At 53.2% G+C, this 138242-nt stretch overlaps 10 protein-coding genes across 14 annotated transcripts; 2 read left to right on the top strand and 8 right to left on the bottom strand.

Annotated features, from left to right (window-relative positions):
- Positions 1–5792: 5792 nt before the first annotated feature.
- On the bottom strand, positions 5793–21568 carry LOC120380641 (granzyme H-like). Its single transcript, XM_039498559.1, has 6 exons — positions 21306–21568; positions 20804–20951; positions 19937–20072; positions 17916–17972; positions 14134–14140; positions 5793–5872 (listed from the first exon to the last, which is right to left on the bottom strand). Exons 1-6 carry the CDS (start codon positions 21307–21309, stop codon positions 5793–5795), a joined length of 432 nt encoding a protein of 143 aa, XP_039354493.1. The 5' UTR covers positions 21310–21568.
- A 15706-nt stretch (positions 21569–37274) lies between these two features.
- Positions 37275–42236, bottom strand: LOC120379752 (mast cell protease 1A-like). Of its 3 annotated transcripts, XM_039497257.1 has the most exons (5): positions 41602–42236; positions 41151–41298; positions 39627–39762; positions 37975–38235; positions 37275–37831 (listed from the first exon to the last, which is right to left on the bottom strand). In XM_039497257.1, exons 1-5 carry the CDS (start codon positions 41690–41692, stop codon positions 37682–37684), a joined length of 786 nt encoding a protein of 261 aa, XP_039353191.1. In that variant the 5' UTR covers positions 41693–42236; the 3' UTR covers positions 37275–37681. The 3 variants fall into 3 exon arrangements, with proteins under 3 accessions (XP_039353191.1, XP_039353189.1, XP_039353188.1); XM_039497255.1 differs by having other exon boundaries at positions 37275–38235; positions 41967–42236; XM_039497254.1 differs by having other exon boundaries at positions 37275–38235.
- Positions 42237–43062: 826 nt separating this feature from the next.
- EMC4 (ER membrane protein complex subunit 4) lies at positions 43063–45656 on the top strand. Of its 2 annotated transcripts, XM_039498318.1 has the most exons (6): positions 43063–43081; positions 43457–43542; positions 43926–44040; positions 44206–44359; positions 44648–44808; positions 44950–45656. In XM_039498318.1, exons 2-6 carry the CDS (start codon positions 43463–43465, stop codon positions 44983–44985), a joined length of 546 nt encoding a protein of 181 aa, XP_039354252.1. In that variant the 5' UTR covers positions 43063–43081; positions 43457–43462; the 3' UTR covers positions 44986–45656. The 2 variants fall into 2 exon arrangements, with proteins under 2 accessions (XP_039354252.1, XP_039354253.1); XM_039498319.1 differs by lacking the exons at positions 43063–43081; positions 43926–44040.
- Positions 45387–67932, bottom strand: SLC12A6 (solute carrier family 12 member 6). The gene is made up of 26 exons (XM_039498316.1): positions 67770–67932; positions 65435–66574; positions 56723–56767; positions 54651–54739; positions 54108–54239; positions 53701–53847; positions 53270–53324; positions 52912–53042; positions 52519–52760; positions 52157–52371; positions 51561–51719; positions 51255–51353; positions 50996–51053; positions 50341–50515; positions 50028–50146; positions 49731–49829; positions 49362–49481; positions 48782–48886; positions 48535–48703; positions 47798–47993; positions 47552–47721; positions 47308–47439; positions 46919–47026; positions 46651–46835; positions 46331–46464; positions 45387–46248 (listed from the first exon to the last, which is right to left on the bottom strand). The coding sequence occupies exons 2-26, from the start codon at positions 65706–65708 to the stop codon at positions 46157–46159; spliced, it is 3450 nt and encodes a 1149-aa protein (XP_039354250.1). The 5' UTR covers positions 65709–66574; positions 67770–67932; the 3' UTR covers positions 45387–46156.
- A 2540-nt stretch (positions 67933–70472) lies between these two features.
- On the bottom strand, positions 70473–71856 carry NOP10 (NOP10 ribonucleoprotein). The gene is made up of 2 exons (XM_039497225.1): positions 71675–71856; positions 70473–70801 (listed from the first exon to the last, which is right to left on the bottom strand). Exons 1-2 carry the CDS (start codon positions 71726–71728, stop codon positions 70661–70663), a joined length of 195 nt encoding a protein of 64 aa, XP_039353159.1. The 5' UTR covers positions 71729–71856; the 3' UTR covers positions 70473–70660.
- Positions 71857–75201: 3345 nt separating this feature from the next.
- LOC120379731 lies at positions 75202–82517 on the top strand. 2 transcript variants are annotated; one of them, XM_039497224.1, is made up of 6 exons: positions 75202–75334; positions 76511–76639; positions 76730–76866; positions 79372–79652; positions 79986–80102; positions 80215–82517. In XM_039497224.1, the coding sequence occupies exons 2-6, from the start codon at positions 76614–76616 to the stop codon at positions 82093–82095; spliced, it is 2442 nt and encodes an 813-aa protein (XP_039353158.1). In that variant the 5' UTR covers positions 75202–75334; positions 76511–76613; the 3' UTR covers positions 82096–82517. The 2 variants fall into 2 exon arrangements, with proteins under 2 accessions (XP_039353158.1, XP_039353157.1); XM_039497223.1 differs by lacking the exon at positions 75202–75334 and adding an exon at positions 75635–76280.
- A 394-nt stretch (positions 82518–82911) lies between these two features.
- On the bottom strand, positions 82912–97301 carry LPCAT4 (lysophosphatidylcholine acyltransferase 4). Its single transcript, XM_039497386.1, has 14 exons — positions 97245–97301; positions 91134–91276; positions 90720–90940; positions 88004–88116; positions 87860–87920; positions 86781–86839; positions 86664–86698; positions 86416–86470; positions 86222–86304; positions 85386–85511; positions 85057–85180; positions 84480–84578; positions 83912–84068; positions 82912–83259 (listed from the first exon to the last, which is right to left on the bottom strand). Exons 1-14 carry the CDS (start codon positions 97299–97301, stop codon positions 83120–83122), a joined length of 1473 nt encoding a protein of 490 aa, XP_039353320.1. The 3' UTR covers positions 82912–83119.
- Positions 97302–104207: 6906 nt separating this feature from the next.
- On the bottom strand, positions 104208–106970 carry LOC120379870 (immunoglobulin kappa light chain-like). The gene is made up of 3 exons (XM_039497387.1): positions 106857–106970; positions 106045–106407; positions 104208–105143 (listed from the first exon to the last, which is right to left on the bottom strand). Exons 1-3 carry the CDS (start codon positions 106897–106899, stop codon positions 104812–104814), a joined length of 738 nt encoding a protein of 245 aa, XP_039353321.1. The 5' UTR covers positions 106900–106970; the 3' UTR covers positions 104208–104811.
- Positions 106971–122126: 15156 nt separating this feature from the next.
- On the bottom strand, positions 122127–128621 carry LOC120379751 (olfactory receptor 4N2-like; the record flags this gene model as incomplete). The annotated part of the gene is made up of 2 exons (XM_039497253.1): positions 127719–128621; positions 122127–122150 (listed from the first exon to the last, which is right to left on the bottom strand). Coding segments are annotated over exons 1-2 (927 nt in total), but the record flags the coding sequence as incomplete, so codon positions are not given.
- A 5561-nt stretch (positions 128622–134182) lies between these two features.
- Positions 134183–135121, bottom strand: LOC120379750 (olfactory receptor 4M1-like). The gene has a single exon (XM_039497252.1). It carries the CDS (start codon positions 135119–135121, stop codon positions 134183–134185), a length of 939 nt encoding a protein of 312 aa, XP_039353186.1.
- Positions 135122–138242: the final 3121 nt, after the last annotated feature.

Below are 138242 nucleotides of genomic sequence, written 5' to 3' on the forward strand. Positions count from 1 at the left end.
GACGAGATCAGAAAAGCCATCACCATGATGAAGAACAGGAAGGCGGCTGGACCTGACGATATTCCAGCAAAGACCCTGAAAGTAGACCTGGATGCTTCAGTGGAAATGCTGTACCCCCTTTTTGAGAAGATATGGGAAGAAGAAGTGATTCCGGCAGACTGGAAAGAGGGATACCTCATCAAAATCCCCAAGAAAGGAGACCTTAGTAACTGTGCCAACTACAGAGGAATCACACTACTGTCGGTGCCTGGGAAGGTCTTCAATCGAGTCCTCTTAGAGAGAATGAAGGATGTAGTCGATCCACAGCTACGAGATGAGCAGGCAGGCTTCCGGCAGAATAGATCATGCACGGACCAGATAGCAACGCTCCGCATCATAGTCGAGCAGTCTATGGAGTGGAACTCCTCGTTGTACATCAACTTTGTTGACTATGAGAAAGCGTTCGATAGCGTGGATTGAGAGACCCTCTGGAAGCTCCTTCAGCATTATGGCATCCCAGCAAAGGTGGTCAACTTGATTAAGAACTCATATGACGGCATACGCTGTAGAGTGATCCATGGAGGGCAGCTCACAAACAGCTTCCAGGTACGAACCGGAGTCAGACAAGGATGTTTGTTGTCACCATTTCTCTTTCTCCTCGTCATTGATTGGATTATGAAGACATCCACTTGCGAGCGTAGGAACAGAATTCAGTGGACATTGTGGACCCAGCTTGCTGACCTGGACTTTGCCGATGACCTTGCACTTCTTTCACACAGCAAACAGCAGATGCAAGAGAAGATCAACGTAGTGGCAGCCACGTCATCACAGGTCAGCCTCAACATCCACAAGGACAAGACCAAGATCCTCAAGATTAACTCCATCAGCAATGACCCAGTCACACTGAATGGAAGCCCCCTGGAAGAAGTGCAGTCCTTCACCTACCCAGGCAGCATCATCGACCAGCAGGATGGCACAGATGCAGACATCAAAGCAAGGATTGGTAAGGCAAGAGCAGCCTTCCTACAGCTCAAGAACATCTGGAGCTCCAGAGAGCTATCTTTGGCAATAAAGATTCGACTGTTCAATTCCAACGTGAAACCAGTCCTACTGTATGGAGCTGAAACCTGGAGGACAACTAAAACAATCACTAGGAAGATCCAGACCTTCATTAATAGCTGCCTTAGAAGGATTCTTCAGATCCGCTCACCAGATCCCATCAGTAACATCCACCTCTTGGAGAGGACTTGTCAACCTCCAGCAGAGGAAGAAATTAGAAGAAGAAGGTGGGGCTGGATAGGACACACATTACGCAAGCAGCCAACCAGTATCACCAGACAGGCATTGCGGTGGCACCCCCAAGGCAAGCGGAAAGGAGGCTGTCCAAGAAACACCTGGCGACGTGACCTTCAGGCTGATTGCACAAAAATGGGCTATACCTGGAACCAGTTAGAGCAAATGGCCCAGGATAGAGGATTCTGGAGATCTGTGGTTGGCGGCCCATACCCCAACTGGGGTGATGGGCATGAATGCTATGCTTCTGGGTGACATCCCCAGATAATTGCCTTCTATGAGGAGATAACTGGGTCTGTGGATGAGGGGAAAGCAGTGAATGTGTTATTCCTTGACTTTAGCAAAGCTTTTGGTACGGTCTCCCACAGTATTCTTGCCAGTAAGTTAAAGAAGTATGGGCTGGATGAATGGACTATAAGGTGGATAGAAAGCTGGCTATATCATCGGGCTCAATGGATAGTGATCAACAGCTCCATGTCTAGTTGGCAGCTGGTTTCAAGCGGAGTGCCCCAAGGGTCAGTCCTGGGGCCAGTTTTGTTCAATATCTTCATTATCTGGAGGATGGCGTGGACTGCACCCAGGGGCGGCTCTAGACATTTCGCCACCCCAAGCATGGTGGCATGCCACGGGGGGTGCTCTACCAGTCGCCAGTCCTGCAGCTCCGGTGGACCTCCCGCAGGTGCGCCTGCGGAGGGTCCGCTGGTCCCGTGGCTTCGGTGGACCTCCCACAGGCATGCCGGCAGACGGTCCGCTGGTCCCACAGCTTTGGTGGAGCCGCAGGACCAGCGGACCCTCCGCAGGCACGCCGCCGAAGGCTGCCTGCCTGCCGCCCTCCCGGCGACCAGCAGAGTGCCCCCCGCAGCATGCCTCCCCAAACATGTGCTTGGCATGGTGGGGTCTGGAGCCACCCCAACTGCACCCTCCCCAACAGGAGTCCCCAACGCGGTGCCCGCGGGTGCCTTGGCGCCTGCAGGGGAATCTAAATGCACCCACGTCCTGGCCGGCGGTTGAGCATCCACCGAAATGCTGCCGAATTTCAGCGGCATTTTGGTGGCAACGCCTCTCAATGATGCCACTTGCTGCAGACAAGCATCGTCATCGAGAAGTATCGCTGCTGAAATGCCGCAAAAATTCAGCAGCATTTCGGCGGATGCTCGACTGCCGCCACAGTCCTTTGTCTGGCACCCGCCAGACAAAAAGGTTGGGGACCACTGAATTAGAGGATTGGGCCAAAAGAAACCTGATGAGGTTCGACAAGGACAAGTGCAGAGTCCTGCACTTAGGACGGAAGAATCCCATGCACTGCTACAGACTAGGGACCGAGTGGCTAGGCAGCAGTTCTGCAGAAAAGGACCTAGGGGTTACAGTGGACGAGAAGCTGGATATGAGTCAATAGTGTGCCCTTGTTGCCAAGAAGGCTAACGGCATTTTGAGCTGTATAAGTAGGGGCATTGCCAGCAGATTGAGGGACGTGATCATTCTCCTCAGGCATGGCTGAGATTACCCCGACCTCGGAATCCACGGACAGGGGTGGGGTAGTGGTGGCGGCCCCCCCAGAATTGCACGCAGCTCAGCATAGAAGTGGCATGTTTGCGGCCCTGCCCCAGACCTTCCATTTGCTTCTTTGGTTTTCTGGTAGGCTTGTCTGCGCTCCTTAACTTTCACACGGCACTATACTGAGTCCCTATTGTGGCTTCTCTCTATCATGCCCTTGGAGCTTTTTTCAAATATTTTTTCATTTCATCTTTTGGAGCGTAGTTCAGCCAGCATGGAATCCTCTCCCCATACAGCGATCAGGTCCAGAACCTCCCATACAGTCCATGCTGGAGCTCTTTTTCGATTCTCAGACTGCATGGTTACCTGTGCTGATCAGCTCTCCACACTGGGCAAACAGGAAATGAAATTCAAAAGTTAGCGGGGCTTTTCCTGTCTACCTGGCCAGTGCCTCCGAGTTCAGATTACTGTCCAGAGCGGTCACAATGGTGCACTGTGGGATAGCTCCCGGAGGCCAATACCATCGAATTGCGGCCACACTAACCCTAATCTGAAATGGCAATACCGATTTCAGCGCTACTCCCCTTGTTGGGGAGGAGTACAGATATCGGTATTAAGAGCCCTTTATATCGATATAAAGGGCTTCATTGTGTGGACGGGTGTAGGGTTAATTCGGTTTAATGCTGCTAAATTCGATATAAACTCGTAGTGTAGACCAGGCCTCTGAGTACGGTTATCCAGCCAGTTATGCACCCACCTTATAGTAGCTCCTCTAAGTTGTAATTGCCTAGTTTATCGATAAGAATATCATGCGAGACCGTATCAAATGCCTTATTAAAGTCTAGGTATACCACATCCACCGCTTCTCCCTTATCCACAAGGCTCGTTATCCTATCAAAGAAAGTGATCAGATTGGTTTGACATGATTTGTTCTTTACAAATCCATGCTGGCTATTCCCTATCACCTTACCACCTTCCAAGTGTTTGCAGATGATTTCCTTAATTACTTGCTCCATTATCTTCCCTGGCAGACCAGAAGTTAAACTAACTGGTCTGTAGTTTCCTGGGTTGTTTTTATTTCCCTTTTTATAGATGGGCACTATATTTGCCCTTTTCCAGTCTTCTGGAATCTCTCCCATCTCCCATGATTTTCCAAAGATAATAGCTAGAGGCTCAGATACCTCCTCTATTAGCTCAGTGAGTATTCTAGGATGCATTTCATCAGGCCCTGGTGACTTGCAGGCATCTAACTTTTCTATGTGATTTTTAACTTGTTCTTTTTTTATTTTATCTTCTAAACCTACCCCCTTCCCATTAGCATTCACTATGTTAGGCATTCCTAAGGACTTCTCGGTGCAGACCGAAACAAAGAAGTCATTAAGCATCTCTGCCGTATCCAAATTTCCTTTGCATCTCTGTCCCAGCAGGCAGGGACTCTTCCAGCCCTGAGGGGGTTTATTCCCCCCTGGCATACACCAGATCCTCATTCTTACTCCTGTGGGAATTCTGTGTCACTGTGCAATGCACAATTTGCACAGAAATTAATATTGTTTGCACAGAATTTTCTTCCTCCCCCATCCCTCCGAAATGGGCTGCAGAGCTGCTGGCCTCCACAAGGGGCTGGTGAACCTGGCAGAGCGCAGCTTGCACATAGAAGACACTGCTGGGGGGATGGGGAGGGAGCTGAAGGGTTCCTGGCAGCTGCAGTTCTCAGCACGCCCTGGAGGCAGGCAGCAGCAGGCAGGAAACTTCATACAAGCCCCGCACCCAGCATCAGGCTGTCAGTCCCTCTGGATCTCTGGCTCGGGGATGGGGTGTCTGGGTTGGGGGAATACCCCACAGCTGGGCTCTGGGTGTAGGAGGTGCAGAAGTCTGAGCTGGGGGGTGCCACACAGGCAGCTGGGATTTGGCAGGAGGGGGTGTGTTTGTCTGGGCTGGGGAGCTGGGCTCTGGGGCATGCAGAGAAACAGGAACTGGGTTGTCATAGGGGTTTCTTTAACGCTCTACTGCTGGGGGAGAGTTTTTGTGTCTCCGTATTGTTACAGATATAGTTGCTGACACATATTTTGAAATAAATTACCACATAATTGAAACTGGTGTGATTCTATTTTGTTATTTTGACAAAGAAAATATGCAGAATTTTGAAATATTGTGGCAGAATTCCCCCAGGAGTATGACAGTCTGCATGAAATCACTAAACACAGGTGTCCTATGTCCCAGCTTAGTGCATTAACCACAAGCCCAGCCTTCCCCTATGGGGGTTAATTCCCTCCTGGCCCTAGCATATGCAGCAGCTGCTCTGGATTTCACAGCTCATGTTGATCCCTCATTCCCGGAATCACTTTTTTTGGTAACTTCATTTTTATTCATTGCTGGCTACAAAACAGCAAGCGAAATACAGCAGGCCACCTGGCATGGCAGTACAGGAGAAGTGGGAAGGAAGCGATCAGCTCAAGGGATTGATCTGCAATCAGTTCAGTGCAGCCTTCACTGAGTTCCCTTCCCGCTGGCCTTGCCGACACTGGGAACAGGTGTTTGGAATGGGAAAAGTGCCCCCCCCAGCAGGAACTAACACATGGGCTATGAAAGGCCCAGTGAGGACAGGGCAGGCTGCAGTTTTAACATGATTTAGCAGGTCAGGTAATGATGAGGATCTCCCATAAACGGTCACTCAACTGGCTGTAACAGGGAAGAGATACAAATCACTGGGTCTTCCCCAGGATTTGGCTCGTATCTGTAGCCCCAGGGGAAATAACCCTGCTGTTTCCCTAGTGAAGAGGCAGCCTAAGGGTGGGGATTCCCAAGGGAGCTGACAGGAGCTGGCCTTGAACCTGGCTCCTAAATCCCCTAGGCTCCCTGCATTGATGCTCATGGGATGGGTGCTGTCTGAGCAGAGTGATGGCTGGGCAGGACTCAGCCTGGGGGGACGCAGCCCTTCGGCAAAGCAGGCCCTATGTCTGGGCCTCTCCAAAGGACAGAAGTGATGCAGCTCTGGCCTGTGCAGCGATTTCTGGAGCAGCTCAGGGCTACAGCCTCTTCATCATCTCCTGTATCCAGGGGATGAAGGTGGAGACTCTTGTGTACACCCCAGGGGGGGGATCCCATCCTCAGATCCCCAAGAGACAACGCCCTGGGCTGTATGATCACACACCAGGGGGCCCCCAGATTCAGCCTGCAAAATGAAACAAGCAACAGATGGAGAACAGCTCAGTGAGTCATTTCCAGCTGATGGGCAGCTCAGTGACACCCCCTGTGCAGCTGGCTTCAGTGTCCCCCCCGTCTCTGATTGGTCCCCCCACAGCCCTGCTGGTTTCAATGCCACACCCACTCCCCTGTCCAGCTGCTCTCTGCCTCCCCCTGAGAAAAGTCCAGTTATTTCCCCATTCATTTGTACAGCACCTAGCGCAGCAGGGCCTGATCCCCCGATAGCCACTTGTAGACTCGACTGCAACACCAACAGCCTCATTAATAATAACAACTTATCAAGAGAGCTTGAAGCTGGGAACAGATTTACCTTTGCAGCATCTTTGCCCTTCTCTGGGTCCCCCACACATATCACTGTGAAGGTGTTATAGTGACCATACATGCACTTGTCATCCTCCAGCACCTCCACATCCACCCTGTGGAGTGTGGTGGCCTGGGTTAAATTATTCTGTGCTATAGTCCTGCCCCAACCAGCGACGCTGCAGATGGTTTCTGCCTCTACTGTCTCATTGGCGCGGGGCAGGGAGATGGTTTTCACCCATCTGTTCAGCTTCGCTCTCTTCACCAGCCGAGACACAAGAACGATGAAGATCAATGTGCAGGTGGCACTCAAGGACACAGAGATGCACCCCAATCCCCAGCAAAACCCATAACCATGGTCTCAGTGGGAGTGGGGTGATTGGATGGGGGCGGTACCTGATGTCATTGTTATAAGTCTTCTTGTTGTGTTGTGGGTGAGGTATCTGGTGGCACACGGGGAGCTTTTGTCAGTTCCATTCCCACAGTTTTATGTTATGGGCTCCCACCTTGACAATAATCTCGCTGTAAAAGCCAAGAGCAATACATGGGGCATCAAGGGCAGGAGTGTATGTGAGGTGGGGAATGGGCACATGTGAGTCTATCACATGAACAGTGATATGGAGGGGACAGGGCAGCCTGGGACTCTCAGGCCATGGTCCCAGACCCAGCTGCTGGCCTGGAAAAGCGTATCTACCACTGTGCACATTGCCAGCTGCGAGCCGGTCCCAGGGCTGGGGACTGGCCAGTGGTTTCCCCAGGAATTGAAATTAGGGGGGGTGTTTGAATTTACAGGGGGGGTGTTAGGACCAATGAGATATAGAAAAGAGATATGAATAAAGTAAATGTTTTGTTAGGATTATGCAAATTTAACATAAGAATAATGCAAGTTGCACCAAAACACATAACAGGTCGAGATTTCTAAAAAAATATACATTTAAAAAAAGGTATTTAATTTAAATTGACTTTTGAAAAGTAAGCCATCATGGGGTAAGAGGAAAGTCCTCTCATGGATCAGTAACTGGTTAAAAGATGGGAAACAAAGGGTAGGAATAAATTATCAGTTTTCAGAATGGAGAGCGATAAATAGTGGTATCCTTGAGGGGTCAGTATTGGGACCAGTCCTATTCAACATATTCATCTGGAAAAATGGGTAAAACAGTGAAGTGGCAAAATTTGCAGATGATACAAAACTATTCAAGATAGTTAAGTCCCAGGCAGACTGCAAAGAGCTACAAAGGGATCTCACAAAACTGGGTGACTGGTCAACAAAATGGCAAATTAAATTCAATGCTGATAAATGCAAAGTAATGCACATTGGAAAGCAATCTCAACTATACATAGAAAATGATGGCATCTGAATTAGCTGTTAACACTCAAGGAAGAGATCTTGGAGTCATTGTGGATAGATCTCTGAAAACATCCACTCCATGTGCAGCAACAGTCACAAACGCAAACAATGTTGGGAATCATTAAGAAAGGGATAGATAATAAGACAGAAAATATCATATTGCCTCTATATAAATCCATGGTACGTGCACACTTTGAATAGTGTGTGTAGATCTGGTCACCCATCCTAAAAATATATATATTGGAATTGGAAAAGGTACAGAGATGGGCAACTAAAATGATGAGGGGTATGAAACAGGAGGAGAGATTAAAGTGACTGGGAATTTTCAGCTTAGAAAAGAGATGACTAATGGGGATATGATAGAGGGCTACAAAATCTTGACTGGTGCGAAGAAAGTGAATAAGGAAATTTTATTTAATCCTTCACATAACACAAGAACTAGCAGTCATCCAATGAAATTAATAGGCAGCAGATTTTAAAAAAACAAAAGGAAGTATTTCTTCACACAATATAAAGTCAACCAGGGAACTCTTTGCCAGGGGATGCTGTGAAGACCAAAACTATAACAGGATTTTAAGAAGAACTAGATAAATTCCTGGAGAACAGGTCCATCTGTGGCTATTAGCCAGGATGAGAGAGATGCAACGCCATGCTCTGAGTGTCCCTAGCCTGTTTGCCAGAAGCTGGGAATGGGCAACAGGGGATGGATCACTTGATGATGACCTGTGCTGTTCATTCCCTCTGAAGCACCTGGCCTTGACCACTGTTGTAAGACAGGGTACTGGGCTATATGGACCATTGGTCTGACCCAGTATGACCATTCTTATGTAAAAATTAATTATAATAAAAATGTTTACTACAGAAACTCCCCAACATAATGACCTCCCAAGATAGCAACAATGTGAGATAACAACCTTGGCAAATACTGCATTTTAAAAATCTTCATAGAATCATAGAATCTCAGGGTTGGAAGGGACCTCAGGAGGTCATCTAGTCCAGCCCCCTGCTCAAAGCAGGACCAAACCCAACTAAATCATCCCAGCCAGGGCTTTGTCAAGCCTGACCTTAAAAACCTCTAAGGAAGGAGATTCCACCACCTCCCTAGGTAACCCATTCCAGTTCTTCACCACCCTACTAGTGAAAAAGTTTTTCCTCATGTCCAACCTAAACCTCCCTCTCTGCAACTTGAGACCATTACTCCTTGTTCTGTCATCTTCTACCACTGAGAACAGTCTAGATCCATCCTCTTTGGAACCCCCTTTTAGATAGTTGAAATCAGCTATCAAATCCCCCCATATTCTTCTCTTCTGCAGGCTAAACAATCTCAGTTCCCTCAGCCTCTCCTCATAAGTCATGTGCTCCAGCCCCCTAATCATTTTTGTTGCCCTCCGCTGGACTCTCTCCAATTTATCCACATCCTTCTTGTAGTGTGGGGCCCAAAACTGGACACAGTACTCCAAATGAAGCCTCACCAGTGCTGAATAGAGGGGAATGATCACATCCCTCGATCTGCTGGAAATGCCCCTACTTATACAACCCAAAATGCCATTAGCCTTCTTGGCAACAAGGGCACACTGTTGACTCATATTCAGCTTTTCGTCCACCGTAACCCCTAGGTCCCTTTCTGCAGAACTGCTGCCCAGCCATTCGGTCCCTAGTCTGTAGCAGTGAATGGGATTCTTCCGTCCTAAATGCAGGACTCTGCACTTGTCCTTGTTGAACCTCATCAGATTTCTTTTGGCCCAATCCTCTAATTTGTCTAGGTCCCTCTGTATCCTATCCCTACCCTCCAGCGTATCAACCACTTCTCCCAGTTTAGTGTCATCTGCAAACTTGCTAAGGGTGCAGTCCACACTATCCTCCAGATCGTTAATGAAGATATTGAACAAAACCGGCCCCAGCACCGACCCTTGGGGCACTCCACTTGATACCGGCTGCCAACTAGACATGGAACCATTGATCACTACCCGTTGAGCCCGACCATCTAGCCAGTTTTCTATCCACCTTACCGTCCATTCATCCAGCCCATACTTCTTTAACTTGCTGGCAAGAATACTGTGGGAGACTGTATCAAAAGCTTTGCTAAAGTCCAGAAATAGCACATCCACTGCTTTCCCCTCATCCACAGAGCCGGTTATCTCACCATAGAAGGCAATTAGGTTAGTCAGGCATGACTTGCCCTTGGTGAATCTATGCTGACTGTTCCTGATCACTTTCCCCTCCTTTAAGTGGTTCAGAATTGATTCCTTGAGGACCTGTTCCATGATTTTTCCAGGGACTGAGGTGAGACTGACTGGCCTGTAGTTCCCTGGATCTTCCTTCTTCCCTTTTTTAAAGATGGGCACTACATTAGCTTTTTTCCAGTCATCCGGGACCTCCCCCAATCACCATGATTTTTCAAAGATAATGGCCAATGGGAAACATATTTATATAAGTTTCCATTCCCAGTCACAAATCTAGCATTCTGGAGCAAAGTGACTAAAATATAGTCCAACAAACAAATGGTTATTTAACGTGCCCCTCACTTTTCCCTCCACCGCACTCCACTCACCGGTGTTGTCCTTGGTCAGTGGAGACTCAGACTTCACTTTCACGTGAGTACACCTCCCAGGTGGGGGACAAAAAGGCACAGTTCGCTCTGGCCATGGCTGTTCATTGTGCCACCGTTCACTCCACCGCTCTGTTGCCAATGGCCCTGCACAGTCACCTTCTGCTGTCACCTACCACTGTGATCTCTGCGAGTTGGTCTCTTGAGGTTCCACCAGCTCTCAGTGATTTCAGCTGAGCTCTCAGTGCGGGAACCTCGCTGCTAGTGCAGTCTGGGCTGTCTCTTACACAAAAACACTGTACCCACAGGAACACTGTCCCCACAACAGGACTAAGCACTTAGACCTGATTGTCAGTGATTTCAGCTGCAGTGGTCACTTAACAGAACAAAAGACTATCTATTGAGCCTAATCAGCTCTGTCTTTAAACAGTGGAGAGGGACAGGTCCCCACCCTCTCTCTTGATGCCTTCAAATCATCACAGGCTAAGTACAGTTCTACTGCCCTTTACTCATACAATAAGAACAACATTTCATCCCCTCTTCCCCCTACATTCAAGTGGTTTGTAACCCAACCCCAGCCAAAATCTATCACTTGGACAACACAGCTCTGTTTGCTGGATACCTAGTTAGATTAGGTGTGAATGTAAATATAATCTGGCCCTGAAGCTTTAGCCCCCAGCTCATCACTAGCTGTCAGCAGGGGCGGCTCTAGGCACCAGCAAAACAAGCTGGTGCCTAGGGCGGCAAAATGTAGGGGGCGTCCCCTGCGGCCGGGGGGGCGGCAGGCTGGGCCGGCGGACCTGCCGCAGTCATGCCTGCGGGAGGTCTACCGGAGCCCCGGGGACGACTGGACCTGCCGCAGGCATGACTGCGGAGGGGGCGCTCGTCCCGCGGCTCGGCTGGACCTCCCGCAGGCATGACTGCGGCAGCTCAAGCGGAGCCGCCGCGTCCGCAAACCGTCCGCAGCCGCGGGGGGTACAGCCGAGCCACACAGGACCAGCGGACCCTCCGCAGTCATGCCCGCAGGAGGTCCGCTACTCCCGCGGCTCCGGGACGCCTCCCGCGCATGACTGCTTGGGGCGCCCAAAACCGTAGAGCCGCCCCTGGCTGTCAGGGAGAACTCATTTAGACTTTGCTTACAAATCATCATTTGAAATTATTAGATTGGCCAACATCACCGAAATGAATGCACTGACATCATAAAAAACAGCTGTATAAGGAAGCAAGGAAGCTAGTCTATGTTCATACTTTTCAAATCTATTATACTTTTTCAGATACACATATTTTATCATACACTGTATAAGCTTTTAAAGTGTGCATTAATGTTTCAGTTTAAATTCAGATTTCCAAACAGTCACTAAATGGGTATGTAATTAGCTCACAAAACTGGGGGGGGGGTGTTGGGAAAATTCAGGGGGGGTGTACACCCCCCCTGGGGGGGGTGTAGGGAAATCACTGGGACTGGCTGACTTAGGGTCGCAGGGGGAATGGCACAAGGGGCCTCTCCCCCCAGAGGGCGCCATTTGTGGCACAAAGTCCCTGCCCAGTGGAGTTGGGGTCCCAGCCTGTGTCTCCCCAGCCCCTTGTGCTGTTCCCCTGAGCTCCTTCACTCCCCGTTGTCCTCCCAGCCCCTGGATCTCAGCTCCCCTGCAGCCCAGCTAGATCCACACAGGGTCTATGCCCAGCTCCCCCCAGCCCAGAGCCCCACAGAGCCGTCCTGGGGCTGTGAGCCCCTCCCTGCCCCGATCTGGGCAATGGGCCACACCCCAGCTGGGCTGCAGTTCCACTGATTTACCCAGTGCTGGAGCTGGGCCATGGTTTGCACAGGCCCCTACAGACACACCAATGCCCCGTGAGCAGATCAGACCTCTGGGCTCTGCTTTCCCAGCCTGTCCTACTAACGCAGGGGGTCGGCAACCTTTCAGAAGTGCTGTGCCGAGTCTTCATTTATTCAATCTCATTTAAGGTTTCGCGTGCCAGTCATACATTTTAACGTTTTTAGAAGGTCTCTTTCTATCAGTCTATAATATGTACTTCCTGTTTCCACATCTTATAGACAGAGAGGCGATGCAGGGTCTGGAGTGGGGCTTCGCTTTCTTTCCCCCGATGATGTCACCTTGGCGGGAGACCAGGTTCCTATAAACAGCACTGCCGTCTCCCTGAGCTGGGCAGGGATTGAGCTCCCCATCCCGAAGGGGAGTCCCCCCAGCCTCACCCCACCCCTGTGATGCTCTCCCTGGGGGATCCCTGTACCTGGATCTCTGCCCCCCATCAGCTCTGCTCAGACTGGACACCCTATGGGGCCGAAGGGTAAATCTAAAGCTCTGACTTTGCTGGGTGGAGAATCGGTACCAATGGCACCAGGAATGGGTCAGTAATTGCACAGCTGTAAAATAATGGCATTGGGGACCCATGTCACCCCAGACCAGGCCAGGTATCCCCCAGATGGATGGGCACTGACAATCTTATTGGCTGAATTTCCTTCAGGCAGGATCCTTCCCCCAATCCACTGGTGCTCCCTTTGTTCTTTCAGATTTATGACTGTCATGGGGAGAGAGAAAGGGAAAGATCATTTGGGGCTGCTTCTCCCCCTTCTAGTTCCTTCTCTTCCTCGAGAAACGTCTCTAGCCGGGTTTGAGGAAACAGAAACTCTGTAAACAGGAACCCCAAGCTCTTTGTTCATCAAGATGTAAAATTTTTCACCCATATCCTCTTTTCTGACAAAGAATGGCCACTTAACCAGGTGACGGTCCATTTGATTTTGTTGACACATGGCTGAGGCATCGGCTAGCCTTTTGTCTCTGGTGAACTGGTGTGTGACTGCTCTCCAGACCTGGAACATGATTTAGTAACACCATACAGTAAAATCTTATAACTTTCGATGCCACACATATTTTACCAGGACAATAATGATCAGCAAATTATGAGTTTTTAGATGATACCTCTCAAGACGTGCTCTGTATAAAAGCAATCATAGTCCTGTAAAAGGGGTGATCATAGGGGTACAGACTGTCACAGACCCCTAGATACCACCTACTGAATCCAATCCCTGAGACCCCCCATTTAACGCAAAAACAGCTGTACTTACCAGCCCAAGCCCTGGGGGACAGGATAAAGGAAATGGGGAGCAGGATCAACATCTGTAAGTGCATGTTTGCAGTCAGTACTGGGATGGTGCAGCTGCCTCAGGCCTGGGGTCTTTATAAACTCATTTGGGGGGGGGATCAGGGAGGCAGGAAACTTCAGAGTCACCCACACACTCATCTAAATGCAGGACTCATGTGTCTGAGTTTTCAACCACAGCCAACCATATGGGCTGGGAGGAAGGACAGGCTGCACAGCTGACTGGATACTGCATGTCTGGGTCCCTGCACAGCTGGATGGATGATGCACCACTGGATGGAAACGACCTCAGAAGAGACACATTTCGCAGGATGCAGCATTGATCTGAGTGCTAGCTCACAGCTGTGCACATCTGGGGCTCTTACTCCTCTGGGTCCATCATCACTCAGCTCCCTGCCCGTGTCTCTGTGGTGAGGGCTGTGGACGACAGCCACTGATTTCAGTGGAGAGGGTGGGAACATGGCCCTTTAATCTTTCTCAGGGTGGCCCAGTCATGAGCAGGGTGGGGGTGGGCAGAGCAGCCATCAGCCCCGATCACAGCAACTGTGGCGGGAGGGTTTCTGAGAAGCCCCCACCTGAGTCTGTGACCACGCGAAGGGGACGTTGCAGCCTGTGCGATGCCGCACAGCTGGGAGCTATCCCTGTGCAGCACCAGAGGGAAATAACACAGCAGAGGCAGGGATAGAACCAAGGAGTCTTGACTCTCAGACCCCCCCTACTCTAACCACTAGACCCCACTGCCCTCCCAAAGGCAGAGATAGTTAGTACCAACCAGTGATGTGTTCTCTGTCCTTCACAAGCCACTCCAGTCTCAGACCTGACAAACTCACTACACCTAAGGCACTGCTTCCCTGGTATTTACCCCTGAAGGGTGGCATGTGAGGGCTCTACTGAAAGCTGATAACTCGTCAAGCCTCATGCTCACTGTGAGATGTGCCTACAAGGACTAGTATAGGGATAATGCCTCTATCCTGACACCTATGGCTAATGCCACTGGGCTTGTAGAGATATCCAGGGAATCAGTGGCTCGGTGACAGCCCATTCACATGTGCTCATTTCACTTAAAATAGGGATGAGTCTTACAAGAGCCCATTTAGTGTTCAGACTCTACGCAATGCTTGGAAGTTGCTGCCTGCATTAACCTCATGTGTAATGTCTGTGTTCCAGGCTATAGGCACCAACGCTGTGGCTCAGCACCCACTAGGGTGACCAGACAGCAAATGTGAAAAATCGGGACGGAGGTGGGGGGTAATAGACATCTGTATAAGACAAAGCCCCTAATATTGGGACTGTACATATAAAATCAGGAGATCTGGTCACCCTAGCACCCACCAGCAGCCAAGCTCCCGCCTCTCCTCCCTCTCCCTAGCGCCTCTCGCCCACCGCCAGCCCTGCTGATCAACTCCTCTCCGTCCCTCCCAGCACCTCCCGTGTACTGCAAACATCTGTTTCACAGCACGCAGGAGGCTCCGGGAGGGATGGGACAGAAAGAGGCAGCGAAGAGGCAGGGTGGGGGCGGAGCAGGGGTGGAAAGAAGTGGGGCAGGGGCAGGGGCTTAGGGGAAGGGGTGGAGTGGGGGCGGGAGCTGGGGCAGGACGGGGGGTCAAGCATCCCCCCGCTAGAGGGGAAGTCGGTACCTATATTCCAGGCTATGGGAAACATGTAAGTTTTGCTTTATAACATTGAAAAAGTTTGCTCTGAACTTGGGAACCCAGGCCCGATTGCAGGCCTCAGCTCAGATGTTGCAGCATTAACGGAGTTTTTGTATCCCATTCCCTGAGCCAGCCAGTCCCCTGGAGCCCGTACCCAGATGGGAAAAGCCCCATCTCACATTCCCCAATGCCACTGACAGCACAGGCAGATGCAAATAGAGAGGCTGGATCCCAGTCACTGGTTATTCCTATTGCCCTGGTCTGACAGACAACTCAGACTGCCAGGTTTAACCGCTGAGTGGTTGGGGCTCCCCTCTCCTGATTGACAGAGATCCAGCAGGGAAGGAAACACTCACAGGGGTGGGATTTCATAAAACTCTGTGTTGATTCCAGACAGGGCCGGCTCCAGCTTTTTTGCTACCCCAAGCGGCGAAGAGAAAGGGAAGGCGGAGGGGGCCACGATCCACGGCACTTTGGCGGCTGCTCTACCGCGCCACTTCATTCTTCAGTGGCAATTCGGCAGCGGGTCCTTCCGTCCAAGAGGGACGGAAGGACCCGCCACCGAGTTGCCACCAAAGACCCGGACGTGCTGCCCCTTTCCATTGGCTGCCCCAAGCACCTGCTTCCTGCGCTGGTTCCTGGAGCCGGCTCTGATCCAGAGGCCACAGACCACCATGTGAAATGAACAAGTAAAGAGGGCAGATGGAGGGAGGGGAAGGGACTTAACTATCCAGACATCTGATGGAAAAGTGATGGGCAAGATACAACATTTCCTATAAGTGTTCGACCTTTCTCTGCTAGACTGAAGAAGCCATTATTAAATATTTGTTCCCCCTGTAGGTACTTATAGACTGTAATCATGTCACCCCTTCACCTTCTCTTAGTTAAACTAAATAGATGGAGCTTCTTGAGTCTATCACTTGAAGGCAGGTTTTTAATCCTTTAATCATTCTCATGACTGTTCTGAGCCCTCTCCAACTTATCACCATCCTTCTTGAATTCTGGGCCCCTGATCTGGGCACAGGGTTCCAGCGACAGTTGCACCAGGACCAAATCCAGAGATAAAATAATCTCTGTGCTTCTACTCAAGATTCCCCTGTTTATGCATCCCGGGATCACACTGGCTCTTTTGGCCACAGCATCGCACTGGGAACTCATGTTCACCTTGACCCCCAAATCTTTCGCAGAGTCCCTGCTTCCCAGGAGACAGTCTGTAAATATGGCCAATGTTCTTTGTTCCTAGAGGTATACACTGAGCTATATTAAAATGCATATTGTTTGCTTGCTCCCAGCTTACTCAGACAATCCAGATCACTCTGTATTGGTGACCTGCCTCTTCATTATTTATCACTCCCCCAATTTTTGAGTCATCTGCAAACATTATCAGTACTGATTTTAAGTTTTCTTCCAAGGCATTGATAAAAATGGTAAATTGCATAGGACAAGAACAGAACCCTGAGCCCACAAGAAACATCCATTTGGTGATGACTCCACATTTACAATTACATTTTGAGATCTATCATTTAGCCAGTTTTTAACCTATATTATGTGGGCCATGGTAATTTTACATAGTTCTCGTTTTTTAATCAACATGTGTGGTACCAAGTCAAATGACTTCCAGAATTATAAGCATATAACATCAACACTGTTACTGTTATCAGCCAAAGTTGTAATCTGATCAAAAGGAGACAAGGTCTATGAGGGGATATCTTTTATTGGACCAACTGTTGTTGGTGAGAGAGACAAAAACTTACACAAAGTTCCTCTTCAGGTCTGGGAAAGGTTCTCAGGGTGTCACAGCTAAGTACAAAATGGAACAGATTGTTTAGCATAAGTACTTAGCACATATTTCTCTCCATGTTCATCATCAGAAGCAAGCTCTGCACAGACCAGGACCCACCAACTCAAAGTAGCATCAGACCCGCCAGACCAAAAATTGCAGACACATCTCCACTGCTACAATGATCAACACCCCCTCCCACAATGCACCTTTCAAGATCCGTGGGTCCTACACATGCCCATCACAACATGTGGCTTCCCTCATCCAGTGCACTAAATGCCCCAATAACAAGTAGGTGGGTGAAATGAGACCATCACCCTCGAATGAACTCACACAGAAAAATGATGAAAGACAAAAAGACCTTATCACTCGGCTCGGGGCAAACACTTTTCACCAAATGATCACTCCAGGACCTCTTGGTCCTCATCGTCAAAGGAAACCTGCACAACATTTGCAAAAGATGAGCCTGGGAGCTTAAATTCATCTTTGCTAGACACTAAAAAATCATGACGTGAATAGATGCACTGGATTTATGGCTTATTACAACAATCTGTAACCCACCAAACCCCCTTCCCCCACACCTTTTCCACCCTCTTTCTCCCACTATTACTGGAGAGGTGTTAACAGGCCACTTCAGCTTGAATGGTCACTTGAAAATATGTGTTAACTTCTTATGTTAAACAATCTGTTTCCACCTTGCATTGAGCTGTGACACATAGAGAACCTTTCCCGGCTCTGTGTAATCTCAAAGTTTGTCTCTCTCACTAATAGAAATTGATGCAAGAGGATATCACCTTTTCCCTCTATAGGATGCTGGCTCCAATACCAGCCTTTCTATATGTTTTTCTGGCACCATCCGATAGGGTTTAATAGAGAGAATCTGATCCCTGCTCTAGAATCCCATAGGATAGTTCAAAAACTCATAGAGACACAAGGGGTTTTATCCCAACATCTACGAATGCCTTCCCCCGCCCCCAGTCCATTTTGAAACCAATCAGTTCATAGCATTTTTCTAAGACTAATGAAGATAATCTGCATTTCACATGCAAAGCTTGCCCATGGCTGGTCTAGCCAGGCAAAGAGCCAGGAAAATGGGTGTCTCCTTTAATGCTGTTTCTGCAGAATGTTCTGGATCCAGGGGATGAAGGTGGAGAGTCTTGTAAACACGCTTGGCTCCCACAAATGCTCATCAACATATGAAGCGATGCCCTGGGCCACTCCCTCACATACCAAGGGGCCACCAGAATCACCCTGGGATTAAAAATAATCACAATTACATCTTGCACATCTCTAGCACGACTTTTCATTCGTAGATCTGATTGCACCCAGAGTAAGGGAGGTTTAAATATTTGGCAAGAAATATGTTTTGTGTAAAAAAATGGCCTTTTTTCAAATTTGGAAACTTCAGTAAAAATGTTTTCTGTGTTGAAGTGTTTCCTTTTTTGTTCATGTAGCACTAGTAGGGTTAGGCAGAGTTTGGTAGAATTGGGTTTAGATTAGGTAGAATTGGGCGGAGTTTGAATTGGGTGGATGTGGGTAGGGATGAGTTTGAGTAGAGTTTAGTAGGATGGGGTAGAGCTGGATAGGACAGTTGTTAAATTTAGTAGAGATTGGGTAGTGTTGGGTAAAGTTGGAGTTGGGCACAGTTGTGCAGGACAGGGGTTAAATTTGATAGAGTTGGGTAGTATTGTGTTGGGTGGGGTTTGAGTTTGAGGAAGGGTTGGGTACAGTTATGCTGGGTGTTGTTTGAGCTATGGATAGTGTTGGATTGGGCTGTGTTGGGGTAGGGTTGGTAGGGTTGTGTTGGGTGGGGTTTGAGTTTGGGTAGGTTTGGTAGGTGTGTGTTGGGGGTTAAGTTTGAGATATGGTTGTGTAGGGTGGGTTTTGAGTTTGGAGTAGGGTTGGTAGGGTTGTGTTGGAGGCAGCTGAGTTTGGGATGGAGTTGGTAGGTTTGTGTTGGGGGTGGTTGAGTTTGAGTAGGATTGCATAGGGTGGGGTTTGAGTTTGGGGTAGGGTTGGTAGGGTTGTGTTGGGAGAATTGAGTTTGGGGTAGGGTTAATAGGGCTGTGTTGGGGAAAAGGATTGAGTTTGGGGTAGTGTTGTGTTGAGGGGGTCAGTTTCTAATACAGTGAGGAAGGATTTTGTTGGGGAGGGGGGTTGAGTTTGCGGTACAATTGGTAGGGTTGTGTTGGGGAGGGAGGGTTGAGTTTGGGACAGAGTTGAATCAGGTTGTGTTGGCCATGGTTTGAGATGAAAGAACATCAATAGCCATGTGTAATAAAGGATCTTGGCCAAGCTAGTAGGAGCTGTGCCAAGCTAGTCTCACTATCGCTTCACCTGTCCGGGTCAGTCTGATGTCTGAACTAACACCCCATCTCCCGAGCGGGGCTAGGGTGGTAGGGGATCACTGTGCAATTAGATATTTAGCCCTGGAAAGCACCTCCCCATTCCCTCCCAGCAGTGACCTCCTGGAACCAAGGAGCCTCCAGGTCAGCAGGATACTTACTCGATAAGGTAATTTCCCCAGGCCGGGCTTCCCCACACACAGCATTGCTGAGGGGTTGTATCCAGGGTACAGACGACACATGTTATCCCTCATGACCTCAAGGTTCACCTCACGGAGGGTGTCAGTTCTTGAGTTCCGGCCAGTCCGACCCCACCCGGCCACACTGCACATGGATTCCAGCCTCACCCTGGACTTGGCAGTTGGCATGGGGATGAGCCGCACCCAGTTATTCAGCACTGCGTTGCGTGACAGCTGCCATGGACATGAGGGAAAACAGGGAACCAGATCAGCACAGGGATCGGACCTGAAAGGGACCAACATGTTCCAACAGAGGAAAATGGAGATATGCCCAGTGTTTTCATGTGACGTCACTGGGGCAGGGTGATGGAGTGTGGGGCAGTACCTGCAGCACTGTGATGTCACTGGGGGCAGGGTGATGGGATGGGGGCGGTACCTGCAGCAGTGTGAGGTCACAGGGGCTGGGGGGATGGGATGGGGGCGGTGCCTGCAGCAGTGTGAGGTCACTGGGGATGGGGTGATGGGATGGGGGCGGTGCCTGTAGCAGTGTGAGGTCACTGGGGGCAGAGTGATGGGAAGTGGATGATACCTGCAGCAGTGTGAGGTCACTGGGGGCAGGGTGATGGGATGGGGGCGGTACCTGCAGCAGTGTGAGGTCACTCGGGGTGGGGTGATGGGAAGTGGATGATACCTGCAGCAGCATGATGTCATTGTTAAGGGTCTTCTTGTCATATTGCGGGTGGGGGATCCGGCGGCGCACAGGGATTTTCTGTTGGCTCCGTTCCTGTTCACTGATGTTATGGGCTCCCAGCTTGACAATAATCTTGCTATAAAAGCCAAGAACAATCCATGGGGCATAAGGGCAGGAGTGTATGTGAGGTGGGGGATGGGCACATGTGAGTCTGTCACATGAACAGTGATATGGAGGGGACAGGGCAGCCTGGGGCTCTCAGGCCATGATCCCAGACTCAGCTGCTGGCCTGGAAAAGCGTATCTACCACTGTGCACATTGCCAGCTGCGATCCGACCCCAGGGCTGGGGACTGGCTGACTTAGAGGAGATGGGGGAATGGCACAAGGGGCCTCTCCCCTCTAGAGGTGCCATTTGTGGCACAAAGTCCCTGCCCAGTGGTGCTGGGGTCCCAGCCTGTGTCTCCTCAGCCCCTTGTGCCGATCCCCTGAGCTCCTTCACTCCCCATTGTCCTCCCAGCCCCCGGATCTCAGCTCCCCTGCAGCCCAGCTAGATCCACACAGGGGTCTATGCCCAGCTCCCCCCAGCCCAGATCCCCACATAGCCATCCTGGGGCTGTGAGCCCCTCCCTGCCCCGATCTGGGCAATGGGGCCAGACCCCACCTTGATTTACCCAGTATTGGATCTGGACCATGGTTTGTGGAGGCCCTTAGAGACACGCCAATGCCCCCTGAGCAGATCAGACCCCTGGGCTCTGCTCTCCCAGCCTGTCCTGCTAACTGCTCCTTCCCTGCAACCAGAGCTCCTGGCTCCCCCATCACACGCTAACCCCAACCTGCCCTGACATCCCCAGCACAGAGGCGCTTACTCTCCATTGCAGTGAGCAGCCGTCAGCACGAAGTTTGTCTTCACCAGGAACCCTCCACACTTTTTTTTAACCTGCCCAACTTGTATTTCCAGATAGGCCATGTAGCGTCTGGAGTGGGGCTTGGCTTCCCGGCCCCCGATGATCTCACCTGTGGGGAGACCAGGTTCATATATAAAAACCATCATCTCCCTAGGCCGGGCTGGGATTGAGCTCCCCATCCCAAAGGGGAGTCCCCACAACCTCAACCTCCCCCCCACACCCTCCCGTGATGCTCTTGTGACAGATTTTACTTTTTCAATCTGCCTGGACCGTCAGTTCATCAGGCTGACGCCACAGGATCATTTGGGGAGGAGATGTCGAAAAGCATCAAGCGTCTAGATTTTAAAGCTTTATTAATAAAATAATAAAATAACAGCAGAGAGTGCTGGGGCTGTTCCCACGTCACTCAGGGGAAGAAAGAAAGTGTTAATGCTCCCAGGCCCTAATCCACTTTCATACTCACACATGCATGACCCAGACTGGCCAGGTCTAGGTGTAACATCAAAAGAAGAAGAGAGTGGGTGGGGTGGAGGGGAGTGCTGTCCTAGGCCCAGGTTGTCCAAGAATCTGCTGTGTTCTCCGAATTGCTCCAGCTCTCAGGAGGGTTTTTAAGTCCTGGGTTCCTTTGGGGATGTTCCATTCCACGACCTCTGCTCCTGGTGCTTTTTGTGCCAGTCCAAACCGGCTTTCTGTGGTCTCCTCGACTTTCCCCAAAACACACCGTCTAGCCTCTGTTGTTCTCGTTGTTTTCCTCTGTGCTGGCCTCCGCTTGTCTCGCTTGTTATGGGCTGGCTCTGCAGGACTGTGTCTGTTCCATTCCGGGCCCCCCTCATTCTTTGCTGGCAGCCGAGAATCAGATGTGCGCTGTGGCCTTGAACTGGCTGGAGTTAGTGTTTTATCTTCGGGCCTAGCAGGAGCGTGGAGTTAACCCGTTCTTTGCTCTTCTTCTTTCTCTCCCCCCCTCGGCCTCTCATGATCTGCAAAGGAAACTTCCACTCCCCACTTGCACACCTTTGACCTTCCCCAAAATGATTTGCGATGCTTGCAACAGTGTTAGCCACATACAATGCTGATCTGCCTTCCCTGGAGACTCCCTGGGGGTGGGGGGAATTGGGGTGTGACACTCTCCTTGGGGAATCCCTGTGCCTGGAACCCTGCCCCTGCTCTCTTCTCCCCCACTGACACCCCATGGGGCCAGAGGGTAAATCTGAAGCTTATCCCTCACTGGGTGGGGAATCGTACCAAACACACTGGGAGTTGGTCAGTGTCATGAACATACAGCTGAGGGTAGCATAAAATCCCTCCTTTACCTGCAAAGGGTTAAGAAACTCCAATAATCTGGTTGGCACCTGACCAAAAGGACCAAGAGGACCTGCTGGGTCAGGGTCCTGCTCCCCACAGGCCCCAATCTCCCTGCCCCCAACAATCACCAGTCCAGGCCTGGGGGCAGGAGAAAGGCCCAGGATCAAGAGCTGCATCATCAGAGCCATCCAGGCCCAGGCACGGAGCCTCTGCCTCAGCCAGGGTGGTTATACGGACCAGGCAGAGAGCGGGGAGGGCAGGGCCTGGCAACCACAGGGACACATACCCTGTTGCCTGGAACCCCCCACCCTGGATGGGCCAGGAAAACTCTGGTCACAGATGCATCCATGCAGCCTGGCTGGGGAAGTGGCTATCACTGCTCAGCCCTACTACTGGTTTAAGAAATGCCCTGGGGCTTCTCTGCACCTAAATACCCAGCCCCATAGATTTCCAGGCCAGGAGGGATAATTGTGACCATACAACCTGGCCCCCTGGATACTCCAGAGCCAGAACCCACCCAGCAACTCCACCACGGCCCCAAGCCAGTTGTTTCCCTGGCTCCATGTTTAATGTTTGCATATTAGTCTCAGTTAGACCTTTGCTGACTCCAGCTCCCAGCTGTCGGGTCTTGTCCTCCCTTTGCCAGAGAGGCTGAAGAGCCACCTGCTCTCAGAAACCCGCACCCCATGGAGGTTCCTACAGATGGGGGCCGAGTCCCCTCTTCACCTCCAATACCCTCAGGAAATCACTCTCCTTGGAGCTCTTCCCGCCAGGCAGGGTCTCCAGATCTTGGCTTGTTCTTGTACTGCTTTCCAATTTGACGACATCCTGCTGGACGTGTGGACACCAGAACTGGACACAGTTTCCGGTTGTGGTCTCACCAAGCCCATATCCAGAAGTGACCCTACCTCCCCTGGCTTACACACCCAAGGATGGCGTTCACCCACTTATCTAGAGCATTGCACTAGGACCTCATATTGGTTGGTTTTCAAGGTTTAACCCAACCCCCAACAATAGCATTGGCCTATCTTCTCCCTAGGAGCTGGACCCTCTGGTTTCAGATAAATGGTTTCATCTCCCAGGCACCTCTGACAGTCTCAGCCTTAAGACAACCACCCCCCAACCCAGAGTTAGCCAGAGTGCACCCCAGAGGACAGCCTTGGGAGATAAAAGGAAAATAGATCCTCTGGGGTTTAGTTGACAGGCCCCTGCCTCTTTCAGTGATGTGGAAAGTTCATGCTTTGGAAAGCAACACGGTAACAGCTGTGCAACATCTGGAACCCAGCACAACTGGGCTTCCTGTTTCCAATTTTGATACCTGAGTTGCTGGAAGTCATTCACCTCTTGGGGGTGCGGGCTCTGATATGGCCCAAGGGCAGGGGACTGGCTGGCTCAGGAAGTGGAGAATGGGACACGGGGTGTGATGGGTTGGATCACAGAAACCCCCTTGGGAGCTGCCACCTGATGTGCCAACACTATTTCTGCCCCTGCCTTCCTGCCCTGTCAGCTTAGGACTTCAGTGCCCTTCCTGGTTTGAGCCAGACCCGCTAGACTGCTGCAAACCCAGACCAGGTCTGAACCACATCCCCTAACAGCTGTAGGCTTAACTGAAAGCAACTTACAGAAGTGTTCTTATCTTTAACACTCAGATGCCCAGTTCCCAGTGGGGTCTAAACCGAAATAAATCTGTTTTACCCTGTATAAAGCTTATACAGGGTAAACTCATAAATTGTTCACCCTCTATAACACTGATAGAGAGATATACACAGCTGTTTGCTCACCCCCTCCCCCAAGGTATTAATACATACTCTGGGTTAATTAATAAGTAAAAAGTGATTTTATTAAATACAGAAAGTAGGATTTAAGTGGTTCCAAGTAGTAACAGACAGAACAAACTGAATTATCAAGTAAAATAAAATAAAACACGCCAGTCTATGTCTAAGAAACTGAATACAGATAAAAATCTCACCCAGTAAACTTCTTTTTACAGACTAGCCTCCTTCTAGTCTAGGCCCAGCAATCACTCACACCCCCTGTAGTTACTGTCCTTTGTTCCAGTCTCTTTCAGGTATCCCTTGGGGGTGAAGAGTCTCTCTCTTTAGCCAGCTGAAGACAAATGGAGGGGTCTCTCACAGGCTTAAATAGACTTTCTCTTGTGGAGGGAGAACCCCTCCTCTTTCCTATCAAATTCCAGCTCCAAGATGGAGTTTTTGGAGTCACATGGGCAAGTCACATGTCCCTGCATGACTGAGTTTCTTAAAGGGTAGCAATCATGGTTCACATGCTTCCTTGAACATCCTCAAGTAGACTTCTTATGTGGATTGGAGCCTTCCAAGATCCATTGTGCATTAAATGCTTCTTGATTGGGCACTTAACTTGCAAATTCCTTTCTAAAGAAGCTGACCAAATGCCTTAAAAAGCTTACTTAGAAATCAGGCAGGTATACAGCCAATATTCCTAACTTTAAGTACAAAAATGGTACATGCATACAAATAGGAGGAATGTATTAAGTAGATCATAACATTTACAGAGCTCTGTTACATGGCATTTGCAGCATAAAACATATTCCAGTTATGTCATATACACATGCATAAGCATATGTCCCTAAAGCCTTAGGGGGGGCACAGTCATATGGGGTCTTTACCCTTGAGGGCAGCTCGCTGCTGCTGTCACTGTTCCAAAGGATTATTTCTACCCTTCCCCAGCTCTTCCTCACATGGGATGTGGGTGACACTGATCGGTATCAGTGCTGCATGACCCAATCCCCTGTGACAGTCACTACCCCTGTTTTCACCCCTTGACAGGACGGTGATAAATTTCATACAAACTGTGCCCCGTGAGATCTCTCTCAGCACATGTTTCTGCAATCTTGCTGGCTGAATTGCCTGCAATCAGGATCCCTCTCCCAGTCCAATGCTGCTTCCTTTGCACTTCCGGTGTTGTGAATTCCGTGGGTAGAGAGAAAGGGAGACCTCATTTGGGGCGCCTGCTCCCCCTTCTTCTAGTTCTTTCCCTTCTTCGAAAATCATCTCCAGGTGAGGTTCAGGAGACTGAAAGTCTGTGCGGCCAGGAACCCAAGATGTGTCTTTGACAAGATGTAAATTTTTCACCCATGTCCTCTTTCCTTCCCAAGAATGGCCACTTAGCCAGGTGATGGTCCATTTGAATACATTGACACCTGGCTGAGTTGTCAGTGGGCGTTTTGTCTCTGGGGAACTGGTTTGTGGATGCTCCCCAGACTTGGAACATGTTGTAGTAACGCCATGCAGTAGAAACGTATAACTTTACATGCCACACGTATTTTACCAGGAAAATAGTGATTAGCAAATTATGAGCTTTTAGATGATATCTCACAAGACATGCTTTGTATAAAACGTATCATAGTCCTGTAAAAGGGGTGAACATAGGGGTACAGACTGTCACAGGCACCTAGATACCACCCACTGAACCCCATCCTTGAGACCCTGCCATTGAACTTAAAGCCTCAGGGCCCCCGATCCCAGCCATACTCACCAGCCCAAGTCCCTGAGGGCAGGAAAAAGGCCATGGGGAGCAGGAGCAAGATCTGTATCTGCATGTTTGCAGTCAGTACAGGGACGGTGTATTTGCCTCAGCCCTGGGGCCTTTATAGACTCAGCTTGGGGGAGATCAAGGGAGCAGGAAACCTCAGGGTCACTCACACATTCACCTAAATGCAGGGCTCAGGCATCTCAGTTTCCAACCACAGCCAAGCACACAGGCTGGGGGGAAGGACAAGCCGTGCGTCAGCCAGAGATCCTTCACAGCTGGCTGGATGCTACCCAGCTGGGTCCCTGCACAGCTGGATGGATGATGTACCACTGGACAGAGAAGACCCTGGTGGGGACGTGTCTAGCAGGATCCAGGGCTGCTCTGGGTGCTGGCTCACAGCTAGGCACATCTGGGGCTCTTAATCACCTGGCCCCATCCTCACTCAGCTCCCTGCCCATGTCTCTGTGGTGGGGGCCGTGGGTGACGGCCACTGATCTCGGTGGTGGGTGGGATCGTGGCCTTTTGATCTTTCTCATGTGGCCCAGCGTGAGCAGGGTGGGCTGGGCAGAGCAGCTATGGGCCCTGATCATGGCAACCATGGCAGGGGGGTTCTGAGAAGCCCCCCGGTGAGTCTGTGACCATGCGAAAGGGATGGAACAGCCTCTGTGACGCTGTACAACTGGGAGCTGTGACTGTGCAGCACCAGAGGGGAAATGACACAGCAGAGCCAAGGATAGAACCCAGGTGTCCTGGCTCCCATCCTCCTGTGACCCCATTGGTGCCAACCAGCAAAGTGTTCACTGTCCTTCACAAACCACTCCAGTCTCGGACCTGACAAACTCACTACACCTCAGACACCGCTTCCCTGGCATTTAGCCCTGAGAAGTGGCATGTGAGGGCTCTACTGAAAGCTTGTAACTTGTCAAGCCTCATAGTCCCCGGGAGCCACGCGTACAAGTACCTGTTCAGGGCTAGCGTCCCTATCTTAACACCTAGGGATAATGGGGTTGGAGTGACCGCCCTGCGAATCTCATGGTTTGGGGACGGCCCGTTCATACGGGAATGAACTGTCAGTCCTCCCTGGAGTACACCAGGGATCAGCAACCTTTGGCACGCGGCCCGTCAGGGAAAGCCGCTGGTGTGCCAGGACAGTGTCCACAGCTTCGGCCGATCGCGGCTCCCACTGGCCGCGGTTCGCCATTCCAGGCCAATGGGGGCTGTGGGAAGCAGCGGCCAGCACATCCCTTGGCCCGCACCGCTAACTAACTAACTCATAGCTGGAGACCAGACTGTTCACCTGCGTGTTCGTTTTGCTCAAAAGAGGGATGAGTCTGGCAGGAGTGTAGGTAGTGTTCAGACTGTGAAATGCTGCCAAGTTCCTGTCTGCAGCTATCTCACGTGCAATGTCTGTATTCCAGGCTAGAAGGAAAAGGGTAAGTTTTGCTTTATAGCACTGACTCTAAACATGGGAACCCAGGCACTTGAATTTCCCCTCTACCCCCTTCCCCACCCACCCTGAAGGACTATCCAAATTAGATGGGCCATCATAAACTGTCACTTTACAAAGGATTGGTGAATGCCCATCTCCCTCCTGGGAAATGCTACCTGAAAGGAAGCACTGTGGTCTTGCAAGCTGAATGAAGAAAATAAAAGGAAGCCACAGGTTGATTTTTTTACTAACACAGGCTCTTTCCTTGATTGTAGCTTTTTAGGCATCTAGTAAAGTCTTCTGCAACAATTCCTATTCTTAGGGGAATACTGTGCCAAAAAAGTGCTAAAAAATTAAAAATTCTGCTCACTATATTTTAAAATTCTGCAAACTTTTGCATATTGTATTTGTCAAAATAAAACAACATAATCATGCCAGTTTCAATTATTTTGGTAATTTACTTCAAAATATTTATCAGCCAGCATGTCTGTAACAATATTGACCAAAAAAGAAGATTCTGGGAATAATTTTTTTTTACAAATAGATTCCTTACTAGGCATATTAATGCAGAAACTCCCTCCCCCCACCCCCCCACCTCCGCCAAAATGCAACTGCCCCAGAAGTGCTGCAGTTCCACCTTTTGACACCAGAGGCCGCTGTGGTAACAGATCCGCCGTCTGCATTCATGCAGCTGGTTGTTCTGGCACCAAAGCGGCCTCTGGTGGGTGAAAGGTGGAACTGCAGAACTTCTTGGGCAGAAATGTGCGGGACGCATGAATTCTGCCCATCAGCAGCTGTGCAGAATTCCCCCAGGAGTAAATTCCCAATTAGTAGTCACATTTTTCTGGTTAAGTTCTTGCAGCTGATTTGGCTCTGAATTGTTTTCAGCTTTGTCAAACTGGCCCTCTAAAAGCACTGGGCTGGACTTTGCTCTGATTGCACGTTATAAATGTGATCAAGCCGTAATCAGCCACACCTAAGGTATCATTAATTTCTAGTTCTGTGATCAGTTCCTCTTTATCTGTCAAGTCAAGGCCCAGGACAAACTCCCCCATGGTGAATGCAACAATTTTTGAGTTAGGAAATCATCTATAATACTGATTAATTCTGAGGATGTTTTAGAATTAACATCCCGACAGGATGAGCACTCCAGAAAATGTCCTTCTGTTAAAGTCACCTAGGATGACTTTTTTAACTCATGTTATAGACAAATGCAGAAGGAGCCATTCATCCTCTGCCATGGTGTGATGTGGTTCTCTGTAGCAGACACCAACTGATATACCCTCTTGTGCTTTATCTGCTAGAACATCAATCCATAAGCATTAAGGATCGTTTACTTCCATGGTATCTGTCACTTGGAAACAGGTGGTGCCATTTTTAACATAGAGTGCCCCTCCCACCCTCCTTTTGTCCACTTGATCCTTCCTGAATAGGTTATAACCATTGATTTTGACCGTCCAGTCATGGGAATCATCCCACCAGGTTCCAGTCGCACCAACTAGTCCAACCTAATGCTCCCCCCTCCCCTGCCTCTTCTCTGCTTCCTCCCCGAGCGAGCCGTGGTCCCGTTCCTCCCCCACCCTCCCAGCGGTTCCCCAGCCACTTAACAGCTGTTTTCTGGCGCTCCAGAAGGGAGGGGGAGAAGCAAGGTCCCAGTGTGCTCGGGAGAGGAGGTGGAGAAGAGGCAGGGGGCCTTGGATCAGGGGGTGGAACTGGGGCAGAGCAGAGCAAAGGTGGGGCCCCCGCACTCCCCCTACACATACCCCCCCCCACCGTGAGCTGCTCAGGGCAGGGGCCAGGGTGGGTGGCTGGGAGCACCCCATGACCCCAGCCCACACCCCCAGCCCCCTGCCCTGACTCTGCACCCCCACACATCCCCAGCCCCACACCCAATGCCCGGACTCCTGCACCACCCCCACCCTGAGCACCAAATGGGAGCTCCTTCACCCCCCAACACATACATTCCCACCTGCACCCCTTGCACCAAACAGGAGCTGCTCCAGGTAAGCACTCCACATGCCAGCCTCCTGCCCCAACCCTGAGCTCCCTCCTGCACCCTAACTCTTGGCCAGACCCTGCATCCCCAGCCCTGACTCCTGCACCCCCGCCACACATTCCCAGCCCCCTGCCCTCCCTTATCCAAAGCACTTTGCAATAGTTAGCTAACAGTACAAACAATATTTGGAAAGATCATGAAGTGGCCCACTGAGACCCCCAGCGATTTTCAAGTGGTCTGTGGAAAAAAACAATCAAGTTACCTCACTTTGTTTTCATTGACTTGTTATTACTTATAGGAGGAGGATGAAGAAAAAAAGAATGAAAAACGGGGTCGGGGGAGAGAGAAGAGAGAATGGTCTTTTTCTTGGCTGGGTCCCAAGGAGGGGCCCCAAAAATGAAGCTGAGCACAGGGCCCCATTAACTCTAAATCTGTCACTGACCCCTCCCCCACAGCTCCCCATGCCGCAGCCAGGGGCTGGCCCCCACCTCCCCGAGCTCCATATGCTGCTGCCAGGACAGGGGCTGGCTCCTCCCTCGCCCCAGCTCCCCACACCGCTGCCAGGGGCTGGGGCTGGCCCCTAACCCCTCCAAGCTCCATTCTACCTGGGGCTGACCCCCAAGCCCTGCTGCCTGACACCCTGTGTCGCCACCCTCTCCCACACACGTTCCTCCATGCCCTGCTAGGGGGGCGCACCGGACTTTTTTGGTAAATGGGCATTTGCTCGTTTGCTCTTGCCGACTGATCGAGGCTGGGGGGGAGGGACCTCAGGGTCATGCACACACGTGCAGGGCTCAGGCGTCTCAGTTTCCAACCACAGCCAATTACACAGGCTTGGGGGAAGGACAGGCCGTGCGTCAGCCGGGGACCCTGCACAGCTGGATGGATGCTGCCCAGCAGGTCCCTGCACAGCTGGATGGATGATGCACCACTGAATGGAAAAGGTCCCGGTGGACACATGCCTAGCAGGATCCAGGGCTGCTCTGGGTGCTGGCTCACAGCTGGGCACATCTGGGGCTCTTACCTGGCCCCACCCACGCTCTGCTCCCTGCCTGGGGCTCTGCGCTGGGGGTGACGCTGACGGATCTCAGTGGCGGGTGGGAACGGGGCCCTTTGATCTTTCTCAGGGTGGCCCCGCCGTGAACAGGATGGGGGTGGGCAGAGCAGCCGTGAGCTCTGATCACAGCGACCGCGGCGGGAGGGTTTCTGAGAAGCCCCCCAGTGAGTCTGTGACCAAGCAAACGGGATGTGGCAGCACGTGTGATGCTGCACAGCTGGGAGCTACAACTCTGCAGCACCAGAGGGGAAATGACACAGCACAGAGAGGGGTAGGACCCAGGAGTCCTGCCTCCCATCCCCCCGCCCCCTCTAAACCACTAGACCCCACTCCCCTCCAAGAACTGGGATAGAACCTAGGAGTCCTGGCTCCCAGACCCCATCCCCTCTCCTTTAACCACTAGACACAACTCCCCTCCCAGAGCCAGGGATAGAGCCCAGGAGTCCTGACTCCCAAACCCCCCTGCTCTAACCACTAGACTCCACTCCACGAGCTAAGATAGAATACAGGAGTCCTGGCTCCCAGACACACACCCCTTAACCACTAGACCCCACTCCCCTCCCAGAACTGGGACAGAACCCAGGAGTCCTGGCTCCCAGACCCCCCCTGCTCTAACCACTAGACCCCACTCCCATCCCAGAGCCAGGGATAGAACCCAGCAGTCCTGGCTCCCAGCGCGCCGTGACCCAGAGGCCCATTGGTGCCAATCAGTGAAGTGTTCACTGTCCTTCACAAGCCAGTCCTGTCTCAGACCTGACAAACTCACTACACCTCTGATACTGCTTCCCTGGTGTTTAGCCCTGAAGGGCAGTGTGTGAGGCCTCTACTGAAAGCTGGTAACTTGTCAGTCTCCATGCTCCCTGCAAGCCATGCGTACAGGTACTAGTTCAGGGATAATGTCTCTATGCTGGCACCTATGGCTAATGGGCTTGGAGTGACCATCCAGGGCAGGGCTGAGGCAATTTGCCCCAGGCCCTGGGCTCCACAGGGGCCCCCACGAGAATGGCTGAGGCTCCCTCCTTGGCCCCAGCCCAACCTGACCCCATCTCCACCCCTCTCCCGGAGCCTCAGCGCATCCAGGAGCGTCCCTGGACAGCTGCAGCATGGCTCTGGTGGGGCCTGAGCCCCTCCCCGCTCAGAGCTGCGTGGTAAGGGGGTGGGGCAATTTGCACCAGACCCTGCAGGGGCCCCCATGGGAATATAGTATTGTATAGTATTGCCATTTTTTTTATGGAAGAGCCCCCCGAAATTGCTTTGCCCCAGGCCCCCTGAATCCTCTGGGCAGCCCTGATCCAGAGGATCTCATGGCCTGGGGACGGCCTTTCACATTGGAGGGAGCTGTCAGCCCTCCCTGGCTAGCTAACGGCAGCGGGAGGGATAGCTCAGTAGTTTGAGCATTGGCCTGCTAAATCTAGGGTTGTGAGTTCAATCCTTGAGGGGGCCACTTAGAGGTCTAGGGCAAAAATTGGTCCTAGTAGTGAAGGCAGGGGGCTGGACTCAATGACCTTTCAAGTTCTAGGAGATAGGTATATCTCTAATTATTATTATAATTTTATTATGGACTACATGGTGAGACACTGGCAGGTCCAGGCAGCTGACATTAGCTAAGAATTAACAAACTCCTGGCTGGAGAACAGACTGTTCACCTGTGTGTTAGTTTCACTCAAAAGAGGGATGAGTCTTACAAGAACATATTTAGCATTTAGTCTATGAAATGCTTGTACGTTGCTGCCTGCATCAATCTCACATGCAGTGTCTGTGTTCCAGGCTATAGGGAAACATGAACGTTTTGCTTAATAACATTGAAAGTGTTTGCTCTGAACTTGGGAGCCCAGGCATGGGAATTGTCCGCCACCCCTTCTGGCATCCATCCAGACGGACTATCAAAATCAGATGGGCCATCCCAGACCATTACAATACAAAACATTGGTTAATAGGCCTCTGGCCGCTGGGAAATGTGACGTGCAAGGACGTGCAGTGGGCTTGGACGCTGAATGATGTCAATAAAAGGAAGCCACAAGATAATTTTATGTCTTTTGGGCTGTTTGATGTCTGAGTGGGCAAGAGCTACCAAACTAGCACCAGAGCTCCCCATGGGCTGCCCTGAGAGACACTTTGAACTGACAGACCAGTACAGCTCTGGCGCTCTTCGGAGTTAGATGGTATCTCATCAGGGTGTGTATATCTGCCTGCTTTAACCTGGAAATAACTCTCGTATTCCTTTTTCCTAGTTCATAAACCTTTAGATAATTTATTAAGAACATAGGAATGGCCAGACTGAGTCAGACCAAAGGTCCATCTAGCCCAGTCTCCTGTCTTCCAACAGTGACCAATGCCAGGTGCTTCAGAGGGAATAAACAGAACAGGGAATCATCAAGTGATCCATCCCCTGTCGCCCATTCCCAGCTTCTGGCAAACAGAGGCTAGGGACACCGTCCCTGCCCATCCTGGCTAATAGCCATTGATGGACCCACCCTCCATTAATTTATCGAGTTCTTTTTTTGAACCTTGTTATAGTCTTGGCCTTCACAACGTCCTCTGGCAAAGGGTGCCACAGGTTGACTGTGTGTTGTGTGAAGAAATAGTTCCTTTTGTTTGTTTTAAATCTGCTGCCTATTATTTTCATTTGGTGACGCCTAGTTCTTGTGTTATGAGAAGGAGTAAACAGCACTTTCTTATTTACTTTCTCCACACCAGTCATGATTTTATAGACATCAATCATATCCCTCTTAGTCGTCTCTTTTCCAAGCTGAAAAGTCCCAGTCTTATTAATCTCTCCTCATACAGAAGCTGTTCCATACCCCTCATCATTTTTGTTGCCTTTTTCTGAACCTTTTCCAGTTCCAATATATATTTTTTGGGATGGGGCAACCACATCGTGTAGCAGGGTGGTCCCGTGCTCCTGCCCTGAAGGGCTTGAAACAGCCCAGGAGAGGGCTGTGGCTGGGGCAAGAAGCCTGGGCTGATTGGGGAAGCAGGCTCAGCTGTGGCCATGCCCCAACCAAGCCCAGCTGCCCCCTATAAGAGGCTGGGAGCCAGGAGCCCAAACAGTCTCTCTCTAGCTATAGAGGAAGAAGGGCCTGGCTGCAGGGAGCTAGACACAAGATACCTGAGTGGAACAGGGCTGGGGAAAGACAGAGGAGCAGGGGAGCTCCAGCCTGGAAAGCCCCAGGCTGCGGCCTAGCATTGGGCTAAGAGGTACTAGGAGTTGCAGAGGGCAGCCCAGGGGTAGGCCTAGGCAGCAGGTCCAAACCCAACCTTGCCAATGATGAATAGGCTGATACTGCAGTCTGCCCCAGGGCGTGGGGGCTAGACAATGACTGGCAGTAGCCATATACTGAGGTGAGGTGGGAATAGTGGGTGGGGGTTCCCCAGGAGGGGAGACCCTAAGACTGAGGGGTTACTGCCAAGGGGCAACACCACAGGTAAGAGGGCACCGGGTCCAGGGAGGGACACGGGGGCCAGAGGACAGGCAGATCACTGGGCTGCAGAGGGCGCTCCAGCGCTGGAATCGAGCTAATTCCCAGGAGTCACCAGCAGGAGGCACTGCAGGGGTGAGTCCGCTCGTCTACACATCTGCACACAGTATTCAGGGTGTGGGCGTACCATGGATACAGAATTGGCTGCAGGCATTATCTTTGGTGTAAGATCTAGGTACCAATTGATCCGGAGTAAGGCTATGTCTCCACTACCACTTTTGTCAGTATAACTTATGTCGCTCAGGGGTGTGAAAAAAACACATCCTGACGTGACACAAGTTACACCGACAGAAGCAGCGGTGTGCACAGCGCTATGTCGACAGGAGAGCTTCTTCTGCCACCATAGACACCACTGCTCGTTGGGTGTGGTTGAATTATGTCAATGGAAGATCTGTCTCCCGTCGGCATAGAGCGGCTACATGAGCGATCTTACAGCGGTGCAGCTGCATTGGTACAGCTGTGTCATTGTAAGCTCATTGGTGAGACAAGGCCTAAGTCACTAGTCTCTAGGGACAGGGAGGACCGTGAATGTGGAGAGTTCTGGTGCCATGACCGCTTATCACTAAGTCTGGTTTCTCTTGGTGGACAGACCGGAGTGTAGGGGACTGTCCGTGGCTCCAGGGTATGGGCATGGTGAAATCTAATCACAGAACACATCACCAGTCTGGGCATCTGCCCTGTTTCAGCCAGCCTGCCCTGAGGCTGGCAACCCCAGTCATGTGCCACTCCTGGCAGTGAGCCTCATGGCGCAGTTCTCTACCCTCACCCCATCCCAGAACCGTCCACGGGAACCCGTCAAAGCCAGACACAAACAACCAAACCCACATGGAGGCAGAGATGGCCATAGTAACCGGCCGGTGCTCGCGCTGACTGCCATGGGAAACAGCCAGAAGAATCAGCATAACGCAGGGCAGAAGAAGACCGTCTGCAGCCTCTCCCACAGGAGACGTCTTGGGGTGCGGAGGAATTTCAGGAAGGCCTGGATCCTAGTCTGCCAGCCAGCTCTGCAACGGGATGAATTCTGGGAGGGGAAACCTGTTGCTTGGCCAGACATGGGAACTATCAGTGAGTGTCGGCCCTATCTGGCAGCGTCTGAGTTGGGTTGCTCCTGTCCCCTTCGGTATCGGGGGCTCTCTCTTGTTTCCACGAGAAGCACAATAAACCCTCTCTTGGTTTTGTTCACTGTGCACACGAGGGCTGGTGCGACACCATCACAGTGGGTTAACGGAAAACAGGGGTACGCTGCTCCCTTGAGGGCTGAGGAGGTGGGATTTCTGTGAGTAGCCAGCAGCAGGGACTAGGTGTCACAGGGGAGCAATTCCAGGAGACTCGGGGGCAGCTGCTGTTAACCTGGAGGCCAGGGGTAACAAGGTCACTCACAGTCCTGATTACCCCAAGAACCATCCCACACAACTCCCCTCCCACAGCCAGGGATAGAACCCAGGAGTCCTGGCTCCCAGCTCCCCTTCATGTAACCACTAGACCCCACTGCTCCCCTTAAGCCCTAAGACAGAGGCAGTAATCACTGCAGATTAGAAACCATGTCACAGGTTTTAAACGGCCCCATGACCAATTCCCCACCCCTCACTGAGCCAGTCAGTCCCCTGCTGTGGGGCTGGATCAGAGCCGGCACCCCTGAAAGGGGAATATGCCCCACATCCAATTTCCCATCCCATGATCCAGCCCGTCCCCCTCCATAGGGCCTTTCTGCATTACAGTCAGGGTCCATTGAGTCATTGTCTGCTCTGCCAGGGCAGGGCAGGGCAGTTCGGTGGGAAGAGAGCAGAAGAGTTTCCATAGCAGACCCACGAGGAAATCCCACACCAGCGCCTCATCCAACGTCTGCTGACATGAATGGACTCCCCGCTCCTGGGGCCAATGGACCCCCTCCCCATGCCCCCAAAGGAGAGAAACTAACCCTAGGAGCAGGCGGGATTAGAAAGCCTTTCCCAGGGCCGCCCAGAGGATTCAGGGGGCCTGGGGCAGGGCCGGGTCTCCGAAGAATGAAGCTGCGGCAGTAGAGCAGCCTAGATGGGTCCTTCACTCCTCCAGGGTCTGGGGTCACTGAAGGACCCGCCGCCAAAGAAAGAGAGAGTGAAGGGCCTGCCGCCAAGTGCTAGAAACCTGGAGCAGCTCACACCCCAGGCTGCCCTGGCCTTTCCTGAGCTGCAGGCCACTAGCAGAACATGAGGGGTTTGTCTCCCTCTACTGGCCAGTCCACGTAACAGGATAAGAGTCTACTATAGCTAGTGGAGCTCTTCCTTTAGACTTTCCTTTGAGCTACAGAGATTGTCATAATGTCTAACCTCAGTCTCCCTTGCTGCCGATTAACCCATCACTTCTCGTCCTGCCTTCACTGGACATGGAGAACCATTGATCCGCATCCCCGTTAGAACAGCCCTTCACATACTGGACGACTGTTCTCAGGTCCCCCCTCCATCTTCATTTCTCAAGACCCAACATGCTCAGGTTTTTCACCTCTCCTCCTAGGGCGGGTTTTTGAAACCATTTCCACACTCATCGTTTTAACACCAGATTCAAACTCCCCCAAACCAAGAGGTGGGAGGTATCACTGGGAACTGGACAATTATTTTGGTAGTTTGCCATGTTGTTGTAGCCGTGTTGGTCCTAAGATATTAGAGAGACAAGGTAGGGGAGGGGATAGCTTTTATTCACGTCTGTTCAGGAAAGGGACCGGCTTTGACTTGTGTTTAGCTTGGACATGCTGGAGAACTTTTCCGAGACCAGAAGAAGAGATGTGTGTTGAAAGCTCATCTCTCTCTCACCAGCAGATGTTGGCCCAATAAAAGCTATTCCCTCACCCACCTTGTCTCTAATTATTTTTGGACAAATGTTTGGTTACATTTTAATATTTTTCCTTATTTTATCCATCTCACAACTGTTTTGGGCTGGAATTTCATTGACCACATGGGAACAACATTCAACCACATTTCCTCCTTCCTTTCCTACCAGTCCTGAAGCCGATCGGACTGTTTCAAAAATCCAGCCTGATTCTCCCCACCCGGTGCATGTGTGAGCCACTCCCCCCCACCCCCACACACAAATATTTTAAGTAATGTTTTCCAGCAGAAAATGCTACGAGCTTTGAAAAACCTGGAAATTTTCTTGTTATTTTGAGGGGGGAATAAAAAAGAGTTAGGATTGAATTTTCCAGAAAACAATGTCATATATGTTTTGACCAGTTATAAAACGGGATCAATTTTTTTCAAATTTTGCGATTCTGATGCAAATATTTGAATATATATTGCTTTAAAAACACAAAGAGGAGGTGTTTGGGGATGATGCCTTCATGATATTGTCTCCTCATCTTTCAACCAGCTCTAAACTGGTTGAAAATTGGCAGTGTGTAGGGGGGGAAATGTCATCGAAGGAGATTCAGTGGGAGTTTTTCAGATCTGGATGAAATTCTTCATTGGAGTTTAAATTTTTACTCTCCCCATGCCCCAAAAAAGGAACAAAACTTCCATGACATTTTCCCCCTTGATTTTTAGTCAAATCAAGCAGTTTGTAGAACAGATCAGAAATTTCCCATCCAGCTTTTTGACCAAAACATACATTTTCAAGGGGGGGGGAAAAGGGTTTTGAAAACGTTTGAGGCAATCACCCAAAAAAAACTAAATGAAAAAATCTTTAACCACCAGAACAAACCTCCAGGTCTTGATACCTTCAAATTCAGACTGTCAGACTTTCTAGAAGATGCTTTACAGAATCACAGAGAGACAAGGTGGGTGAGGTGGTATCTTTTATTGAATAAGCCTGTCTTGTCCACCTTGTCTTTCTAATATCCCGGGACCCGTCGATTCGTCTCTAAAGCTAAAACCTCCAGTGTTTGATAGGGCCTGTTTAAGGTTTTAAAATAATATGCAACAGGAAACACCAAGACGACTCTATTTATTGATTGGCTTTACCATGAGCCCATCACCATAGTGGCTGGGCTCCAGACACAGCTGTACGGATTTATCCCTTGGGAGCTAAGTGAGGATTGTAACACTCCTTTTACAGCTGGGAAACTGAGGCAGAGAGCAAAGAAGGTGCTTGCCTAAGGTTAATCCTGCAGCTTTCTCATTGTTTTCTTGATCCAGGGGATGTACGCCGAGATCCTGGTGAACACCCTGGGGGGGGACCCATCTTTTCTGCCGAAAGAGACGATGCCCTGAGCCGTCCCGTCACAGACCAGGGGGCCCCCGGAGTCGCCCTGTGAAATAAACACCAGGTGTTGAAGCTGGTTTCAGCTGTCCTTCCCATGGGTGCGTGTCCCTTGGTACAGCTCAGAGTCTCAGCGTCGCCCCCTGCTGGGCCGAGCTGGGAGTATGTGTGCAGGGCAAGAGGGATATTTACCTGAAAGGATGATTTCTCGACTTCCCTGGGGTCGCCCACGCAGAGCATGGAGGTGGGGACGAACTGTGGGTAACGTGTGCACCTGTCCGCCTCCAGCACCTTCAAGTTGACCTCCTGCAGCGTGCTTGGCAGGGAAAAACCCCTGGCCCGGGTATTCCCCCAGCCCGCTACATTGCAGATGTCTCTTGGCATCACCTCTTCGCCGGCCTCAGGCAGGGGGATGAGCTGCACGGCCTTTGTCAGCTTCACTTTGCCCTTCAGCTGCAAGGAGAGTGGGCAAGGGAAAGGGTGGCAGCAGGTCTAGTGGATAAAGCACTGGGCTGGGAGCCAGGAGACCTGGGGTCTGCTCCTGGCTCTTCCAATGCTCTTGGGTGAACCATGGCCCCACTCTGTGCCTCAGTTTCCCCACCAACTGTCTGTCTATTTATAGTGTGAGCTCTTTGGGGCAAAGCTGTGCCTCACTGTGTCAGTGGAGTGTCTGACACAATGGGGCCCTGATCTCAGTCAGGGTCTGGGCAGTGCCTGGCACAATGGGGCCCTGGTCTTGGTCAGGATCTGTGCAGCATCTGGCACAATGGGGTTCTGATCTCGTTTGGGGTCTGGGCAGCACCCGGCACAATGGGGCCCTGATTTTGATCTAAGTGCCACCATAATACAAACAACTTCTGAAACCACATTTTTTGAAGGATTTTATTTTAGGGGGGGATCAAGACTGTGTGTATGTGAGACAGACACCGCTCCCTTCTGCAGGAGGGGATGAGATCCCTGCCCGGTATATGTCTGGAGAGGGGAATAACTGATCAATTTACACGGGGAAAAACAATATTTCATCCCATTCTGAATTTTTCATATTTTTAAAAAAATCGGATGCAAAATGAAAAATTTCAGTTAAAAAAAATCAATTTTGAAGTTTCAGAGATTCTTTCTGTCGCTTTGAACTTTTTTCTTGCAATGAAAAGCAAAACAAGAAACCAAAAAGGACTCGAGTGTGGGAATGTGGGGGGGGACCCCACTTTTCCCACATTTTTATAGTATAGAGGGAAAAGAAAACACGCCTATTGTTTTTTACTTCGCCACAATTTTTTGCCAGTGGGGAAAAATAAATGAGAGAGAGAATTTTTTTTCTCTGTTACTCCCTCTGACTTTTGTATCTTTTATCTCTAACTGAGTATTGGAGGCAGGGGAGTGAAAAGTGGAAAATTTCTCCAGTGTTTGAAAACATAATAAAAAAACCAGAAAAAAAATTCTTTTGTAATTTTATCATTTTGATTTTTTTTTTACAGGAGCGGTTAGGCAAAACCCCTATTTTTGACCAAAAAACAAACAAACCAAAAAGGTCTTGAGTAAAAATGTGAATACCCTGAATGTGGGGTCATTATTATTATGCTTTATTAGGTGTATTACGGTAGCACCTAGAGCCCCAGTTATGACCCACAATCCCATTGTGCCAGGTGCGGTCCATTATTTATTAGCTGCTTTATGGTAGCGCCTGGGGCCCCAGTCACGACCCCTGAGCACACTGCTGCACAAACATAGAGCAAAGCGACAGTCCATGCCTCAAGGAGCTGACGCTCTGAGACATGAGCCACCAGAAAGAGAGACAGACAAACAGACAAACAGGGACGTAATAGGAGAAAATCAGTCACTGGTACCTTGAGTAACATGAGGTCGTTCTCCCATGTCTTGTTGTTGTATTTCGGGTGGGGGATTTTCCGTCGGACGGCCAGGCGTTGCTGGCTCCACTCCCGCTTGGTCACATTGTGAGCTCCCAGATACACCACGATTTTTCTGGGAAGGCAGAGAGTCGTGGCTGGGAATGGGGTAGGGTTGGGTGCTCCTAGATCCCACCTGCCTCCCCTACCCAAAAGCCATCCATGCTGCCCCAACCTTCTGGGGTGTTTAAAAGAGGAACCAGAGCCTGAGATTTTCAACGCCACTAAAAGCAGCGGCAGTGAAACAGTTATGTACAGAGAGAGGAATTGGTGTCAGTAGGGTTCAGAATTAACATCTCCATGGAGCTGAATGAGGGTGGAGCTATTATTGTCAAGTCATGCACGAGGACTTACCCTATGGCAGTGTGCTCTGGTGGGTAGAGTGCTGGAGGGGGACTCAGGAAACCGGGGTTCTATTCACAGGCCTGGTGGATGACCTTGGACAAGTCACTGCCCCATTTCATGCCTCAGTTTCCCCATCTGTAGAATGGGGATTTGTGCATTCCAAGGCCACAAGGCACAATTGTAGTCATCTAGTCTGACCTCCTTCTCTTGGTTAAGCTAAACAGATTGAGCTCCTTGAGTCACTCACTCTAAGGCAGATTTTCCAATCCTTTAATCATTCTTGTGGTTCTTCCCTTTCCCATGTGTCAACATCTTTCCTGAATTGTGGGGTGCCAGAACTGGACACAGGATCCCAGCAGTGGTTGCACCAGGGTCAAATCCAGGGGTAAAATAACCCCTCTACTCCTACTCGAAATTCCCCTTTTTCTACATCCCCAGGATAATGATCCCAACCCCTTTTATCAAGTGCTTTGAGATCTCCAGATGGCAAGAGCTAGATATTATAATTAATCTCACATGGGCTGAGATTTGCAAATCTGTCAAGGGATTTTAGGCCCCCCATCCCTTAGGCACCTTTGAAAATCTCATCTCATCTCTTTGAAAAGCAAAATTCATGCAATTGGTGTCCTGCAAATCAAGAAACAGCAGGATCAAGCAAACTGCCATTTATTAAAAAAACTTAACCATCTAGCCCCAGCAGCTGCAAAGATATCCTTAAGTCCCCCACTTTATTAACACTTCCTGGTCCTCCCTAGGATTGGGGGGGGGGCAAAGAACTCTGTGGCTGAGATTTGGGAATTTGGACCCTTCCGGTTTGGCATAATGGGAATGAGTTGTCCAGCTCCCCTAGGTGGCTTAAAAACACCTGCCCATGAGCTTACGTCCACAGAGACAGCCTGGAACGAGAGCCCTGCCTCTGTTCATCTCAGCCAGGCTGTTAACTCTGAACCCTGCCGGTGACAAATTAAATATCAGCACTTAATTCCACTTTAGTGGACACCCAGGCAGTGTAAACATTCCCACCTACCCCCACGGGCAGTAAGCCACAGCTGACCCCTTTTGGGGAATTCTCCAGGAGGCAATAACTTGAAAATTGAGGGTCAAGAAGCAGGCACTTACCCTAGGTCACAGTGGGCAGCCGTCAGCACAAAGTCCTTTTGGATCAGGAATCCTCCACACCTTTTGTGCCCATGCTTCATGCTGATGTTGAGGAAAGCCATGTAGGGTTTGGAGTGAGCCCGGGCTTCCTTTCCCCCAGTGATCCACCCTGGCGGAGATATTCCCACATCAGGATAGGTTTAATGTCAGCCTCTGGGCAGGTTAGCTTGACTCAAGAACAATGCACACCTCTGTGTCCATGTGGACATGGGCCCTGCATCTCCGCTTGTGGCCAAGCAACTTTAGCAATGGCACCAACTTGGCCCCAGCATTTTCCAACCCATGGCATCCCAGCTGGGTCCTAGGGTGAGCACAATGCCCAAGGCAAAAGTGTCTGACTCTGGGGAGGAGCCCCAGGATGTGGTAACAGCCACAACAGCACCGAACAGGTCCTGATTCCCCCCGTACTCACCGGCCAGAGCCCCAGGGGGCAGGAAAAAAGCCGTGGGGAGCAGGAGCAGAAGCTGCATTATCAGAGCCATCCAGGGAAGGGGACTGTGCATCTGCCTCAGCCCTAGGTGATTTATAGACCCAGCAGGAAACCTGCAGGTCACATATACACGCTCATCTGAGCGGCAGGTTCAGACTCTGTTCAACCACAGCTGACCACACAGGCTGCGGGGAAAGACAGGCTGTGCGTCAGCCCAGCAACTGGGTCCCTGCACAGCTGGATGGATGATGGACAGAGAAGTCCCCAGTGCAGGGATGTGTCCTGCAGGATCCAGGGTTGCTCCGGGTGCTGGCTCACAGCTGGGCACATCTGGGGCTCTTACTCACCTGGCCCCATCCTCGCTCAGTTCCCTGCCCATGTCTCTGTGCTGGGGGCTGTGTATGACAGCGACTGATCTGGGTGGTGGGTGGGAATGTGGTCCTTTGATCTTTCTCAGGGTGGCCCAGCTGTGAGCAGGGTGGGGCTGTGCAAACCTGCCACGGGCCCCGATCATAGCGACCCTGGCAGGAGGGTTTCTGAGAAGCCCCCTGGTGAGTCTGTGACCACACGAAGGCAGCCTCTGTGTATAGCTGGGAGCTATGACTGTGCAGCACCAGAGGGGAAATGACACAGCAGAGCCATAGAACCCAGGAGTCCTGGCTCCCAGACCCCCCCCCCCCCGCTCTAACCACTAGATACTACTCCCCTCCCAGAGCCAGGAGAGAACCCAGGAGTCCTGGCCCCCAGATGTCCCTGCTCCAACCACTAGACCCCCACCCCACTCCCAGTGCTCCCTGCTGTCGGGAGGGGACGCCTGGTGTTATGTGGAGCTGGACCAGGGGGCAGAGGTGCACCCATCCCCCAATCCCTTCCCTTTGCCTCCCCTTGTGCAGGGGATCGTGGTGGTGTCTCTGCTCTGAAGGGTCCATATTGTCATGGGTGGGGGTGGGTGGCAGGGCTATAAACACCCCATGGACCGCCTCATGCCCCCCTCCCCCACGCACACAGCCCAGCAACCTGCCCAGACCCCCAGATGTGTTCTCACAACCTGTGTTAGTGGCCATCACGGCCTCAGAGCCCCTTAATGCCCTCCCCATCCCCCCGCCTCTGTGACTCTGCGCACAGCCCTTGAACTCCCGCCAGCCTCCCCTTCAACTCCGCAGTGCCCTGAAAATCCCCCAACCTCCCCTTTAATTCGCTGAGCACTCCCCTTTAATTCCCCCAACCTCCCCTTTAACTCCAACCTCCCCTTTAATTCTCTGAGCAGTCCGCTTTAATTCCCCCCACCTCCCCTTTAATTCCCCCAACCTCCCCTTTAAGGCCCGCGGGCTGGGACGGGCCGGTTCCAGGTTCCCAGCTTCACTCTGGCCAGGCAGCCCCGCCCCGTTGGGGGAGGAGGAGGAGCGGCCTCTGCCCCAGCGACAGGAAGTGACGTACAGTAGAGAGGCGGAAGTCGCTCCTTGTAATCGGAAATTAGCTGTTTCTAAGAGGGCGCCGGGCCGGGTGAGAGTGTCGGGGGGCAGGACGCCTGGGTTCCCGGGGGAGGCGGGAGGAGGGTGTCTGGGCTCCGGGGGGGCAGGACGCCTGGGTTCCCGGGGGAGGCGGGAGGAGGGTGGCTGGGCTCCTGGGGGGCAGGACGCCTGGGTTCCCGGGGGAGGAGGGTGTCTGGGCTCCGGGGGGGCAGGACGCCTGGGTTCCCGGGGGAGGAGGGTGTCTGGGCTCCGGGGGGGGCAGGACGCCTGGGTTCCCGGGGGAGGCGGGTGTCTGGGCTCCCGGGGAGGGGGGCAGGACGCCTGGGTTCCCTGCGGCTCGGTCTCTGACTGTCCCCTGGCTGCAGGCGGAGATGGGGACCCCCTTGGTGGCCAGTCGGGGCCGGCGCTTCAAGTGGGCCATCGAGCTGGGCGGCCCGGGCAGCGGGGGCAGGTGAGGGGCTGGGGCCGGTCGGGGGCTTGTTACGGGGGGTGTGGGGCCAGGCGGCTGGCAGCGGGTTCCTGCCCTGGCGGGGGGCAGGTCGAGGGGCTGTGCCCGGGGATCCCCGGATCAGGCTCCAGGAGCTTGAAACACCCTATGCGATGATCCAGGGGCTGGGATCTCCTCCCAGCCTGCAAGGGGCTGGACGGGGGTGGGTCTCGCTAGGAAATGGGACCCTGCTCCCCCAACCCGTTTATTAGTGGGTACGTCTCAGTGCCGAGCAAGCTGTCCCCCTGCGGTGTTACATGTGGCTGTTCCCCAGCTGCTCCACCCCAGAGCTGGCTGCAGTCCCCTAGGCGCACAAAGCTCCCGCTGCCTCCTCTCTCCCTCCCCAGGGGCCGCAACGACCGGGGCAGCGGCCAAGGTGAATCCCTCTATCCCGTGGGCTATTCAGACAAGCAGGTCCCTGACACCAGCGTCCAGGAGACCGACCGTATCCTGGTGGAGAAGGTACGGTGGGGGCCGAGAACCCCCAGGACACCTGGGTCCTCTCCGCACGTGTGGGGTGCAAGGGGGTGGGACACCTGGGTTCTCTCCAAGAGGGTGGGGGCCTCAGAGTAGGATGCTGGTTGGGGTGGGCAAGGCCCCTCTGACACATGTTCTCTCCCCCCTCAGCGGTGCTGGGACGTGGCACTGGGGCCGCTGAAGCAGATCCCCATGAACCTCTTCATCATGTACATGGCTGGGAACACCATCTCCATCTTCCCCACCATGATGGTGTGTATGATGGCCTGGCGCCCCCTGCAGGCCCTCATGGCCATCTCTGCCAGTGAGTATCCCCTATCTCCTCCCCCTCCTTGCCCCCTGTAGTTCCCATTGCTCCCAGCAACCCCCCCACATCTCTGCTAGTGAGTATCTCTCTCCCCCCACCCCCCCAATGGCTATTTCAACCAGTATCAACCCCCTGCCACTTCCCCCATCCCGGGGGACTCCCTGCAGTCTCAGCTCTTCTCCCCCAACCCTGCCCTGCTCCAGGTTCCCCACCAGGCTGGTGTCTGGAGCCTCCCCACAACCTTGGCTCCTGCCCCCCAAGTCCGACTCGGTTCTCTTCCCCCAGCCTTCAAGCTGCTGGAGAGCTCCAGCCAGAAGTTCCTGCAGGGGCTGGTGTATCTGATCGGGAACCTGCTGGGGCTGGCACTGGCTGTCTACAAGTGCCAGTCCATGGGGCTGCTGCCCACCCACGCCTCTGACTGGCTGGCCTTCATCGAGCCCCCTGAGGTGAGGGGGGAAGGCTGGGGTGGGTGGAGGGCTCAGCTCCTGGGGACAGGGTAGAGGTTTTTGAGCAGCGGGGGGCTATGCAGGAAGATGGGGTGGGGGCTGGCAGGGCTGCACTTGACCTCCTCTCCTCTTTCATTGCAGCGGATGGAGTACACAGGCGGGGGGCTGCTGCTGTGACCCATAACAGCCCTTGCCTCTGGAGTGATCGCAGGCCTTCCAGGAGGACCTGGAATTTCCACCCCTCCTGCTGGGCTTTGAGCCCCACCATCCTCTCCAAGCCTCCCCCTCCCCCAGGGGGAGGGGCAGATAAAGCTGCTATGCAGAGGTGGCTCCACTGCCTCCTGTGGTGGGGTGGGAGGCAGAGTGCATCCAACAAGCACACGCTGGATTTTCCCTTCCATGTGCAAGCACCAGCCCTTGTGCTCTCTCCCCCGTCCCCACAGTTACACTTAATGTACAAAATTTTATTCTTTACACAGTTCTAGTACAGAGCAAAAAAAATCCCTCCTCACCCCCCAACACTGTAAAGTGGGGCTTGACCCCCAATAAATTAAAAGCCCCCCTCCCCACAAAGATCAAGTAGTGGCTGCCAGGCCCTGCCTTCCAACTGAAACTGTAGGGGGAGAGGATTTGCCTGTTTCAAAGCTGCCCTGGGGGCCAGGGACTCCAGCAACTGCCTGTCCAGCCTGCCATGATTAATGCTGAGAGACAACAGCAGCCCAGGGAGGGGGAGAAGGGGACAGTGGGGACCTCATGTCCCTGCCCTCTCTTGATCCAGCAACCCCACCCCCAGTTCAGCCCTATGGCTATGGGGCAGGAGTGAATGTGAAATAAAAAGTTAAGCCACATGTGTGATAAGTTGGTGGTTTCTCGGGGTTCTCAGCCCCACTCTGGCCCCTGCAACGGGCACCCCGGCCATTAGGCCTAGGCAGTTAGATCAGTGACTGGCACTGGCCTGCCCCCAGCGGGCCCCATTACAGCAACCACCCTGCTTGCACACAAAAGGTTGGGAGAAGGGAGGAGGCCCACAAACCTCCCCCCGCACTCCCCACCCTTCCACAGCAGCTTGAAAAGAAGCAAAGCAGCTTTGGCACTGCGTGGTGACGGGCACCTGGGAAATCTCTCCCAGTCCTGCTTTGTGAGGGTTGCCCCCTCGTGACCCTGCCCTGTTGGGTCTAATACCACAGTCCCTTTGGTGCCACCCCCTTTCTTGCCCTGTAGGGGTAGAGCAGTGGGGTAACTGCTCCATGGAGGTGTGCCCCCACTGGATTTTGGCGTGCCCCTTGTCCCCAGCCCGTCTGGAGGGCAGCAGTGGAACGAAGTGGCAGGGGCTAGTGGACGGGGTGCTCTAGGAGTAGATGGTGATGACCTCGCTGCCACCCCCCCGCACCAGCAGCACCCGCTCCAGCCCCTCAGTCAACACCTCCAGGAACTCCATGTCTGGGGCGTGGGTTAAGGAGCCAACACGGGCAAGACAGATAGACAGCGCTCCCCCCACCCCAACTCCCCACGACAAGGATACAGTTCTCATCGCCTGCGGGGTTGCGGGGCGGCCCCGGCATGTTGAGCAGGACCAGCTTGGCCTCGTGGGACTTGTTGACGATCACTTCATTGAGTTTGACAGCTGTGTGCATGCGCCGCACATTGGACTGGTCCCTGCAGGGGGCGGGAGGGTTAGGGGCAGACAATGCAGGGTGGCTCCATAGGAGATCGGGATGCTTCCCATGGGGTAGAGGAAGCCATTTTAGCCTCATGTTGGGGCATCTCCATCACCACCTCCAGGATGATGGGAGGTGGAGGGAGGCAGTCCCCAGGGGCTGATGGGAAGCAAGAGGGGCTTACGGCTTCATGTTGAGCAGGTCCTGCATGCCCTCGAGAGTCCGGGCCTTCTGCCCCCGGGCTGCCATGTACTTATCCTTGGTCCAGGTCATCTGCACCTTCTCTTGGTAGGTCTCCGTCTCCTCGTCCTCGTCGGAGCCGATGCTGGTCAGGCGCAGCATAGAGTTGCGGTCCTTCACCAGCTGGGCCTGCGGGAAGTCCAGGAGGTGAGGGGGGGAGTGCCCCATGGGGAAGGGGAGCAGCCCACCCCCACCCCCCAGTCCCCACTTACCTCTCTGTCCCGCTCAGTCTTGGAGAGCCGCATATGCCGTAGCATCTGGGAGCGCTGCTCCATCATCAGAGTCCGCTCGTAGGTGTAGGCCGAGATGTCACTGTCGTGCTACATGGGGCACATGTGGGGTGAGCTGAGACCAGAGGTGCAACCTGCCCCACACCACTCCCAGAGCTGGCATAGAACCCAGGAGTCCTGGCTCCCTCCCGCTCCAAGCCCTGGACAAAGCTGTCCCATGTGAAGAGATGGGGCCTCTACCTGCCCCAAGAGAGGCTCCACTCTTCAGCTGCTGCAGTGCTGCCCCCTAGGGGCCGTTCTGCTCATATTCAGCCTCCTCCACTCCCGTAGAGGGGCCCTCTCCCCACCAACCGTTCCCTCAAGTCTCTCACCATCTCCACCACCTCCACCTCCGCCTCAATGCGCAGGTGGTACAGGAAGGTGGCCAGGTCCTTCTTCATCTGGATGCTGTTGTCCTCCAGCTGGGCCACCGTGAAGATGCGGATGTTGCATTTACGCCACACCTGGGGGAGTGGGGGAGAGAGAAACCAAGCACTGGATGGGTCAGCACCTGCAGATCAGCTCCCCAGTCCTGCTGCCCCAATCCCCCCGCTACAGGCCAAGCCCCCACGGCACCTTGTGCTGTTTGAGCAGGAAGGGCAGCAGCATGAGCATGCCCCCATCGTGGACGATCCACCACACGTCGATGTTGCCCTCAAGGAAGGGCTCCGCGTTGCCTGGGTAGAAGGCCACATTCTTGGCCACCAGCAGGGCCAGACGAGCGGCTGTGGTGACCCGGACGGTGCCTACAGTGACAAGAAGTGGTCAGAGAGCACCAGTGGGGGAGAGGGGAAGATCCCCCAAGCCCACACCCCCACATACCGATGAAGGTCTTCCAGGCGCGAGCATCCTCGCTCTGGCGCCAGGCGTTGGGCCAGCCCATCACCACCGTGTTGTGCTTCATGCCGCCCAGGCCACAGGACTGGATGAGATGGGAGATGCCCTCCCGCACCTTGGCTGCCACCACCAGCTGGCAGAAGCCCTTCACGCGCTCTGCCTCCATCAGGTGCTTGATGGTCTGCAAGACACACACACACAGGGGAGCGGCTAGGGGGCGCTGTGCTGCTGGGGGTGAGGGCCTCTTCAAGGGAAGCCACAGCACTGTGTGTGGGGGGGGGTGTCACTGGGCCGCAGAGAGCAGGGTCCGGGGTGCTCAGCACGGGGCGGGTGTGAGCACGTGGCAGGGGATCCTGTGCCCCACACAGCAGGAGCCGGGGGGGTTCTATGGGGGCACTGTCCTGGGGCTCAGCAAGGGACACCGTACTGCTGGCATGGGGAGGCACTCAGCAGGGGACACTGTGCCACACAGAGCAGGGGGTGGGGTGCTTGCCAAGGGGTATCGTGCAGTGGGGTGTGACATGGCAGGAGGCACTGTGCCACACAGAGCAAGGGCCCGGGGGCAGGGGCTCAGGAGGGGTCACCGGGCGGCCGGTGGGGAATGGAGGAACCATGTGGCATGGAGCAGGCACCATGCTGCTGGGGGGGAGGGGGATGCACCGGCAGGGGGCACCGTGCAGCAGGGTGGATCTCGGCAGGGGCTGCTCTCTCCCTTCCCTGACCTGCTCAGCCGCCAGCCCCTCGGCGTAGTTCTCCAGGAAGTTCCCCACCATGACGGAGCCCACGATGGTCAGGCCCTTGCCCGCCTTGAGCTGCGAGGCGAAGGTCAGCAGGCGCGGGTGCTTCACGTGCAGGTCCTCGTCCAGCTTCAGCAGCACCAGCAGCTGGGGCCTGCGGGGAGCGAGGGGTCACGGGGGGGCCAGAGGGGCTCACCCCATGGAACAGCGGGGTGTGGGGGGGCTCTCCTACCTCCAGTTCTTGGTGTGGGGGGGCCCCTCCTCCAGGCGCAGCAGGGCGAAGCGGGCAGCGCTCAGTGACAGGCCCCGGATGCCGTCGCCCCACTCCTTCTCGGCTCTGAGGGGGAGAGAGACGGTGCTCAGCCGAAAGCCATCCACCCCGCACTGAGGAGGTGGGGTCACGTGAGAAAGCTGGGGAAACTGAGGCAGGGAAAGGGACCTGGCCAAGTTCAGACTCGACAGAACCCAGGTGTCCTGGCTCCCAGCTCCCTTAGCTGTAACCCATGAGACAGGTCTTCCTGTACAGAGCCACAGCACTCCATCCCGGCAGGGTGGCCACTGGGGGAAGGGTGTCTCCCCCATTGCTACAGCTGCCCACAGGCCCCTGGCTGGCGGCCCCCAGAGAAGGCGAAGGCTGCCTGCCCCATGGAGCCCAAGCCCCACTCTGCTCCCTAGCGGGCAGGGGATGGGGAAGCTGAGGCAGAGGGGGTGGGGAACTCCCCAAGGTCAGGGAGGAAAATGGGTGAACCCAGGAGTTCCAGGGGTGGCCCGTCCAGCCCAAGGGGTGCCAGGCCCTGCAGGAGACAACGCACCCCTGGTACTCGATGTACTTGTAGATCATGCCGGCGATCACCATGGCGACGATGGCGTAATACCAGGACGACACAAACATGAGCGCCAGGCAAATGCTCATGCCCACAAATGAGAGCGCCCTGCAGGGAGGGAGGGAGAGAGCGAGAGAGCACACACACCCAGGAGTCCAGACCCCCATTTCAACCCACCAGGCTCCTCCCAGAGCTGGGGAGAGAACCCAGGAGTCCTGTCACCCCGTCCTCCCAAACCCACTAGACCCCATACCCCTCCCAGAGCTGGGATAGAACCCAGGTGTCCTGGCTCCCAGCCCTTCCTACTCTAGCCACTAGACCCCACTCTCCTCCCGGTGCTGGGGCAGAACCCCTTACCAGTGGTAGTAGCGAAAGCGGGGTCTCCAGTTGGGGGTGCGCAGCAGGGTCTGCAAGGCGCAGGCCAGATTGACGAAGAGGTAACACATCAAGAAGAACCTACAGACCCGGAAAGACAAGAGACTGTCGGGAGGTGGTGCCTCGGGGGCTCCCCCTTGGGTGCAGGCCGACATGCCATCATGAGACTCCCCGCTCTGGGATGCGAACGCCAAATCCCAGCTGGGAGCGGGATCTGCCCCCTCCACAGAGTCCTGCCCACCCCCTTTTCCCCACCACGTGGCTCGGCAGGAACCTTACATAGACAGGATGGGGGCCACCAGGTCCAGTGAGGCAATGAGGATGCCCAGCTCGGCGATACCCGCTGTCAGGAGCAGAGCCCACGTTGGCTCCCCATTGGCTTTGCTATGGCCGAATACCTAGGGCGACAGCACACAGGAAACCCACTTCAGGAAGGCAGGAATGCAGCCAGCTCGGGGGCAGAGGGGCACAGCTGGGGGACAGCTACACAAAGCCACACAAGGATGGCTCGCCCAGCGTGGAGATGCAGCCAGCTCTGGGGCGGGGCAGCTGGGTACTGTGGGAGGGAGAGTGAAGCGGAGCGCGCTCTTACCCGCAGGAAGGGGATGATGTTGTCCTTGGCGATGGCTTGCAGCAGGCGGGGGGCGCCAGTGAGGCTCTGTAGCCCAGCCCCGCACGTGGAGAAGAAGGAGCCGATGACGATGACCCAGGGTGAGGGCCAGGAGAGCGTCCCAACCACCAGGTTCCTGTGCACAGCGTCGCCAAACCTGCCGGCGGGAGAGGGACCGTCAGCCGGGGGGACCAGGCACGGAGGAGCCTCGGACATGGGAGAGGGCCTATAGACAGGAGGACTGCACGGAGGGGGGCCCCAACGAGAAGGGGGGCAATGGGGACTCAGTGGAGGGGCATAATGGGCTAGGGGGCCCCAGTGGAGGGAAGCTATGGGGACCCAGTGAACAGGAGAACCCAGCGGAAGGGTACTACAGGCTGGGGGAGACCCAATGGAAAGGCACTATGGGGATGCAGGGACCCAGTGGAGGGGTGTCACGGGCTGGGGATGACCCAGTGTACTGGGGGACCCAAGTGGGGGACAACCCAGTGGAGAGGTGCTCTGGGGGGACTCCACGGAAAGAGGACTATGGGCAGGGGGACCCAGGCCCCCTGAGGAGGCGGCATTATGGTGAGGACAGGCAGCCCCAGCGGCAGGTGCTGGCGAGCACCACAGGGCGGGTCCCCCCAATACTCACTTGTCCCGCAGCACCACCCCTTCGATGCAGGCCCCGAACAGAACCACGTTGCTGAGATCTATGGCAGTGCGGAGTCAAGGCAGCCATGGCTCTAAGGTCACAGCGGGGTTGTCAGTGATCCCCCACCCTCACGCAGCCTCGCCCCACGGGGGGGCCCTTCTCCACCCAGGCTCTGGCATGCTCTGACCCTGAGCGAGGCATGTCCCTCCCTGCCCCGTCCATGCCCCCCACACACACCACACTAGCCCCGGCAGGATACAGACGAAGGAGGTGGTGAGGATGGCCAGGATCGTGCCGATGGGGATGGATTTCTGAGCATCCTTCAGGTCTCCTGAACGGTTCGAGCCAGCCATGATCCCTGCAAAGATCAGCACAGGAGAAACGGCTGCCAGGTGAGCGCCCTGCACCATTGTCCCAGACCCCAGGGTCCTATTCCCTAGCAGTGAGAGCCTGCAGGGCCCCCTAGGGGTGATCCCTGCAGGGCCCCCAAGGGGTGATCGCCCTGTGCTACCCTCTTGGACGCCAGGGTCCCCCAGCTCCCATCCCCCATGGCAGCAGTGCTCACCGGTGACGGAGGGGAAAAAGATGCCCACGAGCAGGGTAAAGGAGGTGGTGATGTCGGCTAACACATACTCCTGGCTCATGGCCCCCAGCACGTCGACAGAGTGGGCCGAGGGCTTCTCGATGATCTCCCCCTTCTGCAGGTAGCTGCTCCACAGGTTCTCTGCAGGAAGGGAGAAGTGGCTAGTCAGCAGGGCCGGGGCCATGGGGTGAAGCCACAGGGGGTTGGACTGTCCCATCCCAGAGCCACCAGGGTCTCTTGAGTCGGCACCAGGGCGTCGGTCTGTACAACCCAGGAATTCTAGCCGGTACCATGAAAACTGCCGGCTCCCGGTTTGGCCGAGGTTCTGGGAGTGCCCCGTGCTGCCATTGTGGATGCCTGGGTCCCATTCTCCCTCCCAATCTCCCGAGCTGCAGTGTCTGCATTTAAGCTACTGGAGTGTCCTGGGGGCCAGTGCTGGTCTGAGGGCCTCAGAAAGAGGGCTGAGAGGCTCCGTAGCTGACCGAGCTCATGCCCAGATGGCACAGGGTTGCAGCCATGGCAGGCTCCCCTCACCACCGGCTGGTGGGCGGATCCGCCCAGCCGCACTAGGCCCTCACCGGTGATGATGCCGCTGGCCAGGCCCGGGATGCCCTGGATGGAGGTGACGTTGTTGTGAGCGAAGTATTCGTCGCAGGTGGCGTTCAGTTGCTTGCTGGAGTTGCAGAAGAGGCCCCAGAGCTGGGTGGGCACCGTGAAGTTGCCCAGTTCCTGGGTCTTGGCGCAGACGTCGATGTGCCGACCAGAGAGGGTGCGGTTCCCCAGCATACAGACCCTGCGCCGGGCGGGAAGGCAGATAGACACAGAGCCCCAGAGCACAGAGCCCCACATGGCGCCCCTAACCGAGGTGAGCCCCACCCCCGAGGAGTGCCAATCCCCCCACGCCCTCTGCCAGGCCCCCGCAGAGCCCGCCGGCACCTACGGGAAGCGGGGTGGGGCGAAGGAGGATTTGATGGCCCCGGCGTAGATGGCCAGGATGGAGACGATGACGCAGGCGAGGAAGAGCGAGGCGAACTTGTTAACGTAGCGCACGCCGACAAAGACCACCAGCACCATAAGAACGAGGAAGGCCGAGCCGTAGACCCGCATGTTGTTTAGCATGGCCGCCGACTCCTTCAGCACGTCGGTGCTACGGAAAATGGCTGCCTCGGGGGCGATGTAATTCTGTGCGGGGCACAGAGAGAGATGTCACCTCCAGGAGGCGCCGGCTCCAAGCCACCCCAGGGCGGGGGGCCGGCTGGCTCACGAGGGTGGGGAATGGGACATGTCACACACACCACACAGATCCCAGGCCCCCAGGGGGCAGCGTTCTCACCAGGAAGATCTCGATGGCTCCCAGAATGTACATGGCGGCGGCGAAGGTGGTGCCCAGATAGAAGCAGAGCCCCACAGCACCCCCGAACTCAGGGCCCAGCGCCCGGGAGATCATGAAGTAGGAGCCCCCAGCTAGAGAGAGAGGACAGAGACAGTCAGGGAGCAGCTAGGGAGATTGGGGTGTGTCCCAAGGGCTCCCCATCCATAGGCGCCAGGGCAGGAGATGCCCCGAGATGGAGGTCAGGAAGGAACCAATCACCACAGGGAAAAACTGAGGCCTGGCTGATGGGCCCAATCCAGAGCTGAGGGAATAGGGATGCTGGGCAATCCAGGAGAGAAGAATGGCCTGACCCACTCACCCGGCACGACTCCATTGGTGGCGATGGCACTCATAGAGATGGCAGTTAACAGCGTCTGCGGAAAAGGTGAAAGAGGACAGCAGGGGGTGTTGTTAGAGGAACAGCACTGAATTGGTAGCAGACATCAGGTTCACACGGCCTGCACTGAATGCAGCTGCCTCTGGGGTGGGATGAGGCAGCTGGAGAGGCCCAGTGAACAAGGGCTTGGAACCAGAAGTGGTGGAGAATGACATCGCCAATGGCAGATGCAGGGCAGGCCTGGGGAAGCAGAACTGTATCGACTGAGGCCAGATTTGGGTAGGACACCAGGGTTCACGATCCAGGGCTCACTACACTCTTCTAGCTGGGACACTCCCTGCAGCACAGCGCCCGATAGTGCCACGCTAGGGTCAGCACTGCCCCTTAGTGCCCCCCCGAGGGCAGACACTCACGCAGCAGCAGCAGATGAGGACAATGGCGAAGGCCTGCAGCACTCCGGCCGTGCCCACCACCCAGGTGAGGCGCAGGAAGAGGATGACCCCAAAGATATTCTGCAGGCAGGGCAGATAGACGCCCATGAAGGTGCCCATCTGGGGCGTCTGCAAAGAGAGAGACTGTGGTTAGGGCAAGGAGTGCTGGGAGGCAGGACTCTGCTCTGGGAGGGGACAGACTAAGAGGGCTGGTGCCCTTCAATCCCACCCCACAGCCCCCTGCTATCCCATCTCTGGGCTCCCTGCACTGCCCCCCAACCCTGCCCCTCCATCCCACCCTTCAGCCCCAGGCCATCCCAACCCTGAGATCGATCCAGCCTGGTCCCAGCTCGGCCAGTGCCCCTCAATCCCGCCCCACAGCCCCTCACCTTTGTGGGCTTCTTCTTGCCCTCTGCAATGTTCTCAGCCTCCTCATGCTCCCGCGCCCCCTGCGTCAGGTTGGTGTAGTTCGCCATGCGGTTAAGCAGGGAGGACACCTTGGGCCGGGTATCCATTTCCTCCTGCAGGACGAGAGGGGGTGAAATGGGGAGCTGTCCCTGCTGCCTGAGTCTGCAGAGAGCCTGAGCCCGTTACTGAGATGCAGCCTGAGCCCACTGCTCCAAGAGGTGTCAACTGCCTACGTGCGTCTCAAAGGAGTGTGAACTTGAAGCCTCGCCACCCCTATCCCAGCAGGGGAGAACCAGCCGGAGGAAGAGCACAGCGGACCCTGGCTGCTGGATTAGTTCTGGGGGAAGGGACAAACTCCCAGGCCCCGTTACCCCATCGGAGGGCAGGGCTGCATCATAGCTCCTGGATGGACATGAACCACGCTTCAGCCTCCCAGCACTGGCCACCAGGGGGCAGCAAATGTCCACCTCCCCACTCTGCCCTCTCCTCCCTGGCTGCGGGGGGGCAGATTCCCCCGGGGGTACCTCGAAGAGCGCCAGGTTCTTGTCGAAGTACTCATCCCCGTCCTCGTAGCTGGTGTTGTTGAGATAGACGTCTTTCTTGCGCCCGGGGTCTGAGGAGAGACAAGTGGGACAGGGAGATCCCAGTGTGAGGTGCAGTGAGCTGAGGGGTCTCAGCCCTGTACCAGCTTACCAGGGTTCTCCAAGAGCCCAGCCATTCACCGCTCCCTCCTGGCAGGGGGACTGCAGCACCAATGCACAGACACTCTCACCTCTACAACTCCTCTGGAATGGAAGGAGACTGAGGCACAGCAGCAAGAGTAGAACCCAGGAGTCCTGGCTCCTAATCCCACCCTGCTCTAACCCACTAGACCCTCCTCCCCTCCCAGAGCTGGGGACAGAACCCAGGAGTCCTGGCTCCTAATCCCACCCTGCTCTAACCCACTAGACCCTACTCCCCTCCCAGGGCTGGGGATAGAACCCAGGAGTCCTGGCACCCAGCCCCCCAGGCTCTAACCTGTGGTCTCACCCTCTCTGTGCCCCTTGGCGAGAGGTGAGTCAACAGTCAGGCTGCTGCCTGCTCAGAGGAAGATTCCTTGCTGGGCTGGGCACAATAACCACTTGTTCCTTATTGCCCAGCCCAGGCCCCCAGCAGTTTGAACCTGCAGCCGCCTCTGCATGTTCAGCCGAGAGGCAGCGGCACAAGAACAATAACTCTCTGGCACCCGGCCCCCCAGGTAGTAGGGAGCTCCCCAGGCCCCTTCTGTTGCTCACAGCTCGGGATGGGCCTCTGGGGCAGTTGGCAGAACACTGCCCAGAGTCAGCTCACCTAGCACAGCTCTCACTGTGAGAGAGCTCCCACCCCACTCCCTACAGCCCAGCGCCCCCCAGTGCCGCACTGGGGCCAGCGCTGACTGCCAGGGGAGAGCCCCCACCCCACTCCCTACAGCACAGCGCCCCCCAGTGCCGCACTGGGGCCAGTGCTGACTGCCAGGGGAGAGCCCCCACCCCACTCCCTACAGCACAGCGCCCCCCAGTGCCGCACTGGGGAACTGGGGCCACAGCGCCCCCTAGTGCCACACTGGGGAACTGGGGCCAGTGCTGACTGCCAGGGGAGAGCCCCCACACCACTCCCTACAGCACAGCGCCCCCCAGTGCCGCACTGGGGAACTGGGGCCAGCGCTGACTGCCAGGGGAGAGCCCCCACCCCACTCCCTACAGCACAGCGCCCCCCAGTGCCGCACTGGGGAACTGGGGCCAGCGCTGACTGCCAGGGGAGAGAGCCCCCACCCCACTCCCTAGAGCACAGCACCCCTAGCACCGCTCCTGGGCAGCGTAATGTCACCCCCCATGGGCACTGCTATTTGTGCAGCTGCCAGTGGCAGGGCCTGAGCAGCTCAGCTGGCCTCGGTGTTTGCTTTGTACACAGCACAGGGAAAGCCACGCTACCAGCCAACCGCCGAGGTGGGACAAGGTCAGTGGAGAACAAGGTACTAACGAGTGATCCCCATGGCACCCGATCCACGGGCTGGGGGCTCCCCGGCAGGATAAGCCAAAGTAGACTACTTCAGCATGGCATTAAGCTGCAGAGAGCGGGGGCTCAGTAGGGGGCGCTCTCCCCTCCCAGTCAGTGCTGGCCCCTGGGGGCACTGTGCTGCAGGGAGCGGGGTTCGTAGGGGCATTCTCCCCAACACCCAAGTGGCTTAAATAGAACCCAGGAGTCCTGTCACCCAGTTCCAACAGACCAGACCCTCTCTGACTGTGAAATCGGGCTGAGAAGGACGACGGACAAAGCCCCACCTCAGTTTTGGGCCTGGAGCTCAAGCTGCAGGTGCCTGCGACGATCCAAGGACCAGCAGATGGGGAAAGAGGGGAATTCGTAGCGAGGGGAATGTAAATTACCCTCTCCCTAGGGTAGTCTGATCGAGGGGTGAAACACACATGCACACACAGAGCAGGGCTTCGGCAGGGGGGCAGCAGGGACAGACACACACAGAGCAGGGCTCATCCCCTCCAGCAAGAGGCACAAACGGACACACACACAGGCTCGTTCTGGCCAGGAGAGAGAGACACGCGACTCCTTAGCAATACCGTACCTAAGAGCTGACACTGTTCCCCTGTGATGGAGGTTTGACTCACGTCTGAAAATCAAACAGAAGATGGGAAAAAATGAATCACAAAAGAAAAAAAAAAGGAATGAAAAACAAAAAAGACTCTGATAAAATATATTTCCTCCCACTGATACATGTTGGCAAAGAAAGGGAAATGAGCAAAGATTCTGGGGGTTTTAGAGCATGATTTCAAAACCAAAAAGTAGCTGCAATAATATAAAAAGAAACCAGTGCAATTATATAGCAGAGTTCAGGGAGAGGGGGATGGGGCCTTTCTCCTCTAACAGGCACCAGCTCCAACCTGACCCCAGAGCGGGGGACTGGCTGGCTCCCGGGGGTCAGGAATGGGAGATGGGGCCTTTTCCCTCTCGCGGGCACCGATTCCAGGCTGCTCTACGCGGGAGGGTAGGAAACTTGTCAGTCTCCCGCCCAGACACACACGACAGGCTGGACCCCCGAGGGGCAGAAAGTGCCAGTCTCCTCAGATCTTTCCCGGTCACCTAACCCCTCAAGCAGCAGAGAGCAACGTGACTGAGCGAGGCGGGTGGCTGGGTGACGGTTGCCCTGGGTCAGGCTATGAATCAAGCCTTTGTTGAGCCCCCCCTGCCAGCCGGGGGCTCTGGAAGAAGGATTCACCACAGCCCACGTACTGCCAGGAGGGGAAAAGAGAGATAAAGAAGGGAAAGAGAGAAAGAGTCCAGCCCCACAGCTCCCACGGCTGTGTCTGTCCCCTGCCGCTCAGCTGATGAGCCAGCGTCTGGCGCCAGATTGGGGATTTTAACCCTGCTCGGTGGGTTGGGAAACGGCCCAGGATAATTGGGGATTACATGGAAGCAGCTGGGATCCTGCCCTTTCCAGGCACCCAGAGAACAGATCTGTCCCAACGCTGGCCCCGCTCCCGTTCCCACGCTGCCCCAGAGGTGGTCCTGTTTCAGGAGCAGGGAGAGAGAAAAGCAAGACGTTGGACCACCTGTGGGTATGGAAAAGGGTCCCTCAATACCAGGGGTCACTGCCTTAGGACACCATACAGGACTCCTGGGTTCTACTCTACTTACAGACACTTGATCCTGTGGCCAGTGCTTGAGCTGCATTACATTCCCACTCCACGGAGCTAGGTAGATTTTCTGTCACTGACCCTCTATCCCACATTTATATTTTCTGCTGAGAAAAGAACCCGGGTGTTGTGACTCCCAGCCCCTCCGGCTCTAACCACTAGACCCTCTGCCCTCTGGGAGCAGGAACAGAACCCAGGAGTCCTGGCTCTCTGCACGCCATCTGAGTGGCTGTAACTGTGCTGCCCAGAGCTGGGAGCACCTTCATAGACCATCTCCTCTCCCTCTAGCAGACAGGCAGCATGAGCCCTGACAAGCAGACGGCGGCCTGGCAGGAAGCCAGGGGCTAGGCTTGGGATATAATCCCTGACGCTGCCCTCCCCGCTGGAGCTAAATCGAATTAGCTGGGCTGCTGTGTGACATGAGGCCTGCTCCTGCTCAGCCACTGGGCCGGGGGGTGGGGGGGGTGGTTCCGTACTTAGGAACACGGGGCCTTTCCCCTTCAGGGGGCACTTGCCCCGATCCAGCCCCAGGGTGAGGGAATGGCTGGACATTCCCCCTCTCCCTAATCCCAGAGGTTGGGATAGAACCCAGGAGTCCTGGCACCCAGCCCTCTCCAGCCACTCCTGCTCCAACCACTAGACACCACTCCTCTCCCAGAGCCACAGTGAGAGCTCAGGAGTCCTGACTAGGGAGCTGGATTAACACGCGGGCCTTGTATAAAGTGGGTGGTATATTAACACACCCCCCTCTTCCAGCTGCAGCTCAGAAAAGTCACTTCCGCCATGTGCAATGCCCAACTGAGATCCGGGCACAGTGGGTGGAAGATGCTGCAGGGAGTATTTCCCAGGCTACACAGAGCCTGCTTTGGCCAGGAGGGGGCAGGGAAAAAGGAAGAAAGAATGAAAAAGTCAGACAGGAGGGAAGAATGAAAATGTCAGAGAGATGGAAGGAAATTCCCTGCCAGGCGAAGGACCCAAGCCAGCAGTGACTCCTCTGTGCAAGCCCAGAGCAGGGGCAGATGCAGCGAGAGCTTCCCCCAATGTGCACCCTCTCCCAGGAGCGCCCCCTCTAGGTCGACAGGGGAGGCCAGTCTCTGTGCCAAAAGTGAGTGCAAACCCAGTGCTCCAGCTACTGAGCGTAACTGATTATTGATTAGGAACCACAGGGAACAAGGCAGAAAGGAAAGGGTTAAGCACATGGGTGGGGGGTGTTTGCCATCTAATGAGGTTCTCAGTCAATCCAACTTCACGCGCATGGAGGGATATAAAAACACTGCTGGGATCACTGAGATGCAGCCACCTCTGGGGCGGGGCAGCTGGGTAACAGCTACACAGCAACGCTGCACCGGGATCGCTCGCCCAATGCTAAGATTCTACAGATTCTGGGGTGTGAATTGACAGCTACATAACAATTGCACAGCGAGACTGCACACAAATGGCTCGCCTGGGCCTGAGATGCGGCCACCTCTGGGGTGGGAGCGGTTGGGTAACAGCCACACAGAGCTGCCTGTAGGTTTGGGGCAGACAGTGAAGGAGGGTGCCATGTGGCTTGGACCAGGACAGAATCAGCAGAGCTTGAATTTGCCAGGACACTTGGGTTCGCTCCCTCTCTCTGGGTGGCAGGGGCTGTTTAGAGTCTGAGCAAACACAGCACCCCCCCTTTAACTACCCCTATCACCCCCAATATGACAGGAGCCCCTAGTGCCCATCGTCAGCTGCATCAGTCCCCAAGGGGACAGTCACCCCGCAGATCCCTTCCCAAAAACTGCCTGTCCAGATCCACGCTGGACCCAAATGCACACCAGCCCTGTACAGCGTAACAGCACTTCCCACAGCCCGTTCTCTGTCAGGGTCTCCGGGCCTGATCCAAATCCATGGAAAGGTTCCACTCAGATTGGAGGGCTCAGGATCAGGCCCTGCAGCACATTCCACAGTTCCCACCCCAGCCTCACACAGCAGAGAAAGTGAGGCCCAGGGCAGGGGAAGAAGCAGCACAGAAAGCACACAGCTCCGAAGAGGAAGAACCCAGGAGTCCTGGCTCCCCTGCTTTCTAATCCACCAGACCCCACTCCCCTTCCAGTGGTGGGAACAGAGCCCAGGAGTCCTGGCTCCCAGTGCCCCTGCTCTAACCACTGGAGCGCACTTCCTTCACTAATCAGGAGCGGAGCTGTGGTTGGTGTTTAACGGAAGATCATGCAACAGGTTGGGAAGAGCCCAGGGGAGGCTGCTATGATGGTTGAGGAAGGCAGGCTGGGGGGCTGCTTGGATCTGGGGGGGCAATCAGGAGGCAGGGGACAATAAAGAGATACTGCCCCCCCCATGCACCCTCCCCCCGAGACAGAGGGGGGCAGCCCAGGTAGGGGAGGAGCAGCCAAGAGACGGACGTAGGTAAAGCAGATTAATGTGGCGTGTTTACATGACGGCTCACCTGATACCATGATCTCTCTGGGCATCCAGATGCCAGCCCCGTTGGCTCCTTCCTGGGACCCTTCTTCCACCCCACCCTCCTCCTCCTCCACCTTAGTAACAGTGAAGTGAGGCATTTTCTGGACTAACTTTTCCCCCAGCACCAGCAACGAAAGGGACTGGAAGCGCCGGGATCAGGTGACCGGCAGGCTCCAGGGGAAGAGGCGGGATGGGGGGGGGGAGAAACACGCCCTCCCCTGCTGTGTGTGTATTACTGGCACTAAGAGGATTAACTGCTCCACCTACAACGGCTTCCACTCTCCTGCTGAACTGTAGCAGGAAACATGGGAGAGGCAGGGACGGGCACAGCGCTGTGATGCAGCCAGCTCTGGGTAACAGCCCCACAGCTACTGTCTGGATGGAGAAGTCTGTAGCCACCTGAGCTGTAGCATGGCTTTCTGAGAGGCAGGATGGAATCAGATCAGGACTCCTGGGTTCTATCCTTGCTCTGGGAGAGGAGTGGGGCTAGTGGGTTAGAGCAGGGGGGCTGGGAGCCAGGACTCCTGGGTTCTATCCTTGCTCTGGGAGAGGAGTGAGGCTAATGGGTTAGAGCAGGGGGGCTAGAAGGCAGGACTCCTGGGTTCTATCCTTGCTCTGGGAGAGGAGTGGGGCTAGTGGGTTAGAGCAGGGGTGCTGGAAGGCAGGACTCCTGGGTTCTATCCTTGCTCTGGGAGAGGAGTGGGGCTAGTGGGTTAGAGCAGTGGCGCTGGAAGGCAGGACTCCTGGGTTCTATCCTTGCTCTGGGAGAGGAGTGGGGCTAGTGGGTTAGAGCAGGCGAGGTGGAGCTGGGCAAACTCCAGCGCATGGTGGCCTTTTCCCTACATACCCCACCCTCTCTATTAGGTGGAGATTAGGGAAAAGGTCTTAATCAGTTTAGGAAATGCCTAAAACGGGGAACTCCAGGCCAGGGTGAATGACACAAACGCTGGGTTGGCCCCACACCACTTCCCGCTCCAGAATGGGGTTAGCCACACCCCCCTGCCCTGAAATGACCCCTTGAGCAAACAGAGGAGAGCCCTGGCACAGGGGCCCCTTCAGTTCTCTGGTGAGGCTTCCCACCCCCTGCACTGGCTCAGGTGACTTAGTTACCTTTGCAAACTGCTTTGAGATGATCAGGGAAAAGGGATTAGGGACAGAGCGACCTAGGGCTTGTCTACACTACAAAATGAAGTCGACTTACATTAAGTGGACATACAGCCACCGCAGTATTTAAAGCGATGGTTCCCATCCTCACCAGGGGGGCTTCCACTGATTGAAATGGGACATTGATGGATACTCACAGCTGGAGCCCAGCAACCCTGGGGCCGACAGCCTCAACTGTAGGCACGGGGCTCACAGTTGCCCCTCCCCTAGCTGTTAGGCGGATGCCGGGCTCCCAGCTGGGCCATCCCCCACCCTGGCACTGACAGCCCCAACTGTGAGCCCACAGGGGGCTCAGTTGCACAGCAGGGAGCCCACCAGCAGTGAAATTGACCTTATTGTCAGTTTCATGGCTGCTATTATTTCAACTTTTGGCTTGGGCTCTGGATGTCGGCCTGTGGGGAGCTCACAGCTGGAGTCCCCTCCCGCCTGAGCTGACAGAGGGAGACGGAAAGGAAATGGGAAATAAAAGCAGCGTCAATTTCACTGCTGGTAGGCTCCCTGCTGTGAAACAGAGACAGGTGCAAGTTCACAGCTCTGGCTGTCAGCCTTGGGGGAGCCTCCCACTGTGACCCCTACTGCTGGGGCTGATAGCTGGAGCCCCCCTGCTGCCACCCAGTGACAGACTGGGGGAGGGGGCGAGGATCATGCTGTCCTTCCCCACCCCTCCAATCCCTCACGGGGAGGCAGCAGGGCTGGAGGTTGCTAACAGCTGTCAGCCCAGCTTGGGGCTGACAGACAACGTAAATAACGCAGCGTCTACACAGACACTGCGTCACCCTTACTACATCGACATAAGTCCTGTGCCTCTCGTGGAGGTACAGTTATTACATCGGTGTAGTGGGCTCACTATTTCGGCAGAAGCACCACTGTAGTGTAGACACAGACATGATTAGGTCGACGTTAGCTGCCTTACGTCCACCTAACTATGTAGCATAGACCTGGCCTCGGTTCCCTTATTAGGGACAATTCACATTCCCGTTAGGCATCTTTTAACTTTATTTCTGCTGCCATCAACAGGCCAAACCACACATTACACCACGGTATATGTTCAAGTGGAACAGTCAGGGGGGCTGCAGGTTAGGATTGAGGGGCACCAGCAAAACTACTGGGGTGGGGGAAGACAAGGGCTGGGGCAGCAGGTGTTGTGGGTGGGTATTGAGGGGCACCAGCAGAGGTGGGGGAGCCCAGGGATGGAATAGCAAGGGGCTGTGGGTCAGTACTGAGGGGCACCAGCATAGCTGTGCGGGAGGGAGAGGCCAGCAGGCAGGGCTGGGATAGTTGGGGGCTGGGAGTAATTTTGCTTACAACCTCTAGTCCTGACCCAGAGCCCCACCTCTTGTTCCAGTTATGCCCTTTCAGTTCCTCTTCTGCTGCTCTCTGCTCCAGCCGTGCATGCCCACACGGCTGTGTGATGCCCTAGAACAGAGGGGGGCTGAGGTCAGAGCACACACTATGGGGCAGAACTGGAGTCACCCCCCGGGGTTTCTCTTCGGCTGCCACAGAATCAGGACTGGTTCCAGGCTCTGCTCCCCCTGCAGTCAATCCAGAGTCACCCCTGACTGCACTGGAGACCTGACTCCATTTTGTTCGCAGCACAGAAAGGACACACATCCATCTAGCTTGGACAGAGGAATCAATGGATGGGGAGGGCCAGAGAGCCAGCTGTGAGCACCTGGGATGGGGGTGGGGAGATCAGGACCTAGCCCCTAGCCCAGAGGGAGCCCAGGACAGCACTCCACCCCCACCCTCACAGGCTGCGAGCTCTCCCAGCCCTATGACTGTTTGAGGAACAGAGAACAAGCGTAGGCGGGCGCCGCAAACGGCCATTTGTCATGGGATGATGGGAAGGAGGGGGCTGCATGAGACAGGGACTGCGGGTGAAATAAACAAGTGGGGAGACAGCTCAGCAGGGAGGGCAGCAGGCACTCCTGTCGGTGGATCAAGCAGCCCCCACGCACAAGTGTGCGTTGAACAGCAGCAGAGCACTACACGCATGCGTGGGTGTGTAAGATCACATAAGATCTATGCACCTGTCTCTGTGCATGCATGAGCCACTGTTGAAAACAAGTCAACCCCGTGCACATGTGTGAGCTTATACATCTGTGTCTTTGTGCATGTACTGAAAAATCAAGGAAGTTGTGTGTGTGTGTCTGTCTGTGTTTTCACTCATCCCAGCCTTGGGGCCACATCAAGTCACGCAGCAATCTTCTCCCCAGTTCCCATCCGCTCTCTCCCTGCCCAAGGACAAAGGATGTTTAGAAAAGCACAGCCAGCCTCTCCCGGGAGATAAACAGCTGAGGTGCTGGGGACATTAAGTCCCCGAGGGGCTAGCTGTCTGCTCGATCTGTCCTCCTGCTGCAGGCCTGCCACACACACACACACTCGTGCTCTCCAATTCCTGCAGTGCCTGTTTTGCTGCTTCACTGGGCTTCAGGCCTCTGATGGCAACAAAAGGACCCCCTTCGAGGAACACAGCGGCCTTGATGGCTTGTGAAATGTCTGTGACATCACCAGGGTACTGTCCCACAAGTGATCCCACAGACAGAACGGGGAGCACAGGACCATCCTGGGTGCGCCAGTGGAGAAGGCTCATAGGCATGTGAGTATGAGCTGGACAATATCCATAAACCAGCTCTCCCTTCCTGACCCCAGACTGATCAGCTTTGCCCCAGAGCATGGCCATCCATGAGCCCCTTATGACAAGGGGGAGATGAACACACCTGGTGCCAGGGCGGACTCACAATTGCACACTCATATTCGCTGCAAGAGCTGGGAATGAACCCAGCATCCCAGAAAATCCCAGCTCTAAAGAGTCACCTCTGCTTCCTTTAAAACTCTCCTTGCAATATCAATCCAATCCAAAGTCCTCCTTCACTTCCTGTCCTAAACTCTTGGAGCTGTTAAAGCAGCAGCCATGCTCCACAGCAGAGGCAGCTGCATCTCAGCACTGTGCATCATTAGGCACTGTTACATAGCTGCTTCACCCCAGAAGTCGACGCATTTCAGTGCTGAGCGAGCAATCCCTGCGCACAGATCCTATGAGACAAACACGGCATTTATGTGCACGTACTGCAGACCACAGCATTATCAGGCCTGTAACATAACCCATGCTGGGAGGCCCCGAGAGGAGCCGTGACTCTGAATCAGTGGTGACCGAAGCCCCACCACCAAGTTCTAGGACTCATCTCTCATCTGAGTCTGCACGAGCAAGGGAATCAACAGGATTAAAGGGAAGTTCAATTCTCCCGAGTCATTTCCGCTGAGCCTTGCTCAGCATTTCCCATGCAGGAAAGAGGCTGAAGAAATAAGGATAGTGGCTGAGTCAGTGATAGCAGTAGAGTCAATGCACTATAACCCTCTGTAAAAACACCACCCCATCCAGCCACACCTATCTTAAAGCTGGCAACCAAGACACTTCACCCCCAAAATGGAAGCTGGACGTGTGTTCCCGTTTGTTGTGAGCAAGTGGAAAGACCAAAGCATTTAGGAGGCACCTAATGGGCAGCGACAGAGAACTGGCAAGACAACTGCACCTGGTGATGCACTAGCCACCATGAACCAGCCCACCCCACTGCAGCCATGAATTATTGTGGAGTCGCTCATAACTGATCCCCCTCCATCTCCATCTCCAATGCATCCCTCTCTAATGCAGCTGAAAGAGGTCTCCTTCCATCTCCAGCACACCCAGCAGTTGCGCAACTGCAAGTTGGCCAACAGATAAGTGCATTGCAAGTTGAGTGCGTCATCTCCAATGCACCCATAAAGTTTCTTTCTCCACTTCCAATGCAGCCGTAAGTTGCAGTGGATGCATCCAACATGGAGCTGTCCTGCTCTAGCGCCAATGCAAAAAAAACTGTCCACCTCCATTGCATCCATGTCTCTCACCACTCTCCCACGAGATGTCCACCTCCAATGCACCCAGGTCTCCATCCACCCTCCCACACCAGCCAAACCACCACAGTGGTAGCCATATCAACATTGGTGATTTCCCAGCTTCTCGTGCTCATGCACATAACTGGCCACGTACCACCTACCTTCTGCCATGTCATGGGGGTTGGACGTCCTGTCGCTAGCCGGTTCACCCGCAGCAGTGGCCACTGAGGTGGTGGCCCCTGAGAAATCACTCATGCCCTCGCTGCGGCTTGTCTCAGGGACACTCTCCCGGGAGCTGAAGCGGACCCGGGAGCTGGAGCGGGAGCTGAGGTCTGGACTGGTGTCAGATAGGCCTGGGATGTCGTCAATTTTTGTAGGGGTCACCATGAACCGGACGGAAGCCATTTTGGCAGGAGACCGTTGGTGTTGGTGCATGTGTGCGTGGAGAAATCTAATAACTTCCTGGAAGCTTTAAATTCTAATAATCCAGAAACAACAACAAATAGAAGGGAAACGATAATTTAGGAGGGTAACGAAATGAGTGGGGTAACAGCAGGCTCCACCACCAAGTCGATTCATATCTAGGGTGGATTCTCAGTGGTCTGGTGCAATATGGTGCCCAGACATCCAGTGGTTATCAAGTGAGTTTTCCACAGGTATGGCTAAAGGTGGAGCACGGGAGCTGACCCATGGTTTACCGTGCAAATATTTCACAGCTGTCTGGTTTAGTCAATGATTTGTTTGTCGGAGGCCCTAGCCCGAGGCTTTGGCATGCAAACAATCCTTGGAGAAGTGCACTGCAGGGCCAGTATGTGCAAGGAGAATGTCTCACAAGTCCTGGGGCAAGCACTTGTTTGCAAATATCCTGCAGGGAAGGTGGTTCGAGGAAGGGGTCTGTTGTTTATGGAAATGAGACAGTGCAAGGAGGCAAAAGAATTTTACAAGGTCTTAGTGCAACGATGGAGGCAGAAGAGAACAAGAGATCCAGGTGCGAGGAGAAGAATCACCCACCGGTTTCTGGTGTAATGTGCAAGGAAAGCAAGTATCCTAAAGAGTTCTACTGCAAATATCCCACGTGATCCTGGTGCAACAAGAAGGTGAAATAGCTCAAGGGTCCTGGTGCAGGATGGCAGCTATTCTACACGGTTCTGGTACAAGGAGGTGGAGTATCCTAGTCCAAGGAGATGATTATTGCACAGAGTCCTGGTGCAAGGACATATGACACTATTCCTTGAGGTCCTGGTAGGGTTATGGTGCAAGAGTATTCCTGCTGCAAAAACGTACAACTTTTCAACAGGGTCCTGGGGTGAGAAGACAACTATTAAATGTCAGCCTAGTGCAAGGACACACAACAGCACAAGGCAATATGGCTATTCCAGAGGATCCTAGGGCAAGGGCCCACAAACTCCCTACAGGATCCTGATGAAACTCACATGAAGGCATGCAGTCGTGCAAGGGTGAGAAAATCCCACATGTGAACATGTGAAGCCCCCATATAGTCCACATACAGGGGATATAATTATGCAAGGGCATACATATCACCAACGTGTCAATGAGGCAAGGGCGTGCAAACCCACTGCAGGACACGGATGATAGCGCAAGCCCCCCAGTGTGTTGGAGCAGCAATAGAGCGGGGGATATACAAAATCCTAGTGAGTGGGATGATTGTGCTCAATCCCCAAAGAGGAGGAATGATGGTGCAAGGAATGTTTAAAACCCTTACGAATAAATCATTGGTGTAAGGGCATTCATAAACTCCATGAAGAAAATAATGGTGCAAGGGATGTGGGTCTCTCAAGTCAGTGTTGGAAAGGTTGTGTGAGCCCCATAAGTGAAACCAATGGTGCAGAAGGCAGGCAAGCCTCCTGTGAATAGGTGCCAGGGCATGCAAAAGTCTCACGGGGAGACCAGTGGTGCAAGCGGTCCATAGAGTGGGGGTGTGCAAAACCCCTGTGAGGGAGCAATGGGGCAAGGGATGCACAAGCCACATGTGGGGGAACCGGTGGTGCAAGGGGTATGTAAGAACCCCCTGTACAAATCTGCAAATCACTGATGCAAAAGCTGCACAAGAGCCCTGTGAGGGGGGGATATGGTGCAAGTGGCACACAAGCCACATATGGGGAAGTGATCGTGGAAGAGCTCCACACTCAGGTCATTGGGGCAAGGAGCATGCAAGAGCTTTGTGAGGGAGCAATGGTGCAATGGGTGCACAATCACATATGGGGAACTGATGGTGCAAGTGATGTGTGAGAGCCCCATGTTGGTGCAATGGGGGGGCATGCAAGAGTCTGTGACCAGGTCAGTCGTGCAAGGGGTGTACAAGACCTCCCCCGAGGGCGGGGCAATGGTGTGAAGAGGGGAAGAGACCCACACTGCCCGCTTGTTTATGGGAGACTCACACTGCGCGTGCGCAGCAGCCCCCCACCCCGCGGCGCCCCCTCGTCCGAAAGCGCGGGAAAAAACCCGGGCAGCCGTTGGGGACGGGGAGTTGTTTACCTGTGGCGCGCGCCGGCTTCTGCTCCCCAGCGTTCCACAGGGTCCCCGCGCACCGGGGCTGCAGCTCCTGCTGCCGCTCGCGCTGTCAGCTGCCGGCTTTAGTGGAGGAGGGGGTGGTTCGGTGGAAGCGCGCCTCCCCCGCCCCTTTCTCAGCACATGCGCAGACCCGAAGAGCTAGGGCTATTAGCGGGCTTCAGTCTAGTTCTTTATGGGCGGGGGAGGAGCGGGGTCAGAGGTCACGAGTGGAGGGGGAAATACTACAGCGCGGGGACTGCTGGGAATCGTAGTTTTCTGAAGGGAGGGGGCGAACTAGGGGAAATGACAAATGTTGAAGGGGGAAATGTGGGGAGGGGGATTAGGAGTCAGGATGAATGGGGGCAAATGTTGGGGGCATTTGGAGGCACAGCAGAGGGGCAAATATAGGGGAGGGGCAAATTCAGGGGTGGGCATTACAAGGGCAAATGTGGGGGGAAAGGGGATTTGAGGCATTGAGGCTGGGGCAAATTAGAGGGGGCATTTGAGGGATAAGGAAAGGCAGATCCAGGAGGAGGGGGGGTGTTTTGGGGTGAGGGGCAGCGGGAGAGATGGGGTAACTGTGTGGAAGGAGCTATTTGGGGGACAGAGGGGAAGGGCAAACGTGGGGGCTTTGGGGAGCTGGCAGTCTCTGGAGGTGTGGGGGGAGGGGAAAGTAGTTGGGGGTCACCCCAACTTCCTGCCTCCAGCCTGACAGGGCTTTGATACCCCCCCACACCTCCAGAGGAGGGTGGGAGTGGTACCCCCAGCTCCCTTCCCCATGGCAAAGCCCTCATCCCCCCCAGCTCCCATGGTCTCTCCAGAGATCAGGCTGCTGTTGATGTGAGCTGTCCCATGAGGGCCCCCAGACTGAGCCCCTTCCCACTCATGCCAGGGATGGATGCTGCCCTCACTCCTCTCCTGGCAGGAGCCAGACTGGCACAGCCCGCAGGGCCACTGACACGCCACCTCCACTGCTGGTGCTCACCGAGGGGCCTGAGGCATTGAACCCGCCAACAGCTCCAGCTGGCCATCAGAGCTGTCCTGGGGCCCTGTGCCCTGTGAAAGGCACTGCAGGGAGCATGGCCCCTGCCAGCCCCAATCTCCCCCCCCCACACACACACAGCTCTGCCTTGCCCCACAGATCCCTGTAATTTCCCCACCTCAGGTCTGCTGATGCCACTCACTCCCAACCTGCAGCCCCTCACTATGCCAGCCCTGGGCTTTCCCCCACAGCTCTGCAGCCTTCTGGTGCAGGGACCAAGGTGCTGCCCCTTTATCCTCTGCCAAGCCCTGGTCCCCTCGGCGCTGCCTGTGAAGCGGGCAGAGCTCGCCCAGGGCCAGAGGGAGCAGACGGAGCATGTGGGACGTGTCCAGTTGTGTTCCCTGCACTGGGAAGAGGAGCGGGGTCTCCTGCCCAGCTCAGGGGGCTGGGAGCCAGGACTCCTAGGTTCTCTCCCCATTCTGGCAGCAGATCAAGCAGCGCTTTCCATGCTCACTCCTACTCCATCTTGTGCCCTGCCATACATTAATCTGCCCTGTGTCACCAGCAACCCAGGACTTGTTTTCAAACGCTGCTACTGCCCGACTGGTGCTCTGCCCAAAATGCCCATCTCCATTTATGCCAGGCAGATGCTGCCCCCTGCAGGATGCTGGGGGCCATCATTCCCCAAGAGGTGTTGGGCATGGAGATGAAGTTACTCGGCTCTCCACAATTTAAATAAGCCAAGCCAGAAAGCCTATCCAAATCGCCCCTCAGCCTCCCCTCCCAGCAGGCCTGTAGCGTTCCCCATAGATCCCCCAGTAGTGGTCCCACACTGCAGCCACCTCACCCCAAACCAGCCCCTCCCCCCAGCCCCCTTACCCTGCCAGTACCTCTCCCATTTCAAATTTGCTTGCACACGCTGCCCGTCTCTCTAAGCGTTAAGGCCAAGATCAGCGATTCCTACAGAGGGTGATCGTCTAGTACAATGGTTCTCAACCAGGGGTACATGTACAGCTGGGGGTACACAGAGGTCTTCCAGGGGGTACATCAACTCATCTAGATATTTGCCTCATTTTACAACAGGCTACATAAAAAGCAGTAGCGAAGTCAGTACAAACTAAAATGTCATACTGACAATGACTTGTTCATACTGCTCTACATACTATACACTGAAATGTAAGTACAATATTTATATTCCAAATGATTTTATAATATGGTAAAAATGAAGAAGTCAGCAATTAGTCAGTAATAGTGTGCTAGGACACTCTTGTATTTTTATGTATGATTTTATAACTAAGTAGTTTTGAAGTGAGGTGTAACTTGCGAGGTATACAAGACAAATCAGACTACTTTCCAAAGTAGTCTGAGAACCACTGGTCTAGTGCTACCAGTGACGCAGGCAGAATTAATTCCTGCTTCACCTGGAGCAGATCTGCTGTGAAAAACAACCCTGTCTCCCTATAAAGCTCGCCAGAGACAGAAAGTCAGCCCCTCTGCCCCACACCTTCCCCTGCAGGCCCACCCATTGCTAGACACAGCAGAGATCCCCTAGCATGAAACTGACCGGCCCGGCATCACCACTAGGCAGGTTTATTAGGAATTATTTTGGGAGTGTTCCCAAGCCTGTGTTACCTGGGAGGCCAGACTAGACCATCTCTTCTGGCTTTGAAATCTAGGGGTCTATGATCAAAACCTGACAGATGATGTGGGATCAAGACAATTTATTTGCACCCCAGAGGAACAGTGTATCCAGTTGGAGCTCGATATGGGCAATCTAACCCGGGTTCTTGCAGAGGGGCAGAGTACAGGGTCTGTGGGAGCCAGGGGCTGGATTCAGGGAGCAGCTAGACCCCATCTCAGCTCAGCCGCAGCTCCAGTAGGCTGGGCGCTCGGCTCACAGGATGGCCTGCGGCTGTTGGGTCATCAGGACGCCGAAGCGTTTCTTGATGGTGATGCGGTGGCGGGAGTACTTGTCATCTGGGGAGAAGCGGGCAGGGTGTGCAGAGCAAGTCAGCTGGCCAGAGGGGTCCACTTTCTGCCAGGGATAAGACACAGGAAGGACAAGACATGTTAGAACAACCCGGGTCTGACTCACAGCCCCCTGCTATCCCAGTCCTGTGCTCCCCCTTACCCATGTCTGCTGGTGCCCACCCCTCCTGACCTGCAGCCCCCTGTTAGCCCAGCCCTGCGGGAACCCCTCACTCCCAACTCGCAGCCCCTGCTAGCCCAGCCCCGTGCCCCTCAACTCTGCCGGAACCTCTCACTCCTGACTGGCAGCCCCCTGCTAGCCCTGTCCTGCCCCCCCAGCCCTGCGGGTGCCCCTCACAACCCATGCTAGCCCAACCCTGAGCTAGACTTCCCCCAGCTCTGCCAGAAACCCCCACTCCTGACCCACAGCCCCCTGCTAGCCCCGCCCTGTGTGTGCCCCTCACTCCTGACCGGCAGCCCCCTGCTAGCCCCACCAGCCCTGCAGGTGCCCCTCACTCCTGACTCGCAACACGTGCTAGCCCAGACCTGGGCTTCCCCCAGCTCTGCCGGAACCCCCCTACTCCTGACCTACAGCCCCCTGCTAGCCGAGACCTGGGCTCCCCCACAGCTCTGCCAGTGCCCCCCCACACACCGACCCACAGCCCCTACGGGGGCCCCTCACTCCCAACCCGCAGCCACTGCTAGCCCAGCCCAGCTCTGACCCCCCCCCCTTTCCCAGCTCTGCTGGTGCCCTCACTGCTGACCCGCAGCCCCTCCTAGCCCAGCCCTGGGCTTCCCCAGCTAGTGCCTGCCGAGCCCCGGAGCCAGGACCAGGTAGGATGGGGAAGGGACAGTGGGAAAGGTTCGGAAGAATCCGGATTGGGACGGGAGTCGCCAGCTCTGCAATCCGGATCGCACCCCGGGGGGAAGGGGGGCTCACCTTGAGGGTGTAGACCCTGTCACCCTGCGCGTTGAGATAATACTGCAGGAACATGCTGCACAGCCGGGCCGCCTTGCGACGCACGTGCTGGCGATCCCGGGGCCCCGCACCGCAGGGAGGCCAGCGCAGCGCACGCTGGGAACGGTAGGGCGCTAGCCCCAATGCACTCTAGGAGAGGGACCGCCCACTGCCCGCAATGCACTCTGGGAGTTGTAGTGCGGTCTAGCCCCAATGCCCTAGGGGAGGGACCGCCCACTGCCCGCACTGCACTCTGGGAGTTGTAGTGCGGTCTAGCCCCAATGCCCTAGGGGAGGGACCGCCCGCTGCCCGCAATGCACTCTGGGAGTTGTAGTGCGGTCTAGCCCCAATGCCCTAGGGGAGCTGCAGGGTCACTGAGGAGGGACCTCCAGCCCCAGTGACTAGGAGGGATGGAGGGTGTGTACCTTAATGCCCTAGGGGAGCTGCAGGGTCCCTACCAGAGTTGTAGTGTGTTCCAGCCCCAATGAACTCTGGGAGCCATTCCCTGTCTGCCCCCAAAACCTTCAGAGAGTTGTAGTTGTTTGGCTAGCCGGGTGCATTATGGGAGTTGTAGTTTCTTAGCCAGTATTCCAATGCTCTGCACCCCAGTGCATTTTGTGATATGTCCTTTCTGAGCTTCTAACTTCCCTGCTCCCAATACAGCTCATCCAGCCCCATGACCTAAACCGGGGTGGGCAAACTTTTTGGCCAAGTGCCACATGGGGGAATAGAAATTGAATGCTCTCAAAATTGGGGCTGGGGTGTGGGCTCTGGGGATGTGGAATTTGGAGTGTAGGAGGGAGCCCCGGGCTGGGACTGAGGGGTTTGGAGGGTGGGAGGGGGATCTGGGCTGGGGAAGGGGTTCAGGAAGGGATGCAGGTTCCGGGTGGGGGTGCAGGCTGAAGTGAGGTTGGGGATGTGGAATTTGGGGTGTAGGAGGGAGCTCCGGGCTGGGACTGAGGGGTTTGGAGGCTGGGAGGGGGATCAGGGCTGGGGAAGGGGTGCAGGAAGGGATGCAGGTTCCGGCTGGGGTGCGGGCTCTGGGGTGGGGCTGGGGATGAGGAATTTGGGGTGTAGGAGGGTGCTCTGGGCTGGGATTGAGGGGTTTGGAGGGTGGGAAGGGGTTCAGGAAGGGATGCAGGTTCTGGCTGGGGGTGCGGGCTCTGGGGTGAGGTTGGGGATGAGGAATTTGGGGTGTAGGAGGGTGCTCTGGGCTGGGATTGAGGGGTTTGGAGGGTGGGAGGGGGATCAGGGCTGGGGAAGGGGTGCAGGAAGGGATGCAGGTTCCGGCTGGGGGTGCGGGCTCTGGGGTGGGGCTGGGGATGAGTGGTTTGAGTGCTCTGGGCTGGGATCAAGGGGTTTGGAGAGTGGGAGGGGGATCAGGGCTGGGGCAGGGGGTTGGGGCATGAGGAGAGGCTCAGGGGTGCAAGCTCAGAGGGGCACTTACCTCAAGCAGCTCCCGGAAGCAGTGGCGTGTCCCTTCCCCAGCTCCTACATGGAGACGTGGCCAGGCAGCTATGCCCCCGCAGGCACTGCCCCTGCAGCTTCCATTGGAACACGTAGGAGCCAGAGCGGGACCATGTCACAGCTTCTGGGAGCCGTGTGGTGCAAACCCCAACCCAGCTGGAGCACCAAGGGGACCCAGCGCCCCGGCCAGAGAGGGGCCGAGTCACATGGTGCAGCTTGCTGGGCTAGCTTAAAATGGCTTGTGGGCCGTAGTTTGCCTACCTCTGACCAAAACCGTTCGCCATAGGTGCCAACTCCGTGGGTGCTCCGGGGCTGGAGCACCCACAGGGGAAAATTGGTGTGTGTTCTGCACCCACTGGCAGCTCGCTGCCCCGCCCCCTGCCCCAGCTCACCTCTGCCTCCTCCCCTGAGCACGCTGCATTTCCACTTTTCCCCCCCAGTGGCCAGCGCTTGCGCCGCAAAACAGCTGTTTTGCATGGCAAGCGCTGGGAAGAAGGGGGGAGGAGGGGGCACACGGTGTGCTCAGGGGAGGAGGCGAGGCTGGGGTGGGGATTTGGGGAAGGGGTCTAATAGGGGCAGGGACTTCGGGGAAGGGGTTGGAATGGGGCCGGGGAAAGGGTGAAGTCGGGGCGGGGCCAGGGGCACGAGCACCCACCCAGGCCAGGGAAAATTGGCACCTGGGCATTCGCCCCCTCTTAGCTCCCCACACAAACTCTGCAGATGCTCAGCTGCCCCACTGCACCGTGTGTATTGGAGTCTCTTGGCTCCCCAGTGCACCCTGGGATGTGTAGTCTATTAGCTCCCACTGCTCCTTGGGGGTTGTAGTCTCTAACATCCAGTGCATTCTGGGAATTGTAGTATCTCCCCCATCCCAATACCCTGTGACCATTGTCATCCCCTAATCCTGTCTTAATTAGCCTTATACTGTAAATAGGGAATAGTCACTGAGCAGGTGTGTGAATGATTGAAGGATTAGAAACACACCTTAGAATGAGAGACTCAGTGAGCTCAAGGTATTTAGCTCAACAAAGAGAAGGTAAAGAGGTGACTCAATGACATTATATAGGTACTATTAGGGGAACAAATATGATGATGAGCTCAAAGGTCTAACAGGATCCAATGGCTGGAAGTTGGAGCTAGACAAATTCAGACTGGAAAGAAGGCGTAAATTAACAGTGAGAGTAATTAACTACTGGAATGACTACCACTGGTCATGGTGGAATCTCCAGCGCTGGCGACTTTTAACTCAAGATGGGATGTTTTTCTAAAAGGTCTGCTCTAGGAATTATTTGGGGGACGTTCTCTGGCCCATGCTATACAAGGGGCGTTCAGAAAGTTTCTAGCCTTACAAAGAAAAAACAACCCAATTTGCGTTCTGTTGTTTATTTATTTTTATTATAATTCCCCTTGACACCAATGCACGGGCCCATCTTGGAGAAGTGCTTGCTGTGCGTGGCCAGAAATGCCTCCACTGCTGCGACCGCCTCATTATTGCATTTGAAACGCTACCCACGAAGGTCCTCCTTCAATCTGGGGAACAGGTGGACATCTAAGGGAGCCAGATCTGCTGGAGAGGCTGGACGGGAAGCAGTTGAAAGCCGCATTAGCTAGCTGTGGCCACTGGGACGTGAAAGATGACACGTCCTGTAGAAGCAAAAAGCTCCAGAGTATTCCTGGAAACGCCACATTGTGCTCTCACGTTCGGGGCACCTGCCTTGCTGACCCGTTTCTTGTCCCTGAGTCTTCAGGCAACTATGCACCTGACTGTTGATCTTTCCCTCTGGTGTAATGGCTTCTCTGGGATGTCCTGACTTTGGCTCATCCTCTGTGCTGATCCGCCCTTGCTTAAATTCGGCAGCCCCATTGTTTACAGTGGCACCGTCTCCCAGCATCCACCCCCCCCCCCCCCGCCCCCGACATGGATGTTCTGTGCATTCAAGCCATTCTTATGCAGGTACTAGCTCCCTACCAAACTTTCAGTCTTCTCCGTTTTTAGATCTTTGGTGACTGACTCCCTGCATGTTCTGCACAGGTGAAAAACTGTCTTCTAGCAAAGAGGTGCATCAAAGTGACAGCATGTTGGTCCGCGAAATCTGTTGGGCCCGTGTGTCCTTAAATAGGTTCGGCTGGACCTTTTCTGAGTTACCCTAATACAGATGATTCCTTATGGCCTGGGTATGAGCAAAAGTCATGTCCATGCGGCTCCTTTCCTTAGTATTGGGGGCCACACTGAAAGCCTGGCAGCTGGGTAGAGTTTTTTGCAGGGTGTCCTGGTTGCTCTAATGTTAACCCCAAAGCCACAGGAGCAAACCAGGGGATGATGAGCTGGGATTGAGGGGCACCAGAACAGCTGGGGGATGGGGAGCCCAGGTCTGGAAGGAGGGGGCTGCGGTCAGGATTGAGGGGCGCTGGCAGAGCTGGGGAAGGAGAATCTTAGGATCAGGCTCTGAATCCCCCTCCCCCGTCGGAACCCCCCATGTCTCCGGGTTCCGGATTTGTTTTGATTCGACCTGGCAGCTGGGGGGGGGGGAGTGTGGCCCCAGGGCCAGATTGGGGCGTGACTTTCCCAGCAGCCCTTGCTCTCTGGCGGGTGCTGCCAACACCCTCTGCAGAGAACGGCCTCCCCTTTCCCTCCCCGCTCATGCTCCCCAACCCTCTCACCCCTCCTTGCCATGACGTCCCAGCCCCACCAGGGCCCCCCGCTGCCCCCTCTCCTGCTGCCTGCCTTCCCTGGTGCTGCCCTGCTCCTGACTTCACCCGATGTCCCCGGGGGCAAGCTCATTGTCAAACTGAAGCCAGAGGGGGCCCAGGAGCCGTCCCGGGCACAGACCATCATCCTGACGGGGGCGCCGGCGGGCTGGCCCCCCCCACGGCGGGACGGGGCCCCCATCCGGCTCCAGCTGGCTGCCGGGATAAGAACCGTCCTGCTGAGCAAAGCCGGGGAGGACCCAGGACCTAGGGAAACCCCTCCAGTCCGGGCACCCCCCACCAGCGACCCCTCCGCCTCCTGCACCTCCAAGGGTGTCTACGAGAACTATCGGCGCTGGCAGCGCTACAAAGCCCTGGCCAGGCGGCACTTCCCGGGCACGCCCGACGCCGAGGCGCTGGCCTGCTTCTTCATGTGAGAGCCTGGAGAGACTCTGGCTGGGACAGCAGGGGCTGTGGGCTGGGAGTGAGGGGCACTGGCACAGCTGGAGGGTGGGGGTTCCCAGGTCTGGGCTAGTGGGGGGCTGCAGATCGGGAGGGAGGGGCATCGGAAGAGCTCCTGGGGGAGCCCAGGGCTGGGCTAGCAGGGGGCTGTGGGTTGGGAGTGTGGAGCTCCCTCCGGCGCTGACCCAGGCTCCCCCACAGCCCCGTCTTGCGGTCGCTGACCCGCCTGCGCCCCGAGCTGGCTCTGGAGGAGGGGGTGCCACGTGCCGTGCAGGAATGGGAGCGCAGCAGCAACTTCGAGCGCATGATCTTCTACGAGATGGCCGAGAAGTGAGTCTTGTCCTGGCCGCCCGAGGACTGCACTGGAGATCCCAGGGCTGTCGCCCCAACTCTGAGCCCAACCCTCCTCCTCTTCCTCAGGTTCATGGAGTTCGAGGCCGAAGAGGAGCTGCAGATCCAGAAAATGAAGCTCCTGAGTAGCTCCCAATTCCAGCCCCCACCCGCCGACCCTCCCAAGCTTCCCAGCCCACCAGCCACCGATGCTGGACAGCAGCAAGGTACCTTCCTCCTAAACCCCCACAATACCCTGGGGGAAGGAAACCCCCCTTCACAGGTGATAGGAGATAGTCACTGACTGACTGCAGGTTCCCCACACCCACCCTGATTTTTTTTGGATTTTTTTTTTTTGCACAAGCCTTTCACTTTGGCATGGTTTTTGCAGACACCCAGCACCTTTGGCTTTTGCACATACCTAGAATGTTTGCACCTGCTGTGCAGTTTTTTCCTTGTACCTATCAACAAGGGGGAGGGATAGCTCAGTGGTTTGAGCATTGGCCTGCTAAACCCAGGGTTCTGAGTTTAATCCTTAAGGGGGCCACCCAGGGATCTGGGGCAAAAAAAATAAAATAAAAATTGGTCCTGCTAGTGAAGGCAGGGGACTGGACTTAATGACCTTTCAAGATCCCTTCCAGTTCTAGGAGTTTGGTATGTCTCCAATTATTACCTAACTTGACCTGGGTTTTTTTGTGCACACCCAGCACTTTTTCATGATTCTTGCACATGCCTAGAACCTCCTCTCTTTTTTACACATACCCAGCATTTTGCAGTTCTTGTATGTAACTAGACTTTTGCACACTCCCAGCAGTTTTGTACTTTTGTAATACGTAGAACCTTTGCACATACCACACCCAGCACTTTTGCATGTTTATTTGCATGCACCTAGAATCTTTGCATGTTTTTGCACATACCCTTTTGCCCAGTTTTTGCACGTACCTAAAACCTTTGCACCTTTTACAGTACCTAGAATGTTTGCACTTTTCACATCTACCTAGAACAGGGGTGGGCAAACTTTTTGGCCCGAGGGCCACATCGGGGTTCTGAAACTGTATGGAGGGCCGGGTAGGGAAGGCCGTGCCTCCCCAAACAGCCTGGCCCCTGCCCCCTATCTGCCCCCTCCCACTTCCTGCCACCTGATGCCCCCCTCAGACCCTCCACCCCATCCAGTCCCCCTACTCCTTGTCCCTTGACCATCCCCTCCCAGGACCCCCTGCCCCTAACCACCCCTCCGGGACCCCACTCCCTAGCCAACCCTGCCTGCTCCCTGTCCTCGACCGCTCCCCCCAAACCTCCGCCCCATCCAACCGCCCCCTGCTACCTGTCCCCTGACTGCCCCCCGGTACCCCCTCCTCCTTATCCAACCACCTCATTCCCCGCCCCCTTACCATACCACTCAGAGCACCAGGACTGGCAGCCGCGCCACCCGGCTGGAGCCAGCCATGCCGCCAGGCTGCCCGACAGGAGCTCGTAGCCCCACCACCAGAATGCTGGCGGCACAGGAAGCTGAGGCTGCGGGGATGTGGCGACAGCAGGGGAGGGGCTAGGGACTAGCCTCCCCGACTGGGAGCTCAAGGGCCGGGCAAGATGGTCCTGCAGGCCGGGTGTGGCCCGCGGGCCATAGTTTGCCCATCTCTGACTTAGAAGCTTTGCAGTTTTTGCACATACCCAGCGCGTTTGCCCAGTTTTTGCACATACCTAGAACCTTTGCACATTTTTGCATGTATCTTTACACATTTCTTGCACATACCCAGCACTTTTGCATGGTTTTTTTTGCATGGACTAGAACAGGGGTGGGCAAACTTTTTGGCCTGAGGGCCACATCGGGGTTCGGAAACTGTATGGAGGGCTGTTAGGGAAGGCTATGCCTCCCCAAACAGCCTGGCCCCTGACGCCTACCACATCCCACCTCTCCAACCCCCCCCCCTCCTTGTCCCCCCTCTCCTGGGACCCCCCCCCCCCCCCCCCCCCCCCCATCTAACTGCCCCCCGCCCCCTCCCTGTTCTCTGCCCCCAACCCCTATCCACACCCCCACCTGCCCCCCCCTCCCCCCCCCCCCTGTCCCCCCCACTCTGCCCCCCCCCCCCCCCTCTCTCTGACCCCTTACACATACCCACCTGAGATGAGGAGGACAGCCACCACACTGCCCCCCAGCCAGCCCCCACCACGCACACTGCCCCAGCAGCAGCCAGCCCCGCGCCCCAGGCTGCGCATGGTGTGGCCTGAGGCTGCGAGGGAGGAGGGGACAGCAGGGAGGGGGGGGGCAAGCCTCCCCAGCCATGGTCGTGGGCCGGATGTGGCCCGCGGGCCGTAGTTTGCCCATCTCTGGACTAGAACCTTTGCATGTTTTTTTTTTGTTCATACCCAGCACTTTTGCACAGTTTTTGCACGTACTTAGAACATTTGCATACATCCAGCACTTTCACACAGGATATTTTTGCACAGACCCAGAACCTTTGTACATTTTTTCCCTACTAGCCTGGTGCCACTCCACGTTCCTTTTGGCTGGGTGGAGGTCACTGATGACGTTACATCCCTCCACCAGGAGGCATTGGGTGCTGAGTGGAGGATCCCAAGGACTCTGGGTGCTGGGTGGGTGGTCCACGGTGGTGCTGGGTGGGGGCATCCCTGGGGATACAGGGTGCTTCCTGGGTGGGGTTCCTGAGTGCACAATGCACTGGGTGGACATCCCCACAGTCCCTGCATGGCGCTCTCCCTTTCCCTGGCAGTGTACATCCCCAAAAAGGCGGCATCCAAGGGGCGGCAGCCCCGGCGCCGTCAGCGCCGCCTGCCTGGCCCGCTGGCCCCAGGGGAGCCACGGGAGATCCCGCCTGAGGCCGTGAGGCAGTACGCCGAGATCATGGAGGGGCTGCGGCCCAGCTGGGAGGAGGAGGCTGGGGAGGCCGGCGGGCGTGGCGAGCCCCAGAGCCAGGCACAGGGGGCACTCCCAGACCCCACACTACTGCAGTATGTCGAGCAGCTCTGTGAGGACGAGAGCTTCGTCTGCAAGGTGAGTGTCTCCCGCGGGGGGCGTCACATCCCACCCATGGGGCCCTCAGCTCCCAGCATCCAGGGGGCACAGACTTGGACGGGGATGGGACCCAGGTGTCCGGGATGGCAGGGCAGGGCCGTATAGCTCCCAGCCCCTGTGGGTAGAGAGCAGGATAGGGATGGGACCAGGTGTCCAGGTCAGCAGTGTAAGGTGCTCATCCCAAGGGGGACCCATAGCTCCCAACCCGCAGGGGGGAGACCAGGACAGGAGATGGGACCCAGGCATCCAGGTTGGCAGCACCGCACCAGGGCCTCGCTCTCACCCCGCTTCCCCTGCCCCTTGCCCCCGCAGGTGGAAGCCGTGATCCACCCCCAGTTCCTGGCCCAGCTGCTCTCTCCAGAGAAGAGATGCGACCCCCTGGATCTCAGCGAGGAGCTGGAGCAAGAGCTGGGACTCACCCCAAGCCAGGTACCACCCCACACGGCCACTGAGGAGCCAGACCAAGGAGAGTAGTTATCTCTCTGCCCCCTTTACACAGAACCCACCCCCCACAGTGACCGCCTTTCCTCTCTCCCCACAGCTGGTTGAGAAACGTCTCCTAGCCCTCTCAGAGGAAGAGCTCAGCCCCCCGGCATGCCCCGCCCCTCATTTGGACTCCACCCCCTCCCAGTCTGAAGAGGAGGATGAAGGCAGCAGCCAAAAGGGACCGGCCAGCTATCGGCAGGCCATGAGCGGACCCTCACCCCCCAGGGGCAGCGGGGCTAAGGGCGTGGCTCTGGGGGCAGAGACACCAGAGGCCCCCACCCCGACACCTGTGCAGCCATCCCAGCCACGCCAATGGCAGACAGGAGATGCGGCAGCTCCAAGATGTCTGTCCCCTCACAAATGTGGCGACGAAGGGAGACTATTAGCCTCGCTGAGGAGTCGAGTTGAGAGGGTGTCCCAGCAGCCTCAGGGGCAGGGCCAGGATGGAGGCCGAAGGGAAGGGTCAGCAGTCACTCTGGGCACAACACAACCTGGCAGCCAGGCCTGGAGCATAAGATCACAAGGTGACAATTTGGTAGGACCAGCAAACCTTGCGTCAACTCCCAGCGGATACAGAAAACAAGATGGTGGCCAAGAAGGGAAGGTCAAAAGTCAATCTGAAGCCAATGCTGATGCAGAAGGACTAAGAGATGCCCCAATGGAAACAAAGTGTTGTTGCCAAGGAGACAACCTGGTGGAAGCAGGAGCTCTGGAGTCAGGTCTCAATGGACATGGACAACAAGATGGCTGCCAAGGAGACACGGTCAAAGGCCAACCCCAGGCTGGATGGGAACCATTGGGAGACATCCCAAGTGCCACAGGCCAAGCCAATATCGTGAGGTCACACAGGGACAACCTGGTGGAACAAAGAGCTCTAGAGTCAACTCTCAATGGACATGGAAAACAAGACGGTGGCCTAGAAGGGAAGGTCAGAGGTCAAAACAAGGAGGCTGATTGGAGTGAAGCCACCCTGAGAGAGCGTGATCTACAGCCTGGGAGCATGAAGTTGAGTGGGAACAACCTGAAAGGAGAAGGAAGCCCAGCATCAACTCCCACTAGGCCTGGAGAACAAGATGGCAGTCAAGCAGGTCAACCAACCAAACTGGAGTCTAGGGTGGGTGGTGGCCACCCTACAGTGTTACTACTCAGCAGGGCCAATGGGCAACCCTTAGGCCTCTTTGCTCGCCCTCTGGGTGCTGATGGGCGAGGGGAGGGTGAATTGCCACCAGTGTCCAACATTTACAGCCAACGTCCTGACCCACCTCCCCTTGGCCTGAGTGGCCCGACTGGACCTGCTGAGGCCCGGACGGCTTCAGAGGCCAAGTCCAGTTGCCGAGCAGAGCCAGAATGGAGATTTGCAATAGAGATGGAGTCAAGACAGCCTCACCTCCAAGATGGTGGCAATAGTGAAGGCATTGGAGTCAAAACCACGGCTGGACCTGGAGATCCAGAACAATGTGAGGCAGGAGCTACCAGGGGCTGCAGCAATGGGACCAGTTCCAGGGATGATAGAAAAGAGGTGGGAGAGGCAAGTTCAGCCATGGGCGATGGCCCCTCCAAGATGGCCACAATTGCCAGCTCAGAATTTCCCCCGGGGGGCATGGAGGATGCTGGGAAACATGATGATGATGAGGAAGATGATGAAGAGCTGTCTATTTTTTCCTCTCTGCTGGCATCAAAACTCCATCTCTCCAGTCCCGAGGGACCTGTTGGCTCTGTCCCTGCCCTGAGGGACCGAGTGGGGACCGACAGCAGAGCCCTCTCCCCAACTTGGGAGCCAGTGAGATGGGATCCCATGAGGAGACGCTCCACACGGCTGTGCCCAGGTGGGGTGCTCGATGGGTCACATGCCATGGACGCCGGCGTTCGGCTCAGCCATAAGAGGAGGAACGACAGTATGGCTGCCAGGAGGAGCAAGCGCCTGCGCAGCCAATGAGAGAGGGCAGCCATGATGAGGGTTGACTGCAACTGGCTGAAAAGTTCCAGCTAGGGATATTTGTGGGTGCCTTAAATTCCTTCTTCAGCCAATTGCTGGGTCCTCTCTCCTCCAAGCCCCACCCCTTTGAGATGAAACAAAGAGCACTCTGGCAGATCCCCCTGCCCCTTGGAACATTGAGGATGAAATGGAGAGTCCTCATTGACTGGAAGACCACCCCGTCCCCATGCATGCTGATGGAAGTGAGGGCTCTCATTGGCCGACTCCTCCCAATTCTCAAAGTCCTGCCTCCTGGAACGTAGAAGGTGAAGTGGAGGACACTGATTGGCTTCCTGTTGAATGGGCAGCACCATTAGGAAACATGGTGCCGGGGGCAGAGCAACCTTGTCATTTACTGAGTCAATTAAAGGGATTTGGATCAATGTTTTGGCCCCAATCATGATGGCATGGATCCGGCTTCATCTAAGGCAGAGCTGAGAGTGGGGTCTTGCTGAGGGGGCTCCCTAGGGCTGTGTCCCTTTCCCGCCTCCCTGAGCCAGCCAGCCCCCTGCCCTGGGACTGGATCGGGATAATTACCTTAGACTGGGAAACCCCCTTGAAACTGCCACTGAAGTTTCATGATGTGGCATGAAGGTGACCTTGAAACCACTGTATTAAATGTGAAGGCCCAGCCCCAGGGCCCTCTGACACCCTCTTTTCCAATGAAGGCCGCTCAAAACCACCTTTGCTTTAAAAGTTAGTGTGGAGATATATATATATATATATATAATATTTTCATAGAGATATAGATATTTGATATATAAAATAGCATTTGTTTACATTTTACAAAACAGAAGAAACCCAGCCCACCCGCCTCACTCCAAAAAATAAAATAAATTCCAAAATAATTAAAATAAAATAAACCCCCCTCCCCCGAAATCGGCTGTTTCCTCCCCATTTCCTGTAGCCCTGAGTTGCTGGGTGTGTCCCGGGTAGCGAGTGTGCTGGGGAAGGGGTGTCACTGTATGGTGGGGAGGGGCATGGTTCAGTCTGCCTTGCTCTTGGTGTGGGGGAGGCCGTTGGCGTGGGGGGTGGAGGCCCGGTGGGTGGGCACTGGGAGGCACAGGTAGGTGCTGAAGAGTGGAGCATAGTCAGGGTGGCGCAGGGCGAAATCCTGGAACTGACCTGGCAGGGAGACAACGAAGGAGAGGGTGAAATAGTCGCTGGGCTGGCTCGGCCACCCCTTGGTCCGTCTGTCTGCCCCCTCCCTCGTCCGTCTGTCTGCCCATCCGCCCTTCTGTCTGTCCGTCTGTCTGCCCTTTCTTCCATCCATCTGTCTGACTGTCCATCTGTCTGCCCTCTCATCTGTCTCTCCGTACTTCTATCTGCCCTCTCGTCTGTCTGTCTGTCTGCCCATCCGCCCTTCTGTCTGTCTGTCTGCCCTCTCTTCCATCCATCTGTCTGACTGTCCATCTGTCTGCCCTCTTGTCTGTCTGTCCATCTGTCTGCCCTATCCTCTTGTCTGTCTGTCTGTCTGCCTTGCATGTGTAGCCTCCCTCTCTTTCTCTCTCTTCTTCCCCACGTGTCAGTTTCTCTGTCTACCCATCTGTCTGTCTGTCTGCTGGGCCTCCCCCTGTCTGTCATTCTGTCTGCTGGGCCTTCCCCCATCCAAATGCATGTCTGTCTGTCTGCCTGTCTTCTGGCTCCCCACACCTGTCTGTCTGCCAGAACTCCTCCTTTCTGTCTATCTGCTGGGTTCCCCCACTCCCCGCCCCGGTCTGTCTGTTGGGTCCCCCCGTCTGTCTGCCAGGCCCTCTGCCTGTCCGGGGGTGCTCACCGATGCTCAGACCGTGGTGGGGCTCAGCCCCCCCCAGCGCAGCGAAGAGCTCGGCTCCGTCGGCCCAGGGCGTTCCCAGCAGCAGGCGCAGGATGGCACAGAAACCCTCCCGGGGCAGGCATGGGGCCCCCTGCCCGGCCCCCACTTCGCAGAACAGCTGTGGGGAGGGGGAGAGACAGTGTGAGCATGAGAGAGACCCCACACAATCCCCATGCCCCCAGTTCCCCATACACCCCCCACAGCTCTCATATCCCCCCGCCTGTGGCCCCCAGATATACCCCACCCAGAGCCCCTATATCCCCCCACAGCCCCATTATCCCCCAGATACCTTCACCCACAGCCCCTGTATCTCCCTGCAGCCCCTAGATTCCCCCCCGACTCCCAGATACCCTCCATATTCCCCACATATACTCCCCCATTCCACATCCTCCAACCCAGCCTCCTCCCCCCACCCTCTATATCTCCACACATACCCTCCCAGACCCCTCCCCACATACTCCCAACCCAGCCCCCCATATCCCCATCCCAGCCCCAACCCCAGCACCACACACTCCCTGCCCCCCCCCACCCCGAAGGCCAGGCGTGTGAGCTCCTCGGGGCTGTGCCCCCCCTCCAGCGCCTGCAGGGCCAGCCGCACCGCCCGGGCGTCCACGGCGCCCCCCATGTCCTGGTGGACAGACACACGGATGGGGGTTACCTCTGGACACAGAGCCCCACACAACCCCCTCCCCTGCCCAGGGGTGCACTTCTATGCACCCCGGGCAATCCCCTTCCCCTCCCCCACACCGGGGCAATTTCCCACCTCCTGGGGCAATTCCCCTCCCCGACCCCTGGGGCAATTCCCCACCCTCTGGGGCAATTCTCCACCCCTGTGGCAATCCCCCTCCCCTCTCCCACCCTGGGGCAATTCCCCACGCCCTGGGGCAATCCTCCTCTCCTCTACCACCCCTAGAGCAATTCCCCACCCCCGGGGCAATTCCCCTCCCTGACCCCTGGGACAATTCCCCTCCCCTCTCCACCCAGGGGCAATTCCCCCCAGCCCCGATGCAATTCCCCCCGAGCCCCAGGGCAATCCCCTTCCACTCCCCGCTCCAGGGGCGCTCTCCTCCCCAGCCCTCTCCCACTCCCTCCCTGCCCCCTGGTACCTGCTGGAAGTAGGCACAGAGCTCCTCAGGTGCCTCAGGGTGGGGCAGCCCCAGCCAGTGGGCAAGTTCCTGGCACCCCAGAGTCTCTGCTCCACCATCAGGCAGGGGCCCCCCCGCGACCCACCTGCAGGGGGATCCCCATGTGGGGGAGAGAGAGGTCAGAGACACGGGCAGTACAGCCCTGCCCCCAACGCAGCACTGTCCCATCTGTCCCTCCCCTACTGCCCATCCATCCTCCCCTGCCCCTATTGCCAACCTTCCCCTCCCCTCCCCCACCTCCCAACCTCCCCCCACTTCCTCCTCCCTCCCTCTGTCTCCCAGCCCCTCACCTGGCCCTCCGCAGCGCCCTTTCCAGCTCCCAGAGCCGGGGCTCCAGCGCCACCCGCAGGCGCCCGACCGCCCGCACCGGCAGGGTGCCCACCAACTCGCACTCGGTGGCTGGGACGCCCAGCGCCCTGCGGGGAGACAAGGGCAGGGAGTGGTCAGATTGAGGGGTCCCCCCGACGCCGAGCCCCCTATTGTGTCCCCCCGAGTGCCCCAGACCCCACTGTACCCGCTACAGTACCCCGACCCCCCGTATCCCCAACAACCCGTGTACTTCCCTCCAACCCCCCATATGTACCCCGCCACATACCCCTCAGAGCACTGACCCCAAAAACTCTCCATGTGGCCATGCTGGCCCCATAACCCCCCTGCCAACCCCTCCCAGGACCCCCGCACCACCTCCTCTGACTACCCCAACATGGCCCCAACCCCCCATATTCCCAGCTTCAACCCCATCTGAGTACCCTGGTAACCCACCATCTCTCACACTGTGTCCATGTCAATCCCCTGAGGCCCCAAATACCAACACACACACCCCCCCACATGCCCTCCCACGCCAGCCCCCTCTGTGCTCCCTTCACCTGCCTCCAGGGATCCTGTGACAACTGCTGCCCATGGCCCCCCCACACCAACTCCCTGGTACCATGTGCTCCTCCCATGTACCCCTCACCCCATGTGCCTCAGACACCTTAGGCCCACCCCGTGGTGCCTCACGCCAACCTCCCCACCACCACCTTACTTCAATATCCCTTGCCAAACCCCAAATGGGTGCCCCCCATCCTACCCCCCTGCAGTGACCCCCAAGGGGAGCCCAGTCGGCCCCCCCACCAGGACCACTCACCGGGCCATGGCTCTCTGCACGTTGCTGGCGTAAAGTGTGGGGTTGACGCTCTCTTCGGCACTGGGCTGATAGACGGGGAGGAACTGGAAGAGATAAGGGGGTTAGGGGGCAGCAGGGAGTATGTGAGGAGCTCAGCCGGGGGGTGTTGGCCCTACTGCCCTGGCACGGCACTAGGGGGCGCTGTGCAATCTCACCTCCACTTCCACAGTGGTGCAGAGTTGTGATGCCGTCAACCAGATGACTTTGAGCCTGCGGGGGGGAGAGAGACATGACACTCCAAGTTAGCCGTTCAAGCGTACAGCAGGGGGCGGCAGACAGACAGCAGTGCTCATCCTCTCCAGCAGGGGGCAGCAGACAGACAGATACACAGCAGGGCTCATCTCCTCCAGCAAGGGGCAGCAGACAGACAGACAGACAGACCCCTCCCCCATGCATAACTCACACTCCGGGGCCTTGCCACGCCCAGGTTGTCGAGTCCTGCCAAGAGAAGAACAGAGGCGTTGGTTGTGCGGCCCGACCGCGCCATCCACCCGGCCCGTTATCCCTGCCAGACACTCACCAGGCTGTTGGGGTACCGGACGAGGATGGGCTGGATAGGAACCCCGGCAATGAAGGCACCTGGGAGAGAGAGACAACCCGTTTACACCAAGGCTTTCACTTTGGATTTACACGGGAGTGCAGAGAGGGGTGTAGGCTGTTACAGTGTCACCTGCATACACGCAAGGAGTTACGCCTGGCACACAGAGAGGTTAACAGCCTTTCCGCTGAGGATCACCCTGTGGGTTATTGTCGTTTGCTCTGGGTTTACACTTGGGTAACTCTAAGTTTACACAGTGTTTACTCGGATAGTTACTCCAGAATTACACCGACTCTAGCTTTACAGTGGATTTTTGCAGCGTTTCCTTGGAGGGTTACTCTAGATTGACACTGAGGTTACTCTCTGCTTCTTCTAGGTTCACCCATTGGTTGGTTAGCCAGTGTTTACACTAAGGCTGCTCTACATTTACATTGAGGTTCACATTTCAGTTTACATAGATTGGTTCTCTAGGATTGCCCTGAGACTGGCCACATTTACACTGATGATTGCTCTGGGTTTACTCTGCGCTTCAAACAGAGCAGCTACTCTCAATCCACACAGCGAGTTATTCCAGGTTTACACCAGATTTACTCTGTGCTTCAAACAGAGCTGCTGCTCTTGATCCACACAGCATGTTACTCAAAGTTGACTCCAGGTTTACTCTCTGCTTCAAACAGAGCAGATGCTCTCAATACTCACAGTGTGTTACTCCAGGTTTACTCCAGGTTTACTCTGTGCTTCAAATTGTGTCACTACTCTCAATCCACGCTGCAGATTACTCCAGGTTTACCCTTATCATATACAGGGGATTACATCATGTTCCACAACAACGTTTCCTCCTGCTTCACACCCAGCGCGTCTGTGCTGCTCACACTGGAGTTTCCTGCAGCTCCGCCTGACGATCTCACCCCCCTAGTCCCAACCCTGCAGGGAGGAGTCTCTGGGCTCGAGAGTCATTACACCCAGGCCCTGCTTGACCAACGGGAAGGGGGTTCTAGGGTGGGGGTCGCCCTAGTCCCCCCACCCCTATGTGAGCCAGGCTGTGCTGCCGGGCCTCATACCTGGCTTAAACTTCAGTAAGGCTTTCTTGTTAGAGCAGGTCCCCTCGGGGAAGAAGAGCACCTGGGGGAGAGCAAAGGGGAGAGTGTCAGATACCTGGGGTGATCAAGGGAGGGGTGGGAATTGGGGAGGGGAACCAGTCTCACCTGTGGCCATTTTCCCTGGGATGTGGCCCGGCTCTTCACCTCCTCTACCACCTTCTTGCGGGAGGCTGGGTCGTGGCGGGACACCAAGATGGCTTGGTTGAACCGGAGCAAGGCTGAGGGGGGCAGAGAAATGGGTGAGGGGAGCAGGCCATGAGGCAGGGGACAGACCCACCACCACCTGCTGCCACTCAACTCCAATGGACCCACCACAGGTCCTCACCCTGGGGCCAGCTCCTCCACCTCCCCTCTCTCCCCATCCCCTCTCCTCTGCCTCGCTGCTATCCACGAGCCCCTCTTTTCCCCACCCCCCATCTCCTCCTTTCACAGCCCCTCCTCCTCCTGCCCCAAACCCATGGTGCTTTCTCCATCAGGGGAGAGACCCACCAAAATGGGGAGGATGGGACATCGTCGGACCCGGCTCTATACCCCACTGTTACCTATCAGCTCTGTGTTCTCGGGGAACCAGGGCGCAGTAGCCAGCCTATCTGAGACAAACACCCCCAGCCTCTGCTTAAACCAAAATCGATCAGAAGAGAGACTTACAAAAAGCAATGAAAAGGCCGTGGGAGACATCCCTAAACCCCTGGTGTAAGGGTGACAGGATTAAGGAAACTCCCCTGGCCTCATCTGCATCAAAGATGGGACAGGGAGGCATCTCCATTAGCTACAGAATGGAGAACAGATTCCAAGGCAAGAACCGCACAGAACTCTGGGACCAGAAAATCAGGGAAGCAGTGCATCATGGGGGATCTCTGCTCCAGATGTCAATGAACCCACGCCTGCACACACCCAGCCCAGTAGTTATCAGACCAATTCCAGTAATGAATCCTTGATTAGTGTCCAAAATGGTGAAGCTCCCTAGTTGCATTGTGAGCTCCCTCCAAGGAACACCGTCCATAGCCAGGGAATCATCAACTCCCATTGTCTAGCCCAGGGGTAGGCAACCTATGGCACGGTGCCGAAGGCGGCACGTGAGCTGATTTTCAGTGGCACTCACACTACCCAGGTTCTGGCCACCAGTCCGGGGGGCTCTGCAATTTAATTTAATTTTAAATGGAGCTTCTTAAACATTTTAAAAACCTTATTTACTTTACATACAACAATAGTTTAGTTATATAGTATAGACTTATAGAAAGAGACCTTCCAAAAACACTGAAATGTATCACTGGCACGCGAAACCTTAAATCAGAGTGAATAAATGAAGACTCGGCACCCCACTTCTGAAAGGTTGCCGACCCCTGGTCTAGCCTGAACAAAACAACTGTGGTATTCTCCCTTGAGCCATCAGTTTACACATAAACAAATCTAGTGTTCTCCCTTGAACCATTGTTGTTTCCCTACAAAACCCCCTACCCATGCTCAAGTAAGTGCTCTCATGCCTGGATCCAAAATCTGCATCAGTTCCATTGGGACGTCATCTTCTCCTGAGTGATCGTGCTGGGGGCTCTGCCTGTCTCCAGCCCTCCGGACCCTCAGCTACCACCACCGCCTGGGACCCCTGATCGATTCAAGCTTCGCTCTCTCGGTGGAGCCTTCTGACCCTGACCTGTGTGATCAGGTATTGTTTTCTAAACCTGACTTTTATAATCAAAATTAACTTAGATTTAATATTATAACTGTTTTGTTTGTTTGACTCCCCTATGGTTATTATCTGGCCATAAATAACTCTCATGGTTAAGCTGGTTGCTTCTCTCTCTCTCTCCCCCCGTCATGGGTGTTTTTGGTTTCCTCATTTGCTCTGCAGCAACACTCCTCGTACCTAAGCTAAAAGATCCCTGCAGCGCCCAAAAAGCCTGTGGGGTTTGCTCACCAAGTGGGTTACTACCAGAACAATTGTAATGTGAAAGTGGGGATAGGGACATGCTGAACCTGGGACATATGAGGGTGACAGATTGAAGATGCTACTCGACCCAGCCTGCTCAAGTATGCTCTGTTCTGGTGCGGTGCCTATGACATACGAAGGTGACAGCTTGGAGGTGCTGCTCGACCCAGCCTAATGAGTCCAGGGACATATAAGAGGTCAGCTTGGGAGTGCTGATTAATCCAGTACTCTCAGAAATGGTGTATGTGTGTGTGTGTGTGTGTGTGTGTGTGTGTGTGTGTGTGTGTGTGTGTGTGTGTGTGTGTGTGTGTAAAACCTAGTCCTGCAGGATAGCTCCATTGGGGGGGAACTTGCAGCAGGGAAAACTAGAGCTCCACATGAGAACACAAGTGACACAAGCAGCACATTGACAGAAGTACAGACATCTCCCCATCCCCCCTGCAGAAGAGTAACCCTAATAAATGAGCGTACCCCAAAGTAACGGGCAATGCTGGTAACATTCACTTCCTGCCCCATCCCCTGTAGCTGGAGCCCCATGGACCCTGCTCCCCATTCACCCCCCATGACTGGGATGCCCCTTCTGGAAGGGTCCTGGGGGGGAACCATCAAATGGGGAGACGATCCAATCGAAGGGCCCATATCCCCACCCCACTCTACCATGGGCCCTTCCAGCCGATGACCTCAAGGTCCCTCAATGGCATCATCCAACTGGCAGACCATGCAGTGGAAGGGCCCATCTCCCCTCTCCTCCCCACCCCAGGGGTCTCTTACATCCTATGACCCCAACAGGCATCATCCAATGGGCCCTTCCATCTGATGACCCTAACGTCCCCCACTGGCCTCATCCAAAGGGCAGACCATGCAACGGAATGGCCCATCCTCCCAGCCCCTTACCTCCAATGACAGGCACGTGGAGGTTCTCTGTGCGGGAGACCACCATGGGAAGGTCACACGGCAGCAAGATGATGGGGTCGAAGAAGGTGGAGTGGGGGGCGGCCACCAGGATCGGGGCCTCCAAGCGCGATGCCCGCTGCCCCCGCACCCGGATCCGCATGAAGCCGAGGAGGAAGAACATCAGGCGGCTCAGGAGGTAAACGGAGCTGTGGGAGAAGGAGCTGAAACGGAAGAGATGGAGACGGTGGCTGTGGGGGGAGCACAGGGCTGGGACAGCAGGGGGCTGCGGGTTGGGACTGAGGGGCATTGGCAGAGCTGGGGAGCGGGAACCAAGGGCTGGGCTAGCAGGGGACTGTGGGTCAGGATTGAGGGGCACCAGCAGAGCTGTAGGGGGTGTGTGGGGGGGTCTCTTACCTCCTCCAGTCCGTGAGCGGCTCTTTCAGCTCTTCCCCGGACCGGTGCAGCACCTGGAGCAGCGCGAAGGGCCACATGAGAAAGAGGACAACGAAGGCCAGGGCCACACGGAGCGGGGCCAGCACCGTCCCCAGTAGGTAGAACTGCGAAGCAACGGGAGAGACGTCAACACCCCAACGCTGACTGCCCGGGCCCCTCCGGGCAGCGTGGGTGACCGGATCCCCTCAGGTCAGCATTGTAGGGCTTATCTCCACCAGCAGGGTCCTGCACTCACACACGCACACGCAGAGTTCACCCAGCCTGGCAGGTTTTCCTGGGCCTGGCCTCACTGAAAGGATCGCAGGCCAAGGACTCCCCATAACACAACACACAGAGCATCCTCTCCTTAGTGTGTATTGTCCTGGGGCTGACGCTCACAGGGCAGAGAAGGGGAGCCCCAGGGAGGTGTTACAGGCCCAGGATGGCAGCCAAGGGCAGCTGTCAGCGGTGGCTTGGCCAGGGGTTGTGATCATGTAGCAGGGAGTTCCAAAGGCCTGCGTACGTCTAACACAGCCACAGTGATTTTGAGCCATGCTATGTTAGCTTTGGCTACACATGCCTGTTGCTCTGTGTGTGTGCACGCGCACCGTCTAGGTCTTGTGTGTGTATTGCGTTATTTTCTGCTTGTGTGTGTAGGTATTTTGTGCACTGCAAATGTTTTGTGTGTGGATTGAGGATGTTTTGTGTTATTTTCTGTTTGTTTAGTTGTTGTGTGTGCACACTGTGTGTTTTGTGTATGTTCTGTGTGTCATGTTATTTTCTAGTATCAGAGGGGGAGCCGTGTTAGTCTGGATCTGTAAAAGCATCAAAGAGTCTATAAGGTGCCACAGGACTCTTTGCTGATGTTATTTTCTATTTGTTTCATTTTTTATGTACAGTGAATATTTTTGATTTATTGGGTTATTTTCGGTTTCTGTGTTTAGTTGTTTTGTGTACTGTGGGTGTTTGTGTGTACTGTGTTATTTTCTGTTTACATTTTTAGTTGGTTTTTTTTTGGTGTACTATGGATGTTGTGGGTACACTGTGGATGTTTTCTGTTATTTTCTGTTTTCTTGTTTAGTTGTTATTCTTGTGTGTTTGTGTATGTTTTGTGTGTACTGTGCTATTTCCTGTTTATGTATTTAGCTGTTTTGTGTACTGTGGATTTTTGTGTGTTTGAATATTTTGTGTCATTTTCTGTTTGTTAATACACAAACAGCTTAGGTGTCTGTTGTGTATTGCGTGATTTACTATTTGCGTGTTTGTTTATTTTCTGTACTTGTTTGCATGTGTATTGTCCTCTACTGGGTGGGTAGGGACACTGTTGATTCCGTTTGATCTGTGGCTATTTCGCATTTCTTGTGGCTTTTTTGTGCGGTTTGTGTTTTGTGGTCCGTTTTCTGAAAACGATTTGACATCCGGGGCCAGATTCACCAATTTCTTTCTGTCCATTCACTTCATTATTAATACATATGCTAATTATACCAATCACAGCTCCACACAGTCCCCTGCGCAGCCAGACGCAACCCCAGTTAACGATTAATAAATAATAATACAAGAAGCTTACATCAGTACTTTGCTAATTCAGGGCCTGTACTAATCATCATCATAAATATTATAAATGTAGAAATTCTTGGCTATCACTGGGTCAACCTCCAATTCACACAAAACTTTATTAGCCTTAATAATAAAACAATATATGTTGTCAATACAACCTACTCTGGGGTACTTGCTGTGTATTTTATGTTGCTACAACTTTTCATTTTTTTTTAGTCAGAACTGCCTTAAACTACCTTAAATGATGGCACAGAGGGAAACTGAGGCACCAAAGGATACATTTTTAAGGGCTCCGAAATCTCATCTTGTTCTTAACTTTATATACTTTGACTACATCTTTGCAGCACTGAGATTTCATAATTAATAATAATAGTCCATTTTTATAGAGAAATGTCATGATTTGATCTAGACAACCCTAGCGGTTGCTGAATTAAATGATTAATAATAATAATTACAACTGGAAGAATTAGGGATTTGGGCATCTCTTTGGAAAAAGTAATGTTTCGGTTGGATCGAAAATGACCATTTTTTTTGTTGAGGGTTGAACAACCCATTTAGTTTATATTTTGACCATGGTTAAACACTTTTGGCTCTTTTCTAAAATAAAAATAAAATAAAAACAAGAAACTAAAATGAAAGGACATTCTGAAGCGAGACCCAGAAAATCAAAACATTGTGTTTCAAAAATGTCAGCATGAACCAACTTGATTTTTATTTGTTTGGTTTGTTTGTTGCTGTAATAAACAATTTGGTCAAATTGACATGAATCCACTAAATATTCCAGTGTTATTTTTCACTGGAAAAAAGAGTCAGCTGAAAACCCAACTCTAATAATAATTAATAAACTCAGCATCATTGTGGCCAGTCCTATCTGACACAACATGAAGTAATAATGTTAGTAATAAAGATAAATATTATGAGTTCAATTTCATCTGAACAGGAAATAGGTAATGTACTTTGATTCCAAAAGGAAATATTTTTTAAAGGATAATTGTCCTTAATACACAAACTCCAGGATGTGACCCATTTGATCCCTGAAGATGCATAACTAATTAGCACTGAGAATAATTAGTAGGATTAACTTTAAGGTTGAGTCTCTGCCCTTGATCTAAGCCAATACAAAATGAAATAAGATTCATAATCAGGATATTGATTAGTAACACTCCAAGGTGTGGGCTATTCAGTTTGTCTACAAAACTAACAAATTAATATGCTAATACCTAAACATGTATGGAGATATGCTGATCTCATAGAACTGGAAGGGACTCTGAAAGGTCATTGAGTCCAGTCCCCTGCCTTCACTAGTAGGACCAAGTACTGATTTTACCCAAGTTGCCCCCTTAAGGATTGAACTCACAGCCCTGGATTTAGCAGACTAATGCTCAAACCACTGAGCTATCCCTTGCCCATAATAATAATAATAATAATAATAATATTCAAAGTTAAACAGTTATTAATATTGGCGGATTCTCAGAATAGGAGACAGTCTATGCCAGCTAATGGCAAATGGAAATTATATTAATATTAAGGCCAATAATTATGACTAGAGACACTCCAGGATTTGCCGTATTCAAACTCAGCAGACGCGAAAGTAAATGCTTAATTCTGCCCACACCTACGCACGAGCTGAACGTTACTAGCAGCCCTAAAGGTGAGCCCGTGGCCAAGCATTTGCAGCCTGGCAGTGGAATTGAACACTGGTAATAGTAACGATAAATCATTGTATTCCAGAAAGTGGGTGGCCCACGCCCGTCAACAGGACGAGGCATCCTAGCACGCAGCTGGGAGATGGGTTAGGGAGAGGTTAATAACTCTGGGGCGATTTCACCCAGTCAACTCCCTCAACTCCCGCAGATGCTACACAAATGAATAATACTCAGTAACGCCCCAACCCTCCCTCTCTGTCATTAATAGCAGCCCGGTGAGCCATGCCAGGCCAGCTGAAGCCCAATGGCAATAATAAGAATATTAAGGTTAATAATGACTAATGCAGAGACCTGAGTCATTGGATAAGAACCATTGACTCTGAGCTCACTGGAGCAGAGATCGTCCACAGCCGGGGCTATTAGGTGCTACCGTAATGCACCTAATAAATAACGTACCGTGCCTGGCGTCCTGGGCCACGACTGGGGTTCCTAGATGCTACCGTGATACACCTAATAAATAATGTACAGCGCCTGGTGTCCTGGGCCGCGACTTGGGTTTCTAGGTGCTACCGTAATGCACCTAATAAATAACATACGGTGCCTGGCATCCTGGGCCACAACTGGGATGTCTAGCTACTACCGTAAAACACCTAATAAATAACATACAAAGTCTAATACAATGACGTACTGGGCCATGAATGGGGTGCCTAGTCGCTACCATAATACACCTAATAAAAAATGTACAGCACCTAGTGTAATGAGGTCTTGATCCATGACTGGGGTTTCTAGGCGCTACCGTAATGAACCTAATAAACAATGTACAGAGTCTGACACAATAGAGTCCTGGGCCATGACTGGGTCTGATAGTGCGACCGTAACACACCTAATAAATAATAATTGATGTCACCCCAAGAGATGCAAACCAAATGAATAATTATCAATATTACCAGGGCAGAATATTTAGCATCAATGTCAGATGATGTCAAATGAAACAGCAATATGAATAAGAGAAATAATGACTATTAATAGGGATTTTACAGTGGGATCCTAGATGACCCCAAATGGAAATAATTGGCGTATGAAGGCTAATTCATATTAAAAGGGGATCTCTAGGATTTGACTTAGCCCCTGTGGGTACTAAATCAAGGATTAGCCCTCAGTATTATCTGAGCAGAGTTTTGCTATCCATGTCTGCAAAAAATGTATGAATATTAACCCTATTTATTAATAATAGGAATTTCCCAGCTAATGGCAAATGGAAATAATCTGTTTATTAGGGCTAAGAATAGGGAAGCTCTATAATTTCTTAATATGGAAACTCTAGGATTTGACTTGCTCCCAATGGCTACAAATTAAAGGAGTGATACAATTAATGACTGTATTAATCTCTTCAATTAATAGAGATTTTTGGCTGTCAGTCGCAGCTAGTACCCTGGGAATCCTGGAAAGATTGAAACCGTTTGCTTCAAAGCTGTCAAAATGAATAAATTTGATTTTTAAATTTATTTCTGAAATATGTTTTCTGGAATAATATTAATATGTTGCTCACAATAATCTATGGTTATTGCTAATAGGGATTCTCTGGAATGGGAACCGGCTACTCCCAGCAGATATAATCCAGGCTCCCATAGCACCTAAACCCCTTAAACCCCATAGTAACACTCCCAGACCTGTATATTAAGGCTACTAATTAGGAATGCAGCATCCCTGGTATGTGCTCCTCCACATCCCCCCTGAAGGACCCGCCCTCAAGTTTTGACCTATAGTAACCCTGGAGCAGAGGACCTGTTAGGGCAGAGCAAGCCCTCTCCTGCAGGGGAAGGCCGGGGGTACTACAAGGGGGGCTGTGAAGGGGGACAGAGGGAGGATATGGGGAGTTGGAAGGTGGAAATGGAGAGTCTGAGCATGGAGCTAGATTGATAAATACAGGGGGTGTATGGAGATAGATAGATAGATAGATAGATAGATAGATAGATGGGAGCAGACAGAGGGGGATGGCTGGATTAATATGAAATAATACAATAATAGTGACAGAAAAATAATCAGGTAAACCAGACAGCTGCTCAGCTGGTCCAGACCAGTCCCTGGACCCCCGTGTATGGGAACCTGCTCCCAGCGCTGGGACCCAGGGGGCTGTGGGTCAGGAGTGAGGGGCACGGGCAGGGCTGGGGGGGAGGGGGGGGGCTGCCCTGGGTAGAGTCTCTAGAGAAACAGGATGTCAGTAAACGAGGGGAAAACGAAAGAGAAAGGGAAATGGAAGCCGATGCCCGGCTCCTCCCGCCCTGCGCTGGGCCCGGCTCCCCCCAGCGCAGCCTGGGCTACAAACCAGCCAGGGAGGCTGCCGCATCCGCACCCCCGAGCCGCAGTGGGGTGGGGAGACCCCAGCGCATTGCAGGGGAGGGGGCTCCCAGCGCCCGGTGCCCGCCAGACACCGCAACCCCCCGCCCCGACACTGGGCTGCCCCCAACACACCTCCATCCCCCCACAGACACTGGGATCCCCCCAATACACCCCCATCCCCCCACGGAGACTGGGAGCCCCCAATAAATCCCAGCCCCTCCCATCCCTTCACAGATACTGGGATCCCCCCAATACACCCCCATCCCCTCCCATCCCCCCACGGAGACTGGGATCCCCCAATACACCCCCATCCCCACACAGATAGTGGGATCCCCCAATACACCCCCATCCTCCCCATCCCCACGGAGACTGGGAGCCCCAACACACCCCATCCTCCCATCCCCACGGAGACTGGGAGCCCCAATACACCCCCATCCCCCAGACACTGGGAGCCCCAATACCCCCATCCCCAAACCCCGCCCCAAAACAACCCCCAGCCCCACCCCCAGCCCCACACCCTGGCTCTCAGCGCCCCCCGCCGCCGCCGCGCCTGGACGAAGGGGCTGGGGGCGCCCCCCTCGTCCCGGCCCCGGCTGCCCCCCTCCATCGCCGCCCCCCCGCGCCCCCTCCGGGCTGGGAGCTGTGGCTGCCGCCGGAGCCAGGGCCTAAGTGATGGGGGGGGGGGGGGCCCAGACGGACATGGGGAGGCGGGACCAGGGCGCGGTGTCCCCGGCACAAGGGGTTGGGCTACGGGCTGGGTTGGGCAGCGTCTCACTCCTGCACCGCTCCATCCAGCCCCCTGTGTGTGTCCTCGTGTCTGTCCGTCCAGCCCCCCGTCTGTCCATCCATCCCTCCCTCTGCCCTCCAGCCCCCTGTCTGTCCATCCAGCCCCCTGTGTGTGTCCCCGTGTCTGTCCATCCAGCCCCCTGTGTGTGTCCCCGTGTCTGTCCGTCCAGCCCCCTGTCTGCCCTCCAGCCCCTTGTCTGTCCGTCCAGCTCCCTGTGTGTGTCCCTGTGTCTGTCCATCCAGCCCCCTGTGTGTGTCCCCGTGTCTGTCCGTCCAGCCCCCTGTCTGTCCATCCAGCCCCCTGTGTGTGTCCCTGTGTCTGTCCGTCCAGCACCCTGTCTGTCCATCCCTCCCTCCCTCCCTCTGCCCTCCAGCCCCCGTCTGTCCATCCAGCCCCCTGTGTGTGTCCCCGTGTCTGTCCGTCCAGCCCCCTGTGTGTGTCCCCGTGTCTGTCCGTCCAGCCCCCTGTCTGTCCATCCATCCCTCCCTCTGCCCTCCAGCCCCCTGTCTGTCCATCCAGCCCCCTGTGTGTGTCCCCGTGTCTGTCCATCCAGCCCCCTGTGTGTGTCCCCGTGTCTGTCCATCCAGCCCCGTGTGTGTCCCCGTGTCTGTCCATCCAGCCCCCTGTCTGTCCATCCCTCCCTCCCTCTGCCCTCCAGCCCCTTGTCTGTCCGTCCAGCCCCCTGTGTGTGTCCCCGTGTCTGTCCGTCCAGCCCCCTGTGTGTGTCCCCGTGTCTGTCCGTCCAGCCCCCTGTCTGCCCTCCAGCCCCTTGTCTGTCCGTCCAGCTCCCTGTGTGTGTCCCTGTGTCTGTCCGTCCAGCCCCCTGTCTGTCCATCCATCCCTCCCTCTGCCCTCGAGCCCCGTCTGTCCATCCAGCCCCCTGTGTGTGTCCCCGTGTCTGTCCATCCAGCCCCCTGTGTGTGCCCCTGTGTCTGTCCGTCCCGCCCCCTGTCTGTCCATCCCTCCCTCCCTCTGCCCTCCAGCCCCGTCTGTCCATCCAGCCCCCTGTGTGTGTCCCCGTGTCTGTCCATCCAGCCCCCTGTGTGTGTCCCCGTGTCTGTCCGTCCAGCCCCCTGTCTGTCCATCCCTCCCTCCCTCTGCCCTCCAGCCCCTTGTCTGTCATCCAGCCCCCTGTGTGTGTCCCTGTGTCTGTCCGTCCAGCCCCCTGTCTGCCCTCCAGCCCCCCCGTCTGTCCATCCAGCCCCCTGTGTGTGTCCCTGTGTCTGTCCGTCCAGCCCCCTGTCTGTCCATCCCTCCTCCTCTGCCCTCCAGCCCCTGTCTGCCCTCCAGCCCCCTGTCTGTCCACCCAGCCCCCTGTGTGTGTCCCTGTGTCTGTCCGTCCAGCCCCCTGTCTGTCCATCCCTCCCTCCCTCTGCCCTCCAGCCCCCTGTCTGCCCTCCAGCCCCCTGTCTGTCCATCCAGCCCCCTGTGTGTGTCCCCGTGTCTGTCCGTCCAGCCCCCCCGTCTGTCCATCCATCCCTCCTTCCGCCCTCCAGCCTCCCCGTCTGTCCATCCAGCCCCCCTGTCCGCCCATCCGTCCCTCTGCCCTCCAGCCCCCTGTCTGTCCGTCCAGCCCCCCTGTCAGCCCGTCCGTCCCTGTGTGTGTCTGTCCATCCAGCCCCCTGTCTGTCCATCCATCCCTCCTTCCACCCTCCAGCTCCCCTGTCTGTCCATCCAGCCCCCTGTGTGGGTCCCCGTGTCTGTCCATCCAGCCCCCGTGTGTGTCCCCGTGTCTGTCCGTCCAGCCCCCTGTCGGTCCAGCCCGCCCTCCCTCTGCCCTCCAGCCCCTTGTCTGTCCATCCAGCCCCCTGTGTGTGTCCCTGTGTCTGTCCGTCCAGCCCCCTGTCTGTCCATCCCTCCCTCCCTCTGCCCTCCAGCCCCCTGTCTGCCCTCCAGCCCCCTGTGTCTGTGTCTGTGTCTGTCCGTCCAGCCCCCCCCCCCCGTCCGCCCATCCGTCCCTCTGCCCTCCAGCCCCCTGTCTGTCCGTCCAGCCCCCCTGTCAGCCCGTCCGTCCCTGTGTGTGTCCCTGTGTCTGTCCATCCAGCCCCCTGTCTGTCCAGCCATCCCTCCTTCCACCCTCCAGCTCCCCTGTCTGTCCATCCAGCCCCCAGTGTGTGTCCCTGTGTCTGTCCATCCAGCCCCCTGTCTGTCCATCCATCCCTCCTTCCACCCTCCAGCTCCCCTGTCTGTCCATCCAGCCCCCAGTGTGTGTCCCTGTGTCTGTCCATCCAGCCCCCTGTCTGTCCATCCATCCCTCCTTCCACCCTCCAGCTCCCCTGTCTGTCCATCCAGCCCCCTGTGTGTGTCCCTGTGTCTGTCCATCCAGCCCCCTGTCTGTCCATCCATCCCTCCCTCTGCCCTCCAGCCCCCCCGTCTGTCCGTTCAGCTCCCTGTCTGTCCGTCCATCCATCCGTCCCTGTGTGTGTCCCCGTGTCTGCCCATCCATCTGTGTGTCTGTCCATCCATCCCTGCCTCTAACCCTCCAGCCCCGCCCCGTCTGCCTGTCTGTCTGTCCATCCATCCCTGTGTGTGTACCCAGGGGCGGCTCCAGGCCCCAGCACGCCAAGCGCATGCTTGGGGCGGCATGCTGCAGGGGACACTCTGCCGGTCGCCGGGAGGGCGGCAGGCGGCTCCGGTGGCCCTCCCGCAGGCTGCAGACCAAAGCTGCGGGACCAGCAGACCGTGGGACCAGCAGACCCTCCGCTGGTCCTGCAGCTTTGGTCTGCAGCCTGCGGGAGGTCCACCGGAGCCGCCTGCCGCCCTCCCGGCGACCGGCAGAGCGCCCCCCGCGGCATACAGGGCCGGCTCCAGACCCAAGCGCGCTTGGGGCGGCATTTTGCTGGGAGGGCGGCAGGCGGCTCTGGTGGACCTCCCGCAGGCATGACTGTGGAGGGTCCGCTGGTCCCGCGGCTCCGGTGGACCTCCCGCAGACGTGCCTGCGGATGCTCCACCGGAGCCGCGGGACCAGCGGACCCTCCGCAGCAGGGGCGGCTCTAGAAAATAGGCTGCCCCAGGCAGCGCGGTGTGCTGCGCTGCCCTTCTTCGGTCCCGCGGCGGGTCCCCTCTTCCCGCGGCTCCGGTTGAGCTCCCGCGGCAGGTCCACCGGAGCCCCGGGATGAGCGGACCTGCCGCAGGCATGACTGCGGGAGCTCCACCGGAGCCGCGGGAACAGCGGACCTCCCGCGGGCACGGCTGCGGACGGTTCACGGATCCGGCGGCTCCGCTTGAGCTGCCGCAGTCATACCTGCGGGAGGTCCAGCCGAGCCGCGGGATGAGCGCCCCCTCCGCAGTCATGCCTGCGGCAGGTCCGGTCGTCCGCGGCTCCGGTGGACCTCCCGCAGGCATGACTGCGGCAGGTCCACCGGCCCAGCCTGCCGCCCCCTAGATTTGGCCGCCCTAGGCAACAGCTTGGTTTGCTGGTGCCTAGAGCCGCCCCTGCTCCGCAGGCACGTCTGCAAGAGGTCCCCCGGAGCCGCGGGACCGGCGACCGGCAGAGCGCCCCCCGCGGCATGCCGCCGTGCTTGGGGCAGCAGAATGTCTAGAGCCGCCCCTGTGTGTACCTGTGTCTGTCTGCCTGTCTGTCCGTCCATCAGTCCTTGTGTGTGTCCCTGTGTCCTTCCATCCAGCCCTGCCTCTGCCCCTCCAGCCCCCGCGTCCATCCATCCCCTCCCCCTTTCTGTCTGTCCATCCATCCCCATTTGTCTGTCCATCCATCCCTGTGTGTGTCCCTGTGTCCGTCCATCCAGCCCTGCCTCTGCCCCTCCAGTCCCCCCCCTGCCAGCCCTGCAGGTGCCCCTCATTCCTCACCCACAGCCCCCTGCTAGCCCAGCCCTGCGACCGCTCCCAAAAGTTCTGCCTGTGCCCCTCAATCCCGACCAATAGCCCCCTGCTATCCCAGCCCTGCCCCCACCTTCCGCAGCTCTGTGGATGCCCTTCCCAGAGCTGGGGATAGAACCCAGGAGACCCTGCCCCCCTCGCCCCTGCTCTAACCACTAGCCCCCCACTTTCCTTCCAGAGCCAGGGATGGGACCCAGGAGTCCTGAGTGGGGTTTAGTGAAGGGGGCTGAGGGTCAGGACTCTGGGGTTCTCCCTTGGGCCCTGGGAGTGGAGTGTGGTCTAGTGGTCAGATCACAGTGCCTCCCCCCCTCCCCAGGGACAGCCAGTGCTGCTTGGAGAGCAGCTGTTGCCCCAGGGGCCTGTGCTGTCACAAACTCTGTCTTGAGCCCAAACTGGCTTATCCAGTTGATCTGGTCTGCCCAGAATAAACACCCCTCCCACCCCCCCAGGGGTCTCTCCATGCAGCCCCAACCTTCCAGCCAGCCCTAAAGAGAGAGAGCCCCTCTGTGAGTGGGTAGATTTTTGCCTCTATAGCATGTGGGGAAACTGGGTCACAGAGTGGGCTGGACCAGGGTCATCCAGTGAGTCAGGGTCAGAGTAGAACCCAGGAGTCCTGGCTCCCAGCCCACCCTGCACTAACCTCTAGACCCCACCCCCTCCAGGAAGCAGGTTTGGGTGGTTACAATTCCAACAGGCACCCACCAGCTGATTGACCCCACCTGGGTATCTGCTGGTGTCCCAGGCTGTGCTCTTCACACCCCCAGGTGCCCCCCCACACATGTGCCTGGGCAAGAGGCGGGTGGTATCTGAGCAGAGGCCGCATGCTGGGACGTCTTTGGTTCCTGGCTGGGCGGGATTCTGGGGCCAGGCACACTCTGCTCTGTCTTTATCTTGATCTGATTATATTTAGCTGTGCTGGGAACAGGTGCATGGCACTGAGGCTAGGGAAGGTTTACACAGCGGGCAGGGAGGGGGAATTATTACACAGCCATTGCCAGGCTGGGGTGAAAACCAGATCTTGGAAAGTCCTGGGAACGTGCACCCTGCACAGGGCCCAGGCTGGAGTCATTCAGTATCCTCTGTAGGTCCCGGGACCTGGCTCCCCAGCCCCCCCTGCTCTAACCCTCCAGGCCTCATTGCCCTCCCAGAGCTGGAATAGAACCCAGGAGTCCTGGCTCAGCTCCCAGCACCCTCTAATCACTAGACTCCCCTCCCCTCCCAGAGCTGGGATAGAACCCAAGAGTCCTGGATCCCAGCCCCATCTCCCTGCTCTAACCACTAGACCCTATGCCTCTCCCAGAGCTCAGAACAGAATCCAGGAGTCCTGGCTCCCAGTCCCCTCTAACCACTAGACTCCCCTCCCCTCCCAGAGCTGGGAACAGAACCCAGGAATCCTGGTTATAATAATAAATGGAGATATACCTACCTCCTCAAACTGGAAGGGACCCTGAAAGGTCATCGAGGCCAGCTGCCTACCTTCACTAGCAGGACCAAGTACTGATTTTGCTCTAGAACTCTATGTGGCCCCCTCAGGGATTGAACTCACAGCCCTGGGTTTAGCAGGCTAATTTCCTAGCTAGGGGGACCAGCTGGCTCCAGGGAATCCAATCCATCCCCAGGCTGGGCTGGAGAATGGGATATGGGGTAGGATGGCTGGACAGGTGGCACAGAGCCAGGCACAGCTTGGATGGACAGAGGGATGGAGCTCAGCCAGATGGACACGCGGTGTCTAGACAGACAGAGCTGGGAGATATGGTGCTGGAATGAGGGACAGATCGATAGATAGAGGTTGGATGCAGCGGTTAGCCGGACTGATGGACGCTGTGTGGACCGAGGGATCAGGCAGGCCCAGCTAGGAGAATGAAGGGCAGTTGCATTAGTGGCAGCTGTTACGCTGTGCAGAGGCACCTGGCCCGACCTGTTCCCAGGGAGCTGGGCAAACCCTCCCTGCTATGCTGTCAGACCGGCCTCTCGCCGGTACCAGCACCCAGCCCGGGAGGGGCCAGCCAGGGCCCCCAGCCAGTACCACGCCCCGATGGGGCCCAAGCCAGGGAGCTAATTGTGGTGGGTCATTAACAGCCAGGGTGGCAAAGTGATTGGCAGGGGGAGGGGAGCGTGGGAGTCTGAGGGGTGGGAACTCCCGTGGGGAGATTGTGGTGGGACGGGAATGAGGTTGGGGCTGGCAGAAGGGGAGCAGGGACTGGTCCCAACAGGGGCAAGGGGTCTGAGGGCATCTCCCTAGGGAAGTATGGACTTTCCCGTTGAGGCTGGTCCTCCCCTGGGGGATGGGACTACACAGCGCAGGGGTGTTGTGGGTGTCTTATGGCACTGCCTGGGGGAAGGGCCCACCTAGGCAAGGGAGGTTTGAGGGTGGATGGGAGGATACAGGGTTATTTTAAAGCAGGGGTTCTCAAACTGGGGGTCAGGACCCCTCAGGGGGTCGTGAGGTTATTACATGGGGGGGTCGCAGGCTGTCAGCCTCCGTCCCGAACCCCGCTTTGCCTCCAGAGTTTATAATGGTGTTAAATATAGAAAAAGGTGTTTTTAATTTATAAGGGAGGGGTCGCACAGAGGGGCTTGCTGTGTGAAAGGCGTCACCAGGACAAAAGTTTGAGAACCCCTGTTTTAAAGGGTCTGAACAATGGGTGGCAGCTAGTTAGGCGAATATTGTCCTGTTCACTGCTGCCCTCTAGTGCCCATTATACAGTACAGCCTCCCCTTCCCCACCCTCACCCTCTGCTGCCCCTAGTGGCCAACCCACAGATATGCTTTAAATTAATATTTTGTTATAATCCATTTGGAGATATGTTTGTCTCGCTTTAAAAAACGTACAAAGCAATGCATTTGGTATCAAGTTTTCTTTTATTGTCTTTGCTTTTTCTACCACTTTATAAATGCTGGATGACTAAACTGCTGCTGAGAAGGGAGCATGCGTGGAGATTAGATAGATGGACGGATTGGTACATTGGGTCGATAGTGGGGCGAGATGAATAGGTGGAGAGGAAACAAGCAGCATTGATATGTAGATCCGTAAAGCCCTGGGGAGAGGGGTGTACATGGATGGATGGAGTGAGAGGTGGGCTGTATATGGAGGGATGAGTACATGTGAAAAGAAACACAGGGGCCAGACAGACAGACGGCAGAGTAGGAGAAGGGACAGTAGGATAGACTGAGTTGCAGAAGGAACCAGGTATGGTCTGGAGAGCCAGGACTGAAGCTTTGCATCTTAGGTTCGGCTCTGCCCCCAGCCCAGGCCAGATACTTGCCCCCACCCCCCGCCTCCAAAAAAAGCAAGACAGAAGTTGAGCTGCTGCAGAAGGGGGGTGCTGCTGGGTGGGATCTCAGGGAGTGTCAGGTTGTGGGGGGAGGTTGCTCCAGACAAGGGACCATATTCCTCCAAGCCGAGGGGGGTTTCCCAGCCTGGCAGCTGGGCATGGGGGAGGTTGAACCTGGCAGGGCCCCTGGGATCTGGGAGCAGAGGCTCCCTGCTGGGCTACTGTCTTTTGCAGTCCTTGGCACTGATGCTCTTCTCCAGTGCAGACGCCAGTGATTCGTGCTTGACCACACAGCTGTAGCTGGCACCCGAGCCCCACTCGCTGGCCGGCACCGTCAGGTAGCTGCTCACCGAGTAGGTCTTGTCCTCTCCCAGTGCCACCAGCCCCATTCTCACACCCTGGGCCTGGGCCTGGGAGTCTCGCCTCCACTGCACATCGATGTAGCCAGGGAAGAAGCCGCTCACCAGGCAGGTCAGGGTGGCGAAGCCGGTGGTGATTTCCTCCTGGGCTGGAGGGAACAGCTGGATTCGGGGCTGGGGTAGATTGCTCCCTGCAGATACACAGAGAGGACATTGGAGACGGGTGGTTAGCACCCCTGGTTTACACTCGTCAACCTCCCTGCCTCCCAGAGCAGGATAGAGTCCTGGCTCCCAGCGCCCCCACTCTAACCACTAGACCCCACTCTCCTCCCAGAGCCGGGGATAGAACCCAGGAGTCCTAGCTCCCCATCCTTTTCTGTTCTAACACACTAGACCCCTCCTCCGTCCCAGAGTCACATATCTTGCCTCTCTCTGCTTTGTCTTCATGACACGACCAATATCTCCTCCCTTAGTTATGGGTTCATTATTATTGCTCCGATTAATTAACGTGTGTAGTTTATTTAGATTTGGCTACTGTCATCTTTTGAAAATATCTCTATGGAATAAACAAACCCAGCAGTTCCCTGAAGAGCATGTGACATAGGCTGGAGATAAAATACATGTAGGAAGAACCAATGGTGCGCCACATACCACCTCTCTCACTGTGACCCAGTCTGGCCCCCTCGCCCAGCTCCTCGTGGGGGGGGGGGAGGAGGCGAGGGAGAAAGAGAAACACCGTCCGTTACAGAAACTCCTGGTCTGGTTTCTTGGGTGCTATGGGGAATGTCTCTGTTACCCCGCTGGGACTCCTCCAGCAACCTCAGTGAGCTCATCTAAGGGCCGGGTCCCTGTCTGGACACCATCACCCTAATATCAGAGCTTCTTCAATTCACTGAGCCACGCGACCTCTGGGAGGTAGGGAAGGGCTGGTTCCCTGTTGCTGAGAGGGGGAAATGAGGTGCAGAGATGCTGGCCCAAGGTTAGACATGGAGGCCGTGGAAGAAGCAGCATCAAATTCAGATCTCCCAAAGCCAGATCCTGACCCCTGGATCATCCTTCTATTCTAATGGCAGCAACCAGCTCCATACTCACTCAGCACATGCACACGGGTCCCCTCTCCCCATGTCTGGACTCCATCTGTATAATAGGTAAAGCAGAAATAGATGGAGTCGTCTCCTTCCTGGACGTCGCGGATGGTGAGCAGGAACTTCTTGTTGGAGGCGTCTCTGGAGGGGACGTATCGCTCTGGGATCCCTGGAGCTCGGTAAATGGACAGATCCATTTTGAAGAACAGCACCCCTTCAGGTTTCTGTCCAGGGCTCTGCCGGATCCAGTTCATATGTACCTTGTCCGCTGTGACGTTTGCCACAGCACATTCCAGAGCCACCGTCTGTCCAGGAGACACTGAGATCTCAGAGGGGCTTTGGCTGAAGGAGGCATATTGGCACCATCCACCTGCATGAGAGAAACCGGAATGTCATCTCGATTCCTTTTTGCTCATGCACAGAGCAGTAGGTTGGTAGACTGACAGAGAGACCACAGGTGGGTGGAAGAATCGATGGAAATGGAGAGCTATCACCAATGAGAGTTGGAACGGATAGCTAGAGATTCTGGAGATGGAGAGATAGAAAATAAATCCTGCAAATCGATAGATAGATAGATAGATAGATAGATAGATAGATAGATAGATAGATAGATAGATAGATAGATAGATAGATAGATGTGCATCAGGATGGATGGATGGATGGATGGATGGATGGATGCGGGAGAGATATGCATGGGGTTAGATAGATAGATAAAATGATTAGGTTGTTAGATAGATTTCCTTGGGTGCTCTGGACCATATGATCCAGAGTCTCCTCGAGGCAGGGGAAGGATCAGGAGCATCCATGGGGGTTACTCACAGGCCAGTGAGAGCAGCAGGATGAGTCCCTGGAGTGGATCCATGGCTGACCTTCACGCTGTCCCCAGGGCAGAGCTGAGACGGTCCAGGGAGAAGCCGCATCTTATGAGGCCGCGTATTCAAATCCAGCTGCCGATGGGAAACGAGGAAGCTCCTCATTGGCTCAGCCGCAACTCCGGTGCAGCAGCCAAACCAATGGGCATGGGTGGGAGATTTGCCTATGGGTTCCCCCAGGCTGGACTGGATGGTCTGTGTCTGTCATGTCCACAAATGACCTGCTGCTGCTGTTGGGTGTATTTGAGCTTAGATTGTAACCCTCCAGTTGAGGAGCGATAGTCACCTGGGTTATCAGCTGAGGACTTGGGACGTAGGAGATCCTGAAGGTACTGCCCCAGGAGCTGGGGAGCAGAGAATGGGCTTCGTGATACCAGACGATGAGCTGGATGGAGCAGGGAGGCTGGAACTCGGGGCGCCTGGGTCCCATACCCACCCCCAGGAAAGGAGTGGGGGACTGTGCGTTAGAGACGGGGATATTGAGAGACAGGCCCTCTGGGCTCTATTCCGATGCAGCTTTGATCAGATCACATAACTTCTTTGGTGTCTGTTGGGAACACGCTGGTGTTCATTGGGCGAAAAGTGCTGTATAAAATATAGGGTCAGCTCCTCAAGCAGTGTCACTCAGCCGAGCTTTGATTGACACCAGCTGGGGATCCGGTCCACTGACTCCAACGCAGCTGCGGCCAATTCACGCCAGCTGGGCATCCAACCCAATAAATGTTTTTGTTATTATACTAAAGAGCAGCTAGCCCCGTTGTGTGGCGGCCCATAGGGCTGGTGCTGTAGCTGGGATTTTAATGAGCCCTGCACATTGGTACCAGAGAGCGTGAAGACATGAAGAAATTCTTCTCACTGACTGTAACCCCTAGGTGTGTTTCAATGTCAAACCAGGGATTGTCTCCCCGCTCTTCAACCCCAGAAGGCATTTGAGATGCAGCTTAATGCCAAAATCACTCTCCGGGCAAGGGTGGAATTCCCTCCCTCAAACTAGCTGAAACAGTTACCAGTTGAACTGGTGTCAAACTGGGGACGTATGTAGGGTCCCAAGAATGTAAGATCCTTGTATCTGTTCATAACCTGCTTGCACTTGGGGTGAGACCCACAATGGCTAATACCATTAATAGCTAATAAAGGAATAATCATAATAGGTCATATTACCTCCTCATTAATAGCTAATACATAATATACATATCATATCAATGTGAAATAAAATAATAATAATGTTTTTACGTATATGTCACTGAGACCTGGAAATAATAATAAATGACCAACATGTTTTAATTAAAGTACAACAAAATTCTGAAAGCTTCATTACTTGTTAGTTATTAATAATAATTTTAAGATTATTAATTAATCCCCTTCAGTCCCTTATATGAGGGACACATCAAGAATAGGAGATAGAATTATTGGGCCAGATATAGGCTACAATCTTACTACGAAGTATGAATATAAATACCAAATATATTTAAATGAATTGGTAAATTGGATTACTGAATAATCATTGCATATGAGTTTTAAATTCGTGATGGGAAATGCCTTATCTTTCTTTAATAAACTAGTAATTAGTGGTTAGAGATCATGATTAACAATTAATATTAACTGATCCCAGATAAAATAATTTTAACAGAGATCGGTGACGCTGTGTGTTAGTTTGACTCCATCACGTGTAAGAGAAATATAAAGGATTGAAGAGCATTTCAATCTGAAATGCTGCTGTGTGAAAATGATCACACTGCATCTCTCTTCGTCCCAATCTCTGAGGAAGGAATGTGATTTTGAAAATAAATAGTGTCGGCTAGATGCTGAGACAATAACGGTCAGATCTGTTTTCTAATATAATCGTTATTGTTCTGAAGCGATTCAGAAAGAGATAGGTTGGAAAAAAGCATGGTCTACTTCTTGCTATTATGTGATTTCTTCATTATTTCATAATAATAACAATAATCCTAATATTTTTATTTTCTCTTTTTCTTTTTTCTCCTGATTTTACAATGTTATAGACATTAAAAATTAACGAGAAAGGTATCCACATAAAGAAATCTAAGTGGTAAGACTAAAAAGAGATCTACGCTTTATTAGGTTAACTTGACATTTTAGTTTTCTAATTTGAATGTATTTTCTATTTCACTGACTGTGATTAGGATCTCTTTATACATATTAATTGTAAGAGAATTCATGTTACCATATAGAGAACTAAGGAAAATGAGATTTCTGTAGAAGCATACGTACCACATATACAACATTATAATTATTAATAAATACTTATAGAGAGATCCATATTTACTTCAGAAGAGATATAGGAAAAACAGAGTAATCTTAGTGGCTACGTAGAAGGAGGTGAAAGTCAGATCAGATTACTCTGTAAATATATTCCTATTATCAGTGTGTGTTTATGAAAGATCAAATGTTGTTATTTATTATTAGTGTAGAAAGAGATTGAAAGAATAGTAGATTGTTTCAATGATTATGCTATTTTTAATAAAGGCCTATAAACTGGTTGATAGAGTATTAGGTTTATAAACAATACATTTGCTACTGAAACTTATTTATAAAGAAAATGAATAATATCTGACTGGTTTATAATATATGTGATGTTACTGGTTTATAATATATGTTATAATATCATGTTATCTTGTATGATTACAAGAGATCGATATGTAGACCTATAGCTTCCTTCATAACTGTTATAACTATGAAGACATGATTTCAAAGCTATTGATATGAGCAGGTTTGCTTTGTAAACATAGTCATCATTAATAACTATTTATTTACAAGAACTGAGTAACATTTACCATCCTTTACCTCATTTTAAAAATACCAAAGTGAAATATTTGGACTGAAATCTCTCTACAAACACTTGTGAAGTGTTACACGCATCTCTGCATAGAAAGAAAGCTCTAAATCCAACACAAAGCAATTGGATTAAAGGAACAATACGCGAGATGGGGTTTTCAATTACCGTAACTGGACTAGCACCAGGAACTTTTGAAGGCAAATGTTCACTCAGATACTAAAAATACAAGTATAGGAACATGGACAGATAGATAATTCTCCATAGCACAGATAGATGGATTGATATTTCTGCATAGCATGGTCAGATGGACAGAGATAATTCCACATTAGATAGATAGATAGATAGATAGATAGATAGATAGATAGATGTAATTACTCATAGTGTGGACAGATAGATAAATAGATGTGCATTTATGGGGACCGTTAGATAATTCCATATAGGACGGACTGATGGATAAATTCCCAGATACACAGCCAGAGAGCTAGAGAGACAGATCATTCCAGAGAGAACGGATGGACTGACAGATGATATTAGCTGTCCCGTATCTGGCTGCCAGGTGCTGTGCTGGCTAACTGCCCAGTCCTGGTGCTATGGGGAGGGGCACCATTCGGGGTGAGCGCTCAGTGCTGTTATTGCTAATCACCCCGGAGTGCATCGAGCCGCGTCTCCTCCTTCCTCTGGGCTGTTGTTGTTTCAGACCCATCTGTGGCCCAGGGAACATTCTCCCCCCAGCCCATTGGACAGGGGCGTCTGCAGAGCCACTGGGATCAGATACAGGGGGGCCAGTCCTGGCCCCACTGCAGGCAATGGCCAAACTCCAATGGATGCCAATGGGGCAGGAGGTCACCCATGTATTCCCATGGGGGAAGGGGCCCCTAGCTCACAGACCCGTCAATGCTCGGGGGTATTCTGATGGGATGTTCTCCCTGGACTATCTCTCTGCCCCTCCATGGATCAGGGCCCCTCTGAAACTTGGGGACCTTCTCATCTTCCCACTGCTCAGTGTCAGGGCAGATCGGGCTCCTTCAGCCATGTCAGTCCCTGAACCAAGACTGTGACACACGGCTCCAACTCTACCCCATGGGGCGACCAGATCTGGGGGATGGAGCCATCGGGCAGAAGGAAAGAGGGCTGGGGAAGGGGAATGAGGAGAGACCTGCTCCTTGGTGTCATGGCTGGAGCATGTGTGTGTGTGTGTGTGTCCCCTCATGCAGGTCTGCTCCTGTGCCCAGCTGGGTCCCTCTGGCTGGCCTGGGGCTGGTGTCCCTGTGGCTGGGGGTGGAGCTGTGGGACATAGAGGGTGGGGAGCAAAGCTGCAGCTCAGTGCAGGGGAGTGTGAGGGGGTCAGCACAGAGCTGTGAGTGGGACCCCCAGGAGGGGGGAGACAGGACCTGAGCCCCAAGGGGTGCTGTGGGACCCCCTCTGTGTGGGGCAGGGAAACAAATATGGTGAAGGCGAGGCACAGACAGGACAGGGAAGGGGCAGCAGGTCACACAGAGAAATGGCAGTGCCCAGCGACTGCCCTCTGGTCTAACCACAACTCACTTCTCAAGGCTGGGGATGAACCGAGGAGTCCTGGCTCCCAGGCCCCCTTGCTCTAACCACTAGCCCCTGATCCCCTCCCAAAGTTGGGAACAGAACCCAGGAATCCTGGACCCCAGGTCCTCCCCACTCCAATGGAACCCAGGAGTCCTGAATCCAAACCACGTCCAGAAATAACAACCCAGTTCCCTCCTCCCTTATTGCCCCCATCCTATTTAAAACCCAAATAATTAAAACAAGGAGAAAATCCTGCATTAAACACACTAGCATAGCTGGGTCAGTTCCCCGCCCTCCCCCCCCACAGTGATGGGTTCAGGCTCTTTGCACACTCAGGGATGTGTCAGATAAATCAGGCCGCATCTTCAATCTCTCCTCCCCAGCCACAAGGGCTGGAAACTGCTTTGTGTATGAAAATGAGCTGAAATTCTGCAGCAGTGACGTGTCCCTATGGTCTGTAGTCCCCAGCCCATGATCTAGGCCTGGTTGGATAGCAGGCCACCTCCCATAGGTTTTCACTGACACTATCAGAGCTGATGGCAGATGTCATGGGGGAAGCAGGAATTCCCCATTCACTGCCTTACACGCGCCGGGGAATGATCTCACAGTATCTCAATTCCAAATGCTGCTCTGGTGCCTTGTGAAAAACCCGCCGGGTGGCTCTGCCCCTTCCACTCAGACCTCGCAGTCCAGTTCGCATGCTGGGCTTAGCAGATCCCATGCTCTGCTCGCTCCAGTGGGGTGGCCCCGAGCCGTGGGTGAAGGTCAGAGTCAGTGGCTGGGAGTTCCAAGGAAGTCTCTGGGAGTCAGGACCCCAAAACCCAGCCCCATGGAGAACCCACAGAAAAAGGGGCAAAGTGCTCCCAAGCCCTGGGAAAGATGAGAAGACACATGGCCGCTTGGGCTAAGATTTTCCAGGGTATCTGGAAACAAGAACCCCATGGGAATGTGATGCTAGCCCTGGTGAGCTGACAGCAAAGGACCGTGGCCCTGACAAGCAAAGGAGATGAGCCCCATCATGAGAGAGCAGTTGGCCACTGAGTATCGCCTGCGGTCACTGTGGTATCTCGGCTGGTCTCATCTTTGCCTTCCGGCCCCCTCCCGACTTCAGTTCTCGGAAGAAAACAGGGTCTATTTGTAGTGCCGGGGCGTCCCCTCGGCCCTGCTCCGGAGAAGCAGGTGTCCATCGGGAAGTCCCCGCGCATCAGAACAACACCGAGAGGGGCAGAAAATAAACTGAGGGCTGAATGAGGAGAGGAGAAAAACACCCAGAGAGACAAACACCAGGTGGGCCTTGGAGCGCTTGGTCGTTCAGCCGAGATAACAGATCTCAGGGCTGACAAGTGCGCTGCAGGGTGGGACTGGCTGGGCCAGGTGGGTCGACTCCATGTCCCTGCCCTTGCGCATGGGCTGTCGGGGACTGTCCTGCCCTGGGACTCGCGGGCCTGGGGTGGAAACCTACGGCCTGGTTTGCTTGGGTCTGGAACTGGTTTGAAAATATGTAGCTGTAATTAGTCCTGGCCCTGCTGCCCCCTAGTGCCCATTATACAGTACAGCCGCCCCTCCCCCACCTGCACCCCCACCCTCTGCTGCCCCCTAGTGCCCATTATACAGTACAGCCGCCCCTTCCCCACCCCCATCCTCTGCTGCGCCCTTGTGCCCATTATACAGTACTGCCGCCCCTTCCCCAACCCCACCCTCTGCTGCCCCCTAGTGCCCATTATACAGTACAGCCGCCTCTTCCCCACCCCCACCCTCTGCTGCCCCTAGTGCCCATTATACAGTATAGCCGCCTCTTCCCCACCCCACCCTCTGCTGCCCCCTAGTGCCCATTATACAGTATAGCCGCCTTCCCCACCCCACCCTCTGCTGCCCCTAGTGCCCATTATACAGTATAGCCGCCCATTCCCACCCCTCACCCTCTGCTGCCCCTAGTGCCCATTATACAGTATAGATGCCTCCTCCCCACCCCTCACCCTCTGCTGCCCCTAATGCCCATTATACAGTATAGCCACCCCTCCCCCACTCCCACCCTCTGCTGCCCCCTAGTGCCCATTATACAGTATAGCCACCCCTCCCCCACCCCCACCCTCTGCTGCCCCCTAGTGCCCATTATACAGTATAGCCACCCTCCCCACCCCCACCCCGCTCTGCTGCCCTCTAGTGCCCATTATACAGCACAGCCGCCCCTTCCCCACCCCAACCCTCTGCTGCCCCCTAGTGCCCATCATACAGTACAGCTGCCTCTTCCCTGCCCCCACCCACTGCTGCCCCCTAGTGCCCATTATACAGCACCGCCGCGGCTTCCCCCCCCCACCCTCTGCTGCCCCCTAGTGCCCATTATACAGTACAGCCGCCCCTTCCCCACCCTCACTCTCTGCTGCCCCCTAGTGCCCTTTGTTCATTATAGCTGTCCCTGAATGTTTTGGGAGATGTTTTGGCACCAGAATGTTGGCAGTACTCCTTTTGCCTAGAACTGAGCAGTATATTGGTGGATTGACAGCGAGAGAAAGGGAGGTATCACAGATGGATTGATAGAGAGATTTATATGTGGAGATATCACAGATTGTAGGATCACTAGATAACTAGAGATTTTGAAAATAGCTAGATAGATAGACGGGCTGTATGGGGATAGATAGATAGAGGGGCTGTATGGGGATAGATAGATAGATTTCATCATCCATTCAGTCTGTTTATCCTGGCTGTCCTTGGCCACAGAATCCACAGCCTCTTCTGGGCATGGGGAGGACAAGAAGCATCTGAGGATGAGTCCCTGGAGTGGATGCATGGCCGACCATCCCACTGTTTCTAGGGCAGAACTGAGATGATCCAAGGAGAAGCTACGTCTTATGAGGCTGCCTATTCATGTCTGGCCACTGGTGGGAAAGGTGGAGGCTTCTCATTGGCTTGGCCACATCCCTGGTGCAACGGCCAAACCAATGGGCACTGGGACATGGGCGGGACGTTTGCCATCGGGTGAATCTGGGGTAAGATCGCAACCAAGAGGGTGGGGAGCAATAATCACCTGGGGTATCCACCTCAACTGAGGACTTGGGACTTAGGAGATCCTGAAGGTTCTGCGCTGGGAGAGTGGCATAGAAGGAGGAATGGGCATCATAGATGACTTGCTGTGAAATTAGGTACTGGTTAGAGAAGGGGTGGCTTCAGGAGGGGAGTGGGGTCTAGTGATTAAAGAACGGAGGGGGCTAGAAGCAGAATTCCTGGGTTCTATTCCAATGCAGCCTTGAGCAAGTCTCATAACTTCTTTTGTGTCTCTTTCCCCAGTGGTAAAGTGTTTGTGTTGTTTGTTTGACAAATTGTATAAAACTCCTCTGCCAAATTCTTGAGCTATTGACTCCAATGGAGCTACGGCCAATTGACACCAGCCAGGGAACTGGCTTGTTGACTCCAATGGAGCTACAACCAGTTGACACCAGCTAGGGAACTGGCACTTTATGTATTACTATAAATGATTGTTACCACAACTATTGTGAAGTCCTTTGAGACAATACAGCATCTTGGGATTTGAATTTCCCTGGTCACATCGATTCATCAGTCTAAGGGGAGACGGGATCATTAGATCATCCAGTTGGACCCACTCTATAGCACAGGATGGCAAATTTCACCCATTTCCCCATACACTGAGCCCAATAACTTGTGTTTGACTCACGCATGCTCCAGAAAGGCAGCCAGCCTGAATTTGGAGCCATTTGTGCCAGATACATTTAGTGAATGAAACAATCGCCTACAATTTGAGCTCTCCACATTTTTCAGTCTCAAACAGGAGATGGTTTCCTAGGCATTGTCCCCTGGGATGAGCCAGATTAATGTGAACGTCAGTTCTACTAAGCGAGGGTAACGTTCTCTCCCCTTGGTAGCAGTAGCTGAATTTGGATCCCAGGTGCAACCTCTGTGAGGTTGTGAGCTTATGAGATTTTTGCCTCAGGGACTTTTCCAGCTCTGTGACAGTGATGCCCTTAGCCACCCCTATTAATACCAATAAATGAAAGTGAATCCTCGTTAATGAGTCTTATTATACTAATATATACTTGTAAGACTATAATAAACAATGCTTAGCAACACACCACCCTTGAAAGCAGAAAACTAATCATTAATGACCAGTACGTTTCAAAATTATTACTCACTAATAATTAACAACTGGCTGCTAATTACTAATTGCACATTATAAATTATTAGAGTGGATAAGTTACTATGAGGGATGTATCCTGAATCTGGAATTAACTCTGAATCCTACATGAAAGATATCATAGAATCATAGTATATCAGGGTTGGAAGGGACCTCAGGAGGTATCTAGTCCAACCCCCTGCTCAGAGCAGGACCAATCCCCAACTTAATCATCCCAGCCAGGGCTTTGTCAAGCCTGACCTTAAAAACCTCTAATGATGGAGATTCCACCACCTCCCTAGGGAACCCATGCCAGTGCTTCACCACCCTCCTAGTGAAATAATTTTTCCTAATATCCGGCTTAGACCTCCCCCACTGCAACTTGAGACCATTACTCCATTTTCTGTCATCAGGCACCACTGAGAACAGCCGAGCTCCATCCTCTTTAGAACCCCCTTTTGGTTTGTTGAAAGCAGCTGTCAAATCCTCCCTCACTCTTCTCTTCTGCAGACTAAACAATCCCACTTCCCTCAGCCCAGAGGTGCCAACTTTCCATTGTGCCGGGGGGTGCTCGACCAGCACCAGCTGTGCCCCAGGCCCTGCCCCGACTCCACCCCTTCCCTCAAGGCCACACCCCTGCTCTGACTCCACCCCACCTCTTCCTACCCCCGCTACACATCTTCCCGCCCCGTTCTGGCCCCTCCTGAAAATGTGCCACATTCTCGCTCCTCCCCATTCCCCCCCTGCCTCCTGCATGCCACAAACAGCTGATTGTGGTGGGAGGGAGGTGTGGGGAGGGAGGGGGAAGCGCTGATAGGGGACCTGCCGGTGGGTGTTCAGCACCCACCATTTTTTCCCCTGGGTGCTCCAGTCCCGGAGCACCCACGGAATCAGCATCTATGCCTCAGCCTCTCCTCATAAGTCATGTGTTCCAGCCCCCTAATCATTTTTGTTGCCCTCTGCTGGACTCTTTCCAGTTTTTCCATGTCCTTCTTGTAGTGTGGGGCCCAAAACTGGACACAGGACTCCAGATGAGGCCTCACCAATGCTGAATAGACGGGAACGATCACATCAAAATGTTGCAACCATATTATTCAGCATGAATACCAATTGTTCTGGATTAATGATTAATGATTAGTTAATGACCATCCATCCATTATCAAATAATGAACACATATCAGTTATCAATTGATTTGTTGCTATTTGTTATAATTCATTCATCAGGAGCTAGTAGTTAATGATTAACATTCATAACTAGCCATTATTAATAAAAGATAATTAATAAAACAACATTAACAGAGATCTGTGACTCTGCGGGGAACAGTTATCCCACACGGTGGATAGGAAATATAAATGTTAAAAGTTCATTTGTCTCTGAGCTTTTGCGCTATGTAAATGATCATAGTTGGTGACTGCTTTTTATTGAACTTGGTAACAATCTTTCATCTGGAAAAAGCATTTGATTTTGCAAATAAATAGTACAATTTGGATGCTGTAAAAATAAAATCTCTTTTCTAATATAATCCCAACCTGCTTGAATGAAAATTAGACAGAGCTAGCTTTGAAATAATAACAATTGACTCCTTTTTTGCTATCACAAAATACATTATTTATTATTATTAATTGCAGAAGTACTAATGTCTATATTCTTTGTCATCTGATGTTATAGTTTGTAAAGATAAAATAAGGAGGAATATGCATTTATGTAGAAATCTAAGCAGTAATAATGAGATCTAAATTGTACTCGTTTAAATTTGTTTATTTATTTAATAAAATGCTGTTATTAAGATATCTCTGCACCTATTAATTCATATAATTCATGTTTATTGACATAGAGATCTAAATTCAATGAGATTGCTATGCCAACCTAATTCTTGATTTTTATTTATGAAGTGATCCAGGGTTATTTCTAATGAGCTATAAAAGTAAGAATACTGTTAATGAATGTGTACAAACAGATGAAGGCCACATTCAATTGGTTTGTAAATATACTAGCATTACCAATATGTGTCTATAACAGCACACACAGGTTATTAGAGCATAAGAACGGCCAGACTGGGTCAGACCAAAGAGCTGTCTAGCCCAGTATTCTGTCTTTCGACAGTGGCCAATGCCAGGTGCCCCAGAGGGAATGAACAGAACAGATAATCATCAAGTGATTATCCTCTGTCACCCATTCCCAGCTTCTGGCAAACAGAGGCTAGGGACACCTCCCTGCCCATCCTGGCTAATAGCCACTGATGGACCTGTCCTCTGTGAATTTATCTAGTTCTTTTTTGAACCCTGTTATAGTCTTGGTCTTCCCAACATCCTCTGGTAAGGAGTTCCACAGGTTAACTGTGCGTTGTTGAAGAAATACTTCTTTTTGTTTGTTTTAAACCTGCTGCCTATTCATTTCATTTGGTGACCCTTAGTTCTTCTTGTGGAAGTTGGGAAAAGCGCAGACATCTTAGTCTTCCAGGAAGAGCGAGAGTCAGGCTAACCCTTCTATTTAATAATGTGAGACTTTAATGCAGGGCCTGGGCAAGTGAAAAAGAACTGTAAGAAAGGTTGTTTTGACCTTGTGTTAGATAAGAATGGAATGCAGACTACAGCAAGAACTGCTGAGAAAAGTAAAATATCAGGAAGGAATATGTATAAACAAAATGCAGTTGTTGCTCATTACTGTATGTAACAAAAGGTATAAATACTTATTTATCTAATGGTGACCTGCCTCGGGAGGGGAACCCCTGCCCATGAGGACTCTCCCCTTGCAAGTGTTAAAGAAAATAAAGCTGCTTCGGGCATGTTGCAACCAACCTCAGAGTGAGAACTCGCTTTTCTCACATATTCTATACAGAGAAGGAGTAAATAACACTTCCTTATTCACTTTCTCCAGACCAGTCATGATTGTCTAGATCTCTTAGTCATCTCTTTTCCAAGCTGAAAAGAGCCAACCACATATAGTTGGGGTTGGGGGGAGGAAGAGGAGGAGAAGAAGAAGAAGAAGGTTAGTAAAGATTTGCATTTAATTATTCCTCTTCTTATCAATAAAAATGCTTATAAAGATCTGCATCCTTAGATTTCTTTTCAGCATTATGTTTGCTCTTAATTAATGTCTACAAGTAGGAAAAAATGAGACTAGATTGCCGTAAATACCCTGATTGCTCTTAACGGGTGTGTGTGAACTGAATGAAATGCTCTTTGACTGATAATATGATTGCTTCTAATAAACACTTGGAAACTGATTGAAGTGTTGTCAGATTGCTTTATAAACACACTGATTGCTTTAAATAAATGTATATAAACAGTTTGAAATAACAGTAGATTGAGCTGTAAACAATGTATTTGCTATTAATACATATTTATAAGGAATTGGAACAGTATTTGAATGATTTATAAATATTATTGTAATCAAAACATGTTTGCAAAAGATTAACAATATTATTTAGATTTTTATAGTCATGATTATTAATAAATATTATCAAATATATTGGCATTCAATTAGGTTACTTTATACATATTGTTATTATTAATGCATATTTATTTAAAAGAGCTGTATATTTTTATTGCTGAGATCACTTAAAATATATGTAACCATTTTTTCATGATTTGGAGCTAAGTAGAAACATTTTAAAATTATTATACAGCTCTCTGCTTCAAAAGAAAGCTCTAAGCGAAACCAACAGGAATAGGATCAAAACTAATAAACAGTGATATGGGATTTCAATTAATTGTATTAGCACCAGGAACTTTCCAAGGGAAGCATTTCTTCTGATACTACAATATAAGAGTAAGTTGATAGACAGGGAGATAAAGTACATATGAGAAAGGGAGAGATATGTGTGAACTGGATAGATAAATATGCACAGATCGGTGAGAGTGACACATAACACCGCATGGAGCAATAGATGGCTGGATACATAGAATATCAGGGTTGGAAGGGACCTCAGGAAGTCATCTAGTCCAACCCCCTGCTCAAAACAAGGGTGAGCCCCAAACAGATCTTTCCCCTCAATGGCTTCCTCAAGGATTGAGCTCATAACCCTTAGCTTACTAGGCCAATGTTCAAACCACTGAGCTATCCCTCCCCCCACCTAGGAAGGATGAATGGATGGACAGCTAGATCTATAAAGTACATATGCGCGCGAGAGAGCGTGAGGGAAGGAAGGAAGGAAGGATACATGCAATATCGATAGATAAATAAGTAGCTATGGGACAGATAGTGAGATAGAGGGGTATGTGTTGCGTCTCGGTGCCTCTCAAGCGGGCATGAACAAAGCTCTTCAGTCAGTATGATTGGCAGCTAAGTCCTTTATTTCTCTCCAGCATATTTCATTTATACAATTAATACAGGCAATCAAGCAATTGCTAATTGGTTAATAAGGTACAGACAAGCACAGCTATAACTTCATTGGCTATTTAACATCCTGGCCAACCCTTTAATTTATTATCCTGTTATTGCCTCCCAGCAGATAAGAACGAGCCTCATCCTTGAGACTTGCATGTCAGTTTCCCACACTCTTATGCAAAACAATCCGACACTTCCCCCCTTTTCTCATAATAAAAAAAAGGAAGGCACAGCAAAACATTTTCAACTTATAGCATCACATTACTACAATCTATTACACAGCAAAACTAAAAGCAAATCTAAACACCAGCTGCCTAACTAAACCGTAACAATATCTTCCGCAATGCCCTATTTTTCCTATACATCCCTCCTCCAGGTAACGCAAGTGGCCCAAGGGGCCAGGAGGGTTCTGCCAATGTGCAACACCCACAAAGCAGGTTTCCAATAAGGGCTTTCACTGCAGCAACATGGGGCAGCAGGCAGAAGGCCATTGTATTTATGGCACTCTGCGCCAAAATCAGCCAAGGCCGGACCCACTTCGCCGGAATCCACCTTGCTTACTGTCTTCCCATTTCCCATGCGCCGTATCTGATCCAATTAGGCCACCTGGCCTTTGCCTCGCTCTGGCAGTTCCCTACTTTCTCATAACGCATTATCTCATCCCTCTATTCTCGTAACCACGCAGCTGTGATTTTCCACCAAGCCAGCATAGGGAAATTCTCCCCTCTATTCCAAAAACACATAAAAAAATTAACAATAACCCATTAAGCAAAACAAAACTAAAAACCAAATAATACTTCCTCAATCTATAAGGCTTATCCATAACCATGCAATTCATAACATACAACACCAACAACATCAAACAAAACAAACATAAATACACAACAAATAAATGGTATAAATTCTACAGGATTCCCCCCTTCTCTATAGCACACCAACTTGTGGCAAACTTCTATTACCAAATCATCCCTCAGATGTCAGGCGATCAAACTGACACTGAGGGAGTGGGGGGGTCCTAAAAACACAACATAAACCACATAAAACGCAAAAGACAATTCTGGCCAGAAAAACAAACAAATAAACACCACAAAACAAAACATAAGACACATAACATAAATTTAACTCCATAAATAAATGCATGGTACATAAAAATGCTATACAGCTAACACCAATTTTCTTAATATCTAAAAAACAAAACAAAACTACCCCTACTGGGCAAGCAATCATCACATACAATATACAAATACCCTTAATACCATCAGGCAAAAAAAGAAAAATTACATCATCAATTAAATCATTTACAGTAATACAATTGCATCCTAACTTACTTCTGAATTCAAAGCTATTCACAGCTTAAGGGTTCTTACTATTAACTTCTACTTTTAAACACAAAAAAAAATCACCACTTATATGCCCGTAGCCTAATACAATTACAATTACATAGCACAATATACAAGCTTCAACTAATGCAACAAAATTATTTATAACCAAACAATTGCAAACTAATTTCTTTGCCTAAATTTATTTACAAACATTTCAAAAACACCAAAAACTTTTCTCTTTAGCATCTTTACAAAATTCAACTGCTATTCCCTCCAGCAGCCACAGAGTTAACTTTGTACTCTGCCTAACATTACTCGCTAGTAGTTAATTACCTTTTCTATCAACTACACCCTCAAGGTTATCAACCAGTATTCCAAGCTTGTTGTCTGTTGCCCGCCGCCTGGCCCCGATCCTTTTTTCCTCTTCAAGTTCTCTATCTATTGCATGCCTGCCTGGGCCTGATCCAAAGCACTTTACATAAAGGTATTTTGGGTCACATAAATTCAAAGCCATTCTCCCAAATTACCTAAATTTATGCCTAAATAACACACAACTCCCCCCTTGAGAATACTCAACAAACCCTTTGGCTGAGTTTTCTCAAACTTGAAAAACAAAAAACAATTAAACTCTAAAAAGCTGGGGCAATTAATTCCACCATCATCCTCCCCATGAACCCGGCAGGGTTCAGTATGTAAAAGCCCTCACCCCCCAACTCAAGTGGTTTACATGCTGGGGAGGGGCACTGCAAATACTCACACTTCCAACCAAACAGTATCCAAATATATCTCTACAACCCCAAATCAAATGGTACTCCTAATATATCTGTAAGGGCAGTGGGCTATCCTGGTGCTCAAAATCACTCCGAATGGCCATCAGCTGGCCATTCAAAACTTCAAACATACTAGCTCCCACGGCAATGCTTTCTCAGCCTCAATAAAAGAAGGACATATCATTTACAATCCAATTAGGAAGGGCTACCATAATGGGGGGGGCAATACATGCTAAAAAAATATATATATCCAAAACACAGGGCGCAGCCTGTAAAATAAATCCCAAAATCCAATTAACATCACATTTCTCAGCAGAAGTCCCAAATTTCTTCCTGCCAGTGTATAATTCTTTGCTTCTTCACCAGGGTCAGTTCTCAATGTCTTTTTAGTCAGAAATTTCTGGACTTTGGCAATATCAACAACGTGAATGTTTTTTCTTCTTTTCCACCACCGTCGTGGATCAGCTTCTACGGGGGAAATAATCAGGACGTGGGGGCTGCAGCGGACAAGGGAGAAATTAGCCAGCACGTTACCTTGTCCTTTTTTCCTGCTGTTTAAAAGCACAATGGAACTAAAAAATAATTAGGCCAATCATCAGTAGAAAAATTCTCCTGATGTGAAGGGGTCTTTTGCAATAAAATCATGGGTCCCAGCAGTCAGTCTCCTGGTTGCAAAAATGGCAGGGCTGCTAGGATCTTTGGGCAGCTCTTCCATACCTGTGAAAGGAGACAGCTAACACAGTCCGTTAGTGCCTGGCAGGATTTTGCAGCTTTCATTAGCTTTTTTGGGCGGTTTTTCAGCTCTCATTAGTGTGAGCTGTGAGCAATATGTCCTTGACCGGGGCCAAAAGAAAAAAAAATGAGCTGTCTTCGATTAACTCATGCTGTTCTTTTACTTTCCCTGCTTGGCTTCTTTTAAACTGTAAATCCTGTGTCAGAACACCCAGTTGTTGCTGCTCATACCGGAGAAGCACAACGGTTTTCCCGGCACTGTCCCAGGCTCAGACCAGCCAGCGTGGGACGCCTTCTCCGGGCTCCTGCCAAAACAACTTACTTGCTTGTAGGTCCAAACGACCTCCGGGGCCACGGCACGAGCCTCTACCTGCGCCGTGCACTCCAACGTCTTCCCGTCCAGGGCTCGCTTCCAGCGGAGCACCTCCTCGTCCTGTGCCCGAAGGCCGGTCAGGAGGAGCCTCCCCAACTCCCCCTCTCTTCTTAATAAGTAAATCAGTGCAGCAGGGGAAATCTTTTCCCCCTGTCGGTTCATAATGTGCAATAAAGGCTTCTGTATTTTCTTCCTTGTTTTACTCCATACTTGACTCAGGGAGAAAGCTTCCTTATCGCCCTGAGTCACCGACTCCCAAAGCTCGGAGCGTAGCCGCTCCCAAACAGTTTTATCAAAGACTGTATTTGGTTTAACGAAAAGTCCCCTTCTGTGTCCCCACCGCAGCGGGCGGGATAACGTATCAGAGGGGAGCTTCTCTCCCTGCCGCTCCGCGATGCGCATCAGATATTCATGCACCGTCCTTTCTTCCGCTGATGCAGCGGTTCCCATGTTAGCTGCTCACCTCTGGGCTGGGGTGTGCCTCCCTTTTCAGACGCCCTGCGGCTTGCCACTCGACACTGAGCTCAGGTGCGCCCCTCTTTTCGGACGCCCTGCGGCTCCTAGCCGCTCAACACTGAACTCAGGTGCGCCCTTCTCTTCGGACGCCCTGCGGCCGCCGCTCGACACTGAGCTCAGGTGCGCCTTTTCTTCTTTTCAGTTCAGGCCACCAACACTGTCCTCATTCAATCACGTCGGGGTCACCATTTGTTGCATCTCGGTGCCTCTCAAGCGGGCATGAACAAAGCTCTTCAGTCAGTATGATTGGCAGCTAAGTCCTTTATTTCTCTCCAGCATATTTCATTTATACAATTAATACAGGCAATCAAGCAATTGCTAATTGGTTAATAAGGTACAGACAAGCACAGCTATAACTTCATTGGCTATTTAACATCCTGGCCAACCCTTTAATTTATTATCCTGTTATTGCCTCCCAGCAGATAAGAACGAGCCTCATCCTTGAGACTTGCATGTCAGTTTCCCACACTCTTATGCAAAACAATCCGACAGGTATGTATGGGATGGATGGGCAGATAGATACACCGACAGACAGCTAGCTAGACAGATTGTCGTGTTGTTCCAGTGTTGGCCCCAGGATTTTAGAGAGACAAGGAGAGTGAGGTGATATCGTTTATTGGACCAACCTATGTGTCTCTCTCACCAACAGCTGTTGGTCCAAGAAAACTTATCACCTCACCAAGCGGGTCACTCAGAGAGAATCCCACAAAGGACAGATGGATGAGAGTTTGACAGAAATCACTATAGAGCTGCGTTGCTTCCTTCCTTTGGGCTGGAAATTGGAAAGACAGAAAGAAAGTCGCCCTCTCTTGTTGGGGAATGGACGATCTGTGTTTCCCAGCCCCACAGCCAGGCCGGTTTCGGTACCGATTGCAAAACCAACCGGTCACCACCTGTTCTTGAAGGTGGCAATTTTGCAACAAAAAAACTTCAAAAACAGACTCCAAAGAGAAACTGCTGAACTTGAATTAATATGCAAACTAGATACAATTAACTGTGGCCTAAACAGAGACTGGGAATGGCTGGGTCATTACACTAATTGAATCTATTTCCCTATGTTAAGTTCTCCTCACACCTTCTATGGGCCATCTTAATTATCACTTCAAAAAGTTTTTTTTCCTCCTGCTGATGATAGCTCATCTCAATTGATTAGACTCTTCCTGTTGGTATGCATACTTCCATCTTTTCATGCTCTCTGTATGTATAAATATCTCCTGTCTGTGTGTTCCATTCTATGCATCCGAAGAAGTGAGCTGCAGCTCACGAAAGCTCATGCTAAAATAAATTTGTTAGTCTTTAAGGTGCCACAAGTTCTCCTGTTCTTTCAGCTGTTCTGGGTGGAAGTAGCTGAGGTTTTTTCTCAGTCATTTATTGCCCTCTAGTGGCGGCCTGAGGAGCTGCCAACCACCGCTTCCCTTTTTCCTTCTGGTCGAACAAAACCAGCCCCTTTCTTGGTTTGAAATGTAGATTTATGCTAGACTCAGGGGCCAAACTTCAGACTAGGAGCATTTAGAAGATCTAGGGCAGAGGTTCTCAAACTGGGGGTCAGGTCTGCTCAGGGGGTCCTGAGGTTATTATGTGGGGGGTCGCAGGCTGTCAGCCTCCACCTCAAACCCCGCTTTGCCTCCAGCATTTATAATGGTGTTAAACATATTTAAAAGTGCTTTTAATTGGGGGGGGGGTCGCACTCAGAGGCCTGCTGTGTGAAAGGGGTCACCAGTACAAACGTTTGAGAATCACTGATCTAGGGGATATTTTGGAGCCCATCTGAAAAAAATCAGCTCCCAGCTTTTAGTAATAATAATACAATTATTAATTGTACAATAATACAACGTATTTACCTACTGCATAACTGAAATTAAACTAGCCAATAGGGAGAGAGCTATAGCAGTTAGCATGGAAGCCGTGAGCCAGGTTCTGTCGCTGGTTGTGGGAGGGGAGTGTGGTCTAGTGATTCAAGCATGATGGGGCTGGAAGCCTGGACTCCAGGATTCTACTCCTAGCGTTGTCACAGACCCTCTGTATGATGTTTTGACAGCTCTAGCCCCTCTCTTTGCCTCAGTTTCCCCATTTATAAAGGAGCTATTGACACTTACTTACCTCCTGGAGGGTTTTAAATGCTCAGTACATCAGTATCCATGAAGTGATTTGAGATCTTTGGCTGACGGAAGCATTTTCTCATGAAATCAAACTGCCCATATTCCTGCAATACAGAATCCATGCTGGCTACAGAAGTTGAGATAACCATATTGAATTTATTTGAGCTAAGTGAGAATTTGTTTGTACTCCATGAACCAGCCAGCCAAACTCCGTTTGGTCCTTAACAAGCAGCACCACACTTAGACAGATCTTTTCCTCCTTCAGCTGACTATGGCTGAAGAGGTGGAGCAAATAGAAAGATCCCCACAAATGCACTAAGAGCAAAACTTGGTATTCAAGGGCATGGATGTTCTGAGGAGTCTATGCATGGTAGGAACTCCAGAAAAAACATACTTAGTCCTTGACGCGTGCCCTCTATGTAGGGCCAGCTCCAGGCACCAGCGGAGGAAGCACGTGCCTGGGGCAGCACATGCTAAGCAGTGTCATTCCCTCCATTCCTGGGGCGGCACAGTCCAAGCGGCTTTATTTATTTATTTATTTTGCTTGGGGTGGCAAAAATGGTAGAGCCAGTGCTGCCTTTATGCCACACTTCCTGCTCTGTGTTGCCTTGAGTAGTCAAGGTAACATAAGCCTTGTTACTATTAACTGAAATGTGCCAGTAAATAATCACCTCAGAGGTTACAGCTCTGCAATGACACCAGAGGTATGCCATAAATCAGGGGCGGGCAAACTTTTTGGCCTGAGGACCGTATCGGGTTTCCGAAATTGTATGGAGGGCCGGTTAGAGGAGGCCGTGCCTCCCAAACAGTCAGGCATGGCCTGGCTCCCGCCCCGTATCCGACCCCTTCTGCTTCTCACCTCCTAATGGCCCCCTGGGACTCCTGTCCTATCCAACCCCCCAGTTCCCTGTCCCCTGACAGCCCCTGACAGCCCCTGGAACCCCTGCCCCTGACTGCCTCCCGACACCCCATCTAACCCCTGCTCTCATTCCTGACTGCCCACCCCGGGACCCTTGCCCCATCCAACCACCCCTTCTCCCTGTTCCCTGATCACTCCCAGAACTCCTGCCTCTGACTGCCCCCCGCCACCGCATCCAATCACCCTTCTCCTTCCTGACTGAACCCTGGGGACCCCTGCCCCCATTCAACTCCCCTGTTCCCTGCCCGACCCCATCCACACTCCTGCCCCCTGACCACCACTCCAAATTCCCCTGATCTCTATCCAGTCCCCCCACCCTGCTCCCTGCCCCCTTACTGCGCTGCCTGGAACACCAGGACAGGCAGCCGCACTGCCCGGCTGGAGCCAGCCACGCCACCACGTAGCACAGAGCACGGGGTCAGGCCCCGGCTCTGCAGCTGTGCTGCCCCAGGAGGTCGCAGCCCCACCCTCCAGAGCATTGCGCCGGCGGCGGGGTGAGCTGAGGCTGCAGGGAAGGGGGAACAGCAGGGAAGGGGTGGGGGGCGAGCCTCCGGGGCCTGGAGCTCAGGGGCCGGGCAGGAGGGTCCTGTGGGCCGTAGTTTGCCCACCTCTGCCATAAATCCTACAGGATACTATAGAGTTACTCCTCAAATACTACACAATTATTTCACAATAATTAGGAAAATGCAAGAGAGTTGATCTTCAGATATGCTGTAACTGCTACAGTGCTATTCCACAGGTACTATGGAGTTACTTTATCTATATTGTAGAGTTACTCAGCAAATACTGAAGTTACACCAAAGTAAATGAAACCAGAACCTGTGTTTACACACAGAAAACAACGTTACAGACCCTACACTTACAAAATTAGTACTGAGTTACTCGGTAGATACTACAGAAACACTGCTCTCTTAGGAACAGATCTTCAACTAACTCTAGGCTCCTTACTGCTGTTGAAATCAATGGGAGTCAGGGACCTAAATAGCTTTGGGGATCTGGGCTACACTGTATATATCCTGAAAAATTAGTACAGAATTGCTCCAGAGGTTCTTCAGAATGACTCAATAGTTTGTACAAAATTATTAGAAAGTTACTCGATAGATACTAGTGATTTACTCCATGATAACTTTATCACTACTACAGATTTACTCCTTAGATAGTACAAATACGCTCTGGTGTAACTGAGATAAGACTCTGGCCATGCACGTACAAAAAACATTCCCAAAGTCTGTAGTTTTCTATGATTACTTGCTCAGTTCCCTTCCCCAAGATCCATATCTGCCAACCATCCTCCTTATGGCTGACTTCACCTCCTTGTTCCTGAGGGTGTAGATCATGGGGTTGGTGAGGGGGAAGACCACAGTGTGAAGCACAGCTACCACCTTCTCCAGGGGGACAGTGTGGAAGGGACGGCAGTAGATGTAGATGGCTGGCACGAACATGACAAAGATGATGATCATGTGGGTGATGCAGGTGGAGGCCACTTTGCTCTGGCTCCGGGGAGAGCATGCCCGGAGCTTGAGCAGGAGGAGGGAATAGGAGACCAGGAGGAGAAGGAAGCACAGCAGTATGACTAGCCCATTGTTGGAGAAGGTCAGGATCTCCACCAGGGCAGCGTCGGTGCAGGCCAGCTTGATCACCTGGGGCACGTCGCAGAAGAAGTTGTCCAGGACGTTGGGGCCACAGAACGGGAGCTGGGAGATCAACCCTACCAGGATAATGGCGTGAATAAAGCCCCCTGCCCAAGATGCCCCCACCAGGGCCCAGCAGATCCCCCTGCTCACCATACTGGTGTAGCGCAGGGGCTGGCAGATAGCCACATAGCGGTCATAAGCCATGGTGAGAAGGAGAAAGGCTTCAGCCGCCCCCAGGAGGTGGAGGAAGAAGATCTGGGCCATGCAGCCCCTGTAGGAGATTGTCTTGTGGCGAGAGAAGAAGTCAGCCAGCATCTTTGCGGGGGTGACAGAGCAGTAGCAGATGTCCAGGAAGGCCAGGTTGGCCAGCAGGAAGTACATGGGGGAGTCTAGGCGGGGGTCACCCCAGACAGTGAGGATGATGAGGATGTTGCCCGGGAGGACGATGATGTAAAAGAGCAGGAAGAGGAAGAAGAGGATGAGCTGGACTTCGTGGGCAGGGGACAAGCCCAGGAGGATGAATGTGGTCACCATTGTCCAGTTCTCTTGTCCCATCGCGCTGGACACATGCACAGGGAGCAAAGATGCAGCTCGGTAACCGGCCCCTCAGTCTAAGGGTAGCTCTGAGTGAGGCCACTAACCTAGTGGGTTCAACTCCCGATTCTACCTCAGACTTGCTGTGTCGTTTTGAGGCCAGAACACCAAAGGGATTTAGGCACCTAATCCAGGTGCACCCAATGGGAGTTCGGCGCCTGAACTACTTCTGAAAAATCCCATTGCATCTGAATGCCCCTAACTACCTTTGGAAATCTGGACCACAGCGTCTCAGCCATTGAACGGAGGCAGCTTGTCAGGAGGGGAAAGTATGAGCGGAGTTGGGGAGGGGAACCCGGGGTCTCACCCGTGGGTACCAGAGGGTGGAGGGGTGTGTGGGGCAGAGGGAGTCAGGTGGCAGCTAGCCAGGTCCCCACTTCGGTGCCCTCCCATGCTCAGCTTGTTCTCTGCCATCATGTCCCCTTGGCTGGCCCTGTGTCCTGGCTGCGCCTGATACTCCGGCAGAGAGGAGCTGGAATAACATCAGGGCTCAGAGAGGGACAACATCTCCATACGACTGACGGGGTGCTGTGCCCCCCACGTGGCCCCTCTGCCTATGCATGGTCCTGACAGGACTCGGCAAAGCCGCAGAGCAGCCCAGGTGCGAATCTAGGTGGGCAGAGGGCTGCTGGTTGGGACTGAGGCATCAGCAGAGCTGTGGGTAGGGGGAGGCCAGGGCTGGAGTAGCAGGGGCTGCGGGTTGGGAGTGAGGTGCACCGGCAGAGCCAGGGGGACACAGTGCAGCTGTGCTGTAATGGCCGGTGCAGGAGGCACTGCCATTGGGATGTGGATGTATGGGAGATTTTTTCGGGGGGGAGGAAGGAGGAAGGAGAAGCAGCTGGATCCCAGGCTGTGGTAGGGACCATGTGGCAGGCACTGGTGCATTCATGCCCAGCTATGCCCGGGGAGCGCATCTTTGCACTGGAACTACAGGCCTGTCAGGATCCTGCAGGCTGGCACTACCTCCCGCCCATGCCTGGCTGGCAGGAGGCCTGGAGTAGGGAAGCTGCACCCGTAGGTGGCAATGGAAGGCACCGTGAGAGACGGAGAGAGAGCAAAGGAGGAATAAAGAGAAAGAGGGAAAGTGGTGGAGACTCACTCTGAGTTGCCTTCGGTAGAGTGACACATGCTCAGCCGAGTGCCATCTGCATCCCCTGCTGCCACACGGCCCCCGGCTATATCCCCACTGGCTGGGACGGGCGTCACCAATCCCCACTGTGGGGTGTGTGTGTGTGTGTGTGTGTGTGTGCAGCTGCTGCTCACTTAATTCAGCACTGAGCAAACTCACCAACTCCAGGGGGAGCTGGGAGCTCAGCTGCCAGGAGAGGCAGGTGGGTGGGTGGGTGGTTGGTGGAGGGAGAATGGACAGGCCAGTGGGACAGGCCAGCAAAACAATGTCCCCCCAGCAGGGGATGCTGCAGGATCCCGTTCTGTGGGGGGCTGGGAATGAAACATGGGGGCGGGGGAGAAAAGGGACATGAACCAAGTCACACAGCCAGTGCTTAATACAGCTTGATGGCTGGCCTCCCACTTCCTCTGCTCTAACTACTAGACCCTACTCCCTTTTCAAGGCTGGGGATGGAACCCAGGAGTCCTGGCTCCCAGCCAGAGGCAGACTAAGGTTTCTGGGGTCCTGGGCCAGAGCAAATGCACCTGCAGTGACAGTCCCATGCCCATTCCGCCCCTTCCTCCTGTATCCCCCCACGGCCCCACATCTTTCTGCCTCTTCCCTGGGGCCCCACCCTGTTCCACCCAGGGTCCTCCCACTGTGGCCCCACAACCTGTTTCCTCCTGTCTGTCCCCCTCTCACTGCGACCTCAAGACCAGAGAAGCTCTGTCCTCCTGCCATGGCCCCAGGGCCGCAGCAGGGAGTGAGAGCTCCCCGAGCCCTGAGGCTGCGGTAGATAGCGAGAGTCCTCCAGTGCCAGGGCTGCAGCAGGGGTCCTGGTGTTGGGGCTTCCTCCGCCACCCCCAGCGCTTCTGCAGGGGACCAGGGTTGGGGCCCTGAGGTATCTCCCGTCCCACCCGCCAGGCGCTTAAGGCCAGAGAGTGGGGTTGGGTGCGGGGGCTTCCCCTGCCACCCTGTAGCTTCAGCCGGGGACGGGGCAGTGGGGGTTTCTCCTGCCCCTCCCGGCTTCTGCTGGGGACAGGGTTGGGGCACGCTAGGCTGGGGCTTCCCTCGCTCCTCGGCTTGTGTTGACAATGGGATTGGGACACTAGGGTTTCCCCACTTCAACTGCCCCACCCGGTGCTGCTGCTGGGGAGTGGGGTTGGGTGTGGGGGCTTCCCCCATCCCGTGACCAGGCCTCTGGGCTTCCACCACCCGGCAGTGGATTTTTTCTGGGGCCCCCAGTTAGCCGGGGTCACTGGGGATAGGCCAAGTCATCCCAGTGACTAATCCGCCACTGGTCCCAGACCCCACTAGATCCCCATGCCCTCCCAGGAGTTCTGTATCTCAGCCCCAACCACTTTAACCCACTAGACACCACTCCCCTCCCAGAGACAGGATAGAACCCAGGAGTCCTGGCTCCCAAACTGTCCTTTCTAAATCACTGCACCCCGCTATTCTGTTCTAACCACTGGACCCCACCACCAGTTGAGCTGTGGACAGAACCCAGGAGACTTGAATTGAAGTCCTGAAGACACTGGAGCCAAAAAATGCAGTTTCCAGTGACCCAAAGCTATCCATGGATTTACCATGAATTCACCCAAGAGCTTTGGCAAAAAAAAAAAATTGGTGGTGGGAAGCTTACAAAATGGCCAGAGGGAGAAGGGCTGTTGTCTCTTTTTTATCCATTAGCCCAAAGATTAACACATGTGGGTTGTGGGACCCACAGTTCAAGTCTCCTCACTTGCTGATGGGAAGATAGGATTTGAACTTGGGTCTCTGCTATTAAAAGCTATTGGGATATTCTGGCACGGAAGCCCTTCAATGGCTCCTTGTAGAGATTATCTGACTTGATATGTTTCAGAGTAGCAGCCGTGTTAGTCTGCATCCGCAAAAAGAACAGGAGTACTTGTGGCACCTTAGAGACTATAAATAAAAATAAATGTGTTAGTCTCTAAGGTGCCACAAGTACTCCTGTTCTTTTTGCTGACTTGATATGAAACCCTTGGGCTAAAGGAAGAAAGCAACAGCACCCGCCTCACTCCAGAGAAAGATTTGTCAAGGAATGTGCCTTGAAGGTGGGAATTAGAAGGTCCAGTCCCCTCCACTCCAACTATTAATCCATAACGCAATGGCTTCAACAGGAGACATTCCCATACCGGCTTATCCTATAGCCCCAGTGACATAACTGTGCTGCTATAAAGCAAGAGACCCAACTTCCTGGTCCTTCTTCACACCATGGAGACAGGGGACTTGAACCTGGGCCTTTCACTTTTCATTTTGAGTTGAATGAAATATTTCCATCTATCCTACCCACAATTTTCTAATTCCCTTAATTTTTTTAACTCGGTTCAGATTAATGCAATTTCTTCCCCCCTCTGCTTTTTCCAAACTGCCAGAGATATGAAAACTTAGTGATTCATCCAGCTGTAGTAGCCACCAGGCAAGCTGATGCCATTCACTCTCCATGCACACATAGTGCCCACCACAAAGAACAAACCAATATTGGTTTAGGTACAGGCAGCACCCAGCACAGTGGGGGCCCTGATCTCGGTTGGGGCCTGTTCAGCCCCCAGTACAATGGGACATGATCTCAAATGGGGTCTGTGCAGCACCTGACACAATGGGGGCTCTGATCTTTGGTTGCTTGTTTAGCTGGTACTCTAATGGAAAGAATGATTTCAATGGAACTTGGGAAGTTTGATCCAGCTGAGTATCAGATCCTGTATCTATCATAGTGGTTTTCAACTTTTTTTCATTTGTGGACCTCTAAAATATTTAAAGTAGAGGTTCAGACCCCTTTGGAAATCTTAGATGTAGTTTGCAGACCTCGAGGGGTCTGTGTAGCACAGGCCAAAAAACACTAATACATCATATCTGTGAGTGGCATAGTGAAAGGCATCTAAAGGAGATGGATTACCTGATCTCATTAAAAATACTGGTAACTGGGCAGCCACATTCCTAGCTGGCTTTGAAAATCTAATGCATAGGGCAAAGTTAAGGCTGTTAGTGCAACATTTTCCTGAATTGTGAGTCTTTAATTGTGCAGCCTTCATGTTCTCGTAATGCCAGTTGTGGGATGGAGTGTCCTATGTTTTTAAGCAGGGAGACTGGAGAAGGAAAAATAGAAAAAGAAGCAGCTTTGCTCTCTGGGGCTTTGAAACCTTGCTAGAAGTTGGCACATGGGACAGAGGAAAGGTTACATTTAAAGGGATTTTTTATTTTCTTAAAAATAGGTACACATTGACAGTTCTTTGGTAACCTCTCTCAGCCCTCACCGCTCTCTTGATGAAATTCTCATGCACTAATCTTCACAACTGATGTAAACTCTGTAATTACTCACAAGATACTCCAGAGATAATCTAGAGTTACCCCATATAGAATAAACAAACAGTACACTGTTACTCTATAGATACTACAGAGTTATTACATAGATATGACCAAATAACTACCTTGTTATTATTCTATAGATACTACAGAGTTACAACAAAGTTACTATGTAGATAATACTGATTTGCTACAAAGTTCTTAAACAGACTTCATAAATTTACTAAATAGATACTTTACAGTAATTACACAGTTTTCCCCTGAGATACTACTTATTTACTAAAGAATTGCTTCACAGATACAAAATAATTATTCCATGTATCCTACAGGGTTAGTATATATTTATTCCATAGACATTACAGTTACTATGGTGTTGCTCCACACATAATACAGAGTTCCTCCATTGATATGACAGAATCATGACAATGTTACTCCATGGATATGAAAGAATAAATCAATCGGTACTACTCTATTTCTATATAGATACTACAGAATTACTCTGTAGATATTACAGTTACCCCCAAATACTGTAGAATTATTCCACATTTATTGCAGAATTACTCCATGGCTTATACAGAGTTACTATATAGTTACTCCATAGATACTACAGATTTTCTACTAAGTTTCTCCAGACACAGTAGAGTTACTCCATATGTATAACAAAGTTACTATAATGTTAGTTCACATATACTACACACTTACTTGAAAGTTACTCCATTGACATGGAAAATTAGTTCATAGGTATTACAGCATTAGTACATTGACATTAAAGAGTTACCTCGAAATTGCTCCTTAGATATTACAGAGTTTCTCAGTAGATACTACAGAATTGCTCCACAATTACTCCATAGATACATGAGACTTTCTCCTTCATTACTTCATATATTCTTCTGCATTACTCCAGTGTTACTCTGGTGTAAATCAATGCAGATTCTGGCCCCACACATTGATAAACCCATTAAGATTCTTCAGTTAAGAGGCCAGAGGGGACCGTTGTGATAAGGTAGTCTGACCTCCTGTATAACACAAGACAGAGAAATGCCCTCAAAAAATTCCAAATCCTGCACTTCTTTACTCTGACTTTGTTCTATTTCCCTCTGCAGAGCCCCTGTCTGCCCAGCAGCCTCTTCATGGCACTGATGATCTCCTTGTTCCTGAGTGTGTAGATGATGGGGTTCATGAGTGGGAAGACCATGGTGTGGAACACAGACACCACCTTGTCCAGGAAGAAGGTGTGGAAGGGATGGCAGTAGATGTAGATGACCGGGCTAAACATGATGAAGACGATGATGACATGGGTGACACAAGTGGAAGCCACTTTGCTCGTCCCCTTTGAAGGGTCACCTGCCCGAAGCCGGACCAGCAGCACCGCATAGGAGATGAGCAAGACGAGGAAGCACATCATGGTGGAAAAGCCACTGCTGAAGAACATGAAGAACTCCAGCATGTAGACGTCCATGCAGGCCAGCTTGATCACCTGGGTGATGTCACAGAAGAAATTGTCCAGCTCATTGGGGCCACAGAATGGGAGCCGGATGATCAACACCACCTGCAGGATAGAGTGCGTGAAGCCTCCGGCCCAAGCAGCCCCCACCAGGGCACAGCAGACCTCCCTGCTCATCATGCTGGCATAGCGCAGGGGATGGCAGATGGCCACGTACCTGTCAAAGGCCATGCCCATGAGCAGGAAGACCTCAGCTGCCCCCAAGAAGTGGATGAAGAAGATCTGGGCCATGCAGCCCCCATAGGAGATCATTTTGTGGTGGGAGAAGAAGTCAGCCAGCATCTTTGGGGGGGTGACGGAGCAGTAGCAGATATCCAGGAAGGCCAGGTTGGCTAGGAAGAAATACATGGGGGAGCCCAGGTGAGGGTCACTCCGAATGGTGAGGATGATGAGGATGTTAGCTGGAAGGATCACGGAGTAGAAGACGAGGAACAAGACGAAGAGGAAAAGCTGGATCTCCCGGGTCTGGGATAGCCCCAGCAGCACAAACTCCGTCACCCCTGTGCCATTCTCGTGCTCCATCCCTGTAACAAACCAATGTAGTACATTGTCATTGCTACAACTGAGGACCCGAGCAATTAGTCAAATATTCAGGGTCTAGTAGGTAGTTCCAGTTAGGAGGGGAATTTGGGGACTGAATCAGGAATCTCTTTGATGCAATCCTGCATATATACAGAAAATATACAAGGTCCTATTTCCCTGAAAACAGGAGGAACCAAACAACAGGAGAGAGTGTCTTTGATCACCGCTCCAGTCCTCTTTCAGCCAGCAGCTCAGCCTGCAACTTCTTTCAGTCTCTCAGCTTCTTTCACCTTCAATCTCTCTGTTCTGCTCCTTACAACCCTCCTTACCCAAAATATACCCAGCAAAGCCATCCGCCCACATAATTCACATTTCTGGAGGGACTCACATTTGCCTTTTTTTGTCTCTCCAATGTATCTTAAACGAAAGGCAGCAGTTATGTCCCACCCATCGATTTCTAGAGCCCAAAGCCAGAAGGGATCCTTGTGATAGTCGGACCTCCTATATCAGACTTGGAAGGGTGATATTTTTATTGGCCAATGTCAGTCAATGTTGCTTTCACTGAACACACACAACCCGGTGAAAAAATATTTCCATCAATAACAATCAAAATTTACAAAGGCAAAGTAAAAAAAAATGCTGTATAAGAACTTATTCGAGATTGACATAAGCTTATTTACTTTGTATATTTTGACATGTGATGTTGACAGTTTCTTTTAACAGTTACAAAGCTTTAACATTTCGATTCTCAGCATCTGCTGTCATGAAATAATTATTGTTGCCATTGTTTGATCCCCTCCTAATTTCCTGTGTGAAAATGTGTATTGCTAAACATCCAAAAAGGTGTTAAAACAAACATTATTATTACAACAGATGTTCAGAGCGGTCAACAATGTGGAGGCTGGTGAAACAGGCTTCGTTTGCACAAAATGTCTTTGAATACAGCCAAAATGCAAAGTGACACATGCCTACAGAATGGGGGACTGTGGCCTGGCAGTTAGGGACTGAAAAGGATTGACTGCTCAGAGCAAAGAAGCAACTCACCGTGAAGTATAATGAGGGCGGTGGTGAGCAGGAGCAGGCCGGGGTCCTGCCCTCTGTACTGGCACTGGTGAGAGTGATATTGGAATCCTACGTTCAGTTCTGGGGTGCGTGTTTTGAAAAGGATGCTGACAATTGAGGAATGGGGGGGCAGAAAGAGCTGGAAAAACGATCCCTCCAGAAAATGCCTGGCAGTGAGAGATTTAAAGTGCTCGATCTTTTAGCATCTCAGACAGAAGATTGAGAGGTGACTTGCTTACGCTGTATAAAGACATTCCCAGGGAGAAAAAATACCAGCCACTAAAGGGCTTATTAATCTAGCAGAGAAAGGCAGAACAAGAACTAAAAGCTGGAGCTTAATGCTGGGTAAGCTCGATTTAGAAATAAGGCACCAATTTCTAACAGTGAGGTTGGTTAATCATTGGAAAAAACTCCCAAGGAGAAGTAGTGGATTGTCCATTTGTCAGTGTCTTCAGAAGCAGCCTTTCTGAAAGATGCTTTAGTCAAACACAAGTGATGGTGTTCAGTGCAGGGGCAGCTGGGTGAAATCCGCTGGCCTGAATTATACAGGAGGTCAGACTGGGTGGCCTAGCAGTTGTTTCTGGCCTGTAAATGTATGAATCTAAGAATCAATGAATGTATGAATTATGGTAACGTCTAGGGGTTACCGAGGTCAGATCTCCAGGTACGCTAGTTGCTGCACAGACCCTGACTGAGATCAGGACCCCCCCAGAATTGTTTATACATTGTATGATTCATATATTTATAAATTCATTTATGTATCTATCTGTGTACTTGTTGCTTCTCTTATTTCTCTCTTCCTTCCTTCATTTATTTACCTGTCCATTTATTTTTCTCTCTCTCTCATTTATTCCTGACGGCCACCACGTCTGGCTTCCGGCATGTTGGTAGCTAAATATTCCTTCATTTCTTCTTCCATGCATTCATGGATTCCACCACACATTCATTCTTTTAATTTTTGGGGGGAGGAGGGATAGCTCAGTGGTTTAAGCATTGGCCTGCAAAGCCCAGGGTTGTAAATTCAATCCTTGAGAGAAACACTTAGGAATCTGGGGCAAAAATCAGTACTCAATCCTGCTAGTGAAAGCAGAGGGCTGAACTCAATGACCTTTCAAAGTCCCTTCCAGTTCTCAGAGATAAATATATCTCCTATTGTTCATCACAGATTCATTCTTTTGTTTAATATTTAAATCCTTCCATCCCTGTAATTTATATCTCCCCCTGTTCATGTGTTTAATAACTTTCTTTCTTTCTTTCTTTCTTTCTTTCTTTCTTTCTTTCTTCTACAGTCATTTATTCCTTCCTTTCATTAGTTTACCCACTCAATGAGGAGAAGTTCAGCACACACATACAGCCAGGCATCACACTAGCCATGCTAGCTTTTGCTTTAGTCATGTATTAATAAATGCCCTCAGAAATTTATCCCTCCATTGGCTCGTTCATTCCCCAGTTATCCATTTCCTGCATTGACTGAATCAACAGAAACACACAGTGGATGTGCAGTGGGAACAGCAACACTTGAAACACCCTGTTATCCACCATCAAATATGTTGTGAAACCTGAACTCTGTCCTCCTGAAGCAGCATACATGTCTCTTAGCAACTGGGATAGCAAAGGGGAATTTTGGCTGGGACTGAGGGGCACCGGTGGAGCTGCAGGGGAGGGGAGGTGGGGAGCTCAGGGCTGGGCTGGCAGGGGCTGTGCATCAGGAATGGGGGGCATCGTCAGAGCTGGAGGGGAGCTCAGGACTGTGATAGCAGAGGCTGTTGGTTAGGGTTGAGAAGCACTGGCAGAGCCGATGCAGGAGGTTTAGCATAGGAGGGGGGTTCTGTCAGGCCTGAGGGGCACCCAGAACTGGAGAGTGAGGGCTGGTGAGAATGGAATGAGAGGGGAGGACAGGCCGACACTCACCCTGTGCTGCCTCCCACGGCCAGGTCCCATCTCCGTCCCCTCCTGCCTCACGGCCCCTCTCCCTTCGCACAACCCCCTGCTATATCCCCTCTGGGGCCCCCATGGGAGCTCTGGGAGATGAGCAATGAGGGGAGGAGAAGCAGGTGTA

Source organism: Mauremys reevesii, linkage group 13 (assembly GCF_016161935.1).
Source record: "Mauremys reevesii isolate NIE-2019 linkage group 13, ASM1616193v1, whole genome shotgun sequence".
NCBI classification, from domain to species: Eukaryota; Metazoa; Chordata; order Testudines; family Geoemydidae; genus Mauremys; species Mauremys reevesii.

What these genes read in the sequence shown, in the direction of transcription:
- LOC120380641 (XM_039498559.1), bottom strand. An exon ending in GCTGCTCACTGCAATGGAGA is followed by an intron (nt 20,073 to 20,803) that starts GTAAGCGCCTCT and finishes TGGCTTTTATAG; the next exon opens with CAAGATTATTGTCAAGCTGG. An exon ending in ATGACATCATGCTGCTGCAG is followed by an intron (nt 17,973 to 19,936) that starts GTATCATCCACT and finishes TTTTAATCCCAG; the next exon opens with GGTGATTCTGGTGGCCCCTT.
- LOC120379752 (XM_039497254.1), bottom strand. Translation starts at nt 41,692, where the DNA reads ATGCACAGTCCCCTTCCCTGGATGGCTCTGATAATGCAGCTTCTGCTC. An exon ending in GCCCCCTGGGGCTCTGGCCG is followed by an intron (nt 41,299 to 41,601) that starts GTGAGTACGGGG and finishes TATCTCCGCCAG; the next exon opens with GGTGGATCACTGGGGGAAAG. An exon ending in ACGACCTCATGTTACTCAAG is followed by an intron (nt 38,236 to 39,626) that starts GTACCAGTGACT and finishes CTCTCCTTGCAG; the next exon opens with CTGAAGGGCAAAGTGAAGCT.
- EMC4 (XM_039498318.1), top strand. Translation starts at nt 43,463, where the DNA reads ATGGGGACCCCCTTGGTGGCCAGTCGGGGCCGGCGCTTCAAGTGGGCC. An exon ending in ACCGTATCCTGGTGGAGAAG is followed by an intron (nt 44,041 to 44,205) that starts GTACGGTGGGGG and finishes CTCCCCCCTCAG; the next exon opens with CGGTGCTGGGACGTGGCACT. An exon ending in CCTCATGGCCATCTCTGCCA is followed by an intron (nt 44,360 to 44,647) that starts GTGAGTATCCCC and finishes CTCTTCCCCCAG; the next exon opens with CCTTCAAGCTGCTGGAGAGC.
- SLC12A6 (XM_039498316.1), bottom strand. Translation starts at nt 65,708, where the DNA reads ATGCACCAACACCAACGGTCTCCTGCCAAAATGGCTTCCGTCCGGTTC. An exon ending in CTTTTTCCCCTCCGTCACCG is followed by an intron (nt 51,354 to 51,560) that starts GTGAGCACTGCT and finishes TGATCTTTGCAG; the next exon opens with GGATCATGGCTGGCTCGAAC. An exon ending in GACCTGCTCAACATGAAGCC is followed by an intron (nt 46,465 to 46,650) that starts GTAAGCCCCTCT and finishes CGCCCCCTGCAG; the next exon opens with GGACCAGTCCAATGTGCGGC.
- NOP10 (XM_039497225.1), bottom strand. Translation starts at nt 71,728, where the DNA reads ATGTTCCTGCAGTATTATCTCAACGCGCAGGGTGACAGGGTCTACACC. An exon ending in ACAGGGTCTACACCCTCAAG is followed by an intron (nt 70,802 to 71,674) that starts GTGAGCCCCCCT and finishes TATCCCTGGCAG; the next exon opens with AAAGTGGACCCCTCTGGCCA.
- LOC120379731 (XM_039497223.1), top strand. Translation starts at nt 75,832, where the DNA reads ATGACGTCCCAGCCCCACCAGGGCCCCCCGCTGCCCCCTCTCCTGCTG. An exon ending in CGATGCTGGACAGCAGCAAG is followed by an intron (nt 76,867 to 79,371) that starts GTACCTTCCTCC and finishes TTTCCCTGGCAG; the next exon opens with TGTACATCCCCAAAAAGGCG. An exon ending in TGGGACTCACCCCAAGCCAG is followed by an intron (nt 80,103 to 80,214) that starts GTACCACCCCAC and finishes CTCTCCCCACAG; the next exon opens with CTGGTTGAGAAACGTCTCCT.
- LPCAT4 (XM_039497386.1), bottom strand. Translation starts at nt 97,301, where the DNA reads ATGGAGGGGGGCAGCCGGGGCCGGGACGAGGGGGGCGCCCCCAGCCCC. An exon ending in CTTACTGAAGTTTAAGCCAG is followed by an intron (nt 86,840 to 87,859) that starts GTATGAGGCCCG and finishes TCTCTCTCCCAG; the next exon opens with GTGCCTTCATTGCCGGGGTT. An exon ending in GTGCAGAGAGCCATGGCCCG is followed by an intron (nt 85,512 to 86,221) that starts GTGAGTGGTCCT and finishes GTCTCCCCGCAG; the next exon opens with GGCGCTGGGCGTCCCAGCCA.
- LOC120379870 (XM_039497387.1), bottom strand. Translation starts at nt 106,899, where the DNA reads ATGGATCCACTCCAGGGACTCATCCTGCTGCTCTCACTGGCCT. An exon ending in CCTGCTGCTCTCACTGGCCT is followed by an intron (nt 106,408 to 106,856) that starts GTGAGTAACCCC and finishes TCTCTCATGCAG; the next exon opens with GTGGATGGTGCCAATATGCC. An exon ending in GACCCGTGTGCATGTGCTGA is followed by an intron (nt 105,144 to 106,044) that starts GTGAGTATGGAG and finishes GTGTATCTGCAG; the next exon opens with GGAGCAATCTACCCCAGCCC.
- LOC120379750 (XM_039497252.1), bottom strand. Translation starts at nt 135,121, where the DNA reads ATGGAGCACGAGAATGGCACAGGGGTGACGGAGTTTGTGCTGCTGGGG.